This window comes from Vicugna pacos, chromosome 23 (genome assembly GCF_048564905.1).
Source record: "Vicugna pacos chromosome 23, VicPac4, whole genome shotgun sequence".
Taxonomy (NCBI): domain Eukaryota; kingdom Metazoa; phylum Chordata; class Mammalia; order Artiodactyla; family Camelidae; genus Vicugna; species Vicugna pacos.
Window position 1 is genome coordinate 11336809 of NC_133009.1, and position 144179 is coordinate 11480987.

The window sequence follows — 144179 nt, forward strand, 5'->3', positions numbered from 1 at the left end:
GCTAATTTGAAATACCTCTATTATTATATACTTAAATTAGTGTGTATGACTCAGTTTCTGTATTTAAATTTTTTCTTTTCTTTCATTGATCTGTCTTTTCTGGAACGACTGATACACTGCTTTTATTATTGTGACGTTAGTTATCTGGCAGAAAAGAGTTTCTCACATTGTTTCTTTAAAAATTTCCTGATTATTCTCGTTTATTTTTTTCAGATGAACTTTGGAATCACTTTGTCAGTTATCCCCTCCTGCAACCTATGTCCCACTCCCTTCCCTTGAAAGTCCTATGGAATTGAGTTAAATTCCTAAATAGCATTTATCTTTTCATTCAGAAACATGGCAGGTCTCTGTTTGCCTGCACCTCACAGGCCTGCAAAAGGCCTGTATTCGCCCAGGTTTGAGACAGGAGAGCCTGGAGTCAATGTCAGAGACACATCAATGGCTTAATGGATGGGGGACTGAAGCAGGGTTCTGGAGCGACACCCCACTGCTGGGTGGACGGTGAGCAGGACGTGGTGGCCATCTCCACGTGGGAGGAGTAGGTTAGCAGTGACGGGGGAATTGACATCAGGTTGGCTCATCAGTTACCAGGAAGCCAGCAGAGGGGCACGCCCCTCTCCGCCCCTTTGATGAGACTAGTCACTAGCTGGGGCCTGGAGCAAGCATGTAGGAAGGCCTGTCAGGTAGCAGGGTGTAGGTGAGGCAGGCTCTGGTGGAGCAGGGGATGGACAGAGAGCAAGAGAACAGCCACCTTGGGTGGCCTGACCAGACAGTCTGTTTTTGTTTTCTCTTATGTCTCCCAGTAAATTTTTATAGACATGCACGTTTCTTACTAAATTATTCCTTTTTGTGCTTATTACAACTCATAAAATAAAATCAGTTATTTGTACAGTATTGCTATGAATGCATATACATTTAAAATGTTTAAAATGTATTCAAAATTTTTATATTTTGCAATAGTCTTTAATTTATTCATTTTTCATGTCTCATTTTGTTCTTTTAAATATGTCTCTCCTTTATTTCTTGCTATTTCATCTTTTACAGCAAAATTACCTTACAGCCAATTAATTATGCAGCAAAAAGGCTTGTGGCTGAAATGTAGAAAAGATGAAAACAGCAAAGATGGTTATGGGGAAAGTACCTAGAATTGTTGCATAATTCTGTCATCTTTCTGAGTCACTTTTGATTGAGTTTTCAAATTATTACTTCCCTCTTCTTTGCATGCTTCGTAATTTTTTATTAGATGCTAGACGTGAAGTGTTTCTTATTGTCCTTTGGATATTTTTGTTTATTTTTTGAGCTTTGTTCTGAAATGGGTTGTTACTTGGAAGCAGTTTGTTCCTTTTGGTCTGGCTTCTACGTGTTGTTTGGTGCCATCATTCCTGCACGACTCTGGGGTCACTTTTGAGCAAGATCTTTGGTAGTACTCTCAATCGGTGCCCCGTAAGGTTTGATATTTTTCATTTTGGATCTTGAGAATAGACACCGTTTCTTGTGCTGTGTGATGTCTGACCACTCTTCCCTTTCATCCTTTAGGAAGTTCTTTTCCCAGCCTCTGATGGTTTCCTCACATGAGTGTTTCTGAGCACTGCTCAGCTGTAATCTCATGGGTGACTCAGTGTGGCTCCCTGGAGTTCTCTGCACAGCATTTTATTTCCTGATACTCAGCCATGCAGACTCTGGCCCCCTTGCCGTCTTTGTTTTCCCGGGTTCATCTCCTCGGCTCAAGGAGGCCACTGGGCTCTGCCTGGGTTCCCTCTCTCTTTGCTGCAGCCTGGAAACTTTCTCCAGGCAGTGAGCTTGGAAAATAATAATCTTTTATTTTCTTCCTTAGTGATCACTGCCTTTTTTTGCCTATGCTCAGTGTCTTGGTGCCGTTGTTTTATATATTTTGTCTGATGTCTTGTGGTTTCAGGTAGTAGGGTAAATCTTATCTCTGTTACTCTATCTTAGTTGGAATTGGAAAAAGTGACGATCAGACTGGGGTCATTTTGAGTATGTAAATAGCTGATACAAAGATCTGGAGCAGAGGATATCTAAATGGAGACTGGGAAACTAAACTGATAGGAACTGAGAGAGTCCTAGGTTAGAGAATAAGATGTGATGAAATTTGATTATTGAGAAGAATGAGAAACTAGACAATGTAGGGGGAAGGGAAAGAGGTAAAAAAAGTTATTAAGGCAGAAAGTTAGTTTTATCTTTGACTTTATCTTAAGGGAGGACATTCTCTAGCCATCTGACATTTAACTACTGAAAAGTTGTTTTAGAACACTGCAGCTTGATATTGAATGAGATTATTTATTTTAAAATTGTAAGGTACCAGAAAAGGTGATACTAACATAATTGAGTATGTCATTTCTCTTCACTTGGAAGCTTAGAATTTAACAATGATAAAAAATAATACTTACCATATTTACTTAAAAGTTAAATGTATTTTATATCTTTTTAAACCCCTGGGGAAAATTAGAGTTTAGTATAAAGTTATGTTAACTAGTAGATATATGGTGCCATCTAATGGCTAATATGAAAATCTGTTTAGTAAATAACAATGCTTAGCAGTTTGTTTTATGCCAAGTACATTTAACACTGAAATCTTTAGTGCTTTAAATTTCCAAGGTACAGTTTTTATTTAAACACTAAGGTATATGTATATTTTCATTTCAATTTATAGTATCTTTAAAATTCAACTACATCAGTGTATGATTTGTCATAACATATAAAAGCAGAGGTATGCAATTTGCATATTATAAATTATATTCAGTATCAATTTTGCATGTAAAACTCATTTTAATAAGCAAGTCACATTTGCAGATCTTTCGATATGCTATCTTGCTTAGTTCTTGTTGCCTCTTCCTAGTCCCAGTATGTACTTACAAATCAATGCCTTATGGAAGTTCGCTACTGTTTTAACATTCTTCCTCTTTCCCTCCCTCTCTTTACATTTTATAAAATACATCCAGAATGTGAAAATGATAGACGAGACTGGCAATTTTTAAGAGGTGCTCCAGATTCTTAGAGGTGCCGTGGAGCCACTCCAGGGGCTGACACAGAGGTGGCTAAGGTTAGAAAATTAGCATTCAAGTCCTGTACTGAAGAAGACTGTTCAACTCTGTTTAACCCAGTTTTTCCTACATATATTTCATCATGGATCCCTTGTCTTCCTTTTCTTTTAAGTAACACATGTTAAAATGCTGTTGATCTTGGGCTCTTTAGACCTAATTTTAGAAACTGTTCTGTATTCTCTTTTTAAGAATAAAAGGATTCTTCTTATATATTATTTTGTTTTAATGAAATAAAAAAATGTTCCTAGTCATTTAATAATGCTTGTTCATTATCAATAATTTAGAAAATGCAGAGAAATGTTTAGAAAATATATAACACACGTGATTTTACCTTCCTCAGTGATGACGATTATGGAGTATTATCATATAGCCTTTTTGTGTATACATATATACATAATTTAAACAAAACAGGTATCACATTCTGTAATTGTTTCGTATCTAGAATTTTTACTTACCTAATATTACATTATGAGTGTCTTCCCAAGTTATTTATTTATTTTTATTTATTTTCTTATTGTTTATCTGATTTTTAATGACAATATGCTTTTCCATTCTGTGGGAATACTATTATTTATTAACCAGTCTGCTATTTCTGGATTTTTGGAATGTACAGTGTTTCAGTGAGTACAAAACATTTAAATAATTTTTTTATAGCTCCGATTGTTTCCTTAGAAAAAAGGAATTTTTACCATGACAGTTTTTATATTGACACAAAATTCCTGGAAGTAGATTATCAAGATCAAGGAATATCCTCATTTTTAAGGTATTTTATAAAATTTTTAGCAGTTTACATTAATAATAATTGCATACTAGATTTTTTTTTCATTTCTTAGTTAAAAACACTTTGTCAAGTTGGTATGTTGTTTTGTACTGTATTTCTCTGACTGCTGTGAGTTTGAATATTTTTCATGGTTTTTTTTTCCTGTTATTTTTAATGAAAAATACATAAGTTCCTAAATCAAACTTTTAGAATTAGTTTCCTTATATAGCCTGTTGTGCAGTACTTTAAGTAGCCTTCACTTAACTCTTGTAGCTACCAAGACTGCTTTAGTAGTTTATCCCAGATGGACTATATGATCATGTAGACATTTGATTTAAGAATAAAAACCAGCATTCTGTGATAGACTGTATTTAACTTTATTAAAGAAGATGTTAGAGCTGGAGCAGTGTTATTTGAAACAACACAATGACAAAAATATTCAGTAATGTCATATGCATGTCAATCTTCCAGCTAGATGGAAAACTTAGGCACAAAAGGTTTAATTTTATGGATTTTTCACAGAGAAATTAGAGGCAGATAATTCCTTAGTAGGATAGGAGTGGCTTTACCATACCCAAAAGGGAATTTAGTTCTAATTCTCTTAATTTATCTTTGTTACCCTTGCATGGATCAGATGAATTACATTTGTCAGTGAGTTTTGGAATATACACAGAGTCTTGGGATATTTTTCAAGTTTAATGATGATTTACAGTTCTTTGGTGAATGTCCTTTTGAAATTACTCTTGTAGGTTTATCTTAATTTTAAAATATTAAAAATGTATCAAGAGTGGTAACTTTTTTCTCTTTCTTTTGCTGTATGTTAGTTTTTGCTATCCTCTTTGTTGTTTAACTGAATTTTGATTATGGTATCTTTTGATACATGAAATTTTTATATTTGTATGCAGAAGAGGTATCAATCATTTTTGTTTATGGTTTTTTGTTTTATTTTTATAAATTTTATCTGAAATCAAAATTCACCTAAATTTAAGCTTATTTTCAAATATTACCATGTATTTTTCTGGTTATAAAAGAACTATACATTTCTATCAAACATTTGGGAAACAGATTAAGAAAAGGTTTAAAAATCACATGAAAACCCTATACCTGTACCCAGAAATGACAACACTACTTATTGAATGAGCAACAAATTTATTTTTTCTGTACTAATTTGAGATGCCTTCTTTATCATATCCTGTCTTACAGTGTATACTAGATTATATTGAGCTTTCTGTATTATTTCACTGTTCTGTCTGTTCTTTTGTTACTATTGTACTATTTAATTGCAATTTGGTAATGTGTTTTAATACCTGGCTTAGTGAAATCTCATTATGCATCTTTTTAAACATTTTCTCTCTAGAGCTTACCATGAATTCTTACAAACAAACCTCTTATATTGACAAATATACCTTCATACTGACCTGAATGAATATCCTTAATACCTAGCAACCACTATGTTTGCTATCTCCATAATTTAAAATTTTTAATATGTTATGTAAATCATATACTATGTGACCTTTGAGACTAGATCTTTTTCACTTGGCATAATGCTCTTGAATTCCACCTAAGTTGTTTGTTGCATGTATCAGTAATTTGCTCCCTCTTATTGCTGAATTCCATGGTATAAATGTACTGCAGTCCGTTTAGCCATTCATTTGTTGAAGGACATTTGTGTGTTTTCCACTTTGGAGGTATCACACATAAAGCTATTATAAAAATTTAGGTACAGCTTTTTGTATGGACTTTGTGATGATTAATTTTATTTTCATGTGTCAACTTGGGCAAGTCAGTGGTGCCCAGTTGTTTGGTAAAACACCAGTCTAAATATTCCTGTGATGAATTTTTAAGATACGAGTAACATTTAAGTCAGTGATTTTTTGAGCAAAGCACATTACCCTGCACAATAGACAGGTTTTGTCTAATCAGTTCAAGGCCTTGAAAGAAAAGACTGAGATCCAGATGAAAAGGAAGGAATTCTACTTACAGATTGCCTTCTGACTCAAGACTATAACATAATCCTTTCCTGGGTCTCCAGCCTGTCTGGCCTGTCCTGAAGGTTTCATATTTACCAGGCCCTACAATCATGTGGTCCAGTTCCTCAAAATAAATCTCTCTCTACATATACATCCTACTGGTTCTGTTTCTCTGGAGAACCGTAATACAGATTTTTTTTAACCGAGAATAGTTTTAGAGGAACAGTATCTTAAGATGTTTCCTGAATTTTTTTGTGGAGTTTCTCCAATTGCTTCCTTCATTTGATTTGATTTGATTTGATTTAAAGATGCTGATTCTGTTTTCAGCAGTAAAGAGAGTACTGGTTGTCCTTGGTAGGATGTGGCAACGGTGGTGTGCAAATATCACCAGTGGATACTTAAAATCAAATGCTTTTAAGAGGAACGGTTCTGGATGACCATATATTTTGATACCTTAGAACATTTTTGTCCAACTAGCAAGTTTCAGGACAATGGCTGGTTTCCTGAAATCAGGAAAGAAAAGGATGAATTTAGGGATTTGAATTCCCAGCTCAAGGACCACATAAATCACCTGAAAGCTTCTGTGTCTTCTCTGAAAGAGATTCTTACCTCCTGTAGTCCAAGACCTGAGATTGCTGAAAACCAAATCCAAAGTCTCTTCCTCAGAATAGCTGAATTACTATGCAAATTGGATCCCCGACTTCATAGTGTGTCTGCTGTTGAAATGAGGGTGTTGATTGGGGGGGAATGGGATCCTGAAAATTGGAATGGGGACGTATGGGAAAATTCAGAAGAGTTTGGGGGCATTAAACTCCCAAAGTCTCCTGAGTCTTTTTTGTCAGTAGAAGCAACTATTCCACTCCCACCTGAGGAGATTAGCCCTGCTTTGCCCAAGGAAACTCTAATGGCCTCCCCTGAGGTAGTTGCTTTTTGAGATACTCCTGATTCTCCTTAAAAACCCTCCTCTACCATCCCTGTTTACTTCTGGACCTGTAAGTAGACTGAAGTCTCAGCTTTCCCTAAAGGTGAGGTGCAAAGTGTGACCCATGAGGAGTTCTATAATCCAAAAGAAGTGAACGATTTTTCTAATTTATATAGACAAATCTGGGGACTGTGTATGAGAATGGCTGTTAAGAATGTGGGATAATGGTGGAAGGAACATAAAGTTAGGTCAGGCTGAGTTAAAATTGCTGGAATTCTGTTAGGAATTTGTATATCAATTTGGGAATAATTGACATTTTTAATATGTTGAGTCCTTTAATTAATTCACATTCATCTCTCCGTTTATTTAGATCTTTAAAAATTGCTCATCAGCAATCTGTAGTTTTCAAAATACAAGTCCATAATACATGTTTTGTTAGCTTTACATGTATAAGTGTTTCAGTGTTCTTTGGATTATAAGTGGTGGTATATTTTAAATTTTGGTTTCCACATGTTCGTTGCTAGTACGTGGAAATATAATTGATTTTTCAGTGTTGATCTATTCTGTAATTTTGCTGAACTTGCTTAGTAGTTGTAGAAGGGGTGGTTGTTTTTGTTATTTTTGTAGTTTCTTTGAATTTTTCTATTAGATAAAGATGTCGTCTGCAAGTAGGGACAGTTTTATTTCTTCTTTTCTAATCTGTCTGCATTTCATTTCCTTTTGTTGAGTTTTCCAGTCTAACCTTTTCTGGGCCTGAAGGTTTCTTTTTCAGTAGTTTTCAAACCATGAATCAATTTCTTTCACAGTCTTAGGGCTATTTAAATTATCTATTTTATATTGGATAGTTCATACTGTTTGAGAAATTGGTAGATTTTACCAAGTTGTCAAAATCTTTCTTATCAATGAGGATCCTACTGAAAAGGAAGGGCAAATAATCATTGAGAAAGTAAAGGAGAGGAAGAAGTGGCCTTATCTGTTGCCCATACCATTTGTCATTCAGATAATTTTGGAGGAATTCATATGCATTGAATAGACAGTGAAAAAATTTGAAGTAGGTAACCTTAATTTGTTGTTCAGAATGATGATGCTTTGTTATAGGAAGATTTACCAGGAAAGAAGTTTTTCTTAGTGTAAAGTTTACTGTAATTATACTTTTGAAGTGTTACCAAGACTGTCCTTGAAGACTTCTCCCAAAGACAGAGCTTTATTAATTATTAATTAATAAGTACTTGCTTTAAATATATTATTAAAAGTGTATTAAGTATATTATCATCAAGTGTAAGGTTTAGATATGTAATGCATTTGGTGCTCCATTAATAAATGTTTGAATTTTTTTTAAGATTTAGTTTTTTTTTTTGCTGTTATTATAATTGAATGAAATTTCAATTTACTACATGTTACTTATAGGAAATGTAGGTTTAACCTATTGATGATTTGACATTTGAAACAAGTTGGGTAGCATCTATTTTATCAACCTCATCAAGTATCTGTCTCCCAGAGGGGAGTTTTGTTTCTAAGATCTTAGTCAGTGTCCCACATCACTGCCATCGGTGCCCTCCCCTCTGCTGTCTTTTTAAGTTACTCAACAGTGAGTTATATCAGTATGAGTAAATGCTTTTTTTTTTTTTTACTGATTGGTTTTTTATAAAATCCAGTAGAGTTATAGGTATGTATTATTCCTTTCTTTGATTTATATTTCATTCTTCCAGTTTTGCATCATTTATTTATAATATGAAAATTTTAAGGAAGTTTTTATTAGTGAAAGTAACTGAGATGTTACAAAAAGAAATTTAAACAAAACATTTAAATTAATCCTTTATTTTCCCATATTGTTTCTTGGAATCTCTGATAAATTCTCTGTTTTATGTCCAAACCAGAGCAGAACAAATTTTGGATTTTTCCTGATTAAAATATGGGAAAAATATTTAAAGCGTATTAAGTATGAAGCAAGTATTCCTTTTAAAATGAAAGTTAACTTCTTATATAGTTCACATTTTATTCAAGAGATAGAATTACACCTATTAAATGAATTATTAAAGTCTCCATGACAGTGGAGTTAGAGGACTAGTGTTTCCTGTCCAGCAGAACAAATCAGCAATAATACAGGCTTTATAGAGCAAATTGTAAGTTGTTTTTTTAATCCTCCTTTTTCAAGGAATTATAAGGATCACAGGTACTTCTTGTTTAATTTTGCATGAAAGTATAATGGATAAAACAGTTTTGTAAAATTTATTTGGTAATTTATAATTTGGATAGAAATAAATTTTATTTAGAGAAGAATATTATATAAACAAATTTATATTGAAAATATGTTGGCTTAATAAATATCTCCCTTATAATTATTTTTATGCATATCTTTGTATTTTTCTCTAACTTTATATAGAAATTTTTTTGTGACAACAGAAAGTAGAATTTAAGTGAGTTCTGCAATACTTTCAAAGTCAAAGTGGATTTCTATTGCTTTTACTTTATAAGACTATAATTTCTTTGTTTTCTTTCCATGATTTTATCTATAGAAATTAAAATGGATTTTATCATTATTATTGAAGCTTGAATTTTGACAAAAGTGGTATTTTTTAAAAGTTTATCTCTTGTAAATATATGTACTCTTCTCTAAATATATAGTAAAGATGACTGCTAAGGCCAGTTGAGTATATATAACAAAGAATTATTAATCTTGGACAAACTAAACTTTTTGTATTTTCTGATGAGATATTGCACCTATATCCTTTCTGGCTTTGCGGTGTAGTCTTCAGATACTTCACATAGCGAATCATATAGCTCACAGACACCTTGCTTATATTTTTACTGAGCATTGTTAATGACTATCAAGCTTATTGTCCTATAGAAAACTTCTAGTTTTTAAATTTTTTATTTTATTAGCTTTCAAACATGGCATATAAGGATCTACTGTTTATTTTAGTTTCTAAGCATACTCTAAAGTTAATTTTAGAATATTTTGTGAAGTATGTTGAACAGAAAATATTATAATTCCAGTTTTATAATTTATATGTTTATTTTGAGAAAGCTGAAATCACTTGTTATATTTTAACATATATAAAAGGCTAAAACCATGAAATGTTTTCTCATATACTCTATATTATTTGATCACATGGCTTTCCCTTATTTTTTATATTGCAGGTTGACATATAAAGAAGCAGTATTACTTGGTGTTTAAGACCTTGGACTCTGGAGGCAGAATGTCTGGGTTCAAGTCTAGGTTCTACCATTTCCTAGATTTGTGACCTTGGACAAATTTGTTACTCTCTGGGCCTCAGTTTACTGAAGGCTAAGATAATGTGTAGTGTTTACCTACCACAAAATTGTTTTGAGCATTACATTTTTAAATGAAAGCAGTTATAACAGTGCCTGGCAAATAGGAAACAGTAAGGATCATTATTTAATGTTTTAGGAGCAGGAGTCAGTGTGCCTGTATTCAGATCAAGATTTTATCACTAAATAATAATTTTAAGATCCCGAAAATTCTGCTTATTCTTCCTGAGCCTTAGAACCCATATTTGAAAAATTAGGCTGTGGTGAGGATTCAATGAGATGATGCTTGCAATGCTTAAAACAGCCCCTAGCAAATAATAAACACTCTTTAAAATGTTTCATATTGTTAATTTTGTTATTTTTTGATACTGGTTTTATTGTTCACCACATTAAAATTTTACAAATTTGTATTATGAGAAAATAGTATATTAGTGAATTTTGAGTTACTGATGAACTCAAATTAAATTTGATTCAGCAAATTTACTTCTTCAACTATATAATATTAACCAAAGCTAATTAACTGTGTACTATTACAGATTTTGAAGGTTCTTAAAAGGTTATATGCATTTTTAAAATAGCGCTTACATACCTGCAGTGGATGATCTAGAATGTTTTGAAGAGTAGGTTTATCTACAGATAAATTAATCATAATCACAGGAAACTTAAGTGGAATGACTTTATAAGCAGATTCATAGTATAATCTAGAGTTTAGGAGTAAATTCCATCTTATATTGAATGAAAATCTACTCTGTATTTAGTGAGATCTGAGTTAGTGTAATCATATTTAACTTTTTTGATGGTGTATAGCATTCATGTCTTTGGGTTAATTTCAGTTTGTTACTCTTTTTTCTTTCTTTAAATGGAGGTACTGGGGATTGAACCCAGGACCTCACACATGCTGGGCATATACTCTGCACTGAGCCACAGTCTCCTCCCCACCTTCAGTGTGTATTTCTATTGCCATTTTATGCACAGGTGGAACTTATCAAATGTTTTTATACTTTGAACTGTTACTGGCCAACTTATGGTGTCAGGTCATTTGAAATAATATTTCAATCCTGCAATAAGGATGAAAAATAAAAATCTGAAGCTTTTTAATATTTTCTAGTGGAAAATCTTTTTTTCTTATCTACAATCATATTAGTATTTAAAAATTTTAAATACATGAAATATTTTCAGTGAATGTAGAAAATGGGCATTTAGTCAGGCAATGGATAAAAAGAGAGCTGTGTTGTATATTTACCTTATACAAATAAGGCATCTTTTGCCTTCTCCTAATGGGGAAAGATTCATTTTTTAATTTGTTCGAATTCACAGTATATATTTATCTAAAAATTTGTAAAGTAAAAGGTTTATCATTAAAGCCTAGTACTTACCATTTGCCAGTTTGGCTTGTGTTTAGTCAGTGATGTCTCACATGCGGTAGGATGAGCAAAAAGGAAAACTCCCAAATATTTTGTAACTAACCCGACCTTCATCAGAGCACTGTCCTCATAGTTCCTTCTCTATACTAGACATCCACACTGAAATAGTCTGCTGACATTTCTAATGTAACATGTCATAAACTAAACTCATTTTTTACCTCTCTCCTTCTACTGCTGTCTTCACTCCCACACCCTAAACAACATGCCTTTCCTCCCATTTATTTCATCGTGGTTAATAGTGTTACCATTCACCCATTCACTCAAGCTAGAAGTTTTAGAGTTATCTTCAGCTTCCCTTTATCCTCATCCTCTTCGTCTAATTCATTGGGATATTGTCAATTTTCCCTGAACAGATTCACCCCTCTTCTCTGCCACCACTGATACTGCCCAGTCTTCATATTTTGCCACCATTCACTCCCTGCTATTTTTCTGGACTTTTGAATTGCTTTAATCAATGTAGTTCTACAAGTACAAAATCTTTAGGATGGTAGTCCAGGTTCTTTGCCAGTTTGAACCTTGTTTTCATTTCTAGTCATAGCTCCTCTAGTATATTCTTAATCTTTCCTGAACACATATTCATTCATTTACAGATGTTTATTTAATAATGTCATTGGTGGCGTTGTGCTAGGTGCTTTGAGGATACAGAGGTAAATAAGACAGCCATGACTATTGCCTGTTAGTATTTGTAGAATGCTGTGCGCACTGTTCCTGTGTCTTTGATCATGTTTTTTCATCTGCCCCTTTACTGTTTAATAGCGTTCCTATTAATCTTTCATACCCTACTCAAGTGTCAGCTCCTTCCCGAAGTGTTTGTAACTGTCCCAGGTGGTATTCCTCCTTTGTGTTCCAGTAATACTTTATATTCTAGACTTCTGTTACACTGCTTGCTATATTATACTTGTTTATAGCTGACCTTTCTCCCTAGGTTATGTTTAAAAGTGGGAGGGAGGGAGATGAAAGAAGAACACAGAAATAAGCATTGAGGCGAAACATAGAAGAGGCAAGAAGGAAAGGAGAGAAGGAAAATGGGAGAAGCAGTATGAGCAGTAGTTGAAAACACAGACTCAGGAGCCAGAGCTTGAATCCTGACTCTTCTTCCACTTACTAGCTGGGCACATAGTTCAGTATTTCCATATCTCAATTTATAATGAGGATAATAATAGGGTAAACATGAAGATTAAAAAGGTTAATATATGTAAAATACTTGTTTGTTGCTGTATGTGAATGGCACAGAATATACGCTATATGGGTTTTTATTAGCAGTAACTAACTTAAGTGAGATGAGCTGTTTCTCCCTCATTGGGTCTTCTAAGAGATGGGAGATTTTTAAGCTGCATGTTATCTAACCCTGTGTGTTCACTTAAGGTATCACATTGTTTTGTGTTTTGTGTTTTGAGCCTGGGCTAAATAAAAAGGGAGCGCCTGTACATACTTGCTGTTTACAGTGTACGGTGGAGTATAATTACACTGAGCATTTTGCTGCTTCATACCAGGTTCTGTCCTGCTTTGCTCTTCGCAGGTTTTAGAAATGCCGATGATTCCTTTGCTTTTATTTTTACCTCATCTTTCAGGCTTGATACGTACCACTTTTATGTTATATGCCTTAGATTCTTTTGTTAAAATATGTTCTTTCCTGACTATTCTCCAACCTGAGACAGGAAGGGTTGATGTCTGGGCATAACTTCTTGGTTCTAGTAGCAGAATTTGTTCCTCAGCACCAGCCTGATACTCAGACAGCACTCCTGCCCTTCCTACCCTCTCCTCCCCTCACTCTCACTGCCCATCCCTTACAGTATCATTCTCTGCTCCATCCTCTACCACAATATTATTGACCCAGATATAAGTAGACTATAACATAATATCAGTTCTACACCTGGGATGCCTGGCTTTCATAAATAACGAAAAGCTAGAAGATTAAAGCACTCATCATTGACTGGTTGGTGACTTCATTTTAAACAAGTTAGATGCTAATTGTCATGCTCTTCGGATTAAAAACAAAATAATCTGGGAGGAGATGACATTTTAGTTACTGCTTGAGCAGTGGAGGAAGAAAGAGTAGGGGATATTTGAGGCTTAGGATTCATTGTCAACTAATACTTGAATATTATTTGTAAGGTACTGGGGATACAAACATTTAGTTACTAACTCCAAATGACTGGTGTAGAGACAGATAATGCAAAAGTTGAAAGGAGAGAGATTGCTGAGGATTGGAGAAGTTGGAGAGCATTTTGCCTTTTCTCACTCTACCAGATATCCTGGGTTGATTTCATGTATTCTCTTGAGATCAGATTCTCTTGAGAATCTGGTAGTTCATCATCATAAAATTTCCATGGAGTTTCTGGAATACACAGTGATCTCCCATCTCTGCACATGCTGTTTCTTCTACCTTGAACAGTGTTAATTTGGCTCATTCTTACTAATCTTAAACTACAATCATAGACACTATAACTTTCAGAAAAGCTTACTTGATCCTTCAACACTAGATTCAGTATTTTGATGGTTCTCATGATCCCTCTTCTTCCCCAGTCATAGCCTTTATTGCACTGTGTTGTAACTGCCTTCACCAGACTGTTCAAGGAAGACAGAAAATGTGTATATAATGCCTTGTGTATGGCAGCTGCTCCAAAAATATTTGTTGGTTGAGTGAATGAGTGGGATATGGTAGAGATGACACTGGGTCATTCCAGGCAAGGAAGGGGAGGAGCGCCAACAAAAACAAGGCATGCGGTAATGTGCATGGTTGATTCTGAGTCAGTGAGTGGAACCATTTGACTAGAGTGTAATATTGAAAAGAGAGGCTGGAGCTTTTCAATGCCAGGTTAAGAAGTTCAGTTTGTTTAGTGAGAAAAAGGCCATTGAAGCTGTTAGAGATAAGAATAATAATATACATTCTTACAAATTTGATGAATGTACCCGTGCTCGAGAAGTAATTTTTTCTAATTCTTGTTTTGAAAATTTTGTAATACTCTTCAGTGGACTGAATATATGATAACTGCCTATTTTGTAGACTCTTGTCTTTTAAGATTGTTCCAACATAATTTATAGGGAAACTTTTAGAAGATTTCAATAAATACTGTCGAATAAATTAAACAACTCATTAAACTGTGCAGTGTTTGTCTTATAAACTATTGTGCACTGTGAAAAATTTAAAATATAATTCAAAGAAGGCAGTAATCTAACATGTATAGGGTTTCCTTCTTATCTGTAACTTAAAGAAGAATAAATGCTTACAACTGTGACTTTTTTTCCCCTCTAGTATCTCCAGAGGCAGTCGGATTTTTGTCAGCTGTTGGGGTGTTTATTATCTTGATGCTGCTCCTTTTTCTCTATATTAATAAGAAGTTCTGTTTTGAAAATGTTGGCGGGTTTCCAGATCTTGGTTCAGGATACAGTACAAGGAAGAATTCACAAGACAAAAACTGTAAGTATCATATCGCTGCTTGTCTTGTTCGGTCTTTCTATACTTCTATTGCTTTATTTAAAATATATGTAGCCTTAGTAAAAAGGTTGATTTTGATATATAGGAAACTAACTTGGAGCCACTATTCTGAGAGTTAAAAGATCTATTAAGTAAATTATGTTCAGTTATCTTTTTATTGCCCACAAGTTGCTATTATACTGCATAAAAATGAATTGTATACTATCACAGAATGACAGTTTTATTTTTCGTGTATAAGGTGCTTTTGAGCCTGTAATATGAGCAGATATGCTTTAAAGAAGGACATATCTTGTTACTTTTTATAGCTTAAGTCCATTGTCCAAATAGTTCCCTAGAGGGTTTTTTTCCCATGTCCCTAGAAGGCTTTTGAAAAATATTCATCCTTTTTCATTACTTGCTGTTGAATTCTCAGCTCATGGATAATTTTATTGTTTGGAGCAGTTGGTTTTCCCTAGTAACTTAGTGTCTAAATTCTGATTATAAACATTAGTGTTCCTCTTCCTCCCTTGGCACTGTAGGCATATTATATTACATAATATTACTAGATGCTAGGAAAGATGAGGGCTATGATATTGTTAAATTTTCCTTGGAGTTATTTTTTAAAATTACTGTAAGAATTCTTTATTTGCTATTTCCAAAGACTGGCTTATGTAAATGACAATGGGTGCAAGTTGAAAATTGTAAAAGCAAGGCATTAATTTGGAAGAATTTTAAGGAACAGTAGGAAAGAAACCTTGCTTTTCTTGTCCATGTACTTAGTCGGAGAGATGCTTTTCTCTTACTTTGAGTATCTTAAAAGGTGATAGCTTCATAGTTTGTAAAAGTCATTGCTTATTGAATTACATCATCTAGCTTCTGCATTAGGAAAGTAGAGTACTTTATGTGGTTTGGGTTTGATCAAGTTTAATGTTTCTCATACTTCACATCAGTCCTGTTTTTTTGTCACTTGTATAGAATGAACTGGTCAAAGATACCTCTTGTAGCAGACGCCACTACTTCTCTGGGCCAGCGTTTCTGGTTTTTTTTGGTCTTACCCTTTTACACTCTTACAAATTATCGAGGACCCTAGAGAGCTTTTTGTTTATGTGAGTTGTGGCTACAGACATGTACCAAATTAGAAGTTAAAGGCTGAAAAAATTAAAAATTTTTTATCAATTTATTTTTTAAAAATCAACAGTAAGCTTATGAATGTTAATATAAATGTATTACTTTTTTAAACAACTATGTATTTTCTAAAACCAAAAACAAATGTTTGACGAGATGAGTGACATTCTTTTACGTTGCAAATCTCTTTAATGACTGGGATAGAAGAAAGAAACAACTGGATTCTCACGTCTGCTTCTGCATTCCATCTGTCATATGGCCCCTGCAAAAGCCCCAGTGCTCATTTGTGAATGAATAAAAGTGAAAAGTTAAATATCCTGTTACTCTTATTGTAAAAATAATTCTGACCTTGAGGATCCATGGGAAAGGTCTCGGGGACCTTATTAATTTTTCTGAGACTGTTTTTCATTCACTTATTAAATAAGAATAATAATACTTACCTCCGAGCATTATTGTAAGATAAGTAAGGTAAAGCTTGTAAATCGCCATGCCTTACACATAGTAACCACTCAGCAGGTGTTCACCCTTTCCTCTCCCCTGTTCTAACTTGTATGCAAAATTGTTTAGATATTTTCCTTTTAATATATTTTTTAATTTGAAATGATATTGGTACTTTGTTAATAAGATAGAGTAGTTCCCATACATAGACTATTAATAAATAAACTAAAAAGTACATAATAAAATCCTTTTTATACTTCTTCTTGCAGGTATAGAATAAAAACCCAATAGTATTTGAGGGAAAAATATTGTCTTGCTGCTGTTACGATAGCTGTGCAGTGGGAAAAAATGTCGTTAAACATTTAAACCAAGTGGTTTGATTTTTTTTTTTTTTGGAAGAGTCTTTACTTCAGCATATTTCTTCCGTTGCATAAGCATTTACAGAAAGATTAAAAGCCACGATATGAAATATTAATATTGAGCTAATGAGTAACAACATTTACGTAAATGTTGAATCCAAACTCCAAAGTGGTTGATATTTTGAGAAGAGAAAATTCCATTATTGCACTTTTTAGGAACAAGGAGTTAGAAAATGGCATTTTTCAGAAATTTTCAGCAGAATCTGCCTTCAGTGTCCTCTCTGGTGGACACAATCAGTAATGCTGTGGAAGATTTGACTGCTGCTGTGGGGGAAGTCAGCTGTGCTCTCACAGACTCAGTCGCTGAGCAGGTGACGAGTATGATGAGTGGCTTTCGCCTGGAGGAGGAAGCCTCTGCGGCAGCAGAAGCTGTAGATATTTCTAAACAAGAACATGCCATGTTACCAGAAGTGCCCCAAAACATTAATTGTCAGAAAACAAAATCCAATTTACAGCACAGAGCATATCAAATAAATTGTTATGATACTTCAGTTTCACAAAAGCATGATCAAGGAATGAATGAAGAAGGACTATTTAAACATATTAACACTAGACAACAGACTCTATCAGAAAATCAAGAAACCAATAGTACTGGTAATTCTTCTTTGAAAGGCCACGTGAGTGATGGTGGGATATCAGTTATCAAACCAAATGCAAGGGCCGGATCTGCTTGTCAAGACCTTGAAAGTACTGACAGAAAAAATGGATTAGGAATTTCCAACAATGGTAAGCATGACTTAAAGGAGGTAAGGTATCAAGAAATTAAAGAAAATTATTTAAAGAAAGCCGAAAAACATATTAAGAGTAAAGGATCTAAAGGAAATGAGTGTTCTTCAAAAGATATTTTGGAAAGCAATAGACATAAGATGCAGAAACCCACGAAGAAAGAAGACACGCATCCTGTGCCATCAAGTAATTCTAAAGATAAGGTACATGGAAAAATCAAAGAACAAATGAATCCAACACAATACTACAAAGTGAAAGGAGACATACAAACAAAGAAAAGTGAAGCCATTTCTGCCAAGAAAGGAACAGCAAAGAATAAAGATGAAAAATATTCTAAGATAATACCAGAAAAAGGTGAGGTCTCCTAGTGTAAGTTTGAGTGATAAAACTGTCTCTTGATTTTTTTAATTAGGAAAATATCATCCAAATTTCTGAATTTTTCTATACTTGTCTCTATATCTAATTTAAGACTTTCTGGATCCTCTTACTGGGAGGATTTGAATTTTATTTTATTTTTTTAAAGCAGATTGTTACCTTTATTTTCTTTATTCTTTTATTCTCCAATCTTGTAATAGATTATTTTATTTATTTATTTATTTATTTATTTATTTATTTATTTATTTAAAAGTGAAAGCAAGTTTATTCAGGGAGATACACACCCCGTAGACAGAGTGCGGGCCATCTCAGAAGGCAAGAGCATTCCCAGAGGACTGGGTCCTCTCAGAAAGCAAGAGTGTTGCTGGGGGATGGGGATGTTTCGGTGGTTTTTTTTTTTAAATAGTTGAATTTAAAAATTTTTTATTTTTGTAACCAACCCTTAAGTCCTTTATACAGTGTTGCTCTTCACAATCTGTCCTAATAAGAACCTATTGAATGTTTTATGTTTTTCCTTGAGAGCGATAGATTTTTGTTTTATTGAATAACGTGAATATGTGTCTATTCATTTAATCATACATTAAGAGTTTTATATGATGGTTGTGTTTCCAGTGTGTATACCTGAACAATCTATTATTATTCATGAGTTCTCTATGTAGAATTGAGATTCCAGCTAAGCAGTTAGAGTTTTCAAAACAATTAGCCAACAGTTACTTGGTTTTGGTTGCAGAATTGCTTCATATTGCCAGTAATTTCTCCTGGTTGTCCTTTAGTCTTTTCCACTCGTTACTGATCTGATCACCAGAAGTGCACTGGATTTTACTTGTAAAAGATATATCTGGAATTCTTTAAATGTTTGTTTACATTCTCATAAAATTCTGTAAATGTTTGCATTCTCATAAAATGACAGAAAACTGAGTAGCAGTAGAAATGAAGACATTTTCAATTCTGCTACATGACTTCATGCATAGTAGGGATCTGCTATTTATCAATTGTATGAATGATTTTTAAATGATATAGTAGAGGCTTATCCAGGATGGATGAGCTAATTAAAAGAGGTTTTATACACCCGTTTTGAAGTCAATTCTTCTAGCAGTTTTTTAAATATCAGATTCAGTGGGCTTTGGTAGGTAGCTTTGGTTTAGTTTTGATAACCTTATTACTTGAAGTAGTAAAAATTAATAGAGAAATAAAACTAAGTGGGATTGTTTACATATTATTTTATTCATTAAATAACAGAGTGGACACTAGCAATAAATACTTCATAGGTAGCAGTACAGAATTCTAAATTTTGTTTTCATTTGTTTTCATTAAGAAGTGTGCTAGTACCTAAAGAAACCAAATGTCTCTCAAATGTTCTAGATTATAGTCAGTACTAAACTTAAACATGTTATATTCTAAAAATTGTTTTGAAAATCATTTGACCCATGTGGATTATCCCTTCAGATAGCAAACTGTAATATTACTAGTTCCATGTTCTAGGTTCTGACAGAGCTTATAACCTATAATAAGAGGAGGAGGAGTTTCCTTCTATATCTGAATGCAGGACTACTTTAGGTAATATTTTATAATAGTTGAAGTATGACTATAGAATTTCTGGTTACCCTCCTCGGAGCTCCCCTGCTGTCTTAAGACCACCACCATGGTATCCCACAGAGTGCTAAAAGTTGGGAGTCAGGGTGCCTAGGTTCTAGAGCAGACATGCCATTATCTTGTCACCACCCAGTAAAACTTTCTGCAATGATGGGAAAGCTCTGCATATCTGTATCACTCCATATAGTAACCACTAGCCACATGTGGCTGTTGAACACTTGAAATGTGGCTAGTGGCACTGGGGGACTGGATTTTTAATTTTATTTCTAATTAGTTGAAATAACTGCATGTGACTGGTGACTACTGTTTTGGATAGTGCAGAATATGACATTAGTCGTAGGTTTACCCTTTGTTGGCTTTATTTTACAGAATTAAAAAGTGGAACTTAGACTAGTGATTACCAAGCTTCCTTAACTTCTAACTCTAAACATTCCATTTTTATCCTGTATTTTAAAGTTGCTTATTCTGTGTCTCCTCACCTGAATTTCAAATCTTGTTTCTTCTAGCGTGGATGATGTTAATGGAATATTATGAGAGAAATATCTAGACTAAACTAATAAATTCTAACTGCTGTGGTCTCTTCATCTTTCTATAGTTGTTTTATAATTCTGAGAAGGTTGCATCTTGGTTTAAATGAATCTCAACATGATGCAGTTTCAAATTTTTTACATTTTAAAAAAACTGTGATAACTAGTGCTTCTTAAAGTAATATTAAGTCAATTAATTCACCATATGAAAAATTTATTTGAAATTTGGATATATTTATTTGAAATTTGGATATATATTTGGACATTAGAACTCAGTATATGTAGAAGATATATGTCCACTCTCATATGTTTTTATATCTCGAGTAAGTTTACCTTCCACAGATAGTAAGTGTTAAGTTTGGTGCATATGCTTCCAGACATTTTTATATGTATGTATAACTATATACTGCATGGATGTGTGTATACATGTTGCATGGAGGCATGTGTATGCATATATAGATTTTTAATGGGAATATAACTTCTGTTTTATAACTTTCTCTTTTCTCTTAACATGATGTGATAATTATTCTTTCCCTGTGAATTCTTGTAAGTCCACCCCTCATTTTTAATGACTGCATAGTGTATCATCGCATAGATATATCATAATTTACTTAAGTTAGGCCCAGTGATAGACTTTCAGGTTATATTTTATTTTTGTTTTCTTTTGCTATTAAACACAGTGTAGTAAATTGCCTCAAATACATATCATTGGTCACCTGTTAATTATTTTCTTAGGCTGAATTCTTAGAAATGGAATTGATAAATTCCTAGAAATGGGTAAAAGACTATGCAGATTTCAAAGTTTGATATGTATTACCAGATTGCTCTCTAGAAAAGTTGTACCATTTATAATTCCATCAATAGTATATGTCTGTCCATTTTTTTGTTCTACTTCTAGCATTAAGGATCATCAGTTATAAAAATTTTGGCTAAGGAAATAGCCAGAAATGTTTCTTGTAACATGAATTATTTGAATCAGATCCATGTATGTTGGCAATAGTTTTGACTTTCTTTGTGTGCTACTGATGCTTTAAAAAAATTGTGTAAGAGGGCAAGCCCTATTATTCATTTTATCTGTACCACGGTTGGAAAATCCCTGTGACTAACATTATATAATTAAATATATGAATCAGTTTTTTTGCATAAAAATATAAAAATCTAAAGCTTGGATTTCTTAAATGAAAAAATTATATTTTTCTAAAGCTGAAAATTCAGATTATGTATATATGTATATATGTTTATGTGATTTCTGTGTATGAATGTATATGACTATTACATATATAAGCATTTTCTGTGTATGAGTATATATGACATATTACACATATAAGCAAGCATATAACATATGTGTATGTAAAACTATAGCAAGTTCATCATATTTTATTGCCTTAAATTTTGATCTGCTTTCCTTGTCATTCTGAATAGATAATTCCTATATGGACAAAGATGAACATGGTTCATCCTCTGAAAGTGAAGATGAAGCACTGGGTAAATATCATGAGGCCTTATCGAGAACACACAATTCCAGACTACCAATGACAGATTGTAGACAAAAGAACTATACTTGGGAAACAAGACAAAAGTATAGTCCTCTATCTGCAGAGTATGATGGATACAGTAGTGAAGCATCAATAGATGAAGGTAAGATAGGTTAATTATTTTATTTTTTTAGATGTTACACTATAATATTTGATTATTGCTCAAATTTCTAGACATCTGTGGTTGCAAAATAAATAAGGGATAGCACATACAATAGAGTCTCATTTCTGGGAATATAATTTATTCAAAATCAAATTTTGGGGCTCAAGCCAAAAACCAAAACTAAAACCAAAACACCCAAAAGCAAAACACCAAATAATTTAAATACAGTGGTAATTCTAGCTCTCTTTTCACAATGAACATATGCCTAGCAATCATGAGATGGAAAATGTAAATCTGCTGTTGTCTCAGAAGGAATCAGTTCCTAAATACCTGTTACAGGAACTGATACAGTGTAAGAATCTCACAGTGTTGAATATGATTCCAGTGTGTAAAGGAACGCCTTTTCATTCAATTTGGCCCTGAACATGAGCCAAAGACTTCATGTGGCATGCAGCAGAAGAAAAAGTGATCTGTTCCATATAGGAGGAAAAGCTGTCTGAGATAGATTTATTGAGAGCTGGAGTACTGTTTTAGATCAGTGTATTTAAGAAAGATTTAACTGTTGTAATAGAAGATGAATTGGAGGCTTTAAGGGAAACTTAAGGAATTTTTCAAGGGTTGTTTTGTCTCTAACTGATTTTTGCCTGATGTGCTGACATTGAAATTAGAACTCAGTGTATGTAGAAGATATATGTCCACTCTCATATGTTTTTATATCTCTAAAATAGAACTGAAAAAGGTTTTGCCATTATTTAAAGCATGTTTATTTCCACATTTAAGTAAGTTGTTCGAGTGCTTGATATAGTGTATGACTGCTCCTAGTCATTATTATATTTATGCCCAGATATGAAGAAAAGAGCAATCAATATATCCTATATAGCACTTTTAATATTGTATCAAACCCAAACTAACCTTAACTGTGGTTTGTGTTTTGGGGCCTATTACCATCGATGACTTTACCCCAGCACATACAGTTATCAAAGTTGCTAAATCATCTATTTTTGTATTTGACTTAATGCTAACAAGGGCCTGAGGTACCTCGCTTTTATTTCTGCTAGTACACAAGTACAGTGAGAAATGAATCAAATAAAGAAGGCTCATTATGAGATGCTGGGGAAGAAATAAAAAATATTAGACATGGATTCTACCCTCAAAAATACCTTTATTAGTACTAGAGAAAATAAGATGTGCTTACAAACATAACTAAATAACACAAAAGCAATAAAGCCAGTCTCCAACTTATGTGTAACTTGACCCGTGAATAGTAGAGCAAAAGGAGAATGGGTTCGGAAACCTGATCCTTCCTTGTTCACATTCTGGCTTTAGGACTTAACATATTAGCTGTGAAACCTTGGGCAGTGTAGTTAATTGTTTTTAGGGGTTTTTTTTGTTTTAATTGTCTCTGAATGTGACTAACACCTTGCTAATAGGGTTGTCATGAACGTTGAATAATACATGTGGCAGTTTATAGCATGGTGTCTGGCACCTGATAGCAGTCCTCGTAGTGACATGGTAGTCATGGACAAGGGTGGTGGAAGCAGCGAGGGTGGCGATAGTGTGCAGTCATGAGCAAGCCGGAGTGTGCAGTCCGTTGCCCTGGACACTTCCCTTTTTGCAGCTTCAGTTGAGGGTTTTGTTTTTCCCCACTCACTCCTTCTGCCTCACCCCCTACATTTCTCTGCTGGCTTGATTGCTTCCTCCCTGTAGTCCTGTTATCCCGGTGTGGCTCTGCAGTCTGCGGGAAAAGCGGTGAAGAGAGAAGTGTAAGCTCAGTGGCCCTTCTGTCCCTGCCCTCCCCTCGGGACCTGGTGCAAGTGTCCGGAATCACCCTCTCATTTCATTTTTCCTATGTGTTTAGGACTCACTCATACTTTTCTACCGTTTCTACTCTAGATTATTTGATAAAACATTTAGGGTAGATTGATTTTAGGTGTTCTAAAGTTAGATTTATTTATTTTGTAAACAATTGTTGAAAGTTTTTATGTGCCATACTAGATCTTGTGCACGTAAAGATGGATTAAAAACAAGCTTGTTTTTGTAGCACAGGGAAATATATACAACATCTTATGGTAGCTCACAGAGAAAGGAATGTGACAATGAATATATATATGTTCATGTATAACTGAAAAATTGTGCTCTACACTGGAATTTGACACAACATTGTAAAATGATTATAAATCAATAAAAAATGGTTAAAAAAAAAAAAAAAGCTTGTTTTAAGAAGTCCCCAAACTGGAGGAGGAAGACCAGTGAGTACATGTGTAATATCGTATATGTGGAAAGAGGTCTGTTAGCTACATGAGCAAAGTAATGTGGAAATGCAGAGGAGGAGGTGACTGAGACTTTGTTTGGGAGCTGGGAAAATGGAGCAGTCTCATGCAGTCTTCCCAGGATAGGTGAACTAGACCTGAGTGAGAACAGTTTCACCAACATGGAGTGGTGATTACATGAAAGCAGAGAAGAGTGTGTCTCAGTGTCCTTAACGTAGGATCTGTGTTTGGAGAAAGAGCAGGTAATAGGATTGACTGCCATGCTTAGGAATTTGGATATTGTCTTACAGGAAATGTAGAGTCCTGGAAGGTTTTTAAGCTGGACAGTGACACTTTTAGATCAATGTATTTAAGAAAGATTTAACTATTGTAATAGAAGATGAATCGGAGGTGGGAGCTACTGGAGGCCAAAGGACCAGTTAGATAAACAGTGATGGAGTCCTCATTAGCAATGTTAATTTAGGGACAAAGAATTTGTAAATTGAGGGATGGATGGTCGCAGTATATCTTGGTGAATGACTGAATGTGTGCAATGAATAAGGAATTCAAGTTGTTTAATTAGCTTAGAGAGCATAAGGACAGTAAGTTTATGGAAGGAGATAATTTAGTGTCAGTCATGCTGAATTTGAGGAGTCTGTGGAATACCCAGTTAGAGATGGATATCCTTATTGTTAAAATGGTGTCATTGGGATTTTGGATGGGGAGATGACCAAGTGACAAAGTAAGATAGCAAGAGACTAAGAAAATGGTTTTTTGTACCATAGATTATTCCTAATTGAAAGATCAGAGATTGCTATAAGTCCAAAATAGATTCAATGGAGTAGGGGAAGAACAGGAAAATTTGATTAGAGAGGGAGATTTCAGAGCTCCAGATCCTAGAAAAAAGCAATTTCAAGTGATAATAAGTTCTGAACATACCCTGAGACAGAGATGCAGAAGTATATATAAAGTGCTAAAAGGTTTTAAGGAATGGAGTGAAATACCATCCATTGGGGAAGATATGAAAGAGCCTCCATGAAAATGGCAGTTGGGCTCAGTTTTGAAGAATAGATAGAAAGTTGGTGAAAAGAATGAGAAGAGGTATTTTAGATAGAGGGAACTTCATAAACGCCAAAGTACGAAATGCTCAAATGTAGGGATTGTTTCAGGAACAGAGAAAAGTCCTCTTGGCTCTAACATAGGGGTGCGTGTGTGTGTGTGTGTGTGTGTGTGTGTGTGTATGAAAATGTATGTATATATGTATATGTACATATGTTTATTATATGTGTGTGTGTGTGTAAAGTAAAATGGAGAGATGAGGTCTAAAAACCTGGAGTGCCTCCTTGAGTAGAAGTTTGTTAGCCAGCGAAAGCTCACTCAGAGTTTTTCATCAAGGAACCATGGTCCCGGATATGCTTCAGAAAGAATAATTTAGCAACAGGAAGGCTATAAGAAAAGATACCAGTTAAGGAGGTCTTTGGAGTCATCTATGTGGGAAATGGTAAAAATCTGAGTTATAGTAGTGGCAATAGGAATGCAGAAGGATAGAAGAGACATCATAGAGGTACGACTTACTGGATTGAGGAACTGAATGTATTTGGAATATTAGAAAGACGTAAGGAAGTATCAAAGATGACACTGGTCTCCAGCAAGTATGACTAGGAGAATGATGAGATCATTACTAGAAATAAGACATCCAGAGAGGGATCTATTTCTTCTCTTGGAAGGTGAGGGGGTAGAGAGAGAAAGGTGGTTTTATATATACAATAAGGCAGGATATTTAAGCAGTTGGAAATGGCTGTGGATCTTGAAATCATGAATGGAGTTTGAGAGAGGGTTTTTCAGATCTCATATACTTAGAGACTAGAAACCAAGGGGACAGATTAAATTGATGAGGGAGAATGTAAGGAGAGAAAAGATAAGAGAATCATTTCCTTTCATTAACAGAAAATTAGGGGTGTCACTTAAACAGGGAAGAGAAAGTAAGAGCAATAAAGTGGAGAAACAGAAAAATGTTGTATTTCATCAGCCATGGAGGGAGAGTTTTGAATGCCTCGGTGGAGAGATTGGGGAAGATGAGAATTCAAACGAGCCCCTTTGTCCAGTAGAAGTTGATCAATAACTGTCAGTTTCAGCTTTAGCAGTGGGAACAGTAAGTTAGGTTGAAGGTAGTTAGGAGAGAGTAAGTGGAAGGAAGTGTGCATTTGCTCCCTGCACTTTCTCACCACTTACTCTCTTTATCAGCTTTCAGAGTCAAGAAAGAAAAGTAGTTGAAGGGGTTCACTTTCTCCCTCCACCCCAACAGTCATAACCCTCCGCTGGTGTATATTCGGGAACGAGGGAGATTTGCTTCTAATACACATTTGAGTCTCTGCCAGATGGTTGTGCCTCTGCACAGTTGACTCAGGAGAAATACTGCTCCCTTCATAGCTAGTCACTGAAGAGGACTACTGAGTACAGTTCTCTTGTAGAATCTGGTTCATTTTCCAGAGGTACAAGTAAAGGGAACAGTAGAGTAGGTCCCTTTACTGCTCTGGCCCTTTATTTTGCTTACTATTCTGCAGGTTTATAAAGATCAGACTTAGCGAATGTGAGTTGAGGTAACTGAAGGAAATTACAAGGTGGGAGGAAAATATTTTTAAATGTACGTTTTTTACGTGACACGCTGTTACCTCATTAGGGCTCATAAGGAACCATTAGCCCATTTTTCAACACTCTGAATAATTCTAGTAGAGGAGCTTTGGAACAGCCAGTACTGGAAACATCTGCGAGAGCAGAGAGGGTCAGGGAGGGCCTGGGTAGGGATTAGGAGAGACCAGTGCAGGAGGGCTTTCTGACCAGGTTGTAAGAACTACCATTCATTGAGCTCCTACTATGTGCCTGACTCTGTCAGTCTCTGTACACATTGTGGTAGATAAGATTATTTCCGTTTTACAGGAGTGAGAATAGATTTTAGATTGAGTAAGTAACTTGTAACCTAAGGTCACACAGTAAGTTATAAAGGCTGTACTTGTCAATGTCAAGTCCACTGCAAAATGAATGTTATTTAGCTTTTGTTAGGCCATTACTGCTACTGTAGTATCCTCTCTAAGTCTGTTTCATTTATACTTAACCCCTTCAATTGGGTCCTTTAGAACAGTTTAAATATTATAAATCTGAAACACAGATGCTCTAGAAGAAGTAAGAAAATGTGCTGGCGTGTGTTTGTTGATCATGTTTTCTCCTCTAGGTGGCCGTGTTCATCTTCCAGTTTTGGGAATACAAAAGGGGATCATATCTATAAGACATTTTTCTAGGAAAAATAAACATTAAAATAACTTACTAAATTTCTTTTTAACAATTTTAATTTTTTTTACTGTGTTCTTAAAATGAAGTGAATTTTTTGATAATCCTCTCATTTTAAAAAGATTTAAGAGTTAAATAGTAGGTTGTAGTATCTTGTTTAGCTAATAAGATAACACCAACCTCTGAAATTCCATTCATGCTATTTTGTACTTTCCATTTTTATATTAGATAGAAGACACCTATTAAAGCCTATTAGATTTTTTATAGAGAACAAACTTAGTGTAAATTTACTAGAATGTTTTTCTGTTACTTACAGTTTTTCATTCTTAGTTCACCATAGAGATTACCAGGCTATATTTATATATTGTGGCATAGGTATATTATTAAAATCATATGATTTTTTTTTAGGTGAGTTAATTTTAAATGCTATTACAAAATAATTTCCAACATCACTTATGTCTTAAGGTATACGTAGCCCATATATGTATACACCCACACTTGCCATTCTCTTTCTTATGACTAACTACATCACAAGCTACATGCTGTTAATTTTGATGTTATCTTAAAATTAGGGGCATTAAAACATTTCTTTACTCCTTTTATTTAAATGTTACTTTTAAAATAATTTAACACTCCAGAGTAATAAATCCTTTATGTTTATATTTTAAGTGCATTTTAACTGCTTTATAAACACTATTCTGTTGATTTTTACAATTTCTATGTGAAGAGGGTAAGTACAAAAAAATAGTGTCTGTATTTTCCAGAAGCCATTGACACAAAAAGTTTTAGTGTCTTAAAACAGTAAAAGTTTTATGTATTACATGATTTATTAAGATTTTTGGTAAGTTTTTTCTTTGACTAAAACTTTTTGCTCATGAATGTTTCTCCTCTGAAGAATTCTTTTGTGTGTGAGTCTGTGTATGTGAGTCTGTGTGTGTGTATGTGTGTGTTTAAATATGACCAATGTGAAGAAAAATTCATCTTGAAGGTTTTTCTTGCATCTTTGTGTTTCGGAGTTCTTTTTATGTGATGAGATCAATTATTCCCAGGAGTGTAGAATTCATTTATAGTGCAATTTTTGTAGGCCACCTCTGACCTACCTATAAGATAAGATGCCTTTGTGCAATTTAAAGGGACAGCCTGCTGGGTGGATTAATTAGAAAATGGCACCATCTTTCAGCAGACACTACATTGTGAGAATACAGTTCAGTGAGTAGATGCCACGTATCTAAGAAGGAAAAGGCATCCCTTCCTCCATGTGTAATATTTAGCAGACCCAATGGACACTGTATTTAAGCAACCCCTTCAGCCAGGTTCTTTTTGCAGTGCACAGACTACACAACCATACACAGTGGTCCTAAACACCTGTTTTTATATACTTCCAATCTTAAGCTGGTAGGATTTCTCTGTTTTCTGTAGTGAATCTATATAGGTCCCTCACAATTTTTTTGTTTGTTTGAGATACTTGTCTAGTAGTGGAATGATAGAAGTTAAATCACAGATATTAAAGATACCCTTAACTGGTTGATTACAAAACCGACACCCAGAGACAGGGAACTTTATTAAGTTCATACAGTTCATTAGTGGCAAAACTGAGGCTCTAAGTGTGTATACCCAGAGAACAGGTAAGTTTTTTAAAAAAGAACTGTTCAGCAACCATGTGAGTAAATAAAGAGAGATACACTGTAAATTGAATATGGGCTCTGTCCATTACTAGGGGTTCAAGCATTTCTGAAAGTGAAGGAATAATGTTGACAGCAATTTTTCATAATAACCCCTTCAGTTGGGCCCTTTAGAACACTCTGTCCTCCACAGAGGCAGCCCAAGACCCTGGTGGCCACATAATCACCTTGATTCCTGCAGCCACAATACCCTGGCACCCAGCATCAGCCTAATTCTAGGTCTGGAATGAACACGATGAAGAAAGGGATACAACCTTGGGTTGCTTCTGGGCGGAACGATTGTGCATGGGTGGCACTTAGGTTCAGTGTGACTACTCAGGCCTCACTTGCTTCAGCACTCACCTCCTTTAGGACAACGCACACATTTAAGGGCAGTGGAGCCTGACCAAACCCAACTCTCAGGGCTTCTACTTTGAGAACTAGGGAGCAGACCCTGTCCCCCACAGGGCTGTGACAGTAACAGAGCAAAGAGGAGGACCTGTACAACATCCAGTGAAGGCTCCAATCACCATTCCAGTCATACCGCATATCAAGGGTATAACAACTGAACACTGAGGAAAGACATGCTGACATCCATACCAGAAAAAGTCCTCACACCAAAAATACTGGACTCACATGGTCTACATAGGGATGCTCCTGCATAATAGCAGCCTTTCAAGACCACAGTAGATAACTGGTTTACCTAAATTCATAGTGACAGAAAAATTTAAGTAAAATGGAAAAGCAGAGGAACTACTCCTAATTAAAAGAACAAGATAAATCTTCTGAAAGAACAAATAATAAAACAAGCCTCTTTAGTTTCTTAGACCCCAGGTTCAAAAAGGAGATAATGAAAATAAAGGAATTAAGAAAGATTATCAATAGAAATCCAGATCACGGTAACAAGGAACTAGAAACTATAAAGAGGTATCAATCAAAATTAGACAGCTCAATTGCTGAGATTAAAATTCAATTTAGAAGCTACGAGTAGCAGACTAAATAATGCAGAAGAATGAACAAGTGATCTGGAAGACAGAATAATGGAAATCACCCAGTCAGAACAGCAGATCAAAAGACAAATGAAAAAAAAAATGAAAACAACATATGAGATCTATGGGATAATATAAAATGTGCCAACCCATGCATAATAGGGGTTCCAGAAAGAGAAGAGAAAGAAGGGGATTGAGAAGTATATTTGACGAAATGATGTTTGAAAACTTTGTTTCCAGCCTAAAGAAGGAAACACGTATCTATGCATAGAAAACACAGAGGGTTCCAAACAAGTTGCCAAGCTGACTCACACCAAACATATCATAATTAAAATGACAAATGTTAGAGGATTCTAAGGGCAGCAAGAAAAAAAGAGTAAGTTACAGGGGAATATCCCATAAGGCTATCAGCTGATTTCTTTGCAGAAACTTTGTAGGCCAGAAAGGAATGGCATGATATATTCGAATTTCTAAAGGGGAAAACTTGCAAGCTAGGATACTCTATGCAGCAAGATTATCATGTGTATAATGGAAGGAGAGAGAATTTCTCAGACAATAAAAAACCCAAAGAGTACAGCAATACTAAACTTAGCTTAAAAGAATTATTAAGAGCAAATAGAAGCAAGACTTTATGGGAAAGTGAAAATCACAATAGGAAAGACAAATATATACTAAGGATTGACAATCACTTACATAAGCCAATACATAGATTAAAAACAGTGAAAAAAAATCTGTAAAAGCTTTATAACAACAATGAATAGCAAAAGTAAACATGAGGATGTGAAATAGAACATAAAAAATCTCAAAGTGTGGAGGAGGAGAGTATAAAAATGTAGATGATTGAGAATGTGTTTGAACTTAAATGACTATCAATCTAAAGTAGGTAGGTATAGTTCTGGGTTAACATACTTGAAAACCACAAATCAATAACAAACAATAGATTCACAAAAACCAAAAAGAAACTAACTCAAGCATAATACAAAAGAAAGCCATCAAACCACAAAAGGAAACACAAAGAAAAAGGAAATAAGAACTACAAAATCAACTGTGGAAAAAAGTTTTAAAATGGCAATAAATACATACTTGTCACTAATTTCCTTAAATGTCAGTGGGCTGAATGCTCCAATCAAAAGAAATGGAATGGCAGATTGGATATAAACACACACACACACACACACACACACACAAACAAAACCTACAAAATGGTACCTCCAAGAGACTCACTTTAGGGCAAAAGACACACACAGATTGAAAGTGTGGGGATGGAAAAAGAGGTTTCATGCAAATGGAAATGACAGAAAAGTGGGCAGAGTGATATATAAGACAAAATAGACTTTAAAACACAGTCCATAAAGAAAGAAAAAGACACTATCCACTGATAAAAGGAATCAATACAAGAAGTGAATATTGCACTTGTTAACATATATGCATCCTCTATAGGAGCATTTAAATATATAAAACAAATACAGACAAAAAGGGAGAAATTGATAGGAATACAATAATCCTAGGAGACTTTAACACCCCACTAATATTAATGGACTGATCTTCCAGACAGAAAATCAGTAAGGCAACAGATATGTTAAATGACACAATAGACCATTTGGATTTAATTGTTATCTGTAGGACACTGCATCCAAAAAAACAATACACATTTTTTTCAAACACACAGGAATATTCCCTAGGATAGACCACATATAAGGACACAAAACAGGCCTCAACAAATTTAAGAGGATAGAAATTATTTCAAGCATCTTTTCTGACCACAATGGTATGAGACCAGAAATCAACCAGAGGAAGAAAAATATGAAAAAATGATCATGTGGAGGCTAAACAATATGATACTAAAAAACCAATAGGTCAACAGTGAAATTAGAAAATACCCTTGAAACAAACAACAATAAAAACACAACCTTACAAAATCTATGGGATGGAGCAGAAGCAGTTCTAAGAGGGAAGTTCATAGTGGCACAGGCCTTCCTCAAGACGCAAGAAAAAATTTAACCTAAGCTACCACCTAAAAGAATTAGAAAAATAAGAATAATACCCAAAGTCAACAGAAGGAAGGAAATAATAGGGAGAGAGGAAATAAAATAGAAATCAGAAAACAATAGAAAAGATCAGTAAAGCCAAGAGCTGGTTTTTTGCAAAGATAAAATCGACAAACCTCTAACCAGGCTCACCAAGAATAGAGGACCCAAATAAACAAAATAAGAAATGAAAGAGGAAAAATAACAACTGACACTGCAGAAATACAAAAATCATATGAAAATTCTATGAGTGGTTACATGCCAACAAATTGGACAAATGTATAGAAACATACAGCCTGCCAAAACTTAGTCAAGAAGAAGCAGATAATTTGAACAGACCAATCACTGAAAGAGAATCTGTAATAATAATGATGATGGTGATAATAATAATAATAATAATAATCTCTGCAAACAAAAGTTCAGAACTAGGTGGCTTCACAGGTGAATGCTACCATACCTTTAGAGAAGACTTAACACCTATCTTTCTAAAACTATTCCTAAAAACTGCAGAGGAAGGAACTTTTTTAAAATCATTCTCTGAGGCTACCATAATCCTGATGATACTAAAACCAGACAAAGATACCACAAAAAGGAGAAAATTACAAGCCAATTTCACTGATGAACACAGATGCAAAAATTCTCAACAAGATACTGGCAAAATGACTCCAACAATACATTAAAAGGATCTTACACCATGATCAAGTGGGATTTATCCCAGGGATACAAGGATTTTCAATAGCCACAAGTCAATTAGTGTGATAGACCACATTAACAAATTGAAGAAGAAAAACCATATGATCATCTAATTGGATGCAGAAAAATCTTTGATAAAATTCAACATCCATTTATGATTTTAAAAACACTGTCCAGAAAGTGGGCATAGAGGGAATCTAAGTCTACATAATAAAGGCAATATATGACAGGCCCACAGCTAACATCCTACTGAACGGTGAAAAGCTGAAAGCATTTCCTCTAAGATCAGGAAAAAGACAAGGATGCCCACTCTCGCTACATTCATTTAACATAATTTTGGAAGCCCTGGCCACAGCAATCAGAGAAGAAAAGGAAATAAAAGGGATCCAAATTGGGAAAGAAGTAAAGCTGTCACTGTTTGCAGGTGACATGATGCTATACATAGGAAATCCCAAAGATGCTATGAGTAAACCAGTAGAGCTCATCAGTCAATTTGGTAAAGTTACAGAATACAAAATTAGTATACAGAAATTTGTTGCATTTCTATATATTAACAACAAAATACCAGAAAAAGAAATTAAGAAAACAATCCAATTTACCATTGTATCAAAAAGAATAAAATACCTAGGAATAAATCTTCTTAGGGAGGCAAAAGACCTGTGCTTTGAAAACTATAAGACACTGATGAAAGAAATTGAAGATGACACAAGCAGATGGAAAGATATACCATGTTTTTGGGTTGGAAGAATCAATATTGTTAAAATGGCCATACCACTCAAGGCAATCTACAGGTTCAGTGCAATCCCTATCAAATTATCAATGACATTTTTCACAAAACTGGAACAAAAAATTTTGAAATTTGTATGGAAACACAGAAGACCCCAAATAGACAAAACAGTCTTGAGAAAGAAGAATGAAGCTGCAGAAATCATGCTCCCTGGCTTCAGACTAAACTACAAAGCTACAATAATCAAAATGGTATGATACAGACACAAGACCAGATACATAGATCAGTGAAACAGGACAGAAAATCCACACACTTATGGTCGATTAATCTGCAACAAGGGATGTAAGAATATACAACAGAGAAAAGACAATCTCTTCAATAAGTGGTACTGGGAACTGGACAACTACATGTAAAAGAATGAAATTAGAACATTCTCTAACACTATATACAGTAATAAACTCAAAATGGATTAAAGACCTTAATGTAACACTGGGTACTCTAAAACTCCTAGAGGAAAACACTTAGGTAGAACACTCTTTGACGTAAATCACAGCAGTATTTTTTCTCCTAGAGTAATGGAAGTAAAATCAAAAAAAGCAAATGGGACCTAATTAAGCTTAAAAGCTTTTACACAGCAAAGGAAACTATAAACAAAACACAAAGACAATCTACGGAATAGGAGAAAATATTTGCAACCAGTGAGACCAACAAGGAATTAATTTCCAAAACATGCAGGCAGCTCATTTAGCTTAATATAAGAAAAACAAACAACCCAATCAAAAAATGAGCAGAATACTGAAAGGCCCGTTTCTTGAAAGAAGACATACAGATGACCAACAGGCACATGTTCAATTGCTAATTATAAGAGAAAGCAAATCAAAACTACAATAAAGTATCACTTCACACTGGTCAGAATGGCCATTATTAAAATGTCTACGAATAATACATGCTGGAGAGGGTGTGGAGGAAAAGGAACCCTCTGACACTGTTGGTGGGAATGCAAATTAGTGCAGCCACTATGGAGGACAGTATGGAGGTTCCTTAAAAAACTAAAATGAGAGTTACTGTATGATCCAGCGATCCCACTTCTAGACATATATCCAGAGAAGACTCTAACTTGAAAAGATACATGCACCTCAGTGTTCATAGTAGCACTGTTTACAATAGCCAAGACATGGAAGCAATGTAAATATCCATCAGCAGATGAATGGATAAAGAAGATGTGTATATATGTATATAAACACACACACACACACACACACACACACACACACACGATGGAATATTACTCAGCCATAAAAAAGAATGAAATAACGCCAGTTACAGCAACATGGATGGACCTAGAGATTATCATATTAAATGAAGTCAGAGAAAGACAAATATCATATATCACTTACATGTGGAATCTAAAAAAATGTTATACAAATGAACTTATTTACAAACTGGAAATAGACTCACAGACAAAACAAATTCTGGTTATCAAGGGGCAAAGTGGCTGTCGGGGGAGGGATAAATTAGGAGTTTGGGATTAGCATTTATGTACTACTGTGTATAAAACAGATAAACTACAGGGGCCTGTTGTGTAGCACAGGAAACTATTCAGTATCTTATAGTGACTGGCAGTTGAGAAGAATGTGAAAGGGAATATGTATATATGTGTGTGTGTGTGTGTGTGTATATATATATATATATAAAACAATCATTTTGCTGTACACCTGAAACCAACACAACATTGTAAATCAACTATACTTCAATTAAAAAAATTTTAAGACAAAAAAACTACATCAAATAGGTAAGCAACAAGGATTTACTGTATAGCATAAGGAAGTATGTTCAAATATTTTGTAATAACCTGTAACGGAAAGTAATTTGAAAAAATGATATGTATATATAACCAAATTACTTTGGTGTACACCTGAAACTAACATAATATTGCAAATCAACTGTACTTTAAAAAAAATTTAACCTGTTAGAAAAAAAGCTAAATGTTCTCTGATCTTGATCCCTTCACCCTTTCTCAGAGGCAGCCATTATTATAAGCTCGGTGTGTGTCCTCCCAGTCCTTGTTTTCATACTTTGCATACCCACGTAATGGTTCGTAGAAAGTATACTTTTTTGTGTGTTTTTAAACTTAACATCAGTGGTTGCATCTTAGGCCCACCGAAGGTATAAAGTACCTTTTTCCCTTGGGGGAAGAAGAGTAAAGTAGACAAGGAGTAAAGGGAAGTCAAGAAATACCAGTTAACAGAGCAGCTGGGTAAGATCAGAATCTTTCCTCATTAGACTCTAAACTTCTTAAGATGGGAGACTGAGTCTTACCACCTTCCTCCCTTCCTCTCATACCTAGTGTCATCTAATTAAAGCCATTAAGTAATTTTCTTAGGGTGGATTTTTATCTTGAAGGCTTAGTTATTTTATGTTAATTTACAGTTAATGGACCAGTGGAAGATTCTTTACAGTTAGAAGTTTCTAAATTATCATTTGTCTTTCTGGAAAAAAAAAGAAGTTAAACAGGAAAAAGGGAGAAAGGAAAACTTAATCAGAGTAAAACATGAAATCATAATTGTTTATGATGTTAACTCTTCATATATCCTCTCTTTTTTAAAGAAGTGATTCTGGCTCTGCTCAATTAAAACTCCATCACCAAGAAATGTAAATAGTTACAGATGAGTACAGGAACTGAAGAATGTATCAGTGTTATATTGGTGTCTTATTAGAAACTTTATCGTGGCGACAATATTAAGAAATGGATTAAACTTCCTAAACTGTTTTCCCAGTTTGCTCTTCCATTCTGCATAATATATGTGGTACAAACTTAAGTAGGCATTTGCAGTAAGTTTATTCCTGTATTCTCTAAACTTGTTCACAACACTCTTGAAATTTTAGCACTTTTTTCTTTAAAAACGAGTTTGCCGTGTAACTGAGCCTCAGTGTGGGGAGATCACTCAAATATCCTTTCTTTCCAGTTTCTGCTGTAGCACAAGATAGAATACAAATGAGTTAAGGGAGAAAAAAAGAAAGCAGTTATGACAGCAAAAGTATGAACCAAACTGTTTAGATGACAGTGTCAGAAGGACATGTCTTATTTGTCCCATATTCGGGCAGATATTAATCATGGTTTGAATTTGTGAAGCAAAGGGGAGAGACCTGAGTGCATGCTAACTTTTATTGGGCAGTGGGGGTAGACTGTGAACGTTGAATCAGAGATATGACTGTACAAATTATACATCATGGCATGTAGGTACTCCTGCTTCATTCGTGTGGAGTAATTCCTGAGCTGTTTCAAAGAGGTAAATACCAACTTAATTATCAGTTTTTGGTGAAGTGAAATTGAGGTTCTATTTTAATTTTAAAATCTTGAAAAATCTCTCATCTAAGCAATCTTGATGCGAGGCTCTCCTTTTGAGACTTCCTGCCTTTGAGAAAATAAATTACATTGAAATCTCTGATGCATGAATCAGAAATGACCTTGAGAAGCTGAGAAGTGTTTTGATGCCCTGGCATATCGCTTTCCTTTTGCTTGGTATCTACTCATAAGGATAAAGATTTTCTTAGAAAATTTGGTTCTCTTTAAGTCTCTGAGGTGTTCAGGGATGCCATTAACCAAAACTAAGGTAAATTCAATGAATTTAGAGAATTAGTATGGTAGTTACTTAAGGCCTAGATAGTTATGAAGAAAGTTCTTTTCTTTCTTCAGTTTAAACAATCTTTCAGTCATTGTGCCTTGTCTTAGTAGTTAAAGAGGAAAATACGAGATTTTGGTCATTGGTAACCTTGGAAATGCTTCTTTAAGTGTAAATTTAATTAAGCATCAATGATCTATGAGGAAAATATTTATAAGCTAAATCTTCCTAAATTTCAATATGAACAGCTTTTTCAAGAGTATAGATTAAAGTATTTCTGTAGTCTGAAAATCTCTACTTTTACTATGTAGATAAAAGGTTAATTACAGTTCCATAAATAATGTCAACTATAATATATTGAATGATTACATGGTAAACACTATTCTAAGCACTTTACATAAATTGACTCTTTCAATTCTTGCAATAATCCTAAGAGACAGCTGCTGTCAGTGTCCGTATTTTGCAGAGGATACTGAAGCACAGTGAGGGTGAGCAACTTGTCTAAGGTTATATAGCACCTGTGTGAGAGCTGGGATTCAAGTACAGTCACCCCTCCGCAGAGCTAGTGCGCTGAGCCTCTCCACTGAAATACCTTTGTCTTCTCTGTAACTTTTACACCCACATAAATCCTTTTGCTGCCTTTATTGTGTGAGTAATACATATTCATTATAGAAAAGTCAGAAATTACAGATGAAGAGGTAGGAAAACAGTTACTCGTATTCCCACTGTGAGAAAACCATCACCTCCATTTTCTTGTAACCTTTCATAGATATTTCTCTTTACATACATATTTTTTAATCAAAATGGCTTCTTCTCTGCATAGTGTGTAGTAATTTGCTTTTGTTCCATTCAGAAATTTAGCTTTCCTTGGCAATATATATACTTCAACAACATAAATTACACAAATTGTGCAATATATTATTAAAAGGGTGTACCATATTTATTTAGTAACTTCCAGTTACTGACATTTAGTCTGTTTCTTTTTTTTCCTTATGGATAAGGTTCTTAATAATTCCTAAAACTTGACTTCCTTTCTACCATGTTCTTTGACGTTTTCTGTTCTTTCAAAATTCTTACTTGAATTGCACTGCTTAGGGGAGCTTTTTTCATTCTACCCTTATGTTTTTGACAAGAGGTCTGTATGTGATTTGTGTATGTTCTGTTTTGTATCATGCTCTGAACAATTCAAGGTGCAGTACGTTTGTAAGGGCATCATAGTAACTCAGAGATAATGATGTTAAAAATATTTAACAACTAGTATGATAATATAAACTAATACATGAACCACAAGTAAATAAAATTGAGCATATTCATTCATTTTATTCTCTAGCTATCAGAGTTTATCTGTTACAAAACTAATTACTAAGTGGTGTAAGTTGTAGGAAAAACTATCAAGTTATTCTAGTAATTTCATTCTAATTTAATTATTTTTAGAAATTGTTGTAGTGATCTTCTGTTTGCTGCTACGACTAGTTAAATGATACGCTTTTCTGAGCCATTATTTGACATTGGGAACAAATCTCAAACTCTTCTAGTTATTTTCCCATTAAATTTGTAGTCATTAGTTGACTTGTAGTCTTGATGACTAGAAAACTTTCTCTTAATAGTAATGATACTGTTTATGATACAGGCTTCTTTATCAACTTCTGCTGAACCAAAGAATGACATGAAAATTTTTCTATTCTGTATAATGCTGACAGATTTTTTTTATATATTCACTATCTCTAGTAACATTAAATGCACAAAAATAATTTATTGGAATGCCATATCCAGCCCTTCAGGATAGATGAAAGAAAGAGGGAGAGAAAGAAAGAAAAAGAATGAACTTGGGTTCTCTTGTTGAGCTGCCTCTGTTTGAATCCTGATTCTGCCATCTTCCTCTCTACACTGATATTTTCTTATCCAGTAAATAGACATGATGATAATAAATATAATACTAAAAGAGCTAATGTGTGTTTGTAACAGTGTCAGTCACTGGACAAATGATAGGTAAGAGTTAGCTGTCATTTTTAGTAATGAAACTAATGTTATTATGCTAGTGTTGGCCAGGCATTCAATGAGTATGTGAAACTCAGGAGAATATTAAAAAGGGGTTCCCTATCCTGGGCATTTCCCCAGCCTCATATTGCCAGGCTGCCATGAGCTCTGTCCCGTTATGGGAGTGCTTGCGGTGCAACACCAGGACAATGCCTGCAGTGACTTCCATTGCCCCCTACTCCTTTCAGAGCCAGTCATATAGAGGCTGCAGTTACCATACAGAGTGATAGCCTGGGTAGACCAAATGGACATTGAGCATTTGTTTGCTGGAGGGCCAGTGCCAAGACTGTCTCCTGTGATGTCTGTGGGAACATTTCAGGATAGGGATGGAACACTGGGTGCTGAGGCAGCCTTTACCCAGGGCTCCCGAGGGAGCCAGACAGGAGGCCTTAGGTAAAGCCTGCAGAGCCCCTGTGGTATCCAGGAGGTGGAACTTGTGGTGGCTTTTTGCCAGGCGCCAAACCGGTCTCAGGGAAGTTTCCAAATGAGGAAACCAAAGCTGTGCAGGAACTGTATGGTTGAATGTCCACCCTGAGCTGATCACTGATGATGGTTTCATTACTAGTGAAATAGATAAAGCCCAATAATTTACCGAAAACCGTTTCCTAGGGGAAGTATGTGTGTGTATACAATATATGAATGCTTAATATCTGCACTGCTGTTGAGAGATCCCCAGCATATATTAAGTGGGGGGAAGACAAGCGAAGTGCAGGAAAATGTGTGCACTGTACTACTTTTAATGTAAGAAAAGGAGAATATGTTTGGATTTGCTTATATTCAAAAAGAATGGAAGGATAAACAAGAACTTTAACACAGTTACCTGGGAGGGACAGAGTCAGGGAGGGAGTTGGGTAGAGGGGACCGGGGTGGAAACTAGACTTCTTTGGCAAGCCTTGTTTTATGTAACTATAAAACAAAATTAAATTTAAAAACACATACCCTGAGAACCAAAAGCACAGTGAGAGAAAGGAACTTAACCACATATTCAGTTAGCTTAACCGTACAGAGGGGGATGTTCAATTTTTTTTTGTTAAGTGAAAGTTGAGTTGGTAGGAGGACCTGCTGTCATCCGAAGGGCGTATCAGATGAGTTGTCTTATCTGTAGTGGTCACAGTGGGGATAGGAGGGAGATTCGAGATATATTCTGGAATGAAGATTAATGAATTTTGGATTCAGTATGGGGATGACAGAAAACGGGAAATCTAGGCTAGATCCCTGGGCTTTTGACTGGTCAATGAGTATGGTATGAGAAAGACTAGGATAGGAGTGAGGAGTTTGCGTACATGTTAAGACAATTTTGACACACCCACTTAAAATATCAAGTTGATAGTTTGCTGTATGAATCTGATTACTGAGAGGAAAGTTCTGGACAGAAGATAGGAATTTGGAAATCGTGACTGTATAGATGGTATTTGAAACTAGGGACTCTATTTTATTTAGCTTATTATCTATACTGTGATCAAATCTGCCTCGCAGACTGTTCCAGATTTTTTATGAGGACAGTATTGACAAAGTGAATTTCAGTAATATGTACACTGGAATGTGTTTTTTTTTTAATCTTGTAAAATATTATATAATTTTTGTATTGGATCTCAATTTAAAACAGTTCCCCCTTCTCTGTGGACTGGCGCTAATTGGGGTGAGGCCCAGCAGTTAATGTCTGTATTTCATGATCTTACCCCCGAGGCTGTGGTTGATTGATCCAGTGTTCTAAAGAGAATGTGCATAAACGTCCACTTTTGGGTCCCGTAGAGGAATCCTGGTTCATGCCCCCTTTTAGGGCTTAGTTTTTCAGTCATTTTTTTTGGATCACGTGACATATATCCTTTTTCAAATACGTTTATATTCTTCAGCTTAAAGTAGCTCTAGTTGGTTTTTTTGCTAACTAATACAGAAATGTACGTAGGGACCCTTGTGTTTTACTCTCCAAAGCTCTGTGTTGAATTTAGATAAGTTTTGAGGTCCTTTAGAAGTTTCACCTCAGCTTTTCTCCCTGTTTAAGCCATTGCTGACATGTATCCTTTTGTGAAAAACTTCTATTGCTTGAGACAATATTTTAGAGAGTCAGGGTCATAAGAATCTTTTGTTTCAGTTTTGAAACTTGTCAGGGTGCTTCCTTCAGCAAATGTGATAGATTTATTCTTTCTGGACCTAATATTAAAGATATCTTGCTGCTTAGACATTCTCATTTTCAAGATAAAAGTATCTTAAAAGTTTTCCCCTTCTTTGGGATTTTCAGAAAGTGATTCTCTTTAATAATAGTACATATTCTTATCAAATATATATATAATATACATTTTCCATGTATTTAGATTTTAAAATTGTAGAAACTGCATACATTCAGTTGGAAGTTTCTAATACAGTGAAAACTGTGGAAGTTAATCTCATTAGTGTGAATTAGTCCACAAAATATTTTTCTGCTGTATTATAAAATCTTGTCAAAGATCTGTTTATTCAAAATAATGCTAAATACAAAGTAAACGCTTTTCCCAAATTAATTAGATTTCTGTAAAAAATATGAGATACTTTGAATGCAGTTAATTTATTTCAGAACCTTACATTTTGAATTACTACATTTTAAATTTTGTGAGTTTAGTATACTTTAAGGGAGAACATATTTTGTATGTGGAGGGTAGTGGGTGGGTTTGCATTCAGATAAACTTTAAAAATAGAATAATTTTACCAGCATTTTTTGAAGGAATATCCTTTCCTATGAGATGAAGACTTGAAAAAGCTTCCTCTAGCTATTTCATGTCTCTGAAGAATTATAAAGTTACATCAGTAAACAAAAGGGTTTTTGTCAAATGAAGCACAACTTACCTTTCTGAACTTCAGTTTAGAATGGCATTTGGATGAGATCTACCCTCGTAATAAAGATCTCCTATTGTGTTCTTACCACACGTACCCAAAATAAAACAAAAGTTTTAAAAAGGTGGGGCACGAGGAAGCTTTTGGAGGTGATGGATATGCTTATTACCTTGATGGTGGTGATGGTCTCATGGGTATATGCACATGTCCAAACTCATCAAGTTGTGTATGTTAAATATGTGCAGTTTTTTGTGTATCAGTTACATCTCAATAAAGCTATTAAAAGAAGAAAATTTTTTTAAATAGCATAGCATTTAGAGGCAACATTTTGGAGGTGAACTGATCAGTATTAACTACTAGACTCTGTATATGAAATCAAATGAAATATCAGGAAACAAATATCATTATAGGAAGAGAAACTAGATTTTGTAAGTCTTTAAGGGAATATTTTATATTCTTTGTTTCTGTTCTAAGTAGAACATTTTCCAAATGACTTTAGAACTTATAAATTTTTGAAAATTATCATTATATTCTAATTAACCCTCAAATCCTTAGCAAATTTTATTGCATGTTTTGTTTGTCCTTGGGAAATACATTCTTTTGTATCTTGTTTGATAATATAAATGACAATTATGTACTCATTTCAAGTACATAATTCAGTGATTTTTTTGGTAGTAAGTTTACCAGGTGGTACAATGATCACCTTAAATCATTTCAAGAACCTTTTAATTCTCCAGAAAGACCTCTCATGCACTATTACAGTTAGTCCTAATTCTCACCCTCAGTCTGAGGCAGTCACTAATCTCCTTTCTATAAATTTACCTGTTCTGGACTTCTCATATAAACAGAATCATACAGCATGGAGTCTCTTGTGTCTGGCTTCTTTCACTTATCATAATATTTTTGAGGTTTATCTCTTGATATAGATGTGTCAGTAGTTCCTTTTTATCGCTGAGTAGTGTTTCATTGTGTAGATACACCACCTATTCTGTAGCTGTTGATGACCATTTAGTGCATTTCCAGTTTTTGACTATCCCTAATAATGCTGCTGTGAACATTCACATGCAAGTCATTGTGTGATTGCCAGTAAGTATGCTAGGATCTTTGTGTTTAACCCATTTAATCTTCACAACAACTCTATAGGTCAAATAGTAGTATCAGCCCTAATTTACAGATAAGGAAACTGTAAAATTACATGAACATCATACAGCTGGTGAGTGGTGGGCCCAGGTAGGTAACCCCTTTCATTAGTTTCCAGTTTGTCCTTCCTGTGTTTTGTTTTGCAGAAATAAGAGTATGAGTTTTGTTATTTCCCCTTTGTTGATATATAAAAGGTAGTATACATAAATGTGTGTATGTATATATTTATATATGTGTGTGTGTATATATATATAAATTTTTCTCTTTTGCATCTTCCTTTTGTCGCTTAATGTATCTAGGAAATGATTCTATGTGAGGTCATAGAGTTCATCTTCCTTCTTTTTCACTCTGGCAGGATACGCTTGAATAAGTATATAATATATTCAACCAGTCTTCTACATATAAAAAAATAACTTTGAGACTACTTTCTGTACAATATTAATATCAAATTTCTTTGAAAGACTAATCAGCCTTTCATCTGTTATTTTGTTTCCTTATACTTAGTATGGTTGAGACTACTAACTATTTTAGTTGTTTGTCTAGCAGATTATTGAACGTTTTTGTTGTCTGCTATATATGCTAACTTTTGGACTCTTGTATATGTATAGTCAAATTTCTTGGTTGGTATTCTGAACTGCAATCTATCAGAAATACTAAAACTAACAAAGACTTACTCAATTCTTTTCAAGGTCTTACTTGTTAAGTTACTCTTTAAGAACAGTTTATTTGAATACTTAATTACAGAATTTTTAGTGTATTCAGGCTTTTGGCGCCCCCCGCCCCAATGGTAAACTGTTTAGAACCAATTTTAGGTATTAAAAGCTTCCTAAGCATAGAAAAGATGGCATTCTTAAGCAATTTAAAAAATAAAAGAGTTGACAGGCAGGAAGCATTATAAATGGTTAGGGGTCCATTTAATAGTTTGCTCATAGGAAATTAAAGAGGTATATTAATTAATTAAGAATAGTTCCACCTGTGTATTAAAAATTTATGTTTCCTTTTTAAAAAATTCCAATCCATAATATGTTACCTTTAAGTTATAGGCTTGCCATTAAATGCCAAGGTCATTCTGCTATTTTCTCCACTTTTTTTTTTTTTTTACAACTTCTAGTATTGCAATTTTATACAATATCTGCTACATGACTGCAGATTTTCTACTTACGTTTATTTATACAATAAAGACATTAGATTAAAGATGATCAAAGAAGGCCCAATTACATCAAAACATGGAAATTGGTATCCATACATAAAATTTCATTTTTTACTTAACTCTTCTTTGCTCTTTTACCACAGTGCTTTATGCCACAGTATTTTTTGGAATACCTGCTGTGCTATGCACGTATAGAAAAACAGCTTTTTAAGAGAAGATGAACTTCTTTCTCCTGAGTCTGAGAAGCAGCAAGTGGTTGTGTGTGGCTGGTGTAGTCGCAGTAATAAAATAAGAGGCTGAAAAGTTGTCGGTTGGATCATTTAGGTCTTCGTGCCTGGGCTAAGCAATTCAGCTTTCTTTTCAGCAATGAAGAGCCATTATAAGATTTTTAAATAGGAGCATTACATGACCTGACATTTGTTCTAGGAAGATAACACTGCAGAGTCTATGAAGAGTGGATTTGAGATGTGAGAAATTAGAAGTAGGAAGATAAGTTAACTCTTCAGGCAAGAAATTTTTATGGTTTACTTCAGCAATATTAGAATCTTGTCAAGTAGCTAAATGTAGCAATTCCTAGCATTCATTAGGAAATTCTGTGGATTATGTCTATAGAATGAGTGCTTACACATTCAACCTCTGGTACCAATCTCATTAAAACCTAAAGCCATTAACCATTACTCTAACCCTGGTCTTTATCATCAGAGCACCTTTTAGTTTTTATGAAAGTAATTCATGTATGTAAGTACATTAGGAAATCAGCAGTCTTCTTTTCCGCTTTATTTTCTCGTTTTGGTGTAGACTGTATCTTCCAGAGTAATGTTGTATTGGATGTGAGCTTTTTGAAATGCTGCACCTAATGAAAATATCTTTATTCTAACTTTCTAATTGATTGATGGCTTGACCAGATGCATAATGCTAGAAAACATTTTCCCTTAGAATTTTGAAGACATTGCTCTGTTGTGTTCTCATTTGCAGTGTTGTGTAAGAAGCCTATTTCACTTTGATTCTCAGTCATTTTTAGATGATTGAATTTCTCTGGAAATTTTAGGATATTCTCTCTCTTTCTCTCGTATTGTACAGTTTTGTAATGATGTACCTTGGGCACAACTTTGTTAACAGTATAGTTTCTGAGGCCATTCAAGTTTTTCAGAAGAATCCTCCACTGCCTTCTTTGGTAGGCGTGTGGTAGGTGCCTGACTGCCAGCCCTCCTGGAACCTAGCGGTACTAGGTAGTAGCTGAGGGTCTGGCCGTTCATCATACAGCTTGTCACTTACTCTCTGCTTTTAGTGTGCCGACTCTCCCTCTCTTCCTGTGCCTGATGTCCCTTGCTTGGATGCTTAGATGCTTAGTATGAAGGATGAGATTTGGTGTTGGGGGGTGTTGTCAGTTGCTTATCATGCAGGCTTTTATCTGCCTTCTGCCTTTGTGTGTTTGTTTTTGGCGTACACCTCGCCCGCCCCCTTCCGGAGTACCTGAGCCTTTCTGAGCTCTGTGGAGTGGATTGGTTTGTTTCTCATTATATTCTGTCTTAGTCATATGAGTCAGGAAATGAATATACTGTGGTCAAGTTTAATTCAAATCCATCTCTGATTATTACTATCTGTGGGACATAATTAGCTTTTTTCAGTCTAATTTGTTGAAAAAATAAGAGTTCATACACTTGGAACTTACAGAAATTGAAACAGCTGGCTTTTCATTGATATTTTATTCGTCAAGAGGGCAAAGTATCCCATTTTTCCCCCTATCAGAATGTTACTCTTAAAAGTATCTCCCATCCAAAAAGTTAATGCCAGTTATATTTATTGGTTAGATAGTTAAAATTTGAATTAACTTAAAATTAATTTCTAGTTACCACTGTCACTTCACCTCTGACAAACTTTAAGAAACTACCTCTAAATAAGGATGTTTCTCTTACAGAAAATTTAGAAACACCATACAATTAAGACTTTTGATGCCGTATTTTTAAAGTATTTTGCTCTTTTGCAAGGATTCTGGTAAAATTTTTTTAATTGTACAGATAGAGGCAAAGTTTGCATATTTTAAAAATTACTTAAAATACTGATATAAATTAGATCCAAAGCCTTATTTTCATAAGTTTATACTCTACACTTGATAACACCAAATGTAAAATTTAAAAAGTTGTACTGACTTAAATATTTCCAACATTTAGCCTTATGAAGCTGATTTCTCTCAAAACTTGCAGTGAAACCATGTGTAAAGGAATCTATAGGGTATGAAATTAGATGAGAATTGGACCAACCAAAAGCTAGTTGAAACCCTCCCCTCCCCCAGGATATTCCACAGTAGTTTTAAACCTGTGCTCCGTGGATGGGTCTTGTGGACTCTTGGTAGTGGGGTTTGCTCCCGGAGTGAGATCAAATAAGGGATGGGAAATAAAAATGGGGGGATGGAGATCTAGCTCCTCACCTCTTGCTGGTTCAAATAAGTTAGATTTTATTTGAACAGGGGTTTCTGTAACTAAAAAGTTTTTCCTGAAAGCCATTAGTTGATAGTATTGATAGTTGAAATCAGAAGGTTGAAGGCTGATTTGAACATGAGCTTGTGTAAATGTCTAAACTAAGCTGTCCTTGTTTTCCGACCGTTGAACACCTTCTGCTTTGGCGGTGGTTCCCTGCGGTCATGGTGCTCATTCCTGACTTTGTTCTTTTGTTGGTGGTGTACGTTAATTTGGAATATCGTAGTCTCTTTCTGCCTATTTAGCTCTATATTTCAGAGCCAAAGTTAAGGCCAGCTCCTGCCATGAAGCTTTCTTACTAACACTTCCACACATTGACCTTTTTATTCTCAGAGTTTCTGTAGCTCTTGATTATATTGCTTTGGGTTGTTCTTTTGTTATATAGAATAAGTTATTCCACTTCACTTCAGTGTGAATTCCCAGTTTCTCACATAGTGCTCACAGGGTACAAATTTAATAAATCAATGGTTTTTTATTTAACTGAAACAAAGTCATGAACCTCATGTTCCCAATTAAAATCTTGATTTCCCTCATTATCAGAAGCATTCATTTTGTTAATTATTTATATATTGGGGGTTGCGTGTGATTCTTTAACATACTCTGTGCTCTTTTTCATTTTGCATTCGTCTTGATTTGCCCGCAGAATGGGATAATAAGTCATTCATATTTGACAGTCCTACTCCAGCTTCCCTAACCTTGGCAACAGAATACTCTTTCATATATGTCAATTTCTTATCACTGTTTAGGAGTAAAAGGGATCATCTTTTGTAATGTATAGAATACATATGCTTTCTGTCCCCATCTGCTCTCACATAAGTATTTAATCTTTTTAGTTTGTGCATCAGGACCTATGCCTGCAACAGCTTACAGTGATGTTTGGGAAAGATAGTTTTTTCCGGTATCAGAATGTTTAGTGGGACTCTTCTTGAGATATTTGTTACTCGGAATTGGTAAGGAAGGGCCCAAAGACCAGTTTAGGAGGTGATACTACTATATTTCCTGCACCTTGTCCTAAATCTGGAGCCAACTGACTGAGTCAGATACCTCCCTGAGTAGTTATTATGAGGGAGCCCAGATTGGTTCTATTAACCCCAAGTGTCATTCCATCTCCCACATCTCTACTCCCATCCCATATCAAATGAAAGACTGAGAAAGGAAAAGAAAAGAGAGGATTGGGAAGTTAGAAGGTGCTATATTAACAGCGCCCTTTCCCATCCCACCTCTTAGTGGGTACTTAATTCTTGGAGGGCGTGGAGATGTGTTTGAGGCTTCATGAGAAGGAGCATGGAAAGTCGAGGAGAAGATAGGAGCCATAGGGCTGATCAGGCAACCAGCAAGCCAGGAGCTGCCCCACCTGATAAGGGGACTGGGGGCATGGACTGCTGACCACAGGGGAAGGAAGACATTTTGGGGAGACTGAGATGAAGCTGAATATCACCCAGATGAGTTATTATGTGCATCACCTATGAAGAAACCACCACAGTAGCAAAAGCTACCACAGCTGGCCAGAACTACAGTGAGGTTTGGGGTTCCCTACCACCTACAGGCAGGCAGTAAGACAATCCTAGCCTTTTCGGCCATTTTCCCTACTCCGGCACGTCTAGTAATTAGAATTGAAAGGATGAAGGGAAAACATGTCCCTAGAATTAAATTACCAAAGAGCTGGAATAGAAGGAGGATTAAAAGTGCAGACTATGCTTTGTCTCCCACTCAAAGTTCTGTGAGCAAAAGCTTCGTTGGCATCCTTGGTAGGGAGTAATAAAAGCTAATACTTACGTAGTGCTTACTGTGTAAAAGGTAATGTTTTAATAAGCTCTTTACCTGGGTTAATTCATTTAATCTTTCAACAGCTATATGAGCTATAGACCATTCTATTACTGTTTTACAAGTTAGGAGATTTAGTTATAGAGATGAGATTTGAATTAAACCTGGGAATGGAATTTTTAAATTCTACTAGCTTGAGATTATTGACTAACAGAAAGCGACTAGGAATGTATGCACTTTACCCGAAGACCAAAATAAGGGCAGTTTGGGGAAACTCAGTATCATACAATTAAAAGATAGAGGTCATTGTAGAAATTATGCTACTTCATGTTATATTCCACTGAATTGAGAATGTTTACTAAACTGCTTACATATTTAAGTAAATATTTAATAAAATTTAGTAAATAGATTTAATAAAATTTAGTAAATAAAATAAAATTTAGTAAAAAGACTCAGCTTTAGTGTATTTAAAATATATATAAAAAATATATATAGTATATCATGAAAACTCATCTTATGTTTTTCTGTAATTCATGAAATCCAACATGAGAGTTATATAGAATATATAATATTGAGAAATTTGGGGATGAATTGGGTATTTAGGAGTTGATAAACTCACCCCTGCTAACCTGAATGAGAAGTCAGTATGTGTGTGTCCCCCAAATATTGCCAAGTTGCTCTGTCATGTGAACACTAATAGGTTGACATTAACATTAATGCTCAAATCTTAGTAGTGCCAGTTTTACCTGCTCACACAGACACTGTAATCTCTTGCATTTCCCTTTCCTTCAACTATTTTAGGGAGCTCTCAAGGGGTGCGATTTAGGCCAGGTTGCTGCCCCCTTTTTTCCATCTCCTTTGCTCTAACCTGATCTTCTTTGGCCAGTTCTGCCGCCCAGAACACATTGTCAGTACTGCTTTTAACTGTAATAGTTGGCCTCTACCACCGTGGGCACTCAGTAATCCCTGAGACGGGATGGCTCAGCATTCTTCTGAAAGTGAAAAAATAATTCTCTTTTTGCATTTTGCTGAGTTTGGGGAATCCTGGCAGAGTTGTGGGCTCCAAAGTGTTAACAGAGTCTAAAGGGGACTCTTCTTACAGTTCACGCGCAGCGTGTTTTCTTGCCAGAGTGTGAATACATGGACACAGTCGTTTGGCCAGATGGCTTCATTTACTAGCCATCACCTTGCATGGGGGTCTCTACTCTTCTCTGACTTCATGCTCTATGGCTTAGAATGACTTTCTGTGACAGATGTCTTCTTCCTTATTGTATATGTCAAGAATCTCATTGCTCCTCTCAGAAATTTGGATTGTCTCGTTCACTTCATCCTCTAATATCCCAGGTAAGTTTGCATGTAATCTTAGCTTAAGATGTTTTCCGGGAGGCTTCTCACCCCTGAATATAATTCAGTGGGTGCAGATAGGTCAACAGGGAGCAGAGAGTGGAAAATGGGAGGGATGTGGAGTGGGAGGTGGGAAATAGGAGGATTAGAGCATCATCTAATTCCGTCTGTGAGCTGTATCTTAATCTCAGCTCTGGTCTAGCTTTGGCCTCTGCTCTATTTGTTACAGTTAAAACTTTATATGCAACTGCTTTTTTTTTTTTCTGCTTAAGCCTACTTAAGTGATTAGAGCCACCATTATAGTTGTGCCGGTCTGTACTCTGCAGCACTTAGGTGGCAGACACGGCTTCTCATCTTACCCTTCCTATAAACAATTACTTTGGGTATGTCACAGGCTCTCTCTGCTTCCTGTTGTGGAAATGATAGGATTGACCAATAGGATCTAAGGTACATTCCACTTCTCACATTCTCAGTTCCTAAGTAGAACTGTTAAAATTTCATTTTATTGCCTTATTAATATTCAGTATAATTTGTAAAATGAATTATGAAAAAAATTATGTATGTATGCAGTTAATAGCCTGTAATCATTCTTTTAGTTCCTTTTTGTTGACTACTTTTCTAAAACATCACTAGCCTCTGTGTCCTAATTAATACGAAAATACTCCACTTTTTGGTGCTGAACTACAAGTGTTTTCCAAAATAGATTTGTAAATAAAGGAAGAAAACTCTGAGCTAATAATTAATTTATCTTTGGAGAACTGTAAAAATATTACATGGTTGTAATTGTGGGCAAGAAATACAGAAATTTAAAGGGAAATATCCTCTAAAGAAAGGAGAAAATAAATTCAGTCCTTGTTCCGTGCCACTATTCTTGTTAGGTGATATTGAACTTCTTTTTTTAGGGCAGTTTTCCATTTGCTATTGCTATTATAATTTTGAATTTCTGTGCATCAGTTTCTTTAGCTTTAATTGGTGGTTGAATTACTTCTAAAAGTTTTTATTTTACTGTAACTTTCTAACAGAATAGTTATTGGACTGGTGTGGTTAGTAGTTCTATCCTTTAAGCTCCTCATTAAATTCAAGTCTTAATCAATGAAGACATCTTTGATTTATCCACTCTGTCATCTGAACTTTTGTTTAAATTTTCCATCTCTGCAAGAAAACTGAAAAGATATATTCTCTCTACCTGAACTATTCTCTTTCTTCATTGAAAGGACTTCCATGTCTTTACTGTATTTCCCAAAGGCCTGCCATTTAATCTTTTTTTCATTATCTCAGATACCATTGAATCCTTTCTCACTATCCCATTAATTTCATCCTTCATATTACTGTACCTTGACATTAATGGACTGTCATTGTAGAGGATATTATGTTTGGTATGTCTCTAATATTGAATAGGACTAATACGAAATTTTCATAATTGAGTTGAGTTGCCCGAGCAGTGGTGCCGTTCATATCTGGAGGGTTTCTTTAAATGATGAGCCAAATTTGAAGCTTCTGGGAGGAAAAAATATCAAAATATATACATTTATTCTTACGAGAATTTTAATCCAGAGGCTCATCAATTATGTGTCACGTTTTAAATTACTGGTAAATATATTTATGTTTTTAGAAGCCTCAAAATAGACCTTTATAGATTAAGACCCAGTTACCTTTCTTTTTATATTTTTTAAAAAGCAAATATCCACTGTAAGGTGACATAGACTAGAGTCTAGTATTGTAGATATCTTGACATACTTGGCTGATAAACCTCAATTTAAATTTGATAAAATCAAGCTTTTTTAGACCTAGGCAATTTCTAGATGTATTACTAGTTATAGAAATTCAGTAGTGGAGTTTTATTTAAGAAATTTAAATGAAGCCAACTTCACTGATAATTAAAATCATAATCTGAATTTAAGTGTAAGAAGAACCCTCAATTCATGATATAAGTTAGATCCATGATTCTGTAATTTTACGTACATCCTGGTTGTTGGCAAAACTTCACATAACCTATTGTTATACTGTGAGTTTTGCTGTTTGAATCTTGTTCAGCTTTACCTCTTTCACTATTTGGAATTAATTTTCTAAGACCACTGTGGTTGCCTTATTTATTTTTTCAATTATCTCTTTATTCAATAGTGTAAAATCTATTATACAGTGGCTTTGCGTTTTTGTCATTCCATTGCAGAAAGTATCAATTTGTCACATAAAAAGAAAAATTAGATATACTTTATTCATGTTAAAGTCACACCCTAGCTTTTTTAAAGGCAGCTTTGACTTAGATTTGCAAGCCTGAGGATATTGATTTGAATTATGCATGACTGTCTGGTGTGCAGTTGCATTAGCCTGCTGGATGGATAATGTAAACATGTTCTGAATTTTAAGTACATGACAGTATATGAGTGGCAGGTTAAAAATAGAACTAATAACCAAGTGCATATTTGGAAATTTGATTTTTACAGTGTAAAACTGTACAAGGATGATCTCTGCTAATGGTTGACTGCCAATATAATAACTTGTTTCGTATTCTGCAAATATAAAATGTGCTATCTGATAAGTGTACTAGGTCAGTGATTTTTTTTTTCTAATTTGTTGAACTTTTGACAGTAGAAAGCAAAAACCCAGTAGTGTGTGAGTGACTGAGAATTACCTTTCACAGATTATGACTTGATTGCTCAGGCATATAGTTTCTTACATTTTTTTTTTAAATAAAACGTCAGGAAGCTTTTTATTGCTAGTTATATATAGCACCCTACAATAAGCATGTCCATTTTGAATTCTGGAATTGCAATGGGTGTAACTAAACATTGTAGTTTACAAATGAAATCTGACATTCTAGTCTCATAAAATCCTGTACCTTTCACTTACATGGAAATTGGGAAAAAACAATTCTAAATACAGTACATCTCTTTGACACCTATATTTTATTTTACATTTCTAAATGTAAATTTCCTTTAAAGCTATAATAGCTCTTAAATTGCAAAAAGAATTGCTAGTTCTCAAGTTTGTTATCAAATGTTTCGGTTTCTAAAGTTTATGTGCTTGTACTATATATGTATGATGAATATATGTATATTTATGAGTTAGTAAGTATGACCCATTTTCCTTTTGCACTGATACTATTTTTCTTATTGATAGGAACTTACAGATATTAAGAAAATTAGTCTTTGTTGTTTGTTAATAAATACTTTTGTAACTTTTTTTATATCATTGATAGTGGTTTTTAACCTAGAATTTTAATATTATGTTAAGATTTTTCAGTCTTTTCACTTAATGGCTTCTGGATTTTATGTTATGTTTAGAAAGACCTTTCATATCTTGAGGCTTGAAAAAATTTTGTATGTTTTCTTCTAGTATTTTTATGGTGTCATTTTTTTTTACCTGTAAATCTTTGATCCACCTGGGATATCTTTTGATTCAAGGACTAAGTAGGGATCTAGCTTTCTTCTTTTCCAAATTACTAGTCGTTTATCATTATGTTATATTCTGAACAATATTTTAACCACTGATTTGAAATTCCACTTTTAACATATACTGAATTTCTTTTTGGACTCATGTCTATTTCTGAATTTTACTCTGTTTTACTTCCTCTGTTACAGTGTCTGATGATATTCTGTAATATTATATTATTCTTTGTTAAATTTTTTTCTAGTTATTCTTGTACTTTAATTCTCCAAGATAAACTTTGGAATGTTTCACATACTGCTTTGATTGGGGTCCCGTTGACCTATAAAATATGAGTGTTTTCTTGATTTCTTTTTAACACTGATTTTACTTACCAGTGTCAAGTTTTTCAGTGCTCTTTCCATTTTAGAATCTTTTAATTTTTATCTGTCATCTCTACTTTATATTTTAGAGTTTAAATAATTTTCCTATGCCTTTGCTACTTTTTTGCATATGGTCTTAGTTATGATCAGTTATCAGCAGTCACTTACATCCTTTTTTATTACACAACTTAATTCTTTCCATGATTTACTTCCTTCTATTCTTAAACATTTGTAGATCTCTCTGCATGAACAAAGCCCATCCTAATTTTCTTCTTCTGTGTTTTCTGATAAGGTATTTTAAAAAATCAACTTAACTGAGGTAATATCTTTCTAATCTTTTGAGTCACTCTGTACTAACACCCTCTTTTCTATCCTTATAAATTCTCTTTAAAATTTAATTAACAATGCTCCATATCTGTACTAGCTGTTATTTCCAATTACTTGAAGACTGGATTTTAACTTTTCACTATAGTGAAATATTTTAAAATTAGTTTGTTATTGTGGTAAAATGTATATAGCAAAAAAATTACCCCATAGAAGTAGAACCATACAATATTAGTATTTAGTGTCTGGTTTATTTCATTTAGCATAGTATCTTTGAGATTCTCCTATGTTATACCATGTATCAGAACTTCATTCCTTTTTATGGCTGAATAATATTCCAGTGTATTTATATGTGTGTGTGTATAAATAAACCACTTTTGTTTATCCATTCATTTATCAGTGGATACTGGGATTGCTTCTACTTCTGGCTATTGTGAATAAGGCTGCTGTGAACATTGGTACACAAGTACCTGTTTACATTCTTGCTTTAAATTCTTTTGGGTTTATACTTAGAAGTAAAATTACTTGATTCTGTCAGTATTTGCTTCATTTATTGGTACTTTGTCATTTGGTCCTTATATGTTTATAATTTGTTGTATCTTTCTACTAGAGTGACCCTTTTATTATTATAAAATGTCCCTCTTTATCTCTTGTAACATTTTTTTGTTTTGTTTTAAAGTCTACTTTTCCTGGTATCAGGATAGCTAGTCCTGCTCTCTTCTGGTTTGTTTTACCAAATTTATCTTTTTCTAACTCTTTACTTTCAGTCTGTTTGTATCTTCTAATCTGTGTCGTCTTTAGACAGCATATAATTAGATCATGTTTTTCTAAATCCAGACTGACAGTCTCTACATTTTGATGGGGTTGTTTAATCCATTCATACTTACTGTTATTGATACGATTAGAATTATGTCTGCCATTTTATTTTATTTTTCTATGTGCCTCAAGTCTTTTTTGTAGCTCTGCTCCTCCTTTACTGCTTTCTTTAGCCTTATGGGGATATTTATAATGTAGTATTTTAATTTCTTCAGTAACCTTTTCACTATATTATTTGAGAGGGGTTTTTTTTGGTTTGCCTTTATCATATACTTCTCAGTTTATCCAAATCAACTTCAAATTTATGTTAGCTTAACTCTAGTAATATATTGAATGTTACTCTTATATAGCTTTATTCCTTTTCCTCCTTTTTCATTGTATTATTTTTATACGTATTATACCATTAATGTTACAACTCAAAGAATGCATTGTTATAAACTATTACTTTACCATTGTAGTCATTTTTTTGGCCCAGTATAGTTTTTTTGAAATACAGTTTTATATTTATTGAAGTATAATCAGTTTACAATGTGTCAATTTCTGGTGTGCAGCACAGTGCTTCAGTCATACATGAACATACATATATTTGTTTTCATATTCTTTTTCACCATAAGTTACTACAAGATACTGAATATAATGCCCTGTGCTATATACTTTAAACTTGTTATTTATCTGTTTTATATATATTAGTTAGTATCTGCAAATCTCAAAATCCTAATTTATCCCTTCCCACTCTCTTCCCCTGCTGGTAACTGTAAGTTTGTTTTCTGTGTCTGTGAATCTGTTTCTGTTTTGTAAATAAGTTCCTCTGTCTTTTTTTTTTTTTTTAGATTGCACATATAAGTGATATAATATGGTATTTTTTTTCTCTTTCTGGCTTACTTCACTTAGAATAACAACCTCCAGGTCCATCCATGTTGGTGCAATTGGCATTATTTTATTTTATTTTATTTTATTTTTATGGAATGGGAGGAAATATTTGCAAAAGATATGACTGACAATAACTTAATTTCCAAAATATATAAACAGCTCATACAACTTAATAATAAAAAAACAAACAACCCAATCCAAAAATGGGCAGAAGACTTAAATAAGCAGTTCTCCAATGAAGACAAACAAATCGCCAATAGGCACATGAAAAATGCTCAATGTTGCTAATTATCAGAGAAATGCCCAGTACAGTTTTACTCCCTCTGACCTGCTTTGTGGTAAGACTAGCAAATATATTACACATAAGTTACATTTCTATTATAGGCCTGACAATATATTAAATACATGTTATTTAATACAATTGCTTTTTAAATAAGTTAAGAGAATAAGGAGAAAATACACATTTCTATTGTCTTTTATAATTAATTACCTTTACCACTACTGTGTGTATTTCCTCATAGATTTGACTTACCATTGGGGGTCACTTGCTTTCAGCCTGAAGAACTTCCTTTAGTATTTTTTTATAAGATAATTCTGCCAACAACATAAACTCTCAGTTTCTGTTTATCAGGGAAAGTTGTATTTCACCTTCATTTTAAAAAGGTAGCTTTGCTGGGTATAGAATTCCTGGCTGACAATTTTTTTTCACTTTGGTTGCTTTGAATGTTTTATCCCAATGCCTTCCAGTGTTTTTGCTAAGTCAGCTGTTCTGTTGGGTTCCTTATATGTGATGAGTCATTTCTCTTGGGCCACTTTCCAGATTTCCTTTTTGTCTTTGACTTTACATATCTTTGCCCTGATGTGTCTGTTTGTGCATCTCTTTGCTTTTATCCTGTTTGGAGTTTGTTGAGCTTCTAACGTGTAGGGTTTGCTTTTCAGTAAATTTGAGAAGTGCGTTGACATTGAATCTTTCAGTATTTCTTCCTCTTTTTTTCTTTTTCTCCTCTCCTCATATTCCCATTTCTCGTATGTTGGTGCACTTAAGGGTGATCCACTTTTCCTTAAAACTCTCTTATTTTTCTACATTATTGTTTCTGCTGGTTCTCTGGCTTGCATAATCTCTATAAATCTATCTTATGTTCACTTATTCTTTCTTCTGCCAGTTCATATCTCCTCTTGAACCCTTCTAGTAAAATGTTTATTTCAGTTACTATAATTTTCAACTCCCTAATTTCCATTGGTTTTTTTTTCTAATTGCTTCTCTTTAATGATATTTTCTGTTAGATGCAACAGTCTGATCATACTTTCCTTTATTTCTTTAATCATGATTTTCTTCCATTTTGTGAACTTGTTTTTAATGGCTACTTCAAAGTCTGTGATAAATTCAACATCTGGTGTCTCTCACAGAGAGTTTCAGTTGCCTCCTTTTTTTCTAGTATGTGACTCATACGTTCCTGTTTCTTTGTATGCTTGTGATTTTTTTGTTGAAAACTGGGCATTTTGTATAATATATTATAGCAACTGTATGTACTGATGACCCCACCCTGATGCTTGTTACTGCTATTTGCTTATTTGCTTGTTTAGTGAATGCCTGGGTTGTCTTATGAAATTTGTTTCTCTGTTACAGTGTTCAGCTTTGATGTTAAGCTACAGCTTTGGGTAGGCCCACAGTCACCCTAGGTTAACAGTGGTTTTAGTAAGGCTCTCTTCTTCTTTCCCTGGCCACACCCAGCTATTTAACTCCACTTATTTCCAGATGAATGCTCTGGTTCTCTTAAAGATGCCCTGAGTCATAAATTACTCTAAACACTAATCTATCAAAGACTGCCTACTTTAAAGGAATAGTTTCTGAGGTCAGTGTTTAAATTTTTTTCCCTGACTTTAGTAAGGCTTCTGTCAGTTTTTCTGTTCTCATGCAAAATAGTTGGCCTACAGTTTAGGCTGCATCCTTATTGAATCCAAGTCTCCACACTGTCTTTCATCACAGTCTCCTCTGTTCTTGAGGGTACCTTTAGGCTTGAAGTTCTTCACTTTCTGTTGCAAAGAAGTCAAGTCTTCTGAGAATAGATTAGGAGCTAGATAGATATTATGGCCTGTTTCTCCCCCTGACAACCTCTGAGCTGGGGATGGGTGGCTTTAGAGATGGAGATGAGGGTGGAGACAGTGGCAAGCTTCTCTCTGATGCTTCTGCTCTGGGAGCTGAGTGCTCACTGTAGGGAGGCAGAAGCCCGAGGTTCTTTTGACTTCCTTCTCCTGGTATGAACTATGTCTTGGACAGAGGTGATCAGAGCTGCAGTATTCTCAGCATGCTGTGTCCAAGGTTAGAGCTCTCCATTCAGTGACTGGAGGGCTGGGCAGAAGAAGGGAGCCCCATCACTCAATTGCACTTGCTTGGGTCTTAGCCTCAACAACAGGTAGCTAGAAACAGGATGAAAAATGCAGATATTTTGCTCCTCCCAGGAAAAAGCCTTCCATCTGGGGTTGAGGGGAGATGGGGCCCTTTTTCTTGGCTGCAGCTCTCTGGAGTAGAGTCCCTGCTGCACTAAACTGGGAGGGCCAGGGGAGGGGAGCAGTCTTGGTTCAGATGCTGTAGACTCTTGTCTTTCTTAGTGAATTTTCATAGGTATTCTTGAATAGATGTTTCTTCATTTGCTGTTCATTTCCAGAGATTAAAAAAACCTTTTTTTAATGATTTTCCCCGGTTTCACTGGCATGCAGATAAGTAGAGCTCCTCATATTGTCAGCCAGAATTGGACTTCTAATATTTTTAAATTAGATGTTTTAATCATACAAATAAGTACAGGTAATCTCATAATGATACATGCATTCTCTAGTCTTTTTAGATTCTAACATTTTACTATATTTCAAGAATTTTTTTAAGGAAGTGAAACCTTAGATAGATTTGAGGACTTCTTTCTATATCTATATAGTCTATAATTTGGTGTTTGTCTTTCCCATGTAGTTTTGATGTGTTTTAAGAATTTACCGTTTGTTAACAGTGTGTCAGCCTTACTGGCCTTTTATATGTTCCTCAACACTTGTAGTTACCAGATTCCTGCATTTTTGGCAGTTCAGTAGATGGTATTCAGCACTGTGGTGGAGTTGTTAGAAAGAACAGATAAGACAGAAAATAAATAAAATTTGTAAAAATTTAAAAGGAAGAAATAAAATAGACGTTTTTGGAAAAAAAATGATATGATTGTTTGCCTAGAAGAGGAAAGAGACTATTATTAAAAAAGATATTTTATCCAGCATCTTTATTCATTGTTTCTAATAATTTGCCTCTGGCTCTGGCTAGAAACTCCTGTACAGTGTACAGGAGTTGAAAGCTCATAAATGCTTCTTGTTCCTGTTTTAAAGTGAATTCTTCTAATGTTTTCCTTTTATTATGTTTGCTGTAGATATTTGGAAGATATTATTTATTGAGTTAAGGCACTTCCCTTCTGTTCCTGGTTTTTTACAACTATATTTTAGTCATTAATTGAAGTCTAATTTTATCAATTACATTTTCTGATCTTATGAGATGACATGGTTTTCAACTTTTAATCTGTTTATGTTGCAAATTATATTTAAAAGATAATGCTGATGTTAAACCAGCCTTTCATTCTCAAGATAGAGTCAAAATGTCATACTGTACTTGGTTTATTATTCTTTTGTTTCCCTTCGGATTTTTACGTATGTTCTAAAGGAACTTACTGTAAACTTTTCCCTTGTCATATTGCCCTTAGTTGAATTCTGGAATCAAAGTTTTACTAAAATCATAAAATGAATTTTAGATTATTTCCTTTTTCATATTTCCCTAGAACATTATGTAAAATTGAGAGTATCTGTTTTTAAAATGTTTAGTAGAATCAATCTGTAAAGTCACTTGTACCTTATGATTTTTTTGTGTGTAGATTTTTATTGAATCAGTACCAAATGTTGTATATGTAATTGGGTTCTTTATTTTATCTTGAATCAGTTTTGGTAAATTATATTTTCCCAGGAATTCTCTATTTTATACATTTTCAAATTATGCTTATAAAATTATTAATAGTATTCTTTTTTTGGCTTGATCTGATAAGGGTTATTTTTTTCCCTTAGTTTTTTCAAGGAGCTTGAATTGAGTTTTTATGAGTCCTCTCTGTTGAATATATTTTTGAATCTCATTAATTCTGTGTTCTTAATTATTTTCTTTCTTGCCTATTTTATTTGGACTTAATCCTTTTTTTACTTTCTTGAGCTGAAAGCTTTATTATCTTACAGTCTTCTTTGTTTTCTAGCATATTACACATAAGGATATACATTTCTTTTTATTATTTTAACTGTATGACACATTTTAGTACATAATATTTTAATTCACATTTGTTTCTATGATTTTCCTAATTCCTATCATGGTTTCCTCTTTAGTTCATAAGTTATTTTGAAGTTAAAAGATATTCAAATATATAGAAAATTTCTAACTATGTTGAGCTTAAAAAAACTTTTTGTTCCTGAGTTCTAAGTAATTGTGTTATGATCAGGTAACAGAAGCTATGTGATTTTGACTTCTGCCATTTGTTAAGACTTGCTTTTTATGGCTAATGTATTTTGGTGGGGGAAGGGGGCAGGTTGTCAATATTGAGTATCTCCAACAAAAGAATATATATTCTTTAGTTCTTGGTTGCAAGGTTCTATGAAGGTCCTTTAGTCAGACATACTGTGTTCAAATCTGCTGCATCCTTCCTAAGTATTTTTCTGCTTTGCCTTTTTTTAGTTGAAGTATAGTTGATTTACAATATTATATTAGTTTTAGATACGTAACATAATGATTCAGAATTTTTATAGATTATACTCTCTTTAACATTATTACAAAACAATGGCTCTGTTTCTCTGTGATGTACAATATGTCCTTGTTCCATATCTATTTTATACATAGTAGTTTGTGTCTCTTAATCCCATACCCATATCTTTCCCTTTCCTCTCCCCACTGGTAACCACTAGTTTGATCTCTGTATCTGTGAGTCTATTTCTGTTTTGTTATATACATTCATTTATTTTATTTTTTTAGATTTTGCATAGGAGTGATAACATACAGTATTTGACTTTTCTTCAATTATTGTAAAGTTATGTTATCAGGGGCTGATGTGTTTACAAATTCATGTTTCTGGTAATTAATCCCATCTACCATTATGTTGTATTAACCATCTTTATCTCTTTATTTTGATATGTTTTGAAGGAGGAGCTCAAAAACTATTTCATTTGATATAATACCCCTCTGCAGATTTTGCCTGCTAATATTTGTCAATTATGTCTTTTTCTATGCTTTAACCTTCAGTCTTTCTGTATTTTAAATTTTGAGTGTATCTGTTAAAGTTCAATTCCTGTATGTTTATTGCAAAACTTTTTCTAATTATTCATATGTTTGAATTTATTCCTGCCATAGTATTTTGAGCTATTCACTCTATTTTTATTGTGCTGCTTTCTCTCCCCTTTTTTGCCTTCATCCTGATGTGATTTTTTTAGGGGCATAAAGTAGTGTGCAAAAGTTTTTGATGGTCTCCATATTTGATGGCATCTGGGTCTCTAGAAATATACTCAGAGAAGAGGATAATCATTGTAAACAACTTTGGGAATTTAGAAACATTGGAACAAAACATTGTTCACATTAAAGTTGAAATTGCTTCCAAGATCTAGCGCAATATTAATGTAAAATGTCTGCAGAATGTAATGATCACTTACATTACTTGGTATAAAAGTCTTCTTCACAGGATGGCAAAATGTTTTTTGTTCTTTTCCTCTTTTAATCTTTATATGTAGCCTTTCTTGTCTTGCTTTCCATCTCCTTTCTGTATTATGCATGCATTTAATTTTAATGCATTTAACCATGCATTTAGCTGTAGAATCCCACAGCCAGATTGGATCTTGAGAGCTATGTAGTTACATAGGAAGGTCTACATCTCAAATATCAAAAGGGTAAAACTAATTTTAAACAAGTAGACTTCAAGAAAGAAGTCTAGTCTAGATCCCTTTCATAATTCATTGCATCTTTAACAATTTTCACTTTAAGAAAATTAAATCCCTTGTTTTATTTCAGTTCCAAAGTGGAACTGTTAAATGTTATGGATTCACAGTAGTTAAAATTGCACGGATTTTTTTTTTTTAATTGTAAGGGTCTTAGGTGTCTAAGACCCTTTCTTCATTTTATACACATAGGCCCGGAGTTTATATACTTACTTAGCTTCTTAGTAGCAGACCATAATATCAAGCCCAGGTTTCCTCCCTGTTCAGTGTTCTTTATCTGTTCTCCTTTTCTCTGACATAAAAGCATCACAAATTAGGTTTTCTTCTGGGGGCCAATGGTGTTTCAGTACCTTGCATAGTGCTTAGCACAAAATAAATACTAAAATAAATACATTTGCCTTTTCCTGAAAGAGAAAGCTAGGTAAACTTGGGATTGCTCTGTTTTAAGTGGTTTACACTCTGTTGAATGTGAGCACAGAAGAGGCACACTGAAATCAGCTGGGTGCTTTTCAGTACAGAGCTACATGTTATTTCCCCAAACTGCTCTTACAGAACGTGGCTTTGGGTCTCCTGTGGCAATCATGAGAGACTCTGATTTAGGTGGATGAATTTTCTCTGCTGTTCAGCTAAATTCAACAAGGATAGTTTGAGTATAATTTTTTTCTACAGACTTTTGCTACAGTCCTTAGTGGTAAGGAAAACAGATGTTAAACATTTCCTGTGAGTCCTTATAAGAATTTCAGAGATGTATTATTTTTCCCTCAGCTAATTCTGATTTAAGCCAAGTAATCCCATTTCCTTTAACTGTTCTTATGGTTTCTTTTTAGAAACTTTCATAATCTTTCAGTAACTGCAGAAGATGCTTTCCCACTCTGCAGATGGAGAAATTGATGCATTCCGAGTTTTGACTTGGAACTTCTGTGCAGAATTCACTGTATCAGACTGAATTTGTGTATTATATGTGCTACTTATCAATTCAAGAGCTTTCCTTTAGTAAATCATATATTTATATGTTAAGTAATAAAATTATTTGTGTTTACTTAATTTATATGATCTTTAGATCACAAGTCCTTGTAGATGAAATAATATGTATTACTAGGGAGATGTTTCTTAATCATAAAATTTTGAATAATAAAACATTCACTAAAAGGACGTATCTGTCCACATTTAATAATGTAATTCTTGCACATTGTTATGTCACATGAAGAAAATGAATCTTATAAAATTATGTAACTCTGATAGGAAGTCTGTCTCACCACCCATTACATATTTATACTATTTTTTTAAACATTTTTTATTGATTTATAATCATTTTACAATGTTGTGTCAAATTCTAGTGTTCAGCACAATTTTTCAGTCATACATGGACATATACACACTCATTATCACATTTTTTCCTCTGTGATTCCCTGTGCTATACAGTATAATCTTGTTTATCTAGTCTACAATTTTGAAAACCTGATCTATCCCTTCCCACCCTCCGTATTTGTACTATTTTTAAAAAAATGAAGTCACAAAAAGAGATGTTGAAATTATTTCTTGTTAGAAATTGAATTTTATCTTAAATTCCTGATTTAAAAAAAAGTTTTATTTAGTGAAAGGTTTAAACTTATTAAGAAAAAATAGATTGCTACATTAAGAAAGAAAAATGTATACATAGAATGAGATGTTTTCTGACATTGTCCAAATAATTTTTACTGATAATACACATTCTATTTCATTTTGCAATGAAATGTTTGTTACAACCAGGTGTTGACTTCGGCTATTCTATATATTCTCATAAAATTTCCTTCTGAAATTTTTTTATGGGCTGTATGAAAAGAATATCCCTATGAGATATTTTTAAAATACAATCAGAAGTCTTCACTATTGAAGGTCTCAAAACCTAAGTCCAGGTTTCACTTTGGACCCTATGACTCCTTAGTGGACTGTTTTACTGGCTTATGTTAGTGTTTGTACCTTTTCTTTTATAATACCTTTTATTTTTTGCCCAGGGATTTGATGTCTACTCAGATTTTAAAAATAATTTTCTGGTCAGCTCGTTTGTCTAACTAAAAAAATTTTTTTCTATTTTTTTTAAATTATGAATAATGGTACAATGAGAAATTCATGGAGTCTGGATAACTTGATTCCTGCCATGTCAGGTTTCTTGTGTTTGATGAGACACATAAAGCAGTTGTGGGAGAATGCTTGTCACTGGTATCCATGGTAACTCCAAAGATACTTTGAAACTCAGATGGATAGAGTAAGCCACAGTAATAGGTCTCATTATAAGGGCAAAATACATAAAAGGTTCAGGCATAGGCTTTTAATTAGTTTCCAAAAATAGCTAGAACTGGAAATGACACAGTGAAGTAATATTTTTCAGTGTTAGAAATAACATGGGCAGCATTTGAAATTTGATGATTGGTTTTTTTCTTACTAGAATAAGGGAGGTGTGCACTCTGAAAACTCATAGTAGTATAGATTCTTAATCATAATTTGGACATGGGAGTGTACACTGACAAAGGGAGGCTTAGTTTCATATTGATACAAATGTGGAATTTGCCTATCGTATTTAATTCTTACCCTACAACATAGTTTACTCAAAACAGCACCCTTTAAAAGGTTTTTTCTTGTAGATTCTAATGTACCTAGGAAATATACTTTCTGTCTATACAGTGTGCAAGAATGAGTCCATGCATATTTATTTTCAAATGCAAATAAGACAGTAGCCAAAGTTCTTATTGTTCAGGTATATTAAATTTTCAATCTTTTCTGGAACATATTACATTTGAATCAGTTAAAATAGGATTCTAGGAAAGTAGACTAGAATAATTAAGTATTTTCTTTTAGAGAATTATGTTGGATAAAAGATTAATAACTCTTAAGACAAAATTCTTTAAAGATTTCCTTTTGAATTGCAATCTGTAAAGAATAATCTTGTATTGCATTGCAGTTCAACACATTATTTCTTCCTGTTGCTATAGAAACTAATTCTGGTGCAGCTGTGATTGCTAATCAAAATTCTAACATTATACAACCTTTTTCCCCCTTAGTGCTTCATTTTATTTTTAGTTACGAAATAAAAAATTTCAAATGATTAGTTCATAACAATGGTCAAAACATTAACGCAAATTTTTTTTTAAATTTGAGCCCTTTTTTCTGAAATTAAAGAGCTATTCTCATTGTATAGTTTCAGTATGAATAAAAAGAAAACAAAGCCTTTTGCTGAATTACAAAGGTTTATAATTGCTATATTACATCAACATTGTGAAGCACTTAACTGCTTCATAATCCTAAATTGCTACTATTTCAACCATCTATTTTTGAAGTGTCTAGTTACTTGGTGTTATAAAAATAAAAAAATAAAAATCCTCAGAATGCCTGAAGTCTTTTAATACTAAATGGTAATGAAAACTGCCTTATTGTTTTATTCTCAAAGAATTGAGATCACATCCCCAATTTTATGTCATAAGTAAAAGCTAATTAGTTGTTCTCATTCTTGTCTTTATTAGTATATAACCACTAACCCCACCCCCACCCCACCCCAAACTACACTGTTAACATATCCAGTTAATCTATGTATAGTTTACAGGCCAGAACTGAATTACATTTTTTGTCTCTTTTAAGGATTTTTTTTCCTATTTCATGAAACAAATGTAAACATTTCTCACCAAATAATTTATTGCAATAAATGTAATACATAAATTCAGCAGGGCTTAAGCTGATTCTAAAATTAAATCTTTGGTGTGCATTGTAGTTTCAATTACAGTATCTTATTTGCATGTATAGTAGTTAAAATTTTTATTTTCTGATTTGATACATCAAATAAGGCAAAGCTAAAATGTATCACTTCAGATTATTGATTGGTTTAAATTAAAATGGAGACATGAACAAAGCTACTGTTTTTTGTCTTTTATATGAATAAAACTGAAAACAATGAGAAATATGTAGAATTTTTTAATACAATTGTATTAATTTTTTTCATGTACTGATGAGCATATGTATACTAGTATAGTAAAATAGTTCTTAGGGGTAATAATATGAAGCAAGACACTGAAAACTGTAAAACATTGTTTTTAACGTTGTTAAAAACAAGACTTAAATGTATACTTTGTTTGTTGATTGGAGGATCAGTATTGTGAAGGTGTTTATTCTCCCCAAATTGATCTATAGATTGAATATGATCTCAATTAAAATTCCAGCAGGTCTTTCTTTTTATTTTTTTATTTTTTGTAGCATATGACAAAGTAAAATATTTATGGAAATTAAAAGGGCATAGTATAGTCAAAACTGTTGTGGAAAAGAAGAGCAAAGTTAAAGGGCTTACACTGCATGATCTCAAGATTTAGTGTAAAGCCATTCTTTCTCCTCCAGAGTTCTTACATCCAGCCAGACCCACTGATTGAGACCAACCCTTATTCTAAGCAAAGTTGAAAACGAAATGGACAACTATGAATTCTGTCTACTGTGAAGACTTTCCTTATCTGTTATCTTTTCATGCCCACCCATGAAAGGATTATAGCTGAACGTTCCACTTCTGGTTTGGGGCATATCATCAGACATAATTTTTTAACCCTCAGTTAACTAGTGTACTTGTGAGGCTATGCATATGCATGCAGGTTAAGCAGGATACAGCAGGCATAACTGTAATACCTTTCTAAGCCTCCAGAGCCTGCTTGGTCTTTGTGCAAGATCTGCCAGTTCCCCTTGATGATGAAGTGCAGCTTGACATTCATAACTTAACAGCTAGGTGATCACATGTGATCTGCTTCATACTGGACAGGTTGGATCACATTGCTACCTGATGTCCCTTGATCTTCCAGTTAGTCTGTTTGATACTGACATTTGATCAGGAGCTATTTCTCAAAAACAAACCACTTTGTATTTAACTTACTAAAGTGAGTATGATGTTTTATCAAAACCTAAAGTCAAGAAATGCGAGGCAAAGAATTGATTTTCTACTCAGAAAGTAGATTGATGTGTAAGACTGTACCGTTAGAGTATCAGTAGCTGTATGTGAAGTATGGTTTGAATCAGGAATTATTTCAAAGCATCGGGAAAATAAAGCAAGAACAATTAGGGTTTCAACGCATGGTACAAAAACAGTCTGAACTCTGCTTTCTAGTAAAATGTGTCTGGAGGTGCAGAAACATCATAACTTAACAAATGAAGGCCTCCAGTGCAGTTCTGCCATCAGAGCTTCTCAGTGATACTTTTAAGCATCATGACCTACTCCAGGCATTTGACCATTGGGTTTGCTGAGTCTTAAAGTTCAAGTGTAGAGCTTTTACTCCACTGTACCTGGATCATCTGGAGAGACTTTTCTTGCTCTGAGTGCTGCTCAAAGCCAGTAACTTTTTATTTGACCTTATAAATGGATCAGAGCTGTATACTCAGATGTGAAATGTGCTGCTTTCAGAGTTTAGAGGCCAGCCAAAGTTTTTGTCTCCTTCTTAGCAGGAGGCAGACAAGGGGTAGCCAGTTCTCTTTGACTCTGGGAGGACTATTCTTTCTTACCTCTGGAGGCTCAGGAACTTCATTGAAGAGGCAAGCCCCTGTATTTTCATAAGCCTTAGTTCTTAATTCTGTCACACATGTATATTTTACCAAGAAACCTCATCTCTCAACTCTCCTACTCTTACAGGTCATAACAGCTTGGTGTCATCTGGAGCAGGATCAAGGAGATGTAGTGTAGAATACTGGGGCAGCCAAGGTCTCTGCAAAACAGGTCGTAGTATAGAACCAGAATATTTTATTGTATTTCCCTGAAGCAGGGCAGTACAAGTATTGCTGTCCTTACCAGATGTAAACAACTTGTTACTTTTGTTCTCTCTGGTTTATCATGAAGGAAAAAGCACTTGCTAAGTTAAAACTACACATCAGATACCAAGGCCGTCTTAACTTGCTCAGTAAGGAGACTCCATCTGGAGTGGCAACTCCAGTTGAAGTCATTTTCTAATCAAGTTTGTGAGAAGCTGCCATTGTTTAGTAGAGGCCAGACTAGTGAAGACATTCACCAAACCTGCAGTTCTCAAGTCTCCGAGACTAATCTCTGCTTTCTCTTGGGATGTCTTGTTGCTGGAGAAAGGAAACTCCAGTGGTTTCCAGTTGTCCCTTCTGGTAGCATATAGTCACTGCTTGGAAAGCCAAAGTATGGATTCTGCCAGTTGCTAAGAGTATACGTTCTAGTTGTAAACCCAAGAACTGAAAAAATAACAGCAAGGTGATTTCTGAGATTTACTCTTAGATACTTGCTGTTATCTGATGCTGTTGTATGTGGGATTGCTTTTAAATTTCACTTTCTAATTGTTAGTGTGTGTGTGTGTGTGTGTGTGTGTGTGTGCGTGCAGAAATTCAACTTACTTTTTGAAATACTGATCTCATATCCAATATCCTTAATAAATTTGTTTACTATAGATTATAATAGCTTATCTCTAAATTATTTTGAGATTTCTGTATCTCAGTCATCATCTGAGAGTAATCACAGTTTTCTTCTTTCTTTCCAATCCCTTTACATCTTCTTTTTCTCACCTTATTGCACTGGCTAGAACCTCCAGTACATTGTTGAATAGAAGTGGTGATAACAGGCATCCTTGTTTCATTGCTGATCTCAGAGGTAAAGCTTTCAAAATTTCACCATTAAACTTGATGTTTGGTATAGGACTTTTCAAAGATTCTCTTTATGAGTTTAAGGAAATTGCCTTCTATTCCTCATTTACACAGAGATTTTTATCATGAATGGATAATGAATTTTATCAAAAGCTTTTTAAAATCTATTACAATTATCATATTTTAACCTTTATTCTTTCAATGCAGTGAATTTGATTGTTTCATTTTCTAATGTTAAATCCATTACATTTATGTAATAACTTTCTGGTCCTTTTTACCACCTTGAGGCATTTGAGTGTAAATGGCTTGAGGATCTGATGCTTCTTCACCCCCAAATATGTTAGTCTGTATTTTCTGCAAACAAGAATATCCTCTTAAATAACCTTAACAGAATCATCAAAATTAAGATACTAACATAGATATATTATTACCATCTCACTCTTGGAACCTGCTCATGGTCAACAGTTGTCCAGATAATGTGTATTGTAGTCAGGTTCTGCATCTCTGACTGGAATGCACAGAAGTGGTGCTGTGTTCCCCTGAGAGCATCTTATCAGGTGGTGCACAGTTTTGATTATCTTGTTCGTTACTCAGAATGTGCACTGTGATCTCTCCCTTAAGGAGGTGTTTTACTAGGCTTCTCCACTAAGTGACTCCTGATAATTAGGTCCTTTGTCACAAGATACTTTGTAACTATGTGCATGACCTGTTCCTCAAAATTCTTCTTATTCTTATATTTATTTATATCTAGATGGACTCATGTTTCCCTCTTTTCCTCAATATGTTGTAACAGTTGCTATAATTGTTTATTTTGAAGCTCAAATTGTTAGTGGGATTTGGTTAATGTGAGCCCCCTTCAGGCTGGTTTTTTTTTTTTTTTGTCCTTTAGACATGACCCTGATCATTCTTTGAGGGTGTTCTTACTGTCAACACAATAAGCTTTTCTAGGCTTGTCTTGTATTTTCCCCTTCCCAGTCCTGGAACTAGCCATTTCTTCATGGAGTCCTTGTAGTGGTTCCTTTTAGTGCAGAACTGATTTAGAAGCCAAGGTCTGGGCACCAGGTATGCTCATTACTATCGAGGTGTTGTTCTTAAGACCAAGAGGTGGGTAGAGCTCGGATACTTAGGATTGTCTGTATGTGTGCTTTCACACTGCCCCCCCCCATGGGTTGATGGGTTTATTTCTGTTGCTGAGTAATATTCCATTGCATGTGTATGGGAGGAAAACCAGTTTTCCCTCTACCCTTCTAGGCTCTTGGTTGAGACCCCCCCCCCAATAAGACAGATTACAAGGAAAAAAATCAAACAAGTTTAATAACATGCGTACCTCCTGTATACAGGGGAGATACTCAGAAAAACGGAGTCACTCCCTGAAATGGTCTGAGGCATCACTTTAAATACCATCTTTATCTAAAAACAAAAGCAAGACCTGGGGAAGGTAGGAAATCCTTTATGGCAGGTTATCACGAAAGCTCAGTAAACAAGGGTGTGTTTGTTATGCAGATTTAAGTCAGGACTTCTCTACTGATAAGAGTTAGTTGAGGTTTAATCAGCCTTGTATTTCTGGTACAAAGAGGGACATACCCTTATGAATGTAGATTTTCTTGATAAATGTAAATGTCACAAAAGGGCAACCTCTGCTGAGTTTTCTGATTTTTTTTTTTTGATTAGTCAGACCATACTAATCCTTATGCCAAAGAGGTCTATTTGGGGGTGACTTATTCTGCTCTCTTTGACATTGATGTACCCCAGTTTGCTTATGCATTCATCTATTGAAGGACATCCTGACTTCAAGTTTTTAGCCATTATGAGCAGAGCTGCTGTGTGTAACTGCATCCTAGTTTGTGTTTGGACATAGTTTTTCAAATCACTTGCCTACGTACTGGAAGCAGGATTGTTGGATCCCCAAGTAAGACTTGTTTAGCTTTGGGAAAAACTGCCAAACTGCCTTATAAGGTGGCTGTGCAGGCGATCCACCAGCAATGAGGGAGAATTCTGCTATTCCTCACCACCAGCAATGAGGGAGAATTCTGTTGTTCCTCACCACCAGCAATGGGATTGTCATATTTTTGGAGTTGAGTGGTCCTAATTGGTGTGTCGTGGTATCTTGTGATTTTAATATAATTCCATAGTGGTATATGATGTTGAGCGTATTTTTATATGCTTATTTACTATCTGTTCAGATCTTTACCCATTTTTATGGGGTTATTTTAGAGTTCTTTGTGTGTTATGAGTTTAAATCATCTATCAGACATGTTTTTTGTATATATTTTTCTCACAGTTTGTGGCTTATCTTTTGGCTTTCTGAATAAGGTCTTTCAGAGTAGAAATCTTTTATATAGCCCATAATATTACTTTTTTTGTGGATAGGCTTTTTGTGTAGTGTGTTAAAACTCAAAAGTCATAATCTACGTGACCAAGTCCAAGGTCAGGTAGATTTTCTTCTGTTTATCTCTATAATTTTGATAGTTTTGAATTTTAAATGTGTATGAATAAATCTGAGTGAATTTATTGTAAATTTTAAAGTTTGTGTCTCCGTTCAGTTCATTCCATATGGCTTCCAGTTGATTGTTCCTTAACTGTTTGGAGAAGTTAGGGATATTTGGCTCTATTTCTGTTTGAATTTCCAGTTTAAAGGGTTCAGTGGAACTGCCCTCTAAGCCTTCCCATTGGCTAGCCGGGACTGGAGCCCGCCTCCCCCACCTGCAGCGGGAATGCACATTCTGCCCATGGACTTGGCTTCCTGTGCAGCTGACTGGAGCTGGGTCTCCTTTGGACCTGCCTGGCCTTGGGACAACAGAGGGTTATCTCCTCAGGACCCAGCAGGAGCCGCTGCAATGGAAATGGAGCTTCTGTATCGTTATTTGCTTGTTTATCCATGTATGTTGAGGTCTGTATTACTGGTTTTGGAAGGTCTCCCAGTAAAGTAGGGGATGACTGAGGTTCACCCAGGGGACAGAAAAGCTGGTGGCGGACATTTGGGGCATGCTCATCCACATGAGCCTTCCTGGAGGCTGACATCTTGACTGGACCTGTACACATATATTGCATCCATATTTACACTTTATCTACTTCTGCCTATTACTGAGTTCACAGTGATATCTTCAATTCTATTTCAGCACCACAGAGTTAATTCTAGTTTTTTCCCTTTCCGTGTCTGTAACTCCATTTTCAAACATTGAGAGACCTGGCTCCCATTAATCTTAATATGTTTATTATTTGATCACCACCCCCATCACTGCATACACGGCCCTTTCACCCCAGTTAGGTTCTTACATCCCACGTAGCCTTTCCCGTTTGTGGATGTCCTCGTGACCCTCAGAACATGGACTCTGACACCCGGGCAAGCAAGACTTCCTGCTTGGGCTCTGCCGTGTACTCCAGCACTTCCCCTTTTCCCCATATGGTTGCCTTCCTCTCCCGACTTGGGCTCTGACAGCATGCTCAAGGGTACCCTCAGACGTGGGTATCCTCTTCATCCAGCTGAGGCTTTGGTTTTCCTGTGTCAGGCCACCTGCCTGTGTGGATGCCCTCCCCAACTTTCCTGGGCTTGACGGCTCACACCAGTCTGCCCTCCCTGGCTCTGATCCAGCATGGACTCTGACTCCTCTTCCCACAGTGGAGACACACTTCTCGTTCGTTCTCCTTGGGCTCTGTTGCCCCTGGCTAGGCTGCCCCTCCATGGGGACCTTTCTTATCCTACCGAGGCTCAGGCGGCGGTGCTGGATCTTTCTCACCCAGCTTGGGCTCCATCGTGCTGCACAGGGCTGCCCATGTGTGGGGGCCCTCTTCACCTGACGTGAGCACTGACACCTCCCCTCTGGCCTCTCCCTAAATGAAGGCACTCCTCACCCTTCTTGGGCCCTGACATATGACTCTGGGCCACTACGGCTTCTTGTGCCGCCACCAGTGCAGACCACAGCCTCCTTCTGTCCCACTGAATAGCTGTAGGACTAATACATTTCCAAACAGGGAAGAACAAGACGGAAAGCTTGCTATCTTTTTAATGCCTGAAGGCTTTGAAATGATGTCCTCTCTTTTATTCTTGATATTAATAATTTATGCCATCTCTCTCTTGCTTCCTGACTAGTCTCTTCTAGCACTTTATCAATTTCATTAGTGTTCTCAGTGAAGTTTATTTCAGTTTGCTGATGCTTTCTATTGTTTGCATGTTTTGTTTCTGATTTCTGCTCTTTCATTCCTCCTACTTTCTTTGAGTTTAACTTGTTTTTTAAATTTTTAACCTCTTGAAATGGCTACTTAATTATTTTTCACCTTCCTCTCTCCCCTGCTTTCCCCAATATATGCAGTTATGCCTCTGAATTCCTTTCTTAGCCACATTCTACAATAATTTATATGGATTATTTTAAATTATTATTTTCAGTATATTTTCTGATCTCTAGTTATTTTATCTAAGTTTCTATAGATTTTTTAGTTATATTTTTGTTTCTGATTTCTAGTTTTATTCCACTGTGATCAGAAAACGTCCTCTTTATGCTTCCAGTTTTGCAAAATATGTTGAGCCTTAATATATTACCCAGTATGTGATCGATTTTGACAAATTTCCACAGGCATTTGGAAAGAAGTGTGAATTCTACAGATATTGAATAGTCACTGCTTTTTAGAGCTGCAGTTCCCAAACTTCGAAAACCACTATCTTAAAACATCATATTAAGAACTACAGGTCATATTCCAGATATGCATGCATCCTGTTTTTTCCTGTGGTAGGAAGATACTTTGTCTTGGTTTGTAGGTGCTGTGCAATATGCAAATGGAAAACTAAGATGCTTGAAATACATTCATGCATGAACCCTTCTATGTGTATAGCACTTCCATGAAATAAGGTATGAAATTGGGTTGTAAAACAAGGGATAAAGTAATAGTGGGGCATCATCATTTTGGTGTTGGATAGTCCCACTAGAAGTTTCTCCCTAAGGTTGGATGTATGCAGTGTCATTAAACAACTCTAATATGAATTGTGTTATTTTATAAAAACAATTATCTTAAAAATTTTCCAGTATCAACTAAGTTTAAATCAACTCTTAGATATTACACTCAGTAGACAATGTGAAGCAGTTGTCAACTAGAGAAAAAAGATATTATTGCAAAAGTTAAAAAGGAAAGGAGAAATTCTCATAACTATCTTTTTAATGAATTTTCTACTCCGAATATATTTGGTGTTCACTTTGGAGAGTAGCGTGCAAAAGTAAAATAGACGTAAAGTGGAAAATGTGGTGTTATTATTTTCAAAGCTTTGAGGATTTATATGATAATATGTAATATATAAACTTGCATATATGATTTATGTATCCCAATATTTATCATATCATACATATCTAATTTATATGTTTTAAAATATTTTATATATTCCACTTCACAGCTTTGAAATTGTTTCTCTCAAATCCAGAAACAGTATTGAAGTGTGCCCCTGCAACCTACTTAGCATGTTTAAGTATCCTGAACTTCTTTTGGGTAACTTGTGCCTTGGTCTTTGGAGCAGTTACACTAAATCTAAATAAGAGCCAGATGGCTAGAGCTCAGTTGTGTAAATGCCGTAGTTCGTGGCAGCTAGACAGGGACCTGATATATTAAAAAGTAAACCAAAGATTGTAAGGTATAATTTACCAGACAGAAATTTTATTTTGCTGGCCACATCAAAAGGAAGTTTCAAAAGGATTATTGAAGTGGAACAGCTATTGAGGAAAACTGAGCCACAGAGAGAAGATATTTTAATAAAAATGAAAACTGAGAATGATTGCCAAACTGAAGGATAAGGAAGGCAAGGACTTGATCGTATTGGTTTTTCTAGCCAACATCCTTTATCTTCCTCCTTCTTGGAATCTTTAGACACCTACTTTTTTGCTTTGTTTGGTTTAATATGTGTGTGTATTTTTATACTCCCAATAGTGGATAAGCTTTTGGAAGGGAAGTATTGAGTCATTCTTCACTTTTCTTTTTCCAGTTTTATTGAGGTATAATTGACGAATAACTTTGTATTAGTCCAAGATGCACGACACAATGGTTTGATATATGTAAATACTGCAAAATGATTATCACAGTAAGTTTAGTTAACATCAATCACCTTGTACAGTTATAAATTTTTTCTTCTGAAAAGAACTTTTATCTACTTTTATTCTACTTTCTTAGCAACTTTTAAATATACAATATAGTACTGTTAACTGTAGTCACTGTGCTTACATTACATCCCCAGGACTTACTTATCTTATAACTGGAAGTTTGTACCTTTTGGCCACCTGTGATCACCCCTTTCCCCCACCTCCCAGTCCTGCCTCTGGCAACCACCAGTCTATTCTCTGCATCTATGAATTCAGGTTTTTTAGAGTCTACATATAAGTGACATCATGCAGTATTTACCTTTTTCTTTGTGACTCATTTCACTTAACATAATGCCCTTAAGGGCCATCCCTGTTGTCACAAATGGCAGAATTTTCTTCTTTTTTATGGCTGAATAATAGTGCGTTGTGTATATAAATCACATTATCTTTATCTATTCATTCATTGATGGACACTTAGGTTGTTTCTATGTCTTGGTTATTATAAATACTTCAGTGAGTATGGGTGTGCAAATATCTTTTCTTTACCTATATAGTTCCATACAAATTTTAGGATTTTTTTTTCTATTTTTGTGAAAAAAGTGCCATTGGAATTTTGATAGCAATTGCATTGAACCTATAAATTGCTTCAGTAGTATGAACATTTTAAGAATATCCTTTCAGTCCATGAGCACCAAATATCTTTCCATTTATTTGTGTCGTCTTCTGTTTCTTTCATCTGTGTTTTTTAATTCTGAGTGTATAGGTTTTTCTTTTACCTCCTTGGTTAAATTTATTCCTTGGTATTTTATTCTTTTTAATGTGATTATAAATGAAATTTTTCCTTTAATTTCTTTTTATGACAATTCATTGTTAGTGAATAGAAACACAACTGATTTTTTATATTGATTTTGTATCCTGCAACTGTACTGATTAGGTTTATTAGTTCTGACAGTTTTTTTGGTGGGGGGACTCTTTATGGTTTTCTATATGTTGTATTTTGTTATCTGAAAGTAGAGATAGCTTTACTTCTTCCTTTCCAATTTGGATGTCTTTTTCTTCCTCGTCTAATTGCTCTGCCTAGGACGTCCGGTACCATGTTGAATAAAAGTGGTGAGAGTCAGCATTCTTGTCTTGTTCCTGATCTTAAAGGAAAAGCTTTTAGCTTTTCACTGTTGAGTATGATGCTAGCTGTGTGCTTGTCATATATAGATTTTATTATGTTGATATATGTGCTCTCTATACCCAGTTTGTCAAGAGCTTTTATCATGAAGGATGTTGAATTTTGCTAAATGCTTTTTCTGTATCTATTGAGGTGATCATATTATTTTTATATTTCATTTTGTTAATATATTACAGTATATTATATTTCCATACATTGAGCCATCCTCACATCCCTGGAATAACTCCTACTTGATCGTGATGCATGATCCTTTTAATGTATAATTGAATTCAGTTTGTTAGCATTCTGAGAGGACTCTCCCATTTGTTGGCCTATAATTTTCTTTTTCTGTAGTGTCCTTGTGTGGCTTTGGATAATGCTGGCCTGGTAAAATGAGTTTGAATATCGCTGTTCGCCTGTCTTTTGCAAGAGTCTGAGAAGGAACGGTATTAATTCTTCTTTAAGTGTTTGATGGAATTCACCAGTGAAGCCATCCAGTCCTGGACTTCTGTTCGTTGGGAATTTTATTACTGATTCAATCTCCTTACTAGTGGTTGGTTTTTTCAGAGCTTATATTTCTTCATGATTCAGTCTTGGTAGATTGTATTTTTCCAGGACTTCATCCATTTATTCTAGGTTATCCCAATTGTTGGCATATAATTTTTCATAGTAATCTCATGATCATTTTTATCTATGGTGTATCAGTTGTAATTTCTCTTCTTTCATGTCTAATTTGAATCCTCTCTCTTTTTCCCTTGGTGAGTAGTGTGTACTCCTTTCCATACAGATGTGAACAGTGAAACTGACCCCATCTCCAGCTTCAATCTAATGGCTTCTGATTGATCTAAGCCAGTAATGGTACTCACATCCCTCCTACCACAGATAGGTTTAGAAGTAGACATGTGAGCCAGTTCTGTCCAGTGAAATCTGTGGGGCAGTATGCTAAGAGACTTCTGGGAAAAATCATTTCTTTTTGAAAAAATTAAGGTAAAGGAATATTTAGTATGCTTTTTCTTAGAACTACTACATTGGGAAATTTTTAATTGATTTATGTTACAGTAAATATTTAGGTATCACAATGTAATTAATAATTCAGTGACTGATTAAAACTTTTAAAGGGGGAGAAGACATTGGTTTAATGATTTAAAAAACTGTCAGTAGAGAATATATTTAGAAACAACAGAAAATTCAGATATCAGGTTTTTTTGATTTTGCTTTTTTTTAACAAAGGCATCAGGAAGTTTGGAGATAGCTACTTAGTGATGTTTCAGATGCCCAGACTCTTCCCGATCTGCTCCTGCTTCGTCACCCCTAGCTTTCATTCCCGTGCTTGCTACTTGATGGCTGCAAGATGAGGGCTGTACCTCCAAGCAGGCAGAAGAGGAAAGGAAAGGCCAGTGGATGAAAGGGACATGCGGGTTGAGTCTGCCTGCTTTTATCAGGAGAACAAAATCTTTCCTGGAAGCCCTATTCTGAAATTTAGAATATTGTGTTTCATTGGCTGCTACTTATAATTCGTCTATTTAATCTATCTTCTCTTCTCAAATTTAGCTTCAACTATGTTGTCATTAACTTTTCTATGTTGTGCTTGTATTTTCTAAAGTTAATATGTTAGACTCACTAGATGAGACATTTAATTTTCTTTTTCCAAAATTAAGGCTTCAGAGCAAATACGTAAATTTGTGCTACGTTCATGCAAATTAATACTTTTCATTTGAACTAGACACTGTGGTAATTTTTAAATGAGTTTTTTGGTTCTTACGTAAAGTTTTTCTGTCTTCGAAAGAACAGAAGAGCATGTTGAACATTTGAACTGAACTCCATTTAAGAATTACAAATACGAACTACCTTTTTTCAGATTCCCTTTTGAGGAAGGAGACTCACAGTCCATTAAAAGAAAGAAGTTTAAATTTAATATCTGATACTGCATTCAGGATTTATCTGCACAAATTTAACTATTCTTAAATTGTATACTGAACTCTATTTCCTTACATACCTCCCTGCCCCCACCTCTGTCCTGTTTATTTTCAGTAATGTTATTTGTTCAGTAAGCTTATTTTCAGTAACTTACTGAAAATGTTTTATTTATTTTTATTTATTTAGTCTATTTTTAATTTTTAGTAAGTTTATTTTCAGTAATTTAGATAAATTATTGAGATAAAGATTAAAAACATGATTTAAGATGGAAAGAAAATGTGTTCTCAAATTAACTGCTGGAGGTGGAAATGCCTGCTGTAGACAAGGTGGAGTGTACTTTAGAAAGAGTACAGATGCAGGGTGGGCTGGAGCAGAGAGGACCTTCTCATAATGGAAGTGGGGTGGATGCAGACTTCAGTCTTTGCTGAGCGATGGGGAGTTAGGCCTTGATTCACAGTGTACCTCATTTTAGGATGCTGGATCCAGGATAGATATGGAAAAGTTGTGTCTAACGCTGCTAAGGTGAATGCTAGTTTAAGTCCGTCTCAGTAATTGAAAAAAATAAATGAGGTTTATATTGTTTTACCTACCATATTTTTAACCTATTATGGCTAGAGAGGCCACAGAGCATAAGGGAATACATGGAGTTTGTATGCTTTAGGGTTGTTTTGAAAGAAAGACCTAAATAAATAATCTATTTCACTAAAATTTATTGCTCTTCCATCTTTATAGTACATAACAGGATACCTGTTAGTATATGACCTTTATTTTTCCGAGCCTTATTGTGCTGGAGGAGAGGAATGGGAAACCAGATTGTTTTATCTCTGCATCTGAGCTAGGGAAGAGGAAAACTCATTAATAAATCTAGTAGTTACCTTGCGACAAAAGTTTTAATCCAGTTTTTTTAAGTTATTTTCAATTATTGTGGACTGTACTGCATGTTGAGGCTAATTGGAAACAGTGACCAGATTCTTAATTATTATCAGGAAACTGCATTCAGAGAATGAGAAGAACACCCCCACTGGATGAATTGCAGCCACCACCATATCAGGATGACAGTGGTTCTCCCCACCTCTCATGTACACCCTCAGAAATTGGGGACAGTAAATGTGAATTTTCCCACTGCAGCAACAGTCCAAGATGCTCATATAACAAGTGCCCGAGTGAAGGAAGCACAGGTCATGAAATAGGAAGTTTTCATAATAAAGGATATGAAGAAGATGTTCCAAGTGACAGCACTGCAGTCCTGAGCCCTGAAGTAAGTAAAAGCACGTAGAATTTCTAAATGAATGATATTTGGAAGATGATAATCCTGTGCGTCTCTTCTCCTCTTGGTCAGGTTCTATCACTATCTTGTCCTTTGTGGCTTTTGATACCAGTTTCTATTACTGATCTAATCTTTATCCAGCAGACTTTTCAGGGCTGTCCCGACCACCCTTCAGCTCTGCTCTAAAGGAGGATGGGTAGCCAGAAATGAGAGCAATACGTGAGATACTGAAAGGTATCTCCTCTCAGGTTTTAACCTCAAGATAGGGTTTAAAAAATTGTTTTGAACATTTTATACAAAACACTCTGGAATTACTTCCCCGTTTCTTTCATCTTGAGGTTCCTGTTTAGGTTTGTGTTTATTTTTTAAATTATTTTATTTGGACATTTTTACTATTGAGAGGTGGCCCTTTTATGTTTTGCGAGTCTTTCAAAATAATGTTGTTACAGTTTCATACCATGGGAAACGGAAGGGATAAATGATGCTCAGCTTTACTAATGAAATTTTAATTCATGGCATCATGCATTTAGAAGTGGTTGGTTGGTTGTGTTTTGAATTGTTTCCTTCTCTGGAGCAAAAATGTGAAAACAACAATGAGAATAGATGTGTTAAACTTTTGACGTCTTTACATGTTGAAGGATTTGTTTTAATCTTTCTATGCTGATGAAAACTATAACGGTGCTTACGGTAGAGGTTTTCGTAAGGCTGTATTTACTTTTAATTTTCCTTTTCTCTGAATCACAAGTTTTTGCAACTTTTGTCTCAGGTAACATTTTGTAATACTGCAGTGTGTCAGTCTTACTAGGTGAATTTTTATCTACTGCTAAAATTAAATAATGAAAGAAGAGCTGTAAATAGAATTTCCTTAATGTTTTCCTTATATAGTTTCTAGGAACAGTCTTTGTCACTACTTTTCAGCTGTTTCTGATATTATTATATAGTATCTAACGTAGAAGAAGATTCTACATTGGTAGTTAAAGTTTAATATATCAGCATTTTGTGATTTTCCACAAAGAATATTTCTCTGTGACCTATACCTGAGGAAATTTGCGGTAACAATTTTGTATATTTGCAAATTGTATAGATAGCCAACAATTTAGCAGTGAAACCTGGATTGTGAAGTTAATAACAACAATAATAGCTGGCACCAGTTGCGCCAGGAATTTTGCTATAAGCTTTACACAGTCAGCTCATTTAATTCTAACAACCTCATCTTCAGGAAGTTGTTACTTCCATTTTACAAATGAGCATATTAAGACTCAGAATTTAACAATTTGCCCAAGTATAAGCAGCTCTTAAATGGTGGAACTGTAATTCAAACCTAGACCTACCTGACTGCAAAAATCCGTGTTCTTGACAACTATGTCCCTCGTGACCTGCATCATTGTGTGGGAAATTTCTACAACGCACTGGTACCCTCCAAGTACACCTCCAAGCAAGCTGTCCCAGAGGACTCACAGACCAAATTAAGATGCTCAGATTACATTTGTGTGTGTGTATGCATGCATGTGTGTGTTTTAAACTACTTCAAATATAAAGGAAGAAGTAAGGAGCAAAGTAAGGTAGGATAACACAGTTAGGATGCCAGTGGGTACAGGTGGCAGGACCACGCGTATGATCTTGATAGAGATAATGTCCGTATGTCCAGTCTCATTCTTTCTGTTCCATCAGCATTCCCTAATTATGGCATGGTAACAGGGTCAAAAGTTGAGATTTGAACAAGGATGCCAAGGGCCAAAAACACATACTTGTTTTATGAGAGAGGTGCAGGGACAAGTACTCCTGGCCACCAGTGAAACTTGTCAACTAACCCACTAAGTAGACATGGATTTTGTCTGCAGTTCTTAAAAAAGAACACACACGGGTGGCAGAGCTGTCAGCCCAGAGGTGGCATGATCATAGCTTGGGCTTTCCTTCCCCTTCCACAGGTGATAGTCATCTGTTCTGTCTTATTTTCTGTCTGCTCTATCTTTGGCCTATCTTACAAGTTACTAACTTAGTTATTACCTGTATTTACCACATCTTCTGAATTCTGCCTATGTCTCAAATTACTCCCTTACTTACTATCTGTAGCTAACGTAGCCTGTGAGTTTTGCCCAAATTTCAGAAGCTTTGTTAACTTGTTCTGAGTCTCCTCTAACCCATTTTTTGTGTGTCTTCTGTAGCAAAATTGAATATATTCAAACTACAGCAAATGCATGTCACATAAATATTTAGATGCTGATAGCCCGCATTAATAGAAAACTCACTCTGTAAGTTTTTTTAGGTTTGTTTCGCTTCTTACCATTCCTTTAATAGATACTATTGACCAAATAGAAAATGCTTATCTTCCTCTTGGTTTAATTCAGGATCAGGCTGTCTGAGAAGCCTGTCTCCATACACGATTGAACTGGGAGAGAGGGTTCAGAAGAAGTTCCTGGCAAAGAGCTCATAAGCTGTATTGATGAAGTGTTTGTTGCCAGCTAAAGGTCGTTCAGATTTTGATTGAGATCCCTTGAAAGGAAGGATTATTTTCTAATTGCCTATTTGTAGAAGATAAATATTAGCTTTTATCTATAAAGGTCCCACCCTTTTAACCCTCAGCTTCATGAGAATTGTCAATGCCGAGAAAAAAATTAGGAGGCACTAAGAGAAACAAAATCTGGAAATAGCTTTTCAATTGCCTTGAAAGTCTTAGCTGTCATGACACTATTTTAGGACATGTTTAATTGAAAAAACAAAGCCATGTAATTAATTATCTTCAATTACCAATTATGAAATGGCTTACATTAAAACTTTTTGCTCTTAACTGTAAATTTGGGTAAGAATATTTTTACCCCAGTCTAATCATATTGCATAAAAAACTGAATTCTGTGAGAGTTTTTCCTTCCCCTGAAATATTCTTAATGTGTCTTTTCTTCTGTACACGATGCCAATTGCGTCATCGTAGGTAGACATTAAGATTGATACGGTCAAAGACTTGTGTCTTTTTGGTTTTCTGCTACATCCTCCTACCTAAAATACAGCCTGGCACCTAGTAGGTTCACTAGCTAGGGTACGCGTTAAGCTGCTATAACAAGGAGACAAATACAATAGCTAAAAACCACAGAAGGTTGTGTTTCGTATAACAACAGTCCTGGGTGAGTAGGTGTTTTCCTCTGTGACATCATTCAGGGGCCCAGTTCCTTCTTTTAAGTCACTCTGCCATCCCCTAGGGTGTTGTCTTAATCCACATGGTCCAGGCTGACCCAACATCCTATCTGTGTATCTGCTTGTGGAAAGAGTGAGAGTGAGAGAGAAAGAGAGAGAGAGAGAGAGAGAGAGAAGTCCTTACATAGACCTGGTCTGGATGTTTCATACAGAACTCTGTTTCCCTCCATTGGGTAGGGTGGAGTTTTATGGCCGTACCAGCCGTAAGAAAGGTTTTGAAGTACAGTCCAGTCTCTTGCCAGACAATGTGTTTCTGGCAAGCTTTTTTTTTTTTTTTTTTGAAAAATACAGAAAGAGAAGACTGGGAGTCAGTTCAGAAAATTTTAGAAAATTATAAAATCGGTCCACATTTTAAAATGAAAAGCACTTACAATTTATTAAAATTCTTGAAGGGGCAAAGTGATAGAGCTGAAAAGTCAGAGACCTGAATTTGGCACTATCAGTAACTAGCTGAAACTCCTGTTACATTCCAGGTAGTTAGACTAGCAGGAATTTGAGACAATTCCAGGCAAAATGGGTACAATTTCTTTTACTCTTATAATTAAAATATACAGTTTCATCCTTTCTTGATCTTTTGAAAACAGTCATTATTATTAGAAAATAGTATGTGATTTTAAGTTCTCGTTAAACATTGAAGTAGTGTGTACTAATGGAAAATAGATATCTGACTACAAATATTTTGAGGCCTTTGTATTTATACTTCCATCTTTCACATTTCCATTGATTTTCAGGCCTAAATGTGTTAACAGTCTATTACAGATGGGGGCATTTGGGAACAAATCTGAAAATGGGACCACGTTTTTCAATAGCATTATACTTTCATTTATGTTCTCTTTCTCTCCAGCCTAATACTGAGCTATTGTTTATAATGTTAAAAATGTCAGTCGTTTTTTACAAAAGGAACAGAGATAGACATTGAAGAATATATTTTCATTTCTCATTATAAAAACATATATCCAGCTTTCTCAAAATTGTGATGGTGAATATTAAATTCTGTTTATTATAAGGTTTTGAGTTTAACTTACCACTTACATTATTCTGCCCTCATAGAGTAACTTTTCATTGTACTTGGCTGTTATTTTCTTCATTTTCATATCATCCCTTTAAAGAAATACCAGGTATTTATTTACATGCTGGATTAAATGATGGAATTAAAAACTGAAAACATTTAAATTTGCTTTTCTTAGGATATATCAGCTCAAGGATCATCTTCACAGCTTCCTAAACCTTTTGATCCTGAGCCAGAAGCTAAATATGGCACGCTGGATGTGACTTTTGACTATGACTCACAAGAACAGAAGCTTCTGGTAACAGTGACAGCTGTCACAGATATCCCAACATATAACAGGACAGGTGGCAACTCATGGCAAGTACACCTTGTTCTTCTACCTATAAAGAAACAGAGAGCAAAAACCAGCATCCAGAGAGGACCATGCCCTGTCTTCACAGAAACATTCAAATTTAATCATGTTGAATCTGAGATGATTGGAAATTATGCAGTTCGGTTTAGACTGTATGGTGTACATCGCATGAAAAAAGAAAAGATTGTGGGGGAAAAGATTTTTTATTTAACAAAATTGAATCTTCAAGGGAAAATGTCATTACCTGTGATATTGGAACCTTCTTACAATCATTCTGTGAGTATCTGATCAAATAGCCCAAATACAGTTTATGGCATGATATATAATATACACAATTTTCAAAATCTATGATCAACCCAACAACTTTCTCAGTCTATTTTTACATAGTAATCATACCTACAAAATCTCTAAGCCCTAGATAGGTAGGTATAACTTTTTCTCATCTATGAAAGTTGCCCTTGAAGATTATACATGATTTATGTATTTTGTTTTATCTTCACAGTCTAGCCCAGTGCCATACACATGTGCTCCTTTGTTAAACATTTATGAGATAATTGTGTATGACAGCATCTGAACTCCTTGCAGAACTTACTGTTTTCTTTCTAGTTTAAAACTGGGTGATACTTTAACAACCATCTTATTTCATATATTGCAGAAATTATTTGCTCTTACAGGATAGGTACTGCTGCCTAGGTCATAACTACCTTTCCAGAACTGCTTTGAAATTATTTTTAAAGGTTCAGAAAAACTCTGCCCTCATATACTTTCCACTTTTTTAAACAAAGATTTTGCAGTATTTCTGGGAGAATACTTCAGTTTGGTACTATGAGCTGTTCTCCCTTTTCTGTTTTTTCCTCCAGGTTTTGATCACACACAAGTCAGTCTCTCGCTCCCTCCCTCCTTCTCCCTCCCTCCCTCTCTCCCCTTCCCCCCTCCCTCTCTCTTCCCTCCCCCCCATATCTTTTTGTAATAATTTTTTTTATAAACTCCCACAAAGCATTGCAAATCACAGGAGAGCTGCACTGTTTGTTTAAACCAGGGAGATACATTATGCCACATAGTTATTTAGATTATAAGAAAATCTGTGATACGCTGTAAATGTAAATTTTGAATTATATTTATTCCTCTCTTATATTGAATAAGAAGCACTTATTTTTACATGTAAGTACATAGATTTGGAATAAGTTTGTGAATTAAAGTAAAGGTATATTTTAGGGTTGTTTTTAAGCTTTTAAAGGTATAAGTGTAAATCCAAGGCTCGAGGCTTAGTGAATTTATACCAGTCAGCACTTGATCTTCTAGGACCTTCATTCACAGTAGAACCATACCATTTTAGCTAGATGGTTGCAGCATCTTTAAAAACCATAAGGTGATAGTAAATATAGTATATCCTTCTGAGTTTTTAGGATAATATTTAGCCTTTATTGGGAAAATTGATAACTTGTTTTAATTTTAAATTTCAGAATTACTGTTTGGGGGAAATGTCTTTTTTAATGATATCAGCAGTTTATCAGAGAAGAGAAAAAAAGTCCAGGCAATATTTCAGAGGGAAAAAGATAATTTTTAATACAATTGAGTATTTTTTAATTCTTACTATCATTTTTTAAACTTTCTCATTATTTGGTCTGAGTGATCACTAGTTAATCTGTGGAAAAGTCATTCTTATATGTAGAAATACCTGATTCATGTTACAAGAGAATGGATGTATCATCAAGAGGTATGTATTTGTTGTTTCTTTATTTGCTTTAAGTTATCTGTTCCCAATTCTGTATTAATTATATTCATTTCACAGAGGAAATGAAGCCATACAAAATAATACAACTTTTCCCTCTGGTCAAGTCAAACTAAGTAATTTCTGTGCACACCTGCATTGCATATATTAGCTTATATCTGATTCTTTATTTCTGCATTTCTGACAACCAGTATAATAGATATCTGCAGAGTGTTCACGAAAAGAAAAAGTGCTAGATATGTAGTATATAAGAAACAACGTTTAAATCTGAGCAGAACTATTCTACTCTTAGAGAATTTTTTTCTCTGCATTGCCGTGCTTCTCAGAGGCAGTGCCTGTGATGAACTGTTGCTCTGTCTCGCCTTCTTTCTTTCTCCACCTGCTCCAAATTTCATTGCTTGTTTTTGGCTTCTTTGCCAAATCAACTGGCGTACCAAACTTGCAAGGTTAAGACTCATAATCCTGTCTATCAGTTGTCATGTCATAAAAATGAAGCACTAATAGAATGTATAGATTCTGTATGTGCTCCAGTGTTAATGTCCTCTGCTTAAGTTTTTGTGTTTACTGTATAGAGAAATCCTGCGATCATAGATTATCCTAGGTGATTTTAACTCTAATTTTGTAAGATATAATAATACATGTGCCAGAAGTACTCTCAAAATTAAACGTTTATTCTTGTAGCTTTTGAATAATTATGTTATTGTTGTTGTTGTTGTTGTAAGAATATTAGCCTTTTGGCAAGGGAAAGGGTGTTTTTTTTAGCCAGTCCATTGAAGTATAGTTAATTTACAATATTGTGTTAGTTTCGGGTGTACAGTAAAGCAGTTCAGTTATACATATATTTTTTTTCAGATTCTTTGCCATTATAGATTACTACAAGATATTGACTATAGTTTCCTGTGCTGTACAGTAGGTCCTTGTTGTTTATTTTATATATGTTAGTGTTTATATGTTAATCACAGACTCCTAATTTATCCCTCACCCTGACCCCCACTTTCCCCCTTGGTAACCATGAATTTGTTTTCTGTGTCTGGGAGTCTATTTCTGTTTTTGTAAATAAGTTCATCTGTATTCTTTTTTTAGATTCCATGTATAAATGATATATGATATTTGTTTTCCCCTGTCTGACTTGCTTCCACTTAATAAGATAATCTCTAGGTCCATCTGTGTTGCTGCAAATCGCATTATTTCATTTGTTTTATGGTTAAGTAATATTCCATTGTGTGGAATATGTGTATATATATATACAGACACACACACACACACACACACACACACACACCACATCTTCTTTATCCATGTATCTGTTGATGGACATTTAGGTTGCTTCCATGTCTTGGCTATTGTAAATAGTGCTGCTATGAACATTGCAGTGCATGTATCTTTTCAAATTAAGAGTGTTCTCTGGATATATGCCCAGGAGTGGGATGGTAGGATCATATGGTAACTCTATTTTTAGTTTTTTAAGGAACCTCTATACTGTTCTCCATAGTGACTGCAGCAATTTACATTCCCACCAGCAGTATGATTTCATTTGTTTTATGGTTAAGTAATATTCCATTGTGTGGAATATGTGTATATATATATACAGACACACACACACACACACACACACACACACACCACATCTTCTTTATCCATGTATCTGTTGATGGACATTTAGGTTGCTTCCATGTCTTGGCTATTGTAAATAGTGCTGCTATGAACATTGCAGTGCATGTATCTTTTCAAATTAAGAGTGTTCTCTGGATATATGCCCAGGAGTGGGATGGTAGGATCATATGGTAACTCTATTTTTAGTTTTTTAAGGAACCTCTATACTGTTCTCCATAGTGACTGCAGCAATTTACATTCCCACCAGCAGTATGAGAGGGTTCCTTTTTCTCCACACCGTCTCTAGCATTTATTATTTGTTGACTTTTTAATGATGGCCATTCTGACCAGTGTGTGTGTGAAGTGATACCTCACTGTAGTTTTGATTTGCATTTCTCTAATAATGAGTGATACGGAGCATCTTTTCATGTGCCTGTTGGCCATCTGTATGTCTTCTTTGGAGAAACGTCTATGTAGATCTTCTGCCCAGTTTTGATTAGATTGTTTTTATATTAAGCTGTATGAGCTGTTTGTATTTTTTAGAAATTAATCTCGTCTGTCACATCATTTGCAGATATTGTCTCCCAGTCTGTAGGTCGTCTCTTCGTTTTATATATGGTTTCTTTTGCTGTGCAGAACTAATTTTAAGGTCCCATTTATTTACTTTTGCTTTTATTTCCATTACTCTAAGAGACAGATCCAAAAAAATCACTGTTGTGATTTATGTCAAAGACTGTTCTGCGTATGTTTTACTCTGGGAGTTTTGTAGTGTTTGTTCTTACATGTAGGTCTTTAATCCATTTTTGAGGTTTTTATTTCTGTGTATGGTGCTAGGGGAAGTTTTAATCCAGTCAGAAAGTATACAAACTATGGTTAAAACATATTTGAAGCTTAATTTTAGTTTATTTTCATGGGTAATAACAGAAAATAGAATTCTGTATATAAAATTCAGTTTTATAGCTGGTTTTCCAGAAACTGATGAAATCAATACATTGCGAGAAAAATGGCCAATGTCACTGAAATAACTTTCTAAAGACCAACCTTGAATTTCCTTGAGGGTTAGAATTAAGTTTAACATTAAGATAAGTGAATAATAGAAAATACATGAAGTGTTCAAAAGCATGAGTTCTTTCTACTGACTAGTTATGTAAGTTTGGATAAATTATCTAATCATTTTGGGCATCAAGTTTCTTGTTAGTAAAATGAGAGAATGAAACCAAATGATCTCTAAGGTTCTATCCATCACTGTATTTTCTGATTCTACTAATATGTACTGGGGGTAAAGTTAGGTAAAAACAGAAATGCTTAATATATGACATTTTGTTGTGGCCATTTACTATGTTTTCTTACTCCTTCATACCTTTTCAGCAACCTTCTAATGTCTGAGGAAGTCCCAGCTAACAGTCCCACCTCCCTAAGTTAGTCTGTAGGATTCACTTTCCCAGTCTCACTGGTAGCTCGGGCACGAGCCTGTTACCTACACTCTCCACTCCATTCACTTCCAGGAAACCTCAGCGCAGACTGAACAGAGAAGCAGATGCTGCGCTCATACGTGTTCTCATGAGGTTGATGGTGAGGAATCTGGTATGAGTCAGTAGTAACTCTAAAATAGCTTTGCTGGTGCAGGAATTGTGTTGGTGCTGAGCAATCATAAATAATAATTGCAGGAAAGAAAAGACCTTGGCGTCTAAGTGTCCAGTAGGAGCAGCAGCAGATTTCCTCACCAGGTCATTTCTGCAGTATGGTTTTCGCTTTTGTTCTTTAGAAGCTTAGCCATCAGCGTGGTTCTCTAGTCATCCCAATTCCTTTATTTAATAAATTTCTGTTCCACTTGGAGTTAGCTTCCAGTGATTTCAGATAAGAACCCTGGCAAATGTTGAAATAGCCATATGGTTTAATATATACTTGCTATCATCATTTCTTAAGCTATATTCAACAGTTAGAATGTTGTCAGTTACTCTTCTTACCATGGTGGATCCCTTTCAATAACTTGAACTTTTCTTATACACTCAACTTGCTCATGTGGTGCCCTCTCCTAGTACATAATCCCAAATGCTTTGTTCACTAGCATTTTTGGTACCATATAGTAATCTCTCTATCACGGTTGTCTGGAATAGCCTCTCCCTTTTCCTTCCTCAAGTTTCATTTCTTATTCAACTTATTAAATTTATTAATAATATTATATTTATTCATTATTAGTTATTAATAATGAAACATTATTCTTTCTCTCATAAACATACAACCCTTCCTGTACAGATGATACTTAATTTGTACATTCTATGCAGGGTAGTCTGTCTAGCTAGAAAATGGGGACCTCAGTCCTACAACTGCAAGGCACTGGATTTAGCTAACAACATGAATGAGCTCAGCAGTAGATTCTTTGCCAGAGCTGCCAGATAATATCCCAGCCCAGCTCAAACTTTGATTCAGTCTTGTGGGACCCTAAGTAGAGAATCCAGCTGGGCTCGTTTGGACTTCTGACCTACAAAAAAATGTAGTGAAACTTAAGTGCTATTGGTAGAGGATATTTAATATGTGCCTAGATGCCTATATTTCATTAAATCTGGTTCCATATTATATTTCTATGTGAACACATAACAGTTACAGGAAATAGACATGGAAGTGGGGGAGAAGAGAAGATTCTCAGGAACTTCTAGACTTGAAGATTGGAGGTGGTGTAGGAAGAAAGAGATTGTAAAATATCACAAAAGCCAAGAATGAGGTTTTGAAGAAAGAAATACTCAGCTTTGTCAGGTGCTACTGATGGGACCAGTAACCTGAGTGTTGAAAACTGTCCATTGAATTTAGAATGTGCAAGTAATGGGTAGCCTTAGAGGGATCAGTTCTGGTGGGTAGAGGGACCAGAATCCAAACTAGAGTGACAGTCATGTAGACAACTCTTCCAACAAGTTTGGCTGTGAAAATAGAGGAGGTTAAGGAAAGATGTTTCTGAGACGAGGCGATATTTGGGCATGCTTAAATCCTAATGCAAATGATACAGTAAAGTAGGGGGTATAAGATAAAGGAGAGCTAATTGAAGATAGATATTAATTGATGTGTCTGAGATGAACAGAGAGGCAAAAATGTTACAAGTATTTTCAAGACATTTATTTAAATTGTAGTGGAATAAAGAGAGAAGTGAAGCTAGAAGGGGACTGATAGGCAGGGGGAGAAGGGTTAAGTGGATTTAACGTCCCAAGGATATCAAGGAACAGATGTGAGGTTAGTAGTTGAGCAAGAAGTATGGAAAGATAAGGGGCTGTGGTTAGAGAGAATATTTTTAGCTAATGTGATATGATGATCAGGGTCCAGAGTGTGATAGTGGACATGGACATCTGAGATAGAATAAAAATTAAAATCACTGGAGATGGATACGTTGGTAAGTTGGTCAGGGGAGGCTAGGTTCTTGGATTGGTTATCCACATGGACATAGAAATTACAAAAGACGGTGGCAGAAATTGAAGTGTAAAAGAAGATTGAATCACGGATTGTTGTTCTCAAAGAATGAAGAGAAAATGTTCAGGGGATGAAGAGGAAATGTCTAGGACAGAATATCTATGAAAACAGGATGACAAAGCCTTAAAGGAAAATGGTTTTTCTTTCCCACAATTTTAGAGGAGTGTTGCCTGAGAAAGCAACAGAGAACTTTTGTTTCCTAACTCTGAGGTACTTCAAAGATGAGGGAAAAACTGGGACGAAAAGTCTGTAGAGGATGATGTATCCTCAGGGAAGAATTGGAACTCAATTAAAGCAAGATGTTGAGGGTTCAGAGAAGAAATTCAAGTTCTGGAGGAGTTTATCATAGATCAGGAGTACCAGAACTCATGGTGAAAAGATTCTGAGGAGGGGCATAATGGAAGTTTGCATTAGTGAAGAAATACCGAGGACAACAGAATGAATGTTAAAGTGAAAGAGATTGCCAGATATCATCAGGGATTTGCCTTCATTTATATTATACCAAAATGTCAGTCCCAATCATAATCTGAGTCTACTTAAACCTCAGATTTCATTTAAAGCCCACTGTAAATACAATCTTTATGAAAATTTCTTAGATTATTTCTAATATAATTTAAATTAGTAGATGTTACCTGCCTTTGTATACCATGTCTAGTACTAGTCATTGCTGTATAAATGTTGAATTGGGTGGTTGGGTGATTAGGTGTCTATGATACAAACTATTTCTGAGTTATTGCCTCGTGCTGGTTTTTGCAGCTAGTCATGTGTTTTCTTGTTATTGAACTTATTTTATGTCTTCCTTCTAGATTTTAAACACTTTGAGAATAGATACTGTTTTACTTACTTGGTATTTTTCATAGATTCTAGAACATAGATGTTAAATTGATTCATCATGTCCAGACAGACCTGATTATTTAAAAATTCTTACTAACTTCCATATAACATTATTCCCTGATAAGTATCAGTATCCTTAAAACAGCCCTATTAGGAATGTTTTATGACCTGGAATTCGGTAAGCATGCATCTCAGGATAATTAAATGGGAACACACCAGGAATTGTTTTATTTTTAAATGGTAATTGACTGATTTGGGACCCATATGCTCATACAAATTCTCATTCAAGAGTATAAAGCCACAGTCTCCTGAGCGTGATCAACTTTTCCTCATGACTTACTGCAGTGATGATCTTATTTTAGATACTTGTATTTTGAACCTTTAATTTCTAAAATCCCTGCGTCTTAAAAAGTAGCTTATCTTTATGTTAATGGTTGAATTAATTTAGTTTGATATTCACACTATTACTTTTATTTTTAAGAAAGTTAAACTATTGCTTATACTTTGAAATATGTGTTCCTCTAAGAACCATACTTTAGTTTCTTTTATTAGCAAATGTCTTTTAAAACTTATTTTCACCTATTTTCATATTCACTATAATTCACCACTACCCTTGTCAATAAAAATCTTACATTTTCTAAATGTAGATTGTACTTCTTCATCATAAAGCAATTTAAAATAAACAGCCCATGAGAAACTAATGATCACAGTTAAAAGTTACTGCATCGAGGAGAAAGCTGCATGTGTGCAGCTCAGTTCCCTAGACAGTAACAGTAATGTGAGCCGTGACTCACTTCCATATAAAACTAAATAGTTTCAGACCTATTTAGAGACAGTTATTCAAAGAGAAAGTAAGTGAGCATATATTATTGTTAGAGGGGAATAACTCTAGTCTCACATGAAGAATTGTTATCAAATAAATCTTTCAGTGAAAGGAAGAAGCTAAATTAGAACATAAAAGGAAGCTTTTTGTGTACATCAGAGTCTTAATTTAAATGTTAAGTTTAAACTTGGTTTAAAAAGAAGTCAAGTTTAAATGTTACATCTCAAGAAATTTTGAACATGCAGAAAAATTGCATGGGAGAAACTGAAATTTCAGTGACTAAAACTGTTTATTCTGTTTAGTGTAGGGAATGAAAAACATCAAACTTCTTACCTGGAACTCATTTAGTTGAACCATCCAGGTGCTAAACTGTAAACTACCAAGGACCAACTCATACTTCATTCTTGTTTTGTGTATTATTTTTTCAAAAATAAATCAGAAAAGTATAAAGTTAAGTGTAATAAATATTACAGGTTATAGTTTCCCTTCCTGCTGTATTTTATTCTATGTAATTAACTTTCCCAAGATACTAATGTCAATTGTTTGTAATACTAATGAGAGAAATTAACAAATGCTTTATGGAAAGAGAGTACTATTTGATCGCTTTAGTGTGGAATAAAGATGATGACAAGGTAAATTTGGGTCCAGGTGAACAACATATTCTATAATTAAGAACACTAAAACGCATTACATAGAGCAAGGAGGTAAAACACTGTTCTCTACAGAAACATCATGGAGAGAGATATAACATTCAAATTCTAAATATTGGCTGTTTTAAAAAATTCTTTTGAACGGTCTGTAAAGTGGACATCCTGAATACATACCTTCCTCATTACCAACAGCTGTGAAGGTATATATATTTTTTATTTTAAAGAAGTACTTTATTACATTACCATGAAGAGTTCCCTTTCTTCTAAAACAGAAGAGAGGAAGTCATATTAAAATACAAGAAAATTTGTTGAAGCTAAAGGGCGTGAGTTTCCAAATGAGGGGCCTGAAAAATAAATGGGAAAAGTCCAGACCTAGACACAATGTTGTGAACTTTCAGAACACCACTGATGAAGGAAAGATCCTGAAAAGGCCTAGGTGACATAAAAATGAAGATGAGAATGCGTCAGACTTCTCAACTACAATGTTAGATGCTAGAAGCTTAAGGAAAGTAGTTCTCCTTAAAATTGCAAAAGAAAGTAATTTTCACTGTATTAGGTGTTTTACATGTATTATCTTCTTAAATTCTCACCTTAACCCTATTATGATTATCATTATTTATCCCCATTTTACAGATGAGAAAAATGTACTTTAGTGATTTTCACTGTCCCAAAGTCACTGTGTTGCATTTGATTGCATGGCAATCTGAAAATATTCCCAACATTTTCTAGTTTCTTTCCTGTACTTCAGAGGATTACATTTCCCATATTCCCTAGAGTTCTGAATGCTAATCAGGTTCCACCAATTAAGTGCATTCGTGCATGATTTGCAAGGTGAGACTGAGACAGAGACCATATTCCTGCTGCTCCAGGCAGGCAAGTTCAAGGGAAGATGTTTTTCCCCCTCTAGCAACATTCTAATAGCTAGTTTTCAGCTTCACGGATGCTAAGAAGTAATTGCAGTGGCAGTGATGACTTCCTGATCCCTTGATGAAGCTAAAATAGTTGAATGTTTTTCAACTCATGCGGTATCTCCCCACCTGCTTGGTAAATGTAATAACTTCTTTGGCGGGTCAGTCTTTCTGTGTTCTTAGAAGTTATTTCTGTAGGACCAGCCTGGACTCTGCTCCTTCAGCTCTTCCAACAGTTTTGTAAGCACCTAATTTCTTGAATTAAATCTATTCTTAAAACACCTAAGGTGATTTCTGTTTTCCTCACAAAACCCTGACTGACGCAGTTCACAGTAAAGGCTTAGTGTTAATGTTAGAATCAGAGGTCTGAGATTTAAGATTTTAAATTTTCAGGTTTTAAAATTTGTATCTAGGCAGTCCATGCTATACAGAGACACTCAGTTATAACTAGGGTTTGATTCTAATTAAAATAATTTTAACATGTAATTTCTGAGAATAATTACATTAATAAAAGAGGTAAAAGGAAAGCAACTTTCATTTACTTTCTTCAATTTGAGTAGTGCTTCCATGTGCTGGGGACAGTTTTAAGCACTCGATGTCATTTAATCCTCACAATTACCCTCTGAAATAGGTAATGGGTACTGTTAGCCTCAATGTATAGCAAACAGGCATAGAAAGAGTAACTCAACTGCCTAGGGTCACACAATTACTAAGTTGTGAGATTTCAATCTATCTCTCCGCAATCTGTGCTCTTAGTTATTCTGTACTTTATCATTACAGAAGACTAAATTTTACATAGAAGAGGGTTGGATTTGTCTAGGAATGTTGATAGAACCAACTTTAAATTATGAATGTCTTTACTCCTGTAAAATTTAGTTTTATTAGATGTAATAATCTCTCAGAATCCCTAAAATGTCAAGATTGTGATTTTTAGAGAAAAAAAATACAATGTCAAATAGATCCATAAATGAAAGCTGAAAGTGCTTTTTCATCATTAACACTGGTATCCTGCTGAGAATATATCATAACCAAAATAATTTCATGAAAAAGTGCTGGATTCCCTCTATGTTATTCTGTACTATGTCTTTTCAAAATTTGGTCCTTTTTGAACTGTTAGATTTCTAGATATTTCTCATCATTTACTTCTGAATCTTTTATGATCTTGCACCTTAGAATGTATTATGAATATGTTACCCCATTATCAATCCTAAAATCTCACAGCTCAGATCAATTTAACAGTTATACTAAGTTGTATTGGTTACATACATAAAAGTAGAGATGTTTGATGATTTATGTTCCTTAGTGAATGGGGTTCTTAGAACAGGGATTTAAATGTTTAAAATGGAAAAGATGATAAAGTATGTGTTTATTGATAGTTCTCCCCCTCCCTTCCCCACACACCTCTAATGAATGCATTGTGTTCCTGTATTCATTTTTAAGACAGAAGTTAGTTTACAAGTCAGTATTTGGACAGTGTTTAGAAGTTTGGATCAAAACTAATAAATATTACCAAAAAAATTCTAGAGGAACTTAAGTACCACTTAGACTTTATTTCCGTTGGATGATAAGAGAGGTGTATTTCCAATTTTCATACTCATTCCCATGGCAGTCTGGAAATGGAGATCCTGAGGGAGTTGGTAAGGAGACCCTCCACTGAGCAATCTGGCAGAGAAGGCAACAGTGCACATGTGGCCATGTTGGTGATGCTAAGTGGAGGCCCTCAGCAGATTTCCTTTCAGATTCCATTGGCCAGAATTTGGTCACATGCCCATGGCCTCTGCAAAAGAGACTGGAAATGTAATTTAGTTGTCACAGTGAGAGGAAAGCTCTCCCAAAGGAAATTAAAAAACTGGGAAAGGATGTTGAGTGGGAAACCAGCAGTATTCACTGTGGCTTACAACCAGGCATCTGGTAGCAGGCTGCAGGTTTATATATTCATGAATTCACATTTATACTTTTACCATAAAAATATGTTTTTGAAGACTATACATAAAATGAAAGATTTCTCCTTTAAATTTCTCCCCTCTTTCCAAGTATATAGTATTTCATATATAAAACCTGATGATCAGATCCTATATATGACCATTAATTATTTTCAAGGTGGATTTATAAATGTAATCTATGCACTGGTGAACAGCTGTCTTATACTGTTAAAGCAAGCAAAATTTACACCTCATACAAAATATTTCTTTTTCCCTCCATGCTAATTGTTTTCATCTTCTTTTAATAAGAACTCAGATTTTTAACCTTTAGGTTTGTTTCATATTTTTACATACATATTATAAATGCCACTCTAAAAAATGAATATTTAAAATGCAAAATCAAAAGCTAAAATGTTTATTCTGAAATGAGTGTAGTACCTAACCCTCTTCTCTCCTGCAGTCTAAAAGCAGAATTTCTCAGAATGAGCTACCAGTCATTTGCATCAATTTGGGGGCTCTACACGAGATCCACCAAATCAGAATCCTTAGGAGAAACAGCCTAGAAATCTTTATTTTAAACAAATTCTTCCAAGTAGTCATTAACTACGTTAAAATTTCAAGACTAGTGGTATAGAAAATGTTTCCTTAAAAAACATCATAGATATGAATGAGCTAAGGTATATAGTTTGGGGGTAATTTCATGGGATATATTTTTATTTATTTTCTGCATTTCCTCAGATTCCTTCATCTTTTATTTACTTTGGTTTCCTTTTCAAATATTTAAGTGTGTGTTCTTTGGGTTTTCAAAAAATAAAGGGAGTAGAATGATAAAGAAGTGTCAGTGAAATGATAATAAAAATGTGAAGAAAAGTTTCCTCTTTAGAGAATCTCACACTTTGATTTAATTAGCTGAGATTACCCATGAAGAGCCGAGATCACATTGAATAAATATTTGCTAAGACTCTATCAGTTTCAAGAGAATGCAGACCAACTCAAAGTGGCTTGAGCAGTAAGGGAAGACTCAGAGTAGGTCTGTCTTCAGGCATCACTTGATCCAGTGACTCATACATCACAAAGGTCCTGGTTTCTTCCCCTTCCTACTCTCCTACCCTACCCTGTCTTCCGTGTGTCAACTTCGTAATCAGGTTTCATAGAGTGGCCCCCTGGAAATGTCTTGTGTCTCACTAGGTTACATGCCTATCCCAGAACCAATTACTGTGGCTGCAGGGATGAGCTGCGCTGATTAGCTTTTGCCCTGTTGCTGAGCAAACTACATTAGGTAAGAGGTGAAAAGGAGTAAGTTCACTACTGGAAGGCATTGATGAATGGTTGCTAGGGAGACAACCAGTCATGTCCAATGTAATAAAAGTCACTAAAACTTTAGTGCTTGGACATACTGTTGGTGAAATCCTATTTCAACCAATTTGATAAAACCTCAGAATTAGGCATACTTTTCTGCACATCACTTAAGGAATCTTGAGTTCTGTGTTTCAGGCAGTTAGGATCTTTCTGATACGCTCAGTTGGCTATGAACTAAATCCTGAAAATTGTGATTCTCAATCCTGATTACACCAGTATGACTTGAGGAGGTTTTGATTTTTTTTTTAATGTTTTCTCATTGTATTTTTTCCCTCATCCTTTTTTATTTATTTATTTATTTATTTATTTATTTATTTATTTATTGAATATACTTGCTTTACAGTGTTGTGTGAGTTTCTGGTGTACAGCATAATGATTCAGTTATACATATATATCCTTTTTTATATTGGGTTATTACAAGATAATGACTATAGTTCACTATGGTATATAGTAGGTCCTTATTTATCTATTTTATATTTAGTAGCTTGTATCTACTAATCTGAAACTCCTAATTTATCCCCCCCCAACCCTTTGGTAACCGTAAATTTGTTTTCCATGTCTGTGAGTCTGCTTCTGCTTTGTAAATAAGTTCATTTGTATCATTTTTTAATTTCACATGTAAATAATATAATATATTTGTCTTTCTCTGTCTGGTTTACTTCACTTAGTATAATAATCTCTAGGTCCATCCATGCTGCTGCAAATGGCATTTTTTAATTCTTTTCTATGGCTGAGTAATACTGCATTTTGTGTGTGTGTGTGTGTGTGTACCACATCTTTATTCAGTCAACTGTCAATGGGCATTTAGGTTGCTTCCATGTCTGGGCTGTTGTAAATAATGCTGCTATGAACATTGAAGTGCACGTATCTTTTCAAATTAGAGTTTCCTCCAGATACATACCCAAGAGTGGGATTGCTGGATCATATGGTAACTCTATTTTTAGTTTTTTAAGGAGCCTCCATACTGGTCTCCATAGTGGCAGCACTAAACTACATTCCCACCAACAGAGTAGAGGGTTCCCTTTTCTCCACACCCTCTCCAAAATTTATTGTTTGTGGACTTTTTAATGTGGAGTTTTTAAAGTAAAGATAAATAAACCTCCACATAGACCTGTTGAATCAAAAACTTAAAGCTCGAAGGAGACACAAATGCCTGAGCAGCACTGACTATCATTGCGCTATAGAATCTGTCTTATCTCCTCATCTTACTCTTCACTGTTTTTTCTGGATGGCGAGAGGACTAAAGTGAGTCATTGCCAAGTTCTGAAATGTCTGTTGCCTCTGAGAATAAGATTTAATGTGAAACTAACCAAATCATTCAGAAACTAAGGCTTATTAATAGTATAAAATATTTTCCCAAAACTTTCTGCTCAACTTGCAACCAACTAAACTATTAAAAATCTTCTTTTACACAAATAGTTTTATTTTAAATACTTACAAAGAGAGTTGGATTTTTATAAATTATTTTGAAATAGGCCTGAATAAGAAGTGGTTATACCCACTAGTAAGTGTTAAGTTTCACTGCCTTTAGCTTCTTTCAAAACTTCGTATTTCAGATCTATTATAAAATGTTAGTTATTTATCTCCTTGATTCATTCATTAGAAGCTTGACATAGTTTGAGAACAGAAAAAGGTGAAAAAGCATTTTAAAGGGGATTAGTCATTATGGCCATAAGAAAATTTGTTTTACCAAAAATACTTATTATATATGACCTAGAATATTATAGATTAAATTTTCTTTGGATTCAGTTTATTTAAACAAAGTTCATTATGGCACTGAAGACTTCAGAACTAACTTTTCAGAAACTGACAAATTCACCATTTCCTGAGTTTCATTAGTCTTATAGGAACATAAATTTTGGAAAATATGCCAAGGGTCCAGTAACTGTCCTCAAGGCCATCTTTATAGTTAATCCCACCTAGATGATCCTGAAATTCACACTGTAAAATTGCATAGATATGGAATGAAAATAGCATTAAAAATTTTGTTCCAAAATAGTACACATTATAATAAAGTGAAATAAAAAGCATTGCTGTTTCTATTAACATTTCATTTCCTAGGAACTGCTTTGAATGCTCTGTGAGGATACGTACAAAAACAACAGTAATAACAACATGAGAAATAACTCAGGCAGCTGGGGAGTTCGTTATGAAGTTCCATTAAGACTCTCAAATATCCTTCTATATTCATATTTTAATGAACATATAAATCATACTTTGCTATTTCATTTTTCATTAAATTATTCATAACATTCAAGTTTTGAATCGGAAGTAATCTTCAAATAGTCTGTTTTGTGGCATAAGAGAATTGGTTATTACCATTTTAAAGTTTAAGAGAGGAAATTTGAAGCTCAAGGTGTTTATAAATTTAAACTGAAATCATCATTGTTACAATGCCTCAGTGAGAGTGTCTTTAAGATTTTAATTTGTGTGAAGTAGTTGCACAGTACCTGGGACTTAGTAATCCCTGCATAAATATTAGTTGTGCTAATATGATCGTCATCACTACATTGCTCCTCTCATCACCACTACTGCTTTCACCTTTTACTCTGTATTTTTTTACATAAGAATAGTTTAATTTGGTTTTCTTTTGGTGGGAATCCACAGTGCATTATCTTCATAATTCATTTGGGGCTAACATTCTACGTGGATAATTTTTTAAAAATATTTTCCCTTTTGATATGGATAGCCTTATTAATATAGTAGAACTTATAAAATATGAGAGAAAATTAAAGTTTTGAAGTTTTAATTTTACACTAGTACCCTATAAACCATCCTAAATATCTTTCATGGCTTTTTTTTGTATAGATATAAGACATATGAAATATTTATTCAATTTTTGAGTAGTAGTATTTATATATATATATATACCTATTTATATGTATTTCTATATCTATGTATTGAAAGCTTGCATTCACACTGAAATCACCAGTTCCAATACAGCACCACAGAGTTCATTCTAATTTGTAATTGCTGAGGAGGAAGAGGATGGTACAGTCTGATGGCAGGAGCTTCAGACAAGACTATGTTGTACAGAAATGCTTCAGGGATTCTAGAAAAGTATGCTTCAAAATTTTATAAAAATAAACTTTTTTCAGTGTTATGAGCAGGTTTGAGGAAACTTTGTCTTATTCCATAATTTTTATCACCCCCCACTGAAAGCCCCCTCAACTAATAATGGGAACTCTCATGGAAGAGGGTGTGAGCCCCACGTTTGAGAGGAAAATGCACAGGACATAACCTCCAGCTCCTGTGTTCACTTTCCTGATAAGCTCTTGATACTCCCCCACCAGCATCCCCATCACCATCCCACCAGTGCTTTTCCAAAGATGGCTTTCTCCATTCTTCCTCAGCAGAAATTTGGGGACCTCATTGCTCTTATAAACTATGGAAGAAAAAAGCATAATATGGAATATTAGGATGAAGCCAAGTTATAGAGATTCTTGAAAATTAGCACAGAGGGTTTAGACTCATTAGTAAGAAATAACTTTGGGACTAACAATAGTGAGTTCAGAATCTCAAGTCCTAGTCCATTTTCTCTTTTTTTAACTGAAGAATCGTTGATTTATGATATTATATTAGTTTCAGGTGTATAGCATAGTGATGCAGTATTTTTTGCAGACTATATTCTTTGATAGGTTTTTATAGGATAATGGCTGTGATTCCCTTTTCTGTACAGTATATCCTTGTTACTTATCCATTTTATTTATTTTATTTATTATTTATCTGTTAATTGCATTCCCCTAATTTGTTCCTCCTTTCTTCCCCCTCCCCTTTGGTAACCACAAATTTGTTTTCCATATCTGTGAGTCTGTTTCTGTTTTGCATATGTATTCATTTGTACTGTTTTTTTAGATTCCACATATAAGTGATATACAGTATTTGTCTTTCTCTGTCTTATTTCACTAAGCATAATATTTTCTAGGTTCATCCACATTGCTGCAAATGGCAGTATTTCATTCTTTATGGCTGAGTAATATTCCATCGAATATATATATATCACATATATATATATATCACATCTTCTTAATCCAATCATCTGTTGATGGGCCCTTGAGTTGCTTCCACATCTTAGCTATTCTAAATAGTGCTGCTATGAATGTTGGGTTATATGTATCTTTTCAAATTAGTGTTTTCATTTTTTTCAGGAGCAGAGTTGTTGGATCATATAGTGCTTTGTGGAACCCCCCTACCATTTTCCATAGGGGCTGCACCAATTTTTGTTCCTACCAACAGTGTACAAGGGTTCCCTATGCTCTACATCCTCTCCAACATTTGTTATTTGTAGACTTTCTGAGATAGCCATTCTGACAGGTGCGAGGTGATAGCTCGTTATTTTGATTTGCAGTAATAATTGGCAGTGTTTGAGCATCTTTTCTTGTGCCTGTTAGCCATCTGTGCGTCTTCTTTGGAAAAATGCTTATTCAGGCCTTCTGCCCATTTTTTGGTTGAGTTATTTGACTTTTTGGTATTCATTTTTAATTTTGAAAACCTGGTGATATGAATTATAGCTCGAGGTTTCACTTCACCATTCTGCCCTCAAGTATTTTTGAGTAGAAGTATGTCACCATCAAAGCTAATTTTGTAGACATCTAGTTTACTAGTGTCTCATGTCTTTCCCCTGGCATGGAGGTGGGTAACACAGAGTGCGGTAAGCAGACTCAAAATGATCATCCAATTAAGTAAAATCTAAGGGCATTATCAGGAGAGAGCTGCGAGGCCAAACTTTCAGAGAATCAAAATTAAGTAACAGACTTTGAACCAGGAGGATGACCTAATTGAACATAGGAGACTTCTCCTTTGCCTGCTGTCCCCCTGTGTCTCCCTCCATACACTCATGGCAGAGTGCATAGATGATGGTGTACAGGAAGAATAAGAATGAGGGAAAGCTAACTGAGATGCTGTTGAATTATAGAAATAAATTTGTCCTATAGTGATCTCTTTTCAGAACACTTACCACATGTTAACTCATGTAACCTTATAACTGGACAGGCCATGAACAAGAATCTCTATTTTATAATGGAGAGAAATGAGGCTCTCAGTAGGTAAGTTACCCAAAGTCTTAGAGCTGGCAACAGATAGCATTGCTCTTAGCTCTTTTGATTTTTTGTCAAGTATTCTTTGCACTACTAGGTGATACGACTCTCTTAGAGAAGTTTTATAGTAAGAACGAACCAATTTCTAGAGGAAAAACCACCTAGATGTGTCTGGTTGGATATGTGAGATTAAAGACAGAAAATGCCTAAGGTTTCTGGCGTGGAAAGTATAATTTTTGTGCATCACAGCTAACCAAAATACAAGTGCTGCTGTAATGTAGGCAAAGAAAGAGCACATTGCCATTAATGCAGTGAAAGAATCAGGGAAATAATAACTGAAGATTTAATTGAAGCCAAAATGTACGTATTTAGCTAATTTTCCCCAAGGTGTCAGCAGCACTTCAAACAATAGCAATTGTAGCGGCTATTTGGAATGGGGTATCTAAATTTGTTCAGTATTACACAGTTGGGAGGGAGAACCTTATGATGTTTGTTTGTTCCCACTAGCAGATTGTTTGTAGTTAGGTATCTTGACAGATTTCATAAATTATTTAAAACTACATTCAGTATTTCACCATCTGCATTATTATAGTCTTCCCGCCTACTGCACGGTTAGTTAACTATATAATACTGAAGTGTTAAGTTTTAGCTTTTCGGCAGATTCAAAATATATTAGAGAAACTGGGTCAGCAGGGGGCAGCACAGTCTTACAGTGTTTAAAATTTGGTCACTTGAATGGACTATTCAGAAACAGAAGGGTATAAAGGCAATGTGGTACATGGTTTTTCAAGCATTCACATTCTTTATTTCAAATGAAATATTATTGGTAACCCAAGTATATAAAGCAGACAAAACTGACATTTTACTAACAGAAATCTTACCTTTTATTGATTTATAACATCAAACGCTGAACGTAATGGAGCTGTTTTGATGAGCAAAAAATTTAGAATAAAGTGTTTGAGATACTACTATTTCTATCTTCCTTTTATAGATAGGGAAATTGAATTTCAAGGAAGTTTTAAGACATGCCCAAGGTCATACAGATGGCAAAATATCAGAGTTTACTTATAAACCCAACTGTCTTACTCCAAAGAACAGATACCTACAGTTATGCTTTTGTTTTTTTAATGGGGGAACTGAGTACTGAACCCAGGACCTCACACATGCCAGCCATGCACTGTGCCATTGAGCTATACCCACCCCCTATACAATTGTTGATAATACATTTTAGTCTTACTTCAGCTCTGAAATTCAGCCCAATTTATTTCTTTTTAAAATGTTGCACAATAAAAAGATAAATCTGATTCACACAGATAAGGGTTGCAAATGGTAACTCTTTTTAAACAGCTTGCTCTGCAGTCTCCAAATACTTCTCAGTAAACAGAAAAGGCAGGTGAATCTTTAGTCCAAGATACAAAACTAAACGTCCAATACAAGTAAATGCACTGGTGCCCTCTAATATGTTAACAGTTGGTATAACTACTAAGAAAGTAGATGCTTATTCCACATTTTTATATAGAGAAACGAAAGCATAGAGATGCTAAGTACCTCGCTGAAGTCACATTCCATAAGTGACAGGCTTACGGTAGTCTGACTCCAAGGTTTGCTTTCCTTGCCAGTACACTGTATCACCTATTTTCATATTCATTTATGTGCATGTATTGCTATTATTTTAGTTTTTAAATAGTTAAAAATATATTTTAAAAAAGAAATTCAACAGATTCCACTAACCACAGTTAGGAAACCAGTAGCCTGTGGATAACAGAGTATAATCTAAAACTTAGGTGTTTTGTAATAATTTGGGGCTATTATTTTCTAATTGTCATTCTACTTCATTTTTTAATAGTAAAAAAATATATATCTATTTCTATTAAAAAACACAGATTCAAACCATCTCATTTAAAATTAATTATTTAAAGGGAACCTTTAACACATTTGGGACACACTGACCTGCATAGGAATAACTGTGATCCTAGCAGTCTAAGCTTAGTGATCAACTTTAAAAAGCTCAAGACTCCCCCAGGTGCATATGTGAGGACATTCCTGGGTTGCAGAGTCTGGACTCCCTTAGCAATACATGTTCCCAGTGACTCAGATATCTTAGAGGAAGAAAGCATTTGCAGACATACGATACATCAGTAAGAAGATAGATTATAGTTAAAATGAACCAGATATTTTAAGTCTATGTTTTGCTGCAGGGTAAAATACTGCAATTTTTTGCTTTAGATATAGAAGGTATACAGAGACAGACTATGAGCACTGTCTCAGGGGAGACTTACCTGTCACCAGCACAACACAGGAAGGTGTGACCTCTGCCCAAGCACTCCGTCATGCCGCGTGTTTGGTCTCATGTTACCTTTCTGAGACGTGGATGTGAGATTTGCTCCCAGTTCACAGTACCTCTCTTTCTCTCCGCTGCTTGTAGAACAGGTCCAGTCTTCTCACCCCCACCTTTCATGTTTTTCACAACTTACTCTCTTCATTCAACTGTCTTTATTAATTGCTTGCTGACTGAGAGGTACTAGACTAATTTGGGGACATAAAAAGATGAATAAAACAAAGATTCTGCCCTCAACGGACTTAGTCTAGTAGGAAAGACAGACAGAGCAGTGGTTACAGTGCAGTATAGTACCTGATAGACATGTTCACCTAGCGAGGGGAGTAAATTTTGGTTTCAGCCTTATTTTCTAGCTGCCTCTTCCACCCCTCTCCCACATACATCAGCTGTGCCAGATCAGTTTATTTACCAATGTGCTGTCCACTGTGGGGCCTTAGTTCCCACTGTGTCTGAAGTGCCCTTCCCTGTGTTCCCTATGCCTATTGAAATCCTTTTAGGGCCTACTTCTCAGGAATATAGTTTCTGATACCCAAAGTTTATCACACCTACCTACATTCTCCCATAAACTATGAAGGCGTTTTATCATAGTCTGCCTTAAAATCAGTTCATCTCTCCGCTAGTACAGTGGTTTATGCAGAACAGCCATTCAATAAACTCTTACACTGCTGAGTTTCCAAAACTACTTGTTTCTATTCTGTTCTATTTCCTTCAGTAAGATAAAACAGCATTTGGTCTGTTAATTACTTTTTTTTGCAAGTAGCCTGAGTCTGGTCACAAATAAATTAAATCAGGATTATGATATAAATAGGAGTATTTCTAAAAATTACTAAATCCAAACTAAGAATATAAATATTAGATACGAGGGTGTAGTGGATACTGCTGGTTTTCTACCAGAATACTGTCCCCGGTACTCCTTAGTTCTTTCCTTAAATAACATCCTATTTTGTTCAGGTAGCCAAACCTAGGTGATACAGAATTCTCACAGAAGAAATAATCCCCCTTGAAGATGAACTCACATTAAAAAAAGAATATAAACAGAAAGAAATGATCCACCACGAATAACAATCAGCAGACCCAAAAGTCAGATGTGTTGGCACCTCTAGGACGTGAACTAATAGAACACTGTGAAAAAGGTTATAAAATGCATGTGCTCTAAATGGATAAAGAGCTAAAAGAAGTAACAGGAACCACAAGGAAAGAACAAGACAATATGGCAAGAGGCAGATTTAAATAATGACCATATGGAACTTCTAGAATGAAAAATAGAGTCATTAAAAATAGAATCAGTGAAAAATATGAATAGGAGGGTAAGGAGAATGAAGGGTGGAATGAAAATGTTATGTATGTTTTCTTATGAAAATTCCAGAATGAGAGACTAGAAAAACTGAGAGGCAACATTTGAAATACACAGGTCATCAGGTGCTAAGCAGGATTATCCAAAATGAATCCATCCCTCTAAAAATTACAGTGATCGGATGAAACACCAAAGACAAAATGATAAAAGTAACCACAGAGAAAATATAAGGGAACACTTTATCTAACAGAAGGCTTCTCCACAGCCCTAAGTACCAAAAGGTAGTGGTACAATACCTGTAAGGTGCCGAGGCAAATAAACCACCAACTTAAGGATATTATGGCCGCTTAAATTATCGCTGAGGAAGAGGGTAAACTCCAGATATTTTCAGGCAAAGACAAAGGAGTTTAGCACTCATAGATCATTGCTGGAATAATTACTAAAGCATATACTTGTATAAGAACACTGAATTCAAAAGGAAGAAATAAGATGTCAGAAATGATGGTGAGCCAAGAGACTACTAAATACGAAGAAAATCTAAAAAAGCAGAGGTAGATCGGGCAGAAAATAATAGCAAAGATATGGAAGATTTGAGTAACACTTAACAAGTTTGATTTCACGTGGGGCCTCTACTTAATAAATGTAAGCATATGTGTAACAGTTAGAAATGTCAGCCATATGCCAGGCCACAAAGGAAGTCTCCACAAATATCAAGGAATCATTATCCTGTAAACTCCATTCCTTGACCACATTGGAATGAAATTAGAAATTCATTCAACAGGTAACTGTGGCACACATACTACACGCTGGACATTGCTCTAGTTATTTGGTGTACATTAATGAAAGGAAGAAATTTTGACCTGCATGGAATTTAATTCATTAGAGGGGAGGGGAGACTTGAGATACAATAAACATAATAAATATAATAAGTATATAGTATATGAGAAGGTTATAAGTATTATGGGGGAAAAAGAAGCAGGGTGAACAGACTCAAGAATGCTAGTTGTGGGGGGGAGGGTATAGCTCAAGTGTTTTGAGCATGCATAAGGTGCTGGGTTCAATCCCCAGCACCCCCTCTAAAAATAAATAAATGAACCTAATTACCTCCTCCCTGCCCTCCCCCCTCCAAGAAAAAGAATGCTAATGGAAAAGGAGGTGTAATTTCAATAAGAAGTCATTGAGAATATAACATGGGCAAAGACTTGAAAGAGATGAAGAGTTAGTCATTTGCATATCTGGAGAAAGAACATTGCAAGCAGATGGAACAGCCAGTCCCTAGAGCCCAGAGTGTGTGTGTTGTCTTCAAGAAATAGCAAGGAGGCACATTTAGCTGGAACTCCATGATGAGCAGAGTAGTAAGAAGTGAGGTAAAAGAGGCAGTTATCCTAGCGCTCCCACCCCTCAAGTCTGTATATTCAGCTAAACAAACAAAAAACTCACTAAGTTAATTCAGAGTCAGGAAGAAAACGTAATGAAAATTAGAAATATTTAGAATCAAACAAAATGAGAACACTTAAACTTACGGGGTACAGTTATAATTATTACAGGGAAATGTGTAGCCTTAAGTATATTTGTAAGGAGATAAGAATATAAATTGATGAGTTAAACATTCTTCAATACAGGAAGTGAGAAAAAGAAAACAAGGAGAAATTAATCAAAGAAAAACAGTTTATTAAATTGTTAATAAAATAGATAAACCTCTGGAGATACCGATCAGGAAAGAAAAACATGTTAAATGAAAAGGAGGACATAATAATGAATTCAGTGGAAATTTCAAAATCGTAAAGAGAATGACCGTAGAAAACCAAATTTGAAAACTTAGATGAAATGAGCAATTTTATTGAAAATATAAATTTCTAAAATGTGATTGAGAAATAATAGAAAACGTGGAAAGACTTATTACCATTAAGAAATTCAATTGGTAGTCAAAAAGATTCTCATAAAAGAAAGAAAGGGGGAAAAAAGATGGTTGAGTTTCAAAGGCAAGTTTTACCCAACTTCAATGAACAAAGTAACTCTCCTGGAATAATACCTATTTGATGAAATATATATGTATGTGTGTGTGTGCGCACGCATTTCTTTGCTCAGTTCAGTTTAATTTGGGATTTCTGATGTATGTTTATAAGTGAGATTGGTTTATAATTTTCTTACATTCTTTTTGTCTACTTAGTGTGTCAAAATTATACAAGTCTCAAAAAAGAATTTGGGTACTTTTCCTTTTCATCCTCTGAAATAGTTTATATAGCATAGCAGTTGTTGGAGAGCATGAGAAAAAATTTAAACTTGATAAGCCAATCTCATAAGCATATATGCAAAAACACCAAATTAAACATGCTCATATTGAATGCAGCAAAGTAATATGTGTGTGTATATATGTGTATGTGTGTATACACAAACACACACACACACCCCCACCTATATATACATATGGAGATTTTGATCAGAGCACGACTTTTTATGACCACTTCTACATGATGGTGTACTCAAATATTGGTAATATAGAAGATTTTGTTTTTATTTATTTAACAGTTAATTTTCCTTGTATCTTAAAACCTTATCTTATCAGTATGTTAAGTTTTCAAGGTTAATATGAAAAAACTTTCTGTCTGAAAGAGAATTTTTACTTCATTTTCTATTCTTCAGTGCCCAACCTGAATATCTGAACTGTGTTCTGTAAGTATAATGACATTCCCTTTAACTGAACCATCTTTTCCTCCTCCTTGGCTTTTGCAAGGCTAATGATCTCACAGCAAACCCAGTAGAGACCAATGGAAGTCGTCACAGTTGGCATAATGGCAGCAACATCACCAGCTTCTTAATGAAGGCCAAAGGGAAGAGAGCAGGGCAGACAACTCTGTCGAATGCGCTCTGTAGTAGACATCAATTTTTTCTTAGTGGATCTCTGTACCCTGTTGCTTTGGGGCAGACCCTGCCTGCGAGGGCCACTTCATCCCTGCCGGTAGCCATTGTCTGTCACTTGCAGCCAAAAGTATCCTGAGTCCGACCCCACTCTGAAATTTAAACTGCCCACCCGTCCCCTGCTCATCCCAGTAAGTTCTTCTTTAGAGTCATTTGGTGTTTCTGGCTCTACCAGAATACAGAATGGTCCTCCTTTACGCTGGGTTGGAGACAGAGTAGAAGTGGAAGAACAGTTAAGCTGTCTTGCTTTCTCCTTCGTGAAGCTGCCTCTGGTTATCTCCTGCTTACCTAGTCTGATCAGTGTCCAGTGCCCTGGGGCTAGGAAAGAGCCCTGAGGAGGGAGCTCTGCTACCGTGGGTGAAACTCACCAGCACTGCAGCAGGTGACTTTCCTCTGCTTACACTTCAGCACCCTCTGCGCCCTCATCAACCATTTTCAGAAAAGTGTAATGGAAGCATTTTATGTGTAAATTACATTAAAACCCAGAAAATATCTTCCAGCCACAATAAAAATATATTCAACAGAAAATATTCAAATTTATAGTAACCTTTGTATTGTACCATCATTGTAGCATTCAGCAGTTTTACCTTAAAAATGTTGAGTGTTAAGTGGTTACAAGTAAGGTGGAGTCAGTCTAGTATTAACAAAAAGCCCAGTACATTTACTTCATAGGCGTTCTGTTGTATTTTTAATCTTACATTTTTCTCTCTATATTTGCATGTTCCTACCCGATTTTAACCTATTAACACCATTAAGGACACGTTATGGCTGTCTTAATTAAGCACTAATTCTGCTTATGGTAAACATTAAATAGAGTTCCCTCATTTTTCTGAAAAATACATTTTTTTCAACTTTCCCAGAATTGCTTATAATCCTTCACCCCAGGGCAGAGGACTCAGGAGGAAAGAGAAGTATTAAAAAGAAATAAAATATTATGTTAGATGGGAAGAAGTAACACTTTGGGGAGCCTGTGGGTTGATTCCTTTAAGTAGACCTAATTATGATTGGGATTTGTTGGACTTTGGGTTAATCACCTGCAGTTACTGCCACCTAGGCAAGCCTCAGTTATAAATTAATGATGGGGTCTGCAGCTTGAGTAGATAGAGATTCCTGAAAACACACTGAATGGAACCGCATGCCCTGAGGAATAGTCGGAGGAGAGATGCCACTTGAGTATGTAGTACCTGTAGTTAATTTGTCTTTACTGCGGTATGCTATGTGTTACTCTACACTGCTTTCTTTGTACTCAGTGATCACCCTGGACTGCCACACCTATGCCAGCCTTGGATACGCAGTGAGACTGATGGCAATGGAAAGGCCATGAGATTAGCACTTTTTCTGAGGCATAAATTTAGAATGAACTCTTTCAGACAATTTTTTTTTCTGTTAAACACTACTATATTTCAGCAGAGCTTACTAAAATGGAATGTGATCACCAAGGATCTTATCACTTTTGCTTTTTTTTGGTTGGGCTTGGAGACAAGGACATTTTTTGCAGCAGTAAAACGGGCAGAGAAGTCAGCTGTTTTCCTGAGGAGCAAGAAAGATTTTTTTCCAGGACTTCTTTGGGATATCACTTTGTTGCACAAAATTGACAATATGACCTCTGTGTTGATAAGAAAATGCTAGATTCACATCTTATTATCTGACAGGTTAATATGAAAAATACTATACTATGAAAAATGTATTTCACAATACTCTAACAGATGCTGCTAGTATAATAGCCTAATGTAGCAAATGCACCAAATGTGCTTGAGCATGTTTTTGACACTATTTTCATAAGTGATGATATATCCTAATTGAAACTTACTAAAATTATGTTTTCTCCTCCAACTGTCATGAAAACATACCAAACTGTGTGTTTTGTGTACTCATGATTTAGGAATATAAGATGCATCTATCTTCCTTTTGGCTTTCTGAAACTTTGTGGTTTAGAGTTAGATATGAAAATATGAGATTTTATCCCTCTGAATTTAAGTACAGTGTGTTAATTCAGCCCCCACGTATGTATTAATTCTCCTTGATCACTTGTGTAGCCAACTGTAGATTCAAACTTGAAGATTTGTATAAGACATCTTTGGAATTTTTTTAATCAAAAAATTTAAATCTAAAATTTTTTAATCTGAAAATTTGTTACAGAAAATAGTATCATAGTCCTTTTTTTTTAAACTCATGGAGTGAATCCCTTTAGGAATGTTCAAAGAAAGTCTTAAATATTTTTATCATTGTTAATTTGTATGTATTGCATCCTTATGTCATGTAATTCTTTCATTAAATTTTTTCTTGTGAAACCCAACACATCGTAGATAAGGTGAAAAAATGGAAATGTACAACCCATGTGACTGCCATCCAGGTCAAGAAATAAAACATCACCATAGCCCTAGACACCCCCATGTCCTTCTCAGCCACTATTCCTTCTCTCTGCACCCCTAGAGTTAACCACAATTTTGTTTTTTATATTAATCACTTTCTTGCTTTCTTTATAGTTTTATGACCTATTCATGCATCTCAAATACTATGGTTTAGTTTTGCCTGGTCTTTCTTTTGGTTTTTTTGTTGTTGAAATTTACGTAAATGGAGCCATACAGCCAAGTATCCTTTCAGGTTCAAAGTTTTCACTCAAAACATGTTTGTAAAGGTAGTTATAATTAATTTCATTGCTGTATAATGTATATATACTGTATGTACAGTATAGTTGCTATATCATATGAGCTCATCACAAATTGTTTATACATTCTATTCTTTGGGACCATTATAAGTAATGCTTCTAAAGACACTCTTTTATATGTCTCTTGGTAAACATTGCACATTTTTCTGATGGATGGATGGATAGACAGACAGACAGAATTGACAGGCCTTGTGATATGTGTTTTGTTAAATGTTTTAAAACTGCATCACTTGACAGTACAACCATTGAAATACGAGACTTCCGTTGCTCTGTGTCCTCACCACACTGTTGTTTTATCTCATCTGTTTGTTTTGTAGTGTTACCTCATGGTCTTAATTTCCTTTTCCTTGATTACTAATGAAGTTGAGCATCATTTCATATATTTATTGGCTATTCTTTTGTGAAAGTGATGATCCAGGTGTCTGTCAAGAGCTTTTATAATGTTTTCTTTTTCTTATTGATTTATAGGTATTCTTTACATATTTTGGATTTGAGCCAATTATGAACTATTTGTGTTTCAGACCTCTTCTTCCCCCGGTGGTTTGCCTTTTCACCATCCTAAGAGTCTCTGTTGAATGTCAGAAATTCTTAATTTTAATGTTGTCAGATTCACTAAACTTTAACTTTATGATTAATGCTTTTGTGTCTTCTTTAGGAAGTCTTCCCCTACCTTAAGATCATGAATATAGTCTCCAGTTTAATGTATAGAGTTATTATTTCACCTTTTATATTTAGGGCCAGAATAAACTTTTAGTATGTTTTAAGGTAAGGTTAGTTTTCATTTATTTCTGTGTGAATAGCTGGTTGTCCTCTCACTATCTATTAAAAAGATTTTCCTTTCCACACTGCTTTGTAGTTCCACCTTTGTTATAAATTAAGTGTCTATTATGCATAGGTTAATTTGTGAGTTTTCTATTTAATAGTCTCTTATACATTGTTTTTGTCACATTGTCTTAAATAATGTAGCTTTATTACAAATTTTGATGCTCGGTAGAGCAGAGCCCCCTATTTGTATTTTTTTTTTATTATTTTTGTTGTGGTAAGAACATTTAACATGGTATCTAACCTTCAACAAATCTTCAGGTGTACAACACATGTTGTTTTTTGTTTTTTTATTGAATTATAGTCAGTTTACAATGTTGTATCAATTTCCAGTGTAGAGCACAAGTTTTCAGTTATACATGAACATACTTATATTCATTGTCGCATTCTTTTTCGCTGTGAGCTACCACAAGATCTTGTGTATATTTCCCTGTGCTATACAGTATAATCTTGTTTATCTATTCTACATATGCCTGTCAGTATCTACAAATTTCGAACTCCCAGTCTGTCTCTTCCCATCCTCCTCCCCCTGGCAACCACAAGTTTGTATTCTATGTCTATGAGTCTGTTTCTATTTTGTATTCATGTTCTTTTTTTTTTTTTTTTTTAGATTCCATATATGAGAGATCTCATATGGTATTTTTCTTTCTCTTTCTGGCTTACTTCACTTAGAATGACATTCTCCAGGAGCATCCATGTTGCTGCAAATGGCGTTATGTTGTCGGTTTTTAAGACTGAATAGTATTCCATTGTATAAATATACCATATCTTCTTTATCCAGTCATCTGTCGATGGACATTTAGGCTGTTTCCATGTCTTGGCTATTGTAAATAATGCTGCTATGAACCTTGGAGTACAGGTGTCTTTTTGAAGTAGGGGTCCTTCTGGATATATGCCCAGGAGCAGGATTACTGGGTCACATGGTATACATATTGTTAACTGCTATGTTGTACAGCAGACCCATAGAACTTAATCATCCTGCACAGCTGAAACTTGATACCTGTTAAACATCAACTCTCCATTTCCCCCTCCCTCAGCAGCTAGCAACCCCTGTTCTACTCTCTGCTTCTATGACTGTGACTGCTGTAGATATCTCAGATAAATAGAATCACACAGTATTTGTCCGTGACTGGCTTATTTCACTTAGCATAATGTCTTCCAGGTTCATCCATGTTGTCACAGGTGCCAGGGTTTCCTTCTTTTTTAAGGTTAAATGATATTCCATTATATGTACGTACCTCTTACGTTTTAGAATTAGCTTGCCCATTTCCACAAAGAATCCTGTTGAGATTTTGATTATGATTGCATTTAATCTATAAATCAACTTGGAGAGAATACTGCAAAATTGAACCTTCTAATTCATTGACATAGTATATCTATTTAGCACTTTTAAATTTCTCTCAGTAGTATAGAGGTCTTGTATATCATTTGTACATTTATTCCTAGGTATTTTATTTTTTATGGTCTAATAAATACTGTTTTTAAATAAGTTTTATTTTCAGATTAGTTGCTGGTATATAACAATGTATGGATTTTAAAATTTTACCTTTGTTTGCAACTGTAATACACCTGTGGACTTGTTCACATTTCATGTGTACATAAGTCTGCACATAAGGGCAGTTTTCTCTCTTCCCCTTCCAAATCATGATACCTTTTATTTCATTTTATTGTCTTTAGTAAGGCTAGGATGTTCACTGTGTGGGATCTCCACTACAGTGCTGACTAGAAATGGTAATAGTTGGCATCATTGTCACATCTACAATTTCAAAGAGGAACATTAAAAAAAATTATTAAGGATGATGTTACATGTTGCTAGATTTGGTTTGCTCATTATTTATTTGGAGTTTTGAATCTAAATTTATAAATGAGAAAATCCTGTAATTTTTTTTACACTGTCCTTGTCAAGTTTTGGTTTTAAGGTTTTGCTAGATTTTTACAGGAAACTGGGGAGTGTTTCCTCTTTATCTGAAAGAGTTTGCTGAAGACTAGAATTATTAATTAGAATTCACTATTGAAGCCATCCAGCTAAAATGTTTAGTTTTATTTTCAGCTTGTTTGTTTTGGAAAGGTTTTTAAGCACAAATTCAATTTATTCAATAAGACTGTTCATATATTTTATTCTTGTGTCCATTTTGGTTAGTTGTAGTTTCCAAGGAATATGTCCATTTCATCAGAATTTCAAATTTGTTGAAAGAAAGCTGTTCTTACTCATTTTTTTTTATCTTTTCATAGTCTATAAAGTATGTAGTTGTGTCTCATTTCATTCTGATTTTTTTCTTTATTTGTGCCTTCTCTTTTTTCTTAATTAGACTGTCCAACATTTATTTTTATTAGTCTTTTCAAGTAACTTATTTTCATTATTGTTTAGTTACCCATGGATTATTTATATTTGTATCCTTAATTTCCAAATTTATAGGGATTTCTTTCTTCAGTAGGAGGTTGTTTTGATTTCTAGCTGATTTTAAAAAATATTCTAAGTGATTATCATTTGAAATTTATTTTTGAAATTCTTTTTTTTAATATTTTTGTAATAAATCCATTGCATGCTTTAGAAAATGTATATTCTGTAGTTTTAGAATATGATGTTCTCTGTTTTGCCATTAGGTCAGTTTTACTTACTGTGATACTCAAATCTTCTACATCCTTATGGTATTTATTTGTCTACTTGTTTGGTCAGTTACTGAAAGAAGTGTGCTGAAGTCCCCTCTGGTTGTGAATTTACCTATTTCTCTTTCTTGTTCTGGCAGTTTTTGCTTTCTATATTTTGAGCCCATGTTATTAAGTGCATGCAAATTTTGAATGATTTTATCTTCCTGGTAAATGTGAATCCAGTTTTATCATTACTGAGTGTACCTCTTCATCTCTAGTAATGGCCTTAAAGCTAACCTTGGCTGAAGCTAATGTAGCTATAACCAGCTTCTGCTTGGTTATTATTTGTAGGGTAAATGTCTTCCCAGACTTTTGTTTTCGACTTTCTGTAGCTCAGTGTTTTTACACATTGATTTATAAGCAGCAGATAGTTTTGTGTTGTTTATTTAATCAAAGTGTGCCAATTTTCGTCTTTAAAAGCACAGTTAAGACGTTTATATTTAATGTAATTGAGTCTAAATCTGTGTCAGTCTTTTAAGGTCAATAAATCATTAAACTGTTTTTTACATTCAGGAGATAGTTCATTAACAACTATGAGTTTAAGAAATTTATCTTCTATGATTTGTATACAGACATGCAAGAATTTATGATACCTTCTCATCTGCTATCATTCCTTTAACTGCTGTATAATGAAAAGAGATCCAGGAACTAAAATATGCTAAGAACAACATTTCTAATCCAGTGTTTTGGGAATTTTGCTTGCAACTCTTGTCTTTATTATGATTTACCTACCTAATTCCAATAAACAGGACATTAACAATGTCTCTCTTAATATATCTTTCTTACAAAATACTATAAAGATTTCATTTTTGATTACAGGGCTGTGACTCCCAAATGAGCGTGTCAGAAATGTCCTGTAGTGGAAGTACATCCTCCTGCCAGTCTCTTGAACACGGCTCGGTCCCAGAAATTCTCGTGGGCCTGCTTTATAATGCCACAACGGGACGACTATCAGCAGAGGTGATAAAAGGCAGCCACTTCAAAAACTTGGCAGCAAACAGGCCACCCAGTGAGTGAAAAAAAAACATTTTTTAATTCTAATGTTTTCTGTGCTTAGGGGATTCACAGCGTTAGGGGCTTCATTTAGTCCTAACCAATCAATGGTGGTGTGATCATCAGCTAATCTGTTTCATGTTTTCTATTTCCAGTCATTTGGGAAGTAGAAAAATTTGAAATTCAGAATATTAATTGTAAGGTGACAAGACTTTAAATTTTTCAGCGTCTGCAGAATAAATTAGCCCTGTCTTAGCCATTATCTTCTAATGCCAGAAAAAGTTACAGGGTTTTTTTTTTTAAGTTAATAATACTCCACAAATATGATCAGGAACGTGTACAGCCATTGTTGTTAACTGAAGATTGATGTTGTGTTTTCTGTCTGCATGCAGTACTAGGAACCAATGAATATACTTCTGTATTTTTCCTCCTTTTCTCCCCTAATAATTTAAGAAGAAACTGTTTCTTCATGTTTTTCCTCCTTTAAAATGATGAATCAGTGCTGCCAGCAGTGTGTTCTTTAATGGAATGTGCTTCGCTCTTACCAGGACGGATAGAATAAGGAATAGTCTGATCCTTATGCTTCGTGCTGGGAAGGGAAAGCTAGACACCCCTCTGTCCTGTCTACGTGCCAGTTTCCCTCTTCGCTCTCCTCTCTCCCAGCTCATGGGGCCGGGGGTGGGTTATGCACAGAGAAACTGTCACCTAGTATACCTCCAAAATTGTTATCTGTAGAAATAAACTGAGAAAGTAGCAGCCTCTTCATACTTCTCTAAAATGAAAGCTATTAATGCTCTAAACTAAAAATTTGTAAGGTAATCTTGAATAATAATAGCTACCTTAAATTTGTTTAAAGATTTCTCACGGACTGGCTTAAAGCAATGTTTTACTCCAAGTATTAAATAATTAGTGAAGAACAGGAAACTTTTTCTACCCTTGAATTAACATTACTTCTAAATGTCCTAAAATTCTTTTTCCAATCACAGTGAAGAATCATAAAAATATATTTGATTTGCCCAAATTTGGTTTTCCTTTGAGAAGGAAAATTTCAGAGGGAAGAAAGAAGCAATTACTAAACAGCTTTGGGAGTATGATTCTTGTTATCTTCATTAATTCACGCTAGGAATGCAAACTCAAGTGGCCTGGAAAGAAACTTAAATGAGCAGAATTTGTAGATGAAAGATAAGTAACATGGTGAGGACTGTGACAAATACAAGCGTGCACAACCTGCCTTAAGACATTCAGATACAAAATTTTTGAACAGTGTAGCAGATAATATTATTTGGGGTTACATTTAGCCACAGGCTCTTAGTTTGCCTTTCCAACTTTAGCTAATAGTTTAATTTTTGACCGATCTTTGACTTGGAATGCGAAAGTGATAGATTTGATTTGCCTTTCTGCCCTCGCTGAACCCACTCCGATAGAAGCAGAAATAGTAACCAGAACTAAAATAAAGGGGAAGGCGGGTGGAGGCAGGGGTGGATAATAAACAGGTTAAGAGAGATTTGCATCCACAACAGAGAGTGATCGTTCAGGTTAAAGAGAACGTTATAGCAATTTCCATTCTGTAAGAATTAGATCTTCAGTATTAGGATGGTTAATGGTATTAGCTGGGAGGTAGCTAGTTGGTAAATATAAGTCAACATTCAAATTTATTATGTGAAGTGGAGTATTTATATAAAGTAAAATATGAGACAGTTTTATCAGTTTGTCTATTGTGTGTATTATATAAGATTGTGACCCTTCATATATACATAGGTTCTAAGCTTTGAACTGTGTTATTGACTGACTAATCCAGCTTTTATCCAAAGAAACAGTGGCAACATTCAAGAACAAATATTTTGATAGTTCTGTTTTATTTTGCATAATTTAATTTTATATTACATTGGGAGGAATAAAAGTGTTTGGATGTTAAATATCGCATGGATAAACTTAAAAATTCAGCAAAATAATAATAATGATCTTACAATGACTTTTATTCAGTCTTTTATGGTCTGATAATTTGCATGATTCTATGTTCAATGTGCTTTAGACCAAGAGGATATCATTATAAAGATGTCTCCCTTTAAAGCAGTGTAATTTTTGTTTAAGATTACACAATGACCTTAAAAATTCTCATTCCATGAAATTTACCCAACAAACCCTTTGTTCAACCCTCTACCTGAATTAAAATGCTAAAGTTTTGTGTTCTTCCACTCCAGTGAACAGTGTTTCCTCTTTAACTCTAACCTTTGACCCTCTTTCACCCAACAATTGACATCTGGTCATTATTTCTTTTACTGCCTTCCACCCCCTGTTGTCAGATGGACTGTTCTGTTGTCTAAAACACTTGATAGGTGGACAGGTTTATATAATCCGAGGTGAGTTCCTGTAGAGGCTAATTGGATGTTGTCTTTTCATGCAAAAACAAAATACCCTAAAACTTGCCAGCAGTGAAGCTGTCCACCATGTTGATTTCCAAAAAAAATGCACATTTTTTATCTGTGGTACTTTAAATAAAACTAACTTAGAATTTATCTCTGATTATGGATGATGGTATTCAGAGTATGTATAAAATTAGCAAAATTTTTTAAATTAAAGTTTTTATCATTTTGTTATATTTGATTCCTATAATAGAAATAGCTATTTCATGAGAAATATTGCAATTTTCATTGAAATTAATTGAAATTTTGATATGAAGTACACATGATGGATCTACATGCTGAAGATCATTTGCATGAGTCTAAAGAACTTGAAAACACAGTTGTTTGAAAATAGGGTTTATCTCCCAAGCTAATCAGGCAATGAACTGTTATGTTTCACTTTGTACACTAAACATCACATTAATTTTTTTTATAATTCATGAAAATAGTTAAGATACCATTTTTTAAAAGTTCATATTAAATTTTGCCAAAAAGGAATCTTACAGTATTTTTTTTTAACTATCCAAAAAGCACATTAAATGTACTGTTGCATGAAACCACGAGAAAGTTTTACTAGATTTGCTAAACTTTGAACCCTTAGTGCATTTGGCTTCATTTTGGCCCTTAAATGTTTTTAAAACATATTTAAAAACCACATCCATGCAGAGATTTTTTTGACATTTCATCCTAAGCTGTTTTGATGTCATCTTTGCATTCTTGTCTTCCTCTTTTCCTCCTTACCATTTGCCTTCATTTCTGTTTGTTTGTTTATTCTTACTCTCTGAAAACACAATGGAATGCTTTACAGTGTTGTGGCTAATTGAGCTTGCTAAGTGTTTATTAATGCTATGATGTCCTGCTTAGTGAAGCCAAATGGGTGGGGGTGGGCAGGGCGGGTAGTGGGAGGTCAAGGATGGGGCTGGAAGGGGAGAGGAAGGATTATGAGGTATACCTTTAAATTCTAACTATAATGTAGAAATAGCTAGGTTAAGATATTATTACCCCCAAAAGATTTTATACCTACTTAGCATTCTCTGTACTTGTCAGATTTTCTAGTCATCTACATCAAAATGGAATTAGTTGAATTTTCACCGAACATGGTATACACCATATCCTTATAAAGTAATAATATTTAATCTTCTCAGCAAGTGTCACAAGAAAGATGTTTTGAGTTTGTTTCAGATGATGTTTGTGGTATGTTGTTGTTTTTCTCTGTAGATACATATGTTAAATTAACTCTACTGAATTCCATGGGTCAAGAGATGTCCAAATGCAAGACATCCATCCGCAGAGGGCAGCCAAATCCAGTTTACAAGGAAACTTTTGTCTTTCAAGTGGCCCTATTTCAGCTCTCTGATGTGACACTCATACTGTCTGTGTATAACAAACGCAGCATGAAAAGAAAAGAGATGATAGGCTGGATTTCTTTAGGTCTGAACAGCTCTGGAGAAGAGGAACTCAATCACTGGACCGAAATGAAAGAGTCAAAAGGACAGCAAGTATGTAGATGGCATGCGTTGTTAGAGTCATGATGACTAGGATAAATGAGCAAATACAGTTGAAGACAGCGTTATTTCTGACCACAACATTACTGTTTTTACCTAGTCACTATTTAGAAGAGTTATTCTTTGAAGAACCATCTTTAACATTCCATCAAAATGCTTTAAATTCTGTGGAAGGAACATCTAATACTGTCGTAAATGAAGAAAAGATGTGTCTCTAGTAGAGCTTGTATGGGAAAATGAGAAACTCTTACCATCTTTGTTAAACTAACAATCCTCCAGAGCTTTAAGAACATCGTTTTAGTTTGAAGTTAATTTTGCTTTAGCAAGAGAGCCAGTAATTTCATGGAAAATCAAAATGATAAATGATTTTGAAAATCAGAATTTTTAGTTGCAACACAATTTTAGCATCACCCTACATATTATCTACAAAACATATTTTGACTGGCTCCTCCCAGGTATGTGTAATGTTCCTTAATATGAGAAGGCAGTTCTCCAACTCTGTCATAAGTTGTACCTAATGGTGAAGGGTTTCAGTCACATTGAAAACTGTTTTATTTCAGATATTTTCCCTTTGTGCACTTAGTTTCGTGGTGCCTCAGTTCTTCTCAATAGCACTAAATCTGAGTGCAAGTATTCATTTTCATAAAGAAATTTTTTTATGTGTTAACTTAAAAAAAAAAAAAAGCTCATTTCTTCAATTGCCTCTGCTTTTGCCTGATCCAAAGAGACCAAGTCACTGGACTGGTCCCTTGCAAGTCTTCTAGACAGGTTGTACTGTAGAACTATGTAACTTTCTGTTGAAAGCACTTCCTGTATTCTTGTATTCCAATGTAGGAAGCTAATAGAGCAGGACTTTACTTTAAAATCTCTTTCAATGATTGACTCTTTAAAATTGTAGTAACGTGAAAATATGTTTTTTACAAACTAAAAGATATAGTAAATGAGCTGTTGAAAATTGAAAACAATTCAAGTTAAAATTTTAATTATCTGCTCTGAGTATTCAGTAACCAACACTGCATAAAGCAGGTACCATTCAAATAGGAAACTCTCTTCACTCTTACTTCAATTTGTATTTGTGATATAAAGACTCTGCAGTTCTAAGTTTGAATCAGAACATCATGTTAAAAAACCGTTCTGAGATTCCTTATGAAGTTTCTAGTGACTTGTGACTAGATTTTATGAAATTTACAGATACGTTCTTCAACGTGATGTCATCCTGTGCCTTTCATGTAAGTTAAATTTGCTCATACAGCTTGAAAGTTGTATTTGCAAAATTAGGCCTTCAATTTTTATAAATATAAAGATTAGATTCCTCAGAACAGTGTCACAAGATCTTTATTTCCTCTGAAGTATGTAAACGTTGTATAATGTGCTAATTTTTTAAAACGGCAAGGCACTTGTTGTTTTTATATGCAGGAACTCTGATTATCAGGACTATTATAAGCTGTTTTCTTTTTAATTTTGCTTCTTAACCCAATATATAATTTTATGCATATACTTTATTAAATAGAATGTTTTGTATATATGAAAAAATACTTCTTTTCTCTTTCTAATTTCTAGTTAAAGTAGACAAGAACATACTATTTACCAGTTACTAAAAAGCAGTATATCATTGTTCCTAGTCCCATCTAAGTACTCCATATTACTGTAAGCTAGAACTTGTTATTACTATAATAACAAAACCATGCATAGATATTAATACTTCAGCTTGGCTGTACTGAAAGGCCTTAAAAGAAATACAAAAAGACAGTGAACTCCTATTATTTTTTACTTTAAAAAAATGGCAGCTCTGTGCATTCATATATATGAGTTGTATGATAAAATACAAAAGCTGTATCAGGTGACATGAGGTTTATGTGTATTATAGAGTTGCAGTAAAGGGAAAAATCCATTCTTTTATTATTACATTAATGAGCATCTTCCAGGGTTTTGTAAGTGAATTAAGTCATAAAGGTAAAACATGAATCAAATGGCAAAATATCTCATGAAAGTATTTTCAGCAACAGATAAGGCAGGAGATTTGAAGGGAGGGTGTAGATTTTACTGAGACATTGGATTTAGGCATTCAAAGCTGCAAGTGTCTTTTCTGGCTTTGAAACAACTAACTGCATTGCTAACACTGAGATCGTCCTAATAATAAAAAGTGTTATCAGTCGTATTTGTAGCTGTGACAAAGCCTAATCAAACACATTGTGAGGCCAGCCTGGTGCTTTCTCCTTCACTGAGGAAAAGAACTAACTAGCCGTCATTTGTTAAATGTGTCTTTCTTCAGACTATGCCCAGAATTGTGTGTGTGCGCTCGGGTATATGTCCCTAGGGGTTTATCTGGTATAAGCATTGAATCCAGTATGGCCTAAAATTAATCAACCATTTTTTAAAAATTCCAAGAAGGACCCTACCTCCACCCTAGCTGCCAAGTCCTCAAAGATTATGAAGTATGTGTATGTGTATCTGTATACACACACACAGATGCCTACACACACAACATTTATATATATACACACACATGTACACACATATACGTATGTATTTGTAAAGGTGAACGTGCCCTGGCTTTTTCAGATAACTAAGTAGAAAAACATTTATCAAGTTTACAGATTATGTTTCTCCTCTGTATATTTACTAGGAATTGTGTTTGGTTTTGGGTGCTATCTGCTGCCATTCTCTTCCACACAGCAAAATATATATCTTTTTATCCTTTGGATTGACACAACCTAGAGTAATTACTCCCCCAAATTTGTCTATTCTTTTAGAAAAAGATTAAATAGGGCTCAAGAGACCCTCTTCACTCTACCGAATCTAATGTGCAAGACAGTACTGTTGCTTGTCTGTGTGCTTGAATTTGCATGAAAGCTCAAAGGCAAAAATCTTATATCTTAGCAATTAAAGCAAATAGGGGCCCACTGGTGGGCAGCAGGTGTTGTCTCAGAAACTCGAGAAAGACAACCCACTTTCCTATTGTTCTTTTAAAATCCCCAAAGTTTTATAATAAAATGAGATAGTCCAAATATGGCAATCGGCTGGTGTTCAGGGGTGCTCCTGAACGTGGAACTATAGGCTCATAGCTCCCAAATGCAAAATGTAGTTGTTTATTACTGCCCAGGAAACAAAGTGTCTTTCAAATCAGTAAAGAATGTGCTTAGTATATCCTCTTACCCTTAAGAAGTTTTCTTCTATAATCTTCTATCTTCTGTACTCTCCACATTTTACGTGAACTCTCTTTGCATATTTTCTTACTGTGCATTCAGTGAATCCTTGATAATGTTGTATTCAGTGACAAATCTAATTAATTGGATCACAATTAAAAAAAAAGAAAAACCAATGAGAAAATGTCTAAATTACCCTTATTACTATGTACGTGTTTAAGTATAGGGCCTGGTAGGACACTTTCATCCAGCCCAGTTCAGAAGCCCCAGGCTGTATGTGAAACCATTTTCTTGATACCATCATCATTTTCATTTTACTTACCAAGTGAATAAGAAGCATAATCAGTGATTGCAAAGTAAGATAATAGGGCAAGAGTTCACAGAATTGAGGGTATTCTCTAAGATAAAGTTGGAGACCAAATGATGTCATAGTTTTCCAAATGAACTGAGAGGCTATTTGAAGGTGTACGTTTTACATGAAATGAGAACACTAGTCACCCACCAAAAATTTTTTTGAGGTCTCTAACCAGATATGCGTAGAAATTACACAAATCCACTTGCATAAAATTGCCATTTGCCTACATAGGCTAGATGGTCAACTCATAGAGATTTTTCTCATTGATAGCTATTATGCTATTTCACATTGATAGTTATTATTCAAAAGTTTTCACTTTTTTTTTTCCTGTTTGCTGTCCCCAGTTCACCCGTGGTCCACACTGGAGGTAGCCATCAGTATCATCGTCACCAAGCAAACTCAGTATTGAGCACAAGGTTTATTTAACATGCTATGAAGCATTTTTTTTAAATCAACTTTAAAATATCATCTGTGTCCACCAGACAGTGTAATAATGATGGTGGTAACTAAATATCACAAAATACAATTTACTAAGATCTAGCACAATAGTTTATTATTTTGATCCTCACAACGATAGTATGCAGTAAGTAATATTGTCAACATTTTATAGATGAAGAAACTGCAGGATAGAGATTAAGCTGACTTGCCCAAGATCATATCTAGGAAGGAAGTAAAAGAACCGGGGCTAAGAGCCCATATATAAATTACTCTAACGCCTAGATTATGCATGTTGCAGTTATGTTCCCCTTTACTAATTGCAATAAAAAGCAGGACAACATTACTCATCAGTAATCCCCTCTATTACAATTGGATGCCAGAACTAGAAAAAGAGAAGGAAAAAAACGAACAAACAGAAAAACCCAAAAACCAAACAGAGCTTGAGAAAGAGAAGTAGAAGACAAAAAAGAAAAGAAGACACTTATTTTCCTTCTCGGGACACAGATGGTACTTTTGTGTCATACTTTGTAGAAGACATATTTTCAAAGACTTGGGGATTAATTTACTCTGCCAGTACAGCCCATACTTAACTTATATTCTGAAAGTGTATTAATCACTTTATTCTGCTCCTTGTCCACTACTGGGAATCCAAGATACTTTACCTGTACAGATCACCTTTGAACCCTATGAAGTGAATAGCCTGTACTCTTGAGCACGTATCTTGCCCATACCAGTGGTAAGAGGAAAGGCTCTTGTCTTCCTCTGTGCTCTCATTGCAATTTATGTTTCTTCTATACCCTTTGTTAAAGTTTAACGGATTACAGCTAACTTTACTACATATGTCTCTCTTTCCCCTAGGTAGTACTTAATGTTTTTTCTTATTATCTTTACGTGCCCCTTGCTCATAATAGGCACACTATAGATATTGAACTGAGCTAAATTCTCTATGGAAGATCAGTAATACTGTTATATGTCTCAGTATTTGTGAATCTTATGCATGGATTTATTTCTTCATTTCATATATACTTATTAGAGTACCTACTGTGTACCATATGTTTTTCTAAGTGCTACAAATGCAGAGATAATAAATTGGATAGACCACGTCTTTGCCCTCATGGAGCTTGCTTCTACGGTGGGAAGATAGCCCCAGAATGATATGTTTAATAGAGAAATCCAACATGGGGTTCAGAGAAGTCTTCCTAGAGAAAATAACTCCTGAGTTGGGTCTGAACAAATACAGATTACACTCCCGTCAAGGAGCATGTTCTCTACAAGGGCAAAATTTAAAACAGTGGTTCCAAACTACAGTGTGTTTAAGAGTTATTCTGAGAGCTTAATTTGTATTCCAAAGCCCCACCTCCAGAGAGTCTGTTTCATTTGGTCTGGAGTGGAGCCCAAGAATCTACATTTTATTAAGCTCCCCAGGAAATTCTTTCTGAGGTGTCTTGGTCTAGACTGTTGAGCTCATTATATAGAATCATTGGTAGCAACGTTTCAGTGCCCATAGGTTAGATCTTGCAGTGTGATAGTGATAAATAAGAGCAAGAATAAGACTAGGACTAGTGCTATTGAGTTTTTTACTTTTACTTCCTTAAAAAGAAAGATATTTAATGAAAAAATGAAAGTGATATTTAATTATGAGTTCCTGTGCATTCACGTTTGACATAACTTTTTCAAAGTATCCTGTGGTATAATAAATTCTGTTATGTTAATTTTATGATTCCTGAAAATTCCTTCAGTTTATTGTTCAATTATTTCCCTCCAAACTGTCTTTACAATGATACATACAAGGCAGAGAGAGTCTGAGGACGTACATCTCTGTCAGTATTCTAAATGAAGTAAGGCCGACATTTAAGTAAATGTGTAGTGTCCTCCGTGAGTGGTGGCATTTTTCATTCTTGTGTACAGTGAGCTCTCTTGCCTGTTATCTTCATCCTAAATGGCTTCGTTGTCATTACACTCATCAGATGAACCTCATTCCTCAGTTCTTCCTCAGGAACAGCAACGTTTCTGTCACCTCTGCTCTGATCTCTGTTTCTCTCATTGCTTTGATCTTAAATCTTTTATTTTGGATAGCAAGTTAATACAGCAGCCTCAAGTCCTCTTCTTTCTCTAAAAATAAATGCTGTGTATTTGGTTTATCTGAGTTTCTATTTTCCCCTGTTTCAAATGCAGTCATACTTCTTTCTCTGGTGTAATATTTTGCATGTATGTGTTTTACATTTTGAAAGAATTTTTCCCAACAAAGATCTGTGATTGACCCACTGTAAAATGAAGTTATTTGAATATCTGAAATAATATGGCTTCAAATTAGGCTGTTTTGTGACTCCTGCTGCTTCACTGTGTTTGGTCTGGTTATAGCTTGAGATCTCATTATATATTAATCTTAAGATGAAGGAGTTTGAGAAACTTGAATATTAGTCCATTATCAAAAATGAATGTAAGAATCTTGCTTTATTTCCTCCCTGTTTAGACAAGTATGTATCTTTCTTAACGTTTTTCTTCTTTCTTCCTCCCTGACTTTTTCCCCACTCTTACTCGTATACATTCACACTAGATTCCAGAGTTCATCAAAGCTGAATCATTCCTATCGAAAAGTGATACCTTGACTTTTTTCTTAGTCACATGGACGGAGCAGTAGGGAGGACCAGATGGGTTTTCTCAGAGACTTAGAGAGAGCGTGGCCCCCCTCAGTAAAGGTTTGCTGCTGCTCCTGTCATTGTTGCTGCTGTGCACGTAACTTGAACAGTGTGAAGATCCCTCCTGTCCTGTTGTATGGGTTGAGAGCAAAGAAGGAAATTTGCTTTTAATCTAACAAAAATTTAGCATAATATTATCGTAGAATTTCAACCCCTTAGTACATAAAAATTTCTAAAAAATTAATTACAAGAACAAAGTCATTGATGTGGCAATAGTTTTGCAAGGTTTTTGACATTTCAGTGTCACTTTGACAGTCTGTATCTCAAATTGTCCTATTATTTCAGGGCCCTTATTCACCCTTTTTTATTATTCTGATGCTATTTGATATTTGAGTTTGTCTTTTAAATATTCAAGACTGTTTTAAAAAGAAAAACCTAACACCTTTCTGTTTCTTCCTTTAACACGTGATCTCTCACCTGACACTTACTGTGTTTAAAATGAATACCCAACAGTGAACTATAATACTCTATTATACACTGAAAAAATAATTCTCTGAAATTTGTTTATGTATTCAGATATTGCTAGAATGCTTATTTCCATAAACCTAAGCAGTTCACATTAAATATGAGTATTGTGTTTGATGAGAAAATAGGGATTTTCTCTTATCTCTGAGATTTATTGTCTCTCTTGCCTTTTACATCTGGTTGAAGGCTGTGACCCTCTTCCCAGCACTTCATTTGTCAATTTCTGAGTGTGCTCACCTCCTCCAGATGAAATTATTTTGAGCAACAGCCAAACCTTTTATGCCTTCAGGGTCAGTCCTCACCAGTGATTCCTTTTCAGAACCCCCATTAATGTTGATGAAAGTAATACCTAAGCACCGATAGAAGAAAAGCCCCCCAGAATAAAGGATCAATATCTCAAAGCCCTGGTGTAGGACGGCACCAGTAATACCGAAGTGTGATTTCAGTCATAATGGCATCGAAACCAACGCCTTGGAAATGAGATTTTGATTATTATGTCCTGAATTGTCTCCTCTTGGTCTTCTCTCTTCCCCCTCTAGCTTGTGCATTCTTTTCAGCTTAAATTTTATGAGAAAGCCTTTTAAAAAAAATCCTGGTTTTAAAGTTATTAACTGTTGACTTAACTGGGCAATTTCATTAAAAAAGAAAAACTGAAGTAGGTAGTTACAGGAAGGCTTTAGGAGGGAGAGGTGCTTGATTTTGTTTGGGGCAGTCTTTTTGCATAAAATGGAGACTATTTATAACATTCTATAATTATGTCACATTGGTTTTGTGAGGGGAGACCAGAGTAACTTTTACATAAAACTTGTCTCTGTTGGTATTTAAGTATATTTAAACTATTATTTGAAGCACAAACTAGGACATAATGGTGACATTTCCAACAGTATTTTGAAATTATAAATATTGCTTTAAATTTGCTAAGAAAAAATTTCTAGTGGTAGATTGCATCAGAAAATTAATTTATAATGTTATACATAATTTTATTGAAATGACTTTTGGTTTTGTGGTGAAAATAATATAGTGGCAACAATTTTGAGGAATCTTTAAAGCTGTCATAGAGGAGATAGCCAAAATTTGGCTGGATTTTTTCTAGAATTTTGAAATAAGGAAGTGTATTAATACTACTTTTCAGTTTAATTGCTCTTGATGATGAATAGTTATTATATGAGTTTTAAAGGTCTTGATAAATGTTGGCATCTATTCTTTTCCTAAAACTCATGATGTTCATCACTATTCAGTACTTTTTCATTGTGTTTTATTTCTCAAAATAATGTAATTTTTATGGGAAAAAATGGTTAGTGGAATCTTTTATTCATTATTCCCTTATTTTGCTTCTTTCCTTTCTTCCTGTTTCTTTCATTTCTTTCTTCCTGTTTCTTTTCTTTCTTTCCTATCATTTCCTTTCCTTTCCTTCCTTTCTTTCCCTTTCTTTCTTTCTTTCTTTCTTTCTTTCTTTCTTTCTTTCTTTCTTGAGGCAAGAAGCTTCCTTAATAGTATAGTTTCTACAGAGCTTTCTTACTTATTTTTGTAATAATGGATATAACAGTGTGATGAAGTTTAAATGCTCTGTGAGCAAAACTATTCAACAACCTGAAGAAATGCACTGCTGATTGTTTCCCTTGGTCTTAAATTGTCTTCAACATGTTTTCATGTGACTCTACACCATTAATGGATCTTACTAATACAGTGTCTGTATGGTTCTCAACAGTGTTGTATTACTGTCACACATTAATTTGCATTTTGGATCAAAACTATAAACAGATGTGTGTGTGAAACAACCATTTTATAGAATGAGCATATGTCTAACCATTTTCATGTAACTGAAGATGTGCTGTATGTTGCATTTTATTCTCGTATCTACTTTTCTACTATCTATACACCGATTGTCTCGGTGCCTTTTCCCTTTTGTATAATTGTCTTACATAAAGAAATTACTGACCTCTGTGTAAACAAAGTAAAAACTGTTAAAATTATTAATCCAAGGAGATTTTAATGGCAGTTTAATTTTCCAGAGAATAAATTTTTGTGTGGGTTACAAGTTACTTTTCTTCACCATTCTGTAAGAAATCTCTACATTTTAGTACTCATTCGCAGTGGGTAAGCATCTTTCTTCTCTGATGACGATACACAAAAATCAGCCTGAATTCTTATCATTGACAAATAAATGTTAATATGACTGTTAAACAAAATAAAATAATGTCGGTTACATAAGCAAATATCAAGTGGATATATGTAGATGTTATTAAGATCTCTAGTTTAAAAGGAATCTTACTTAAATGTGCTATAAAATATTGCTATCAAAATGTTTGGGTCATATGTTCTTTAATTCTAAATCGAATGTGACATCCAAAGAAAATAGACTACAGACAAATACAAACATTTAAAAATAATCTCCATTAAGGTTTATAAATCAGAAATGAAACTAAAAAGCTTTAAAATGATCATAATATCTTTAGCTGGAAGCTAGCTCGGTCTTTCATTTAATGTGAATTTGTCATAATTCATATCAGTATTGTCATTCTGTTTAACAAAATCATTTTCTATTTGATAATAGTATTTTGTTGATTTTTAATTCTTTTTTATTAGGTAGTTATTGTATTGTTTCCCAAAACCTTTGAATTTAGGTATTTTTTCATGTTTCATTCCCTTGTTTATTTTATTTCCAGCAACAAAGATTTATAAGTACAAACTTAAGAAGTACTATTTTCCATATTCAAAAGAATTTAAACTTTTGATACTCTAAAACTGACAGAAGTTAAAGTTGCTGCATTATCTAATCTCTGATTGTCTTTGAACCCTTAGTTCCATAAATTAACCAGAAGCCATTTTTAGTTAATTTTTTTTAAGAGTAGAACACCAGTGCCCAATTGGTCTGGTTTAGTTTTTTTTTTTTTCTTTTAATAAAAGTCATCTCTACTCAAACGCAAGGAAGATATGAAACACTTCTGCTTAAAAGAAATGGGCTCATAATTGAATTTCCAACTAAGTTTAAGGAATTTGTTTTAAGGAGTAAGTTTAAGGAATTCCGCCCCCAAACATGTTGGGCTTCCGTTGTTGAGACACTTAAGGTTGAAGAAGCAAAAATAATAGACTTGCTTATGAGTTTACTCTGAAACAGTCGTATTCATCTGGATCATGCTTATTATCTTTCATAGAATTACAATTGATGCAAAGTGAAATTCCAGCAGAAAATAGACACATCTGCATTATAACTCGTCCGTCAATAAATTATCACTTTTTATTGTTAGAGGGACTTGGGTAGTTATTCATCATACCATGTTGTATACTTAAGATTATGTTTTAATTGCAAGTTGATTATCCAATATGCAAAGTTCATTATCTTTGATCTCCATATGCAGAGTAATATTTAAATCAATTTTTTCTTTCCATAGATTATCAAAATATTCCATATTTCCCATTTGAAAATAAAATTATCTCAATTAAAAATTAAAAGATGTCAGTAAAATATGTGAAATATTTTATTTAAATAGTACTTTATACTGAATTACAGTAATATAATACACTAAAGACTTTTATGTAAGTAAATGCCAAATAAATGGGGACAAATTATAGAAGGACCTCATAAACTCAATTAGAGGAAAAAAATGAAGACATGTTCTTAGTTGCTATAAGGAAAATATGTCTAAGGGAAAACCTTCCAAATAGTACATTTTTATTATTAAAAATAGTTTTATTAGAGTTCACATGAAGATATACAGATATTCCAAGGTAAAGATTTGTTGATATATATCCTTTTTAATATACAAAATATTCTAGGTAACAAACAACTGGAATTTACTTATACCTTCCTTTTTTTTTTTTTAATTGAAGTATAGTCAGTTACAATGTGTCAGTTTCTGGTGTACAGCATAATGTCCCAGTCATGCATATATATATATACATATCCATATATTAATTTTAGTACTCTTTTTCATTAAAGGTTATTATAAGATATTGAATATAGTTCCTTGGGCTGTACAGAAGAAATTTGGTTCTTATTTATTTTTATATATAGTGGTTAACCTTTGCAAATCTCAAACTCCCAAATTTATCCCTTCCCATCCCCTTTCCTCTGGTAACTATAAAATTGTTTACTATGTCTGTGAGTCTCTTTCTATTTTGTAGATGAGTACATTAGTGTCCTTTTTTTTTTCTTCTTTTTTTTTTTTTCTTTTTTTTTAGATTCCACATATAAGTGATATCATATGGTATTTGTATTTCTCTTTCGGGCTTACTTCACTTAGAATGACTATCTGCAGGTCCATCCATATTGCTGCAAATGGCATTATTTTTTCTTTTTTATGGCTGAATAGTGTTCCATTGTATAAATATACCACAACTACTTTATCCTGTCATCTGTTGATGGACATTTAGGTTGCTTCCGTGTCTTAGCTATTGTATATAGTGCTGCTATGAACATTGAGGTGCATTTTCTTTTCGAATTGGAGTTCCCTCCGGATATATGCCCAGGAGTGGGATTGCTGGATCAAACGGTAAGTCTGTTTTTAGTCTTTTGAGGAATCTCCATACTGTTCCCCATAATGGCTGCACCACCAAATAGTACTTTTAATATGTGGTAGAAACTGCCCACTCTTTACCAAAATCCATGTTTTTCTCTTTTTCTTGGTCCTATGGCTGGCTTACATTTCTTGGCCTCCCTTGAAATTAGGTCTGACCATCTGACTGAGTTCAGCCAGTGGAATATGAGCAGAGATGTTGTGCACTAACTTTGAGGAGGCTTTTTAAGAAATAGTGCTGCACTCTCCATGCCTTCTTTCACTGCCCACTGGCTGGATGCAGAGGAAAATCAAGGCAGAACCAGGATTCGGGAAGATCCCGGGTAACTGAGTCACCTCACAGAAAAGAGACAACCAGATATATTTGCCTTGAAACATTAACAGAAATGAGAAGAAAAAATTGTGTTTGAACCATTACACATTTTAGACTCCATTTGTTACTACAAACAATTGAAATTAAAACAAATATGGGGACCTTCCCGTGGGGTTCTGTGAGCATGAAAACTTGCAATATGTTACATTGGTTTAGCAGCCAGGCAGCCAGCAGAGAGGAAGTAGATCCAGCAGGCTGAAAAAGTGTAACCCATATTATGCAGTGGCAAAACATTTGCCTGTCTCACTTGGAAGGGAGTCTGTGTGACTACTGAACCTGTAGTTTAGAGGAAATGGGTGGAAAGAGCCAGTCTAACAGTGGATTTGAGATGCTTTTTGCTGAAAGATACTACAAGAAAGTAGTAAACTCAGGCAAGAAATACATGGTTTTTCAGCAGAGATTAAAGGGATAGAGAGGGCCCAGAGATGAAGTGCCTTAGGGGTTTGAAAAGTCTACTGCTTCTGGCCCCCAAATATTAAGATTAGGCTAAAACAGATCTTGAGTTTTTAAAAAGGCCTGTTAAGACTGCACAAGAAAATAAGAGGGACTCAACCATGTGGACAAATACCAACATTTTAAAAGCATTGCATCTTATTTCAGAGGAACTCAAGGTAAACTTGCATGCTCATGAAGCAAGCCATGGAAGTTGGTCAACCCCCGAGAAGGAAGTAATGCTCAGTGCCTACTTCAGGTGAAACCAAAGCATATCAGAGAAAAGGAGAACCTCCCCAGAAGCCGGAGCAGGCGACCACTGAGAGTGGTGGAGCAAGGAGTCTGTGAGAGAAGAGCCCAGAGTAAGCCCAGCTCCTCTGCTAAGAGGGAAGCAGGTGTTTTCACTGCTGTGAGTCAGTGACTGCGGTGTGTGTCTCATCCTTCCCCTTTTCGAATGAGGATTTTAATTGCAGTTATCCGCCTGCTCTACATTGTGTATTTGGTGGAAGCCGGGGGCAGGTGACTTGTCTTTAATTCCCAGATCACTGGATTTGACGGAAGGGAGAGTGCCTCACCAGAGATACGGGACTTTCAAAGGATCGTGGTAACTGGTTGGGACTCGCGGGAAGTAGCTTCTTTGGGGAGGAGGCAAGCTATTTAACAAAATCTTTGTTCTCCTTTCCCCGACACACATTTGACTACATTTTCCAGCCTCTCTTGCAGATATTAATGGCTAAGTGACTGAGTTCTAGCCACCTGGAATGGAGGGGAAGTGATACCTCTCACCTCTAGGCCACATGCCTCCTTTACCATCTCTCTCCCCATCTATGAGCTGGTTATCGAGGATGCCAAGTGCCCAAGGGGATGGTGGAGCCGCAAGAGGAAAGGAGCCTAGGTCCCTGAATCACTGCTTGGAGACTGTCGGCCCACCAGGCAGTATTATCTTCCACTTGTTTCATAAGCAAGAAATAAATGTCTGTGTTTGAGCTCTTATACATTCCAGGTCTGCTTTGTTCCTGCAGCACCTGCCTTACACCGGTAGGTAAGCTCATGGATCCCAAGCTAGCAACTGAGAGAAGTCTGGATGGCACCATAGCCAAAGAGACAGAACTTCATACCGTATGAGGACGGACAACGCCTGACACCTGATTGATTGGGGACCAAAACCAAGGAATAAGGTAAGTCTCAGGAGCACAGCCTGCCAGCACTACCTCAGCCAACTATTTTTAGGAACAGGTTCTAAGGCTATTAGAGCTATTCAAATTGCTCGTCTCTACAACTTGACCAGAGAAACAGGTTTAACTGTGACCCAAGAGATGAGATGAGGGGATGGGTTGAACGCCTAAAATCTAGGCATCAAACCTAGAGAGAGAACTGAATCAATAAGAATATTGGAGCAACATTGGAGGGTGAGGAGAGGAGAAAATCAAGCAGTGAACAGATAACTCAGCAGAATTAAGGCAAGGCCACCAAGAATGTCGTGAGGGACAAGGTGAGAGACAGGTTGTTCAGACAAACGAAACCTTTGAATTCAGTTTAGAGATTCTGGGTCTTAGATAAGGTTTAGAGTAGATGAGTGAGTTTAAGAAGGGTAGTCTAATGGGAGATCAGTTAGGAAGCTGTTCTTAGAATCCAGATATTTTACAAATGTTAAGCAAGTATTTATTAGGTAACACCGGCAGCTTAGATTGTAGGTGGAGAATGTTTTTTAAAAATGAGATTGGTGAGACAGTATAAAGAATTTTGAGGGCTTGATGACCAATTGAAAGGGGTTAGGGGAGTACCTGATTGAGGATGAATTAAATAGAGTGGTTTTGAGGAGCAGGTAAGTGAGGAATAGGACCACCAAATGAAGGAGTCGAGAGAAGAAGCTGGGTTTGTAAGAGCTGGTTTAGCGGTACTGACTTTCAAATGACATTTTGTGGAAAATGTCCATAAATTGAAAATGAAGGACTGGAATTTAGGAAAGCGATACAAGCTAAAATGAGTTTGAAGATTTATTCAAAGGCTAGAATGACTAAGTCACAGGAGCCAAGAGCCGACACATCCTCTCACTAGAATGTGAGGTTCTCTGATGACAGAAACTACTTAGTTGTTTTGTTCACAACTGCATCCCCAGTGCCTAGAAGTGTCTAGCGTGTAACAGATAATAATGAATGTCTGTTTCTGACTGAGTTTGAGATCTTGGGGAGTATGGGCAGGGGGTATTTTTTAGTGTTTTGTTTGTTTTTTATCTTTTTTTTTTTTTGTAATTATGTACACTCTACTTCCTGAGGGCAGAATATGTACATAAATTATTTGGAATTCCGCACAGGAGATTTGTCTCTTCTCTCATTTATTTACTCAATAATTTAATATCAGTATGGACTCATAGGTCTTTTATACTTCAGGTATATACTACTGAATTTACCTTGTCATTCATATTGTTCCAGCTTTGGCAATTGGGAGCTCTTTCATTTGGCTCCTGTATCCTTTTGACACACCCCCTTTGTTGTGGGTGTATTATTTGTTTGCCTGCCTTCCTTCCTTCCTCCCTTCCTTCCTTCCTCTCATCCTCCCGTCCTGGCGTTCCTTCTTTCCGGCACTCTAAGATGCTCCAAGCGCATCTCATCTTGAATGTTTCTGGCCCCAGTCTAGAGAATCAGCCACTTCTCCAAGGAGCCCTTGTTCCTGTTATTACAGAAAGATGCCAGATACCAGTGTCTTAGCACTAGGTGTGCCTGTTGCTATCCGGATATCATTGGTTCTAGGCCCTCTCAGTTAACAGGAAATTATAACATAGAGTGTGTACTATCCCATATATACACACATATCTACCAATATGTATATTTAACAATCTTTATCTATAATAAGCTATACACGAGTTCATACTGTTGTCTTCAACTCTAATCCATTACCATGTGGATCATTCTAGTCTCCTCCTTGCTAGTCTGTAAAATCCACTCCAGCAGTGAGAACACTGACTTCCACCATCCACCATCCCTTTGCTGAAACTGTTCGACTCCAGTGTACATGTGGAGCATATCACAATTGTTAACCCGTAGCCCATGAATAACAAGTTTATCACCTAGGGAATAGTGTGGTTTCTTTTGCCTTTGTTCTTACAGACTCTACTCAGTTTCAAAGCTACTTAGGTGAACTCCTTTCCCTACTCCTTCAGTGGGATTGTCTCAGACGTTCGTAATACAGTTAGGTCACTTTATCACATCCTGTGTTCCATCCTGGGATTCCTTGACCTCCTAGATGATTTTTAAATTTTTTCATACATTAAGGTTTATTCTTTATAAGCTTCTATAGGTTTTAACAAATGCATAGTGTCCTGTATCCACCATTATGATATCATACAGAATAGTTTCACCACCCTAGGGAAAAAAAAAAAATTCTGTGTTTAACTATTCAACCCTCTCCTTTCAAGGCCCAGGGAATTACTGATCTTTTTGCCACCTTTTTTTTTTTTTTTGGCCTTTTAAAAATGTTATATAATTGGAATAATATCATGTGTAGTCTTTTCAAACTGGCTTCTTTTATTTAGCAATATGCGTTAAGAAATCATCCATGTCTTGTCATGGCTTGATAGCTCATTTTTTTTATCATTGAATATTATTTCGTTGTCTGGATCCACTGTAGTTTATCCATTGTTTATGCATTCAGCTATTAAAACACATCTTGCTTGCTTCCAGTTTTTGTCAATTTTGACTAAGTCTGCATACAAACGTTTATGTGCAGGTTTTTGTGTGGACATAAATCTTCAAGCCAGTTGGGTAAACATCTAGGCACACAGTTGCTAAAAATGTTTGTTAACACTATACTTAGCTTTGTAAGAAACCACCAGTGTCTTCCAAAGTGGCTGTAGCATTTTGCATTCCCACCAGAAATGAATGAAAGTTCCTGTTGCTCCACACCATTGCAAGCAGTTGGTAGTCTTTTGGATTTTAGTCATTCTAATAGGTACATAGTGGTATCTTGTTGTTTTAATTTACAATTTCCTACAGATGGGATATATGGTTTCCATCTGTACATTTTCTTTGATGTATCTGTTCTCAGATCTTTGCCCATTTTTAAATTGGGTTGTTTGTTTTCTTAATGCTGAATTTTAAGGATTCTCTGTATATTTTGCATCAAATCCTTTATCAAATAATGTGTTTTGCAAATATTTTCTCCCAGTTTGTGGCATGTCTTTTCATTCTCTTACATTGTCTTTGACAGAGCAAAAGTGTTTTTTTCTTCATTGATTTTTCTTTTAGTTTTGTAGCTAAAACCTTTTTATCAAGCCCATGGTTATCTAGATTTTCTCCTTTATTTCCTTCTAAAAGTTTCATAGTTTTCCACTTTACATTTATGTCTATGATTCATGTTGAGTAAAAAAAATTTTTGAAAGGTATATGATTTGTGTCTAGGTTTATTTATTTTTTTTTTTTTTGCATTTGGGTGTCCAGTTATTCTACCACCATTTGTCAAAAAGACCGTCCTTTCTCCACTGAATTTTTCCTTTGCTCCTTTGTCAAAGATGAGTTGACAGTATTTGTATGGACCTGTTTCTGGGCTCTCTAATTTTTCCAATCCATCTTTGTATCTGTTCTTTCACAGGACTATGCTGTCTCAATTACTGTAGCCTTATAATAAGTCTTTTTTTATTTTTGGTGATAGGGGGGTAATTAGGCTTGTTTTTTATTTATTTGGTTTTTTGTTTATTTATTTAAGTGGAGGTTCTGGGGATTGAACCCAGGACCTCATGCATGCTAAGCATGTACTCTACCCACTGAGCTATACCCTTCCCCCCATAATAAGTTTTGATACTGGGTTTTGAGAGTACTCTTACCTTTGTTCTTCCTCAGTGTTGTGCTGGTTATTCCAGGTCTTTTGCCTTTCTATATAAACTTTAGAATCATTTTGTCAATATCCACAAAATAGTTTGTTGCAATTTTGATTGGAGTTGGATTGAATCTATAGATCAACTTGGGAAGAAGTGACATCTTCATAATATTGAATCTTTAACCCAGGAACACAGAATATCTCTTCATTTATTTAGATCTTTAGATGGTTTCTTTCATCAGAACTTTGTAATTTTCTATATACAGATCTTGTATACACTTTTTTAGGCTTATACCTACTATTTCTTTTCTGTTTAGTGCTATCATAAATTGTATTTTTTTAAATGTCAAATTCCAGTTGTTCATTACTTCAATGTCGGAAGGCAATTGACTTGTTTATTAATCTTGTGTCCTGTGACCTTTCTATACTCACTTAGTAGTTTCAGCAGTTTTTGTTGTTAATTCTTTGGGATTCGGGGATTTTTCTGCATAGACAATGGTGTCATCTGTAAGCACAGACAGTTTTATTTTTTCCTTCCTAATATGTTTATCTTATTTCCTTTTCTTTACTTACTGGACTATCTCAGACTTCCAGTAAAATACTGAATACGAATGGTGGCAGAGGACACCACGCCTTGTTCCCAATCTTAGGGAAACAGTGTCCAGTCTCTCACTGTTAAGGATGTTAGCTGCAGGGTTTTTGTAGATACTCTTTATCTATTTGAGGAAGTTCTCCTTTGCATCTAGTTTGCTGAGAATTTTTATTATGAATAGGTTTTGAATTTTGTCACTTTTTCTGCATCAGTTAATACTGAGCATATGATTCTCCTTTAGCCTGTTGAAATCAGTAGATTACACTGATCAATTTTGGCATATCTGGAACAAATCTCACTTGGTCATGGTGTGTAATTCTTGTTATATATTTTTGTATTCAATTTGCTAATATTTTGTTGAGGATTTTTACATCTGTGTTTATGATAAATATCAGTCTGTAGTTTCTTTCTTTGTAATGTCTTTATCTGGTTTTTGTATTGGGGTAATGTCAGCTTTATAAATGTTTGGTAAGATTAATCTCTGAAACCATCTGGACCTGCTACCTTTTTTGAAGTTTGTAACTTGCTGATTCAATTTTTTAATAGACTAAGCCCTATTCAGATTGTCTATTTCTTCCTGTGTGAGTTTTGGTACTTTCTATATTTCAAGGAATTTGCCCATTTTATCTAAGTTATCACATTTGTGGGCACAGAGTTGTTAATAATATTCTATTATCCTTTTACTGTGCATGAGATCTATAGTGATGTCCCTTCTTTCATTTCTGATATTAGTAATTTGTGTCTTCTTTTTTGTTGTTGTCATTCCTGGCTAGCTTGTCCTAGAAGTTTGTCAATTTCATTAAATTTTCTGAGACCATCGTTTTGGTTTTGTTGGTTTTCTCTGTTGATTTCTGGTTTTCAATAGATTTCAGCTCAATTTTTATTGTTTCTTTTATTCTACTTGCTTTAGGTTTAAATTGGCCTTTTTTTCCTCTAATTTCCTAAGGTGGAAACCTAGAGACTTTGTTCTTTTCTAGTATATACATTTAAAGCTGTAAATTTACCTTTAGCACTGCTTTCATCGTATCCTATGAATTTTGATGTTGTATTTCTCATTTTCATTGAGTTTAAATATTTTTTAAATTTCTCTTTTTCTCTTGAGACTTCGTCTTTGTCCTGTATGTTTTTAGAGCATGTTGTTTAATTTCCAAATCAAGAAAAGTAATTGATTTTTCATTTTGTTCAGATTTTTCATATTTTAAGGATATGCGTGATGGTTTCCAAACTTCACATGTTGGAGCGGAAACCAGAATTCCTTGGAAAGCGGTTTAACCGCATGAGCTTGTTTTCTTATCTGGAGATGTGACTTACTCAGCACAAGAGTTATGAGTTTTAAGTGGCTTGACTAGGGTTGAGTTATCTAGCACTTACTTAATAAATGTTTACATACTTGTATTTCTTTACTTCAGTTTTTCATGCTTAATGAAACTCAGGAGGTTTAGCATCTTAACTTCATATGCTTGAGAGACATTATTAAATCAATCATCTTTATTCTAAATATACTAATGTCTTCCATAAGTCCTACTTTCCAGCTTTTCTGTCCTCCAGATCTTTTTGAACTATCTTAACATCCTCTTAATCTGTGAAATCTAAGCTTCTACCCAATTATCTATCAGGGGTCGGAGCATGATAAAGGCTTCCTTTATGACTCTACATTTTGTACCACTAATCATTCTATTTTCCGATCACAAAAAGACTATGAAGATTCAATTTTAATTATGTACAGGCTTTTTAAGCAAAAATTTTATTTAAACAAAACAAAAATTTTGAGAATTATTTTTACCACTAGGCAGTATTTTGCTACAGTTGTTCTTAAACTTTGCAATACAGATGTTCACCCAGATTAGTGTCACAGTTTGTTAATGGGAAGTTGCCGTACATTGCATACCATACATGCACATAGATATCCAGAGAATTTGCAAGCAACCAAAAATGTGTTAAATTTCAGTGGAAATTTTTTTTGATGAATCAGAAACAGTATGCTAAAATATTTATTATGAATTTCAGCTTTACAAGTGATAGGATTTCAGACGTACGTGTGTGTATGTTTGTGTGAGAGAGAGATTGAATGTGTGTAAAGTTGTCTTCGTGGAAATTTTCATACTTGTCAAAGGACTATTTATAATCTGAATCTATACTATAGATATTATGATATCAGTTTTTCTTATTATTTGATAAAAGTAGACTATCAAAGAAAACCATTTTTACTTGGGCTTTGATTTATTTAGCAAATAATTATTAAACACCTATATGCATTAGGGACTGTGTTCATCTCAGGAGTATAAATATAAATAAGATGTAATTCTTTCTCAAATGAAGCATGAGAGAAATAGGCCTGAAAGCCAAACAAGGCAAAAAATTGTTAAAACGCAGTGATGGAAGTCTGTAAATGGTACCCAGGCTCTCAGATGCTGTTGAGTTTGGTTCTTCTTTGGAATTGGGGGTGAGGGGAATTTGACAAGGATCTAACACGTGAGTACAGTTTAGAAGGGGCAGTACCTGTTTTCTAGGGAACTGGGGTAAAGCGGTAGATCGAACACAGGCATGAAAACATAGGCAGCATGAATCCTTGTGAGTACCATGTGTCGTTTATCATGGCTGGAGCATAACGTGAGGGCAGTTGGATGAAAGACAATGCTGGGGAGACAGGCAAGGACTGGAGTAGAGAGGGCTGTGTTCACCTTGCTAAGACTTTCATTCATCAATAGGCAGTGAGGAATCCCTAACAGTTTTAAGCTAGACAGAAACACGGTAAGATTGTCATTTTATTAAGACCATTCTTGCAGCAATTTGGAGGATGCATTTGAGCAAAAGGGAAAACCTAGAAGCAGAACTTCCTATAAATAGTTCCTGGCAGTAATCTAGGTAAGAAATGTTGGGGGCTTGAACTGAGGTCATAGCAGGAAAAAAAGAGGAAATACTCAAGACAGACAGGCCTTGGTGAGTAACTAGATGTGGAGGATAAGAGAAAGGGAGAAGTCTGGGAAGATGGTCCAGTTCTGGTTTGGACAGTTGGATAGAGGCTGGTGCTGTCCCCTGAGGGAGGGAGAACAGGGTGAGCCTCCTGAAGGAGGAGCAGGTTTGTTTCAGGTGCCCGTGGGCGTCTCCCAGGGAAGGATTCCAATAGGTTGTTGCATATGCAGATCTGAAACATAGAAGAAGACTCTGAGCTGAGGAAATGAATTTGTGGTTCATCAAATTTCAAATTTTTTGAAGTCTGAATAAATAGGGTTTGTTATATGCCAATAGTATGTAATATAACCAGTACGTGTTACATGGGTGAGCGTTAAAAAATCATTTAGGCAATACTAAACCCAACGGAAGATGGCATAGTGTCTGTCCAACACTCCTACCACTCATTAAAAAGGACTTAGAAAAGATTTGAAATAAATTAAATGACAACTAAAAAGTTCTTCCTAGAAAGTGAAGAGCCACATTAATTAATTAATGCTGGGCTTATTTAAGTTGCTGTCATCTCTCTGCCAGTTAGGTCATTATGAGGAACTAGTTCTTTTTCTTTGTTTTTGTTTATGTTTTTTATTCTGTTTGAAACTACTTTCTACCACTAATGTTCTATAAATGTTAAGTGGATGGATAGTAAACACTAAATAAGTAATAAAAATGTTATGAGCTGACTAAAGTAACATGTTGAACCATATAAAATAATAAAACTGATTTTAAAAAGAAATATTTACGTGTTACAATGAGTGCTGTGCTTTGGAAGTCTTAAAACATGGTGTGCTACCCATCCATTTAAATAATGCTGCCTTACTCAAAACATTTTAAAACCGTATTATTTTGGGATTACTTTCGGAGCTTCCCTAGCAGCCATGCAAGAAAGGGAATTCATTGCTTTATAGTCAAGTCTCAGTTTTTAGACAAACCACAACTTTTTCCCTCATTTTTGATGTTTTATTATCAGGAATTTAAAACATATACAAAGTAAACAGAATAGAAAAAATGAACTTTTATGTATTACTCACCCAGATTTAATAGTTACCAACATTTTGTTGTTCTTATAGCATCTATATATTCACACATACTTCCCAATCTCACTTAATTTTTATTTATTATTTTTTAGTCTTTAAGGTAAATTTTCCATTTATTGAAATGCACAAATATTAGCTATACAATTTTGACAAATGAATGTACGTTTGGAATTCCACACCTCTATCATGATATAGCCCATTTTCATCTCCCAAGAATATCTCCTTGTGTCCATTTTTAATCAGTTGCACCCGAAAGCAACCACTTCTCAATGTTTTCATCTTATAGGAATTTGCCTGTTCTGTAATTTCAAATAAATGGGATCACACGGTATGTTCTCTTCATAGCCAGCTGCTTTTGCTCAGCACAAGAGCTTTGAGGTTCATCTGTGTTGTTCTGTGTATCAGCACTCCATTCCTTTTCATGGCCAGGTAATACTTTGTTGTATGGATAGACCTCAGTCTGTTTATCCAGTCTCCTTATCTCAGTTTCCTATCGCTGCATTAAAAAACCACTCCAAACTAAGTAGCTTAAAAAATCGACAACCATTATTTCACTCATGAATCTGCACTTGGTGCATGGTGTGGGAGGGATAACTTCTCCCTAATCTGCGTGGCATCCACTGGGGTGACTCAAAGGCTGGAGGTCACTTGAGAACTAGAAGCTGGAATCACCTAAAGACTCACTCACGTGCCTGACGGTTGATGCTGCCTGTCAGCTGGGAAGTCACCTGGGGCTGTGGCTTCTTCACAAGCTGGCCGCTGGGCTCCAAGGACATAACATCCCAGGAGAGCAAGGCAGAGATGTGGCATTTTTGTGAACTAACCTCAGAAGTCCCAGAGCATCCCTTTCTTCATACTCTATCAGCCATCACAGTTGTAAAGTTCTACCTAGGTCCAGTGGAATAGCACATAGACTTCATGACTCAGAAGTGTCAGTGTCACGCTGTAGGAACATGTGGCACAGAACAAATTAGGATGGCCACCTTTGAACAATACTGTCTGCCACGGGCTCCCTTCTGGCCACAAGAGTCAACATCCCTTCCAGATACAAAACGCATTCAACCCCTCTTCCAAGAGCCCTAAGCCTCTTACCACTGTGGTGTTAACACACAGTCCAGGATCTCACTGTGTCATTCAGGTCTCAGTGTGGGTAGGACTCCTTGAGAGCAGTTCCTTGAGTTCAGCTTTTTGAGTAGAGTTCTGAAGAACTAAAGAGACAAGTTATATACTCAACATACACTCAAGAGGATAACTGCTGTAAATTCTACAGTTGAAAAACAGTTTTGCTCTCAGAGTATTCCCTTTTTTGCCATTAAATGTAGAAGGGCTTTTAACAAAAGCCCTTCTCTACCTAGGAATCTCTGTGGGGCTGCTGTGAGACAACTCCCTCAAGATCTTTAGAAGGATTTTCTGTCTATTTGAAAAGGTCCATAAAACACCATCTTGTCTTTCTGAGGTCTTAACAAAGAAATTTCCAGTCATGCCCTTGGCTTCATATTTAGACCACATTTTTCTGCAGCACCACTGATTTTCCTAGAAGCCATTTCTTAATTTGAGTGTCATTTACCATCTGGAGAGGCTGAAAATGAGAGACAGTTTAATTTTTGTACCCAGCAATTCCTGGCTTCTAAGTTTAACTGTTCTTTCTCCTATCTCCCTTCTAAGGCAGGGCCAGTGAGACGCCAGGTGGTACAGTCAGTACTCTGCCTGCAAATCTCCTTCACTACATAACTGACTGCGTTAGGTACATTTCCCGTTTTCCATATCACTGCAGGTGACTCTGGGGACAGCTCTCCCCCAATATGCAATGAAGGTCTTTTCCCCAGCTTCCAATAACATTTTCCTTGATTTCTTTCCAGCTCCCACTGACAGCCTCCTCCAGGTACCTTAGAGCCCTGCTAGCTTCTGTTCACTACCCAGACCGGAAACCAGTGTCGCAGCCTGCTAGGTTTTTGTTTCAGCGGCACTCTACCCCCAGCTACAAAAGTCTGTTCCAGTTCTCTTTTGCTGAGTAACAAACCACCCCACACTTACTGGCTTAAAAGAGCAACAGTTGTGTATTTTGCTCATGAATCTGCAGTTTGGGCAGATTTTGGCAAAGACACCTCATCTCTGCTCCACACACATCAGCTGGGATACCTTGCAGGCTGGAAATGATTCTGTGGGCAGGCGCTGAAATCATCTGAAGTCTCGCTTGTGTGTCTGGTGGGCAGTAATGAGCTGTCAACTGGGAGACCTATGCATGGACTCTCCTAGTTTCCCAGCGCCATAGGGTCTGGGTTCCAAGAGCCAGTGACCCAAGAGAACAGGCAGAAACATGTGGTGTTTGTAAGACCTAGCCTTGGAAGTCACTTAGTGTCACTTCCTCCATTCTCTGTTGGTTGACAGTGTTACAGAGGCCTATCCAGGTACAAGTCGGGGGAATATCAAGCGATGTGACATGAGGTGGCAGCCGTCTTTGGGAAATAAAATCTGCCACACTACTGTTGAGGAATATTTACTTAGCTTAAACGTATAATTTTGGCTTGTATCTTAGTCACAAATCTAGGTCCCAAATGATATTTTTATATTTCTGAAGATCAAACCCATTTTCAAGGACCTATAACTGGTATATTGGAAAGAACGCAGTGGAGGATTTCAAATTTCAAAAGAGTTTTTAAAATATTTTGAACAAAGGCATCAGCATTGGGAAGACTGTTTAAACCCATATATAAATCTAATTATTTTAAAATAGGTTGTTCATTTGTGTAATTGAATGCAGTGTCTACTTTGACTATCAGTTGCAATGATTAGATTATCACTATCAAAAAGAGAATGAAATTGCGCTGGCAACGTGCAGACTAGTTCATTTCCCAAGTGCCCCCAAAACTGCCAATAATTTTATGAGACCTTTGGTATTGTTAATTATTAGCATGCTTGATTTTTCTTTCCCACTGGCACGTTTCTATGAAGAAAATCAACTACTATATACTTCCTGTGAATATAGCACAAGACTATATGGTAATTAATTGTATGCTTAATTCTTCCAAGAGGTAGCTTTTTAAAACTTGGTTGTAGGATCTCCTGCTAAACTCTGTATCCAAAGGAGGACATAACTGATGCAGACTTCTAGGGAAATCCTTGAGAAGTATTTAATATATAATCCTTTCTGCTATATTTGAGACTCTCAGTGCATGGAGAATATGCTATAGGTGTAGGGGAAGGTGCCTCTTCCCTTGAAAACTTCTAACTATAAATAAACCATCAATTCCAAGTATATACATTTGTCACCCCTTTGCCATTTATAGGGAGAAAGGCAAGAAAAAAAATCCAGAAATGTCAGTTATAATTGTTCAGTCTTATTAGCTGGGACCAGTCAGAGAAGAATAATCTCACTTAGTAAGAGAGTGACAGCCCCACTGGCTACAGAAGAAAAAATCAGCGCAGGGAGTTAGATGCTTGGAGTGGCTACAGACATTCTGAAACACTGTACTCACTCTGAACACAGCTTTTGACTTAAGAGAAGCAGAATGAGTGATAAAAAAGTTCCT

At 35.0% G+C, this 144179-nt stretch overlaps 1 protein-coding gene across 1 annotated transcript; it reads left to right on the forward strand.

The window, feature by feature from the left end:
• Positions 1-16984: 16984 nt before the first annotated feature.
• On the forward strand, positions 16985-119517 carry SYT14 (synaptotagmin 14). Its single transcript, XM_072948244.1, has 6 exons — positions 16985-17891; positions 21455-21670; positions 78098-78369; positions 82755-83204; positions 114751-114940; positions 118545-119517. The coding sequence occupies exons 1-6, from the start codon at positions 16985-16987 to the stop codon at positions 118856-118858; spliced, it is 2349 nt and encodes a 782-aa protein (XP_072804345.1). The 3' UTR covers positions 118859-119517.
• The last annotated feature ends 24662 nt before the right edge of the window (positions 119518-144179 follow it).

Coding starts and splice junctions, on each gene's coding strand:
- SYT14 (XM_072948244.1), top strand. CDS start 16,985: ATGGCATTTTTCAGAAATTTTCAGCAGAATCTGCCTTCAGTGTCCTCT. Junction 21,671..78,097: donor TGAAGCATCAATAGATGAAG/GTAAGATAGGTT, acceptor AATTATTATCAG/GAAACTGCATTCAGAGAATG. Junction 114,941..118,544: donor GGCAGCAAACAGGCCACCCA/GTGAGTGAAAAA, acceptor TTTTCTCTGTAG/ATACATATGTTAAATTAACT.